The sequence below is a fragment of the Mugil cephalus genome, chromosome 12 (genome assembly GCF_022458985.1).
Source record: "Mugil cephalus isolate CIBA_MC_2020 chromosome 12, CIBA_Mcephalus_1.1, whole genome shotgun sequence".
In the NCBI taxonomy this organism is placed as follows: domain Eukaryota; kingdom Metazoa; phylum Chordata; class Actinopteri; order Mugiliformes; family Mugilidae; genus Mugil; species Mugil cephalus.
The window spans coordinates 923,478-1,033,700 of record NC_061781.1 but is presented as its reverse complement, the minus strand read 5'-3'; the positions used below and the strand labels follow the sequence as shown (position 1 = coordinate 1,033,700).

General features: G+C 40.2%; 16 protein-coding genes and 1 long non-coding RNA gene across 19 annotated transcripts; 9 read left to right on the top strand and 8 right to left on the bottom strand.

Annotated features, from left to right (window-relative positions):
- Window positions 1-9,202: 9,202 nt before the first annotated feature.
- On the top strand, window positions 9,203-18,108 carry sgo2 (shugoshin 2). Of its 2 annotated transcripts, none has more exons than XM_047602076.1 (9): window positions 9,203-9,389; window positions 13,372-13,487; window positions 13,580-13,755; window positions 13,853-13,927; window positions 14,005-14,078; window positions 14,181-14,278; window positions 15,803-17,428; window positions 17,703-17,814; window positions 17,893-18,108. In XM_047602076.1, the coding sequence occupies exons 2-9, from the start codon at window positions 13,394-13,396 to the stop codon at window positions 18,023-18,025; spliced, it is 2,388 nt and encodes a 795-aa protein (XP_047458032.1). In that variant the 5' UTR covers window positions 9,203-9,389; window positions 13,372-13,393; the 3' UTR covers window positions 18,026-18,108. The 2 variants fall into 2 exon arrangements, with proteins under 2 accessions (XP_047458032.1, XP_047458031.1); XM_047602075.1 differs by having other exon boundaries at window positions 9,206-9,389; window positions 17,700-17,814.
- A 3,200-nt stretch (window positions 18,109-21,308) lies between these two features.
- LOC125017935 (uncharacterized protein C2orf80-like) lies at window positions 21,309-23,185 on the top strand. Its single transcript, XM_047601508.1, has 8 exons — window positions 21,309-21,456; window positions 21,539-21,620; window positions 21,702-21,784; window positions 21,860-21,950; window positions 22,038-22,115; window positions 22,233-22,320; window positions 22,838-22,938; window positions 23,033-23,185. Exons 1-8 carry the CDS (start codon window positions 21,416-21,418, stop codon window positions 23,099-23,101), a joined length of 633 nt encoding a protein of 210 aa, XP_047457464.1. The 5' UTR covers window positions 21,309-21,415; the 3' UTR covers window positions 23,102-23,185.
- A 4,436-nt stretch (window positions 23,186-27,621) lies between these two features.
- On the top strand, window positions 27,622-28,960 carry LOC125017254 (gamma-crystallin M2-like). The gene is made up of 3 exons (XM_047600155.1): window positions 27,622-27,742; window positions 27,844-28,086; window positions 28,459-28,960. Exons 1-3 carry the CDS (start codon window positions 27,731-27,733, stop codon window positions 28,732-28,734), a joined length of 531 nt encoding a protein of 176 aa, XP_047456111.1. The 5' UTR covers window positions 27,622-27,730; the 3' UTR covers window positions 28,735-28,960.
- A 614-nt stretch (window positions 28,961-29,574) lies between these two features.
- On the top strand, window positions 29,575-30,954 carry LOC125017245 (gamma-crystallin S-1-like). Its single transcript, XM_047600144.1, has 3 exons — window positions 29,575-29,637; window positions 29,732-29,974; window positions 30,604-30,954. Exons 1-3 carry the CDS (start codon window positions 29,629-29,631, stop codon window positions 30,874-30,876), a joined length of 525 nt encoding a protein of 174 aa, XP_047456100.1. The 5' UTR covers window positions 29,575-29,628; the 3' UTR covers window positions 30,877-30,954.
- Window positions 30,955-31,798: 844 nt separating this feature from the next.
- On the top strand, window positions 31,799-33,676 carry LOC125017252 (gamma-crystallin S-1-like). The gene is made up of 3 exons (XM_047600154.1): window positions 31,799-31,928; window positions 32,098-32,340; window positions 32,948-33,676. The coding sequence occupies exons 1-3, from the start codon at window positions 31,815-31,817 to the stop codon at window positions 33,218-33,220; spliced, it is 630 nt and encodes a 209-aa protein (XP_047456110.1). The 5' UTR covers window positions 31,799-31,814; the 3' UTR covers window positions 33,221-33,676.
- A 235-nt stretch (window positions 33,677-33,911) lies between these two features.
- Window positions 33,912-34,573, top strand: LOC125017253. The gene is made up of 2 exons (XR_007113824.1): window positions 33,912-34,229; window positions 34,347-34,573. It is a non-coding gene; the product is annotated as an uncharacterized LOC125017253 (long non-coding RNA).
- A 1,306-nt stretch (window positions 34,574-35,879) lies between these two features.
- si:dkey-57a22.15 (uncharacterized protein LOC795575 homolog) lies at window positions 35,880-36,687 on the top strand. The gene is made up of 3 exons (XM_047600110.1): window positions 35,880-35,900; window positions 36,025-36,267; window positions 36,352-36,687. Exons 1-3 carry the CDS (start codon window positions 35,892-35,894, stop codon window positions 36,622-36,624), a joined length of 525 nt encoding a protein of 174 aa, XP_047456066.1. The 5' UTR covers window positions 35,880-35,891; the 3' UTR covers window positions 36,625-36,687.
- A 1,566-nt stretch (window positions 36,688-38,253) lies between these two features.
- On the top strand, window positions 38,254-39,202 carry LOC125017210 (gamma-crystallin M3-like). The gene is made up of 3 exons (XM_047600081.1): window positions 38,254-38,416; window positions 38,551-38,799; window positions 38,884-39,202. The coding sequence occupies exons 1-3, from the start codon at window positions 38,408-38,410 to the stop codon at window positions 39,157-39,159; spliced, it is 534 nt and encodes a 177-aa protein (XP_047456037.1). The 5' UTR covers window positions 38,254-38,407; the 3' UTR covers window positions 39,160-39,202.
- A 12,636-nt stretch (window positions 39,203-51,838) lies between these two features.
- LOC125018026 (gamma-crystallin M3-like) lies at window positions 51,839-52,776 on the bottom strand. The gene is made up of 3 exons (XM_047601639.1): window positions 52,688-52,776; window positions 52,264-52,503; window positions 51,839-52,172 (listed from the first exon to the last, which is right to left on the bottom strand). Exons 1-3 carry the CDS (start codon window positions 52,700-52,702, stop codon window positions 51,894-51,896), a joined length of 534 nt encoding a protein of 177 aa, XP_047457595.1. The 5' UTR covers window positions 52,703-52,776; the 3' UTR covers window positions 51,839-51,893.
- A 1,654-nt stretch (window positions 52,777-54,430) lies between these two features.
- Window positions 54,431-55,372, bottom strand: LOC125018160 (gamma-crystallin M3-like). The gene is made up of 3 exons (XM_047601896.1): window positions 55,361-55,372; window positions 54,917-55,159; window positions 54,431-54,834 (listed from the first exon to the last, which is right to left on the bottom strand). The coding sequence occupies exons 1-3, from the start codon at window positions 55,370-55,372 to the stop codon at window positions 54,559-54,561; spliced, it is 531 nt and encodes a 176-aa protein (XP_047457852.1). The 3' UTR covers window positions 54,431-54,558.
- A 4,455-nt stretch (window positions 55,373-59,827) lies between these two features.
- LOC125017156 (gamma-crystallin M3-like) lies at window positions 59,828-60,698 on the bottom strand. Its single transcript, XM_047600012.1, has 3 exons — window positions 60,579-60,698; window positions 60,233-60,475; window positions 59,828-60,145 (listed from the first exon to the last, which is right to left on the bottom strand). The coding sequence occupies exons 1-3, from the start codon at window positions 60,606-60,608 to the stop codon at window positions 59,870-59,872; spliced, it is 549 nt and encodes a 182-aa protein (XP_047455968.1). The 5' UTR covers window positions 60,609-60,698; the 3' UTR covers window positions 59,828-59,869.
- Window positions 60,699-62,486: 1,788 nt separating this feature from the next.
- Window positions 62,487-63,320, bottom strand: LOC125017147 (gamma-crystallin M3-like). The gene is made up of 3 exons (XM_047599998.1): window positions 63,238-63,320; window positions 62,903-63,145; window positions 62,487-62,819 (listed from the first exon to the last, which is right to left on the bottom strand). The coding sequence occupies exons 1-3, from the start codon at window positions 63,268-63,270 to the stop codon at window positions 62,541-62,543; spliced, it is 555 nt and encodes a 184-aa protein (XP_047455954.1). The 5' UTR covers window positions 63,271-63,320; the 3' UTR covers window positions 62,487-62,540.
- A 15,865-nt stretch (window positions 63,321-79,185) lies between these two features.
- On the bottom strand, window positions 79,186-79,977 carry LOC125017134 (gamma-crystallin M3-like). The gene is made up of 3 exons (XM_047599979.1): window positions 79,927-79,977; window positions 79,600-79,842; window positions 79,186-79,508 (listed from the first exon to the last, which is right to left on the bottom strand). The coding sequence occupies exons 1-3, from the start codon at window positions 79,939-79,941 to the stop codon at window positions 79,236-79,238; spliced, it is 531 nt and encodes a 176-aa protein (XP_047455935.1). The 5' UTR covers window positions 79,942-79,977; the 3' UTR covers window positions 79,186-79,235.
- A 3,595-nt stretch (window positions 79,978-83,572) lies between these two features.
- On the bottom strand, window positions 83,573-84,387 carry LOC125017948 (gamma-crystallin M3-like). Its single transcript, XM_047601520.1, has 3 exons — window positions 84,313-84,387; window positions 83,987-84,229; window positions 83,573-83,895 (listed from the first exon to the last, which is right to left on the bottom strand). Exons 1-3 carry the CDS (start codon window positions 84,319-84,321, stop codon window positions 83,620-83,622), a joined length of 528 nt encoding a protein of 175 aa, XP_047457476.1. The 5' UTR covers window positions 84,322-84,387; the 3' UTR covers window positions 83,573-83,619.
- A 2,606-nt stretch (window positions 84,388-86,993) lies between these two features.
- On the bottom strand, window positions 86,994-87,846 carry LOC125017947 (gamma-crystallin M3-like). Of its 2 annotated transcripts, none has more exons than XM_047601519.1 (3): window positions 87,732-87,846; window positions 87,392-87,634; window positions 86,994-87,301 (listed from the first exon to the last, which is right to left on the bottom strand). In XM_047601519.1, exons 1-3 carry the CDS (start codon window positions 87,744-87,746, stop codon window positions 87,023-87,025), a joined length of 537 nt encoding a protein of 178 aa, XP_047457475.1. In that variant the 5' UTR covers window positions 87,747-87,846; the 3' UTR covers window positions 86,994-87,022. The 2 variants fall into 2 exon arrangements, with proteins under 2 accessions (XP_047457475.1, XP_047457474.1); XM_047601518.1 differs by having other exon boundaries at window positions 87,392-87,660; window positions 87,732-87,783.
- A 14,115-nt stretch (window positions 87,847-101,961) lies between these two features.
- LOC125017627 (gamma-crystallin M3) lies at window positions 101,962-102,777 on the bottom strand. The gene is made up of 3 exons (XM_047601011.1): window positions 102,742-102,777; window positions 102,393-102,632; window positions 101,962-102,280 (listed from the first exon to the last, which is right to left on the bottom strand). Exons 1-3 carry the CDS (start codon window positions 102,748-102,750, stop codon window positions 102,005-102,007), a joined length of 525 nt encoding a protein of 174 aa, XP_047456967.1. The 5' UTR covers window positions 102,751-102,777; the 3' UTR covers window positions 101,962-102,004.
- A 6,346-nt stretch (window positions 102,778-109,123) lies between these two features.
- Window positions 109,124-109,791, top strand: LOC125017849 (gamma-crystallin S-1-like). Its single transcript, XM_047601367.1, has 3 exons — window positions 109,124-109,132; window positions 109,205-109,447; window positions 109,519-109,791. The coding sequence occupies exons 1-3, from the start codon at window positions 109,124-109,126 to the stop codon at window positions 109,789-109,791; spliced, it is 525 nt and encodes a 174-aa protein (XP_047457323.1).
- The last annotated feature ends 432 nt before the right edge of the window (window positions 109,792-110,223 follow it).

Sequence of the window (110,223 nt, the reverse complement as noted above, 5' to 3'; positions counted from 1 at the left end):
GACAGTAATGAGCTCCAATTATCCAGCCTGGAAGACACAAATGCATGAACTAGTTGTTCCGCATCACTCTAAGAAAGGATGTTCCTAATTTTGACAATATTACACAGGTGAAAGAAAGCAGTTCTGGTCACCTGCTTTATGTGAGAATTAAAGGACATATCCTGGTCAAATATAACACCAAGGTTTTTCACAGTACTACTGGAGGCCACGCTAATGCCATCCAACGAACCCAGGTGATTAGATAATGAATCTCTGCCAAGTTAAGGGCCAAATACAACGATTTCTGTTCTGTCTGAGTTCAGAAGTAAAAAATTACAGGTCATCCAAGCCTTTATGTCTTTAAGGCATTCTTGGAGTTAAACTAGCTGATTAGTTTCATCTGATTTCATGGATAAATATACCTGGGTATCATCTGCATAGGAATAGAAGTTTACGCCGTGCTTTCTAATAATATTGCCTAAGGGAAGCATGTATAATGTGTATAATATTGGCCCTAGCACAGAACCCTGAGGAACTCCATAGCTTACTTTGGTATATATAGAAGAATTGTAGTAGAATACGGTGATCAATAGTGTCAAATGCAGCACTGAGATCTAGCAGGACAAGTATAGAGACAAGCCCATCATCTGAAGCCATGAGGAGATCATTGGTAACTTTAACCGAGCTCTAAAACCTGACTGAAACTCTTCAAACAAACCATTCCTGTTTAAATGATCAACCAACTGATTGGCAACAATCCTTTCTAAAACTTTAGAAATAAAAGGAAGGTTGGAAATTGGCCTATAGTTGGCTAAAACATCTGGTTCAAGAGTAGGTTTTTTAAGTAAAGGTTGAATTACAGCAGTTTTAAAACAAAATTAACATATCCTGTTAATAAGTTTATCTGATTTAATATGGAGGTAGTAATTAACTCCGTGAGCAATTTAGTCAGGATGGGGTCTAGAAGACAAGTTGATGGTTTAGATGCTGTAATAATTAAATTGAGCTCAGGAAGATCAATTAGAAAGAAATAATAAGTATTGACTAGGTCCTACAGAGGTTTCTCCCATGCCACTGTATTTTCTGGAAGGGTGCTATGAATTTTATCTTTAATACCAACAATGTAAAGAAGCTCATGAAGTCATTACTGCTGAGGTCTGAAGGAATAGATGACTCAACAGAGCTGTGACTCTTTGTCAGGGGTGGAGGGGATGCTTTGGCTTTGGTTCAGAAGGTAGTGCAGGTTGTTGATGAACCGAAGGGTTAGCGGTTTGATCCCCCGAGTGTGCCATATGCCGAAGTGTCCTTGAGCAAGACACTGAACCCCCATTTGCTCCCAATGCAACTGGCACTGGTGTTTGAGTGTGTGTGCTTGTGTGAGCGAATGGGTGAATGTGTCTCTGACTGTAAAAGCGCTTTGAGTACCTTTGAGTAGGTAGAAAGGTGCTATATAAAAGCAAGACCATTTACTTTAACGTGGTGATGGAAGGAAGCTTAGCCACGGATGCTAGTAGTTTAGCCTCAGCATAAAATAAAGTTGCAAAGCAGGAGACAATGGGGTGGGATTTCCACACGGTATATTTATTAACAGATGCGAACCATACAAAGCCAGGTCACATGGCATATTTAATAACGCTCCCAGACAATACAAAGCTCGTGGCTCTCATCCTCCCTACCGTCCACATTACTCAAATCGAAGAGGAGAACTGAGAGAGAATACAAGAGAGAAAACATGCAGTTTTAAGCGTCAGAACAAAGGGAGGCGCCAGCTTGTGGCATAAACTGGTTGTGTGTAATACTCTGGCTGTTGGAACATCTGGGAGCACTGAAGTCTTCTGGTACCAGGACTACCCTCCAGTTTGTGGATTGTTAGCCTCCCAATCCTGAAAAAAGCTCTCCAAACCACAACCTCTCCCATTAGCCTCTCTCCCTCTCCTTATCCTTCACATTTTCTTCCAATCACACTTACATTCTTTGATATATAAGATTACATTGAACCTTAGGCATTGAGTTTTGTTTGGACTTGAAATATTAATTTGATTTTGGAAGAATTGTGGGGTAAGGATGTTTGATTTAGGGACTGGTTGAGCTTTAGGAACGTTTACTCTGATTTCCCATGAACTTTGGGGGAAATTTAGATTTTACTGGGGAATTTTGGGGAATATTGAATTGTTTTGTTTGTACTGTGGGGCATTGGACGTTTGGGGTCCTTACGTGTGGGAATTAATTTATGTTGATGGCCAGGGGAAATTGAAATGTGAAATGTGTTTTTGTTATTGTAAATCTTGTCCTTAAGAGTTTCCTGTATTTCAGTTGCCCTGAAATTTTGGTTAAAAGAAAAGACAAAAGGCAGACAACTGATGTTTGGCCTCAAATATGTTTTCTCTACCCTGAGACTTCAAATGATAGACATAATTGTCTGTCTGGCGCCCAGTTAAATTTAAAAATTATACATAACCACCAAGATGCTGCGGTGCCCCTCTTTTTTTATTTATTATTCTTAGTATTAGAGTTGTGGTATGATCTGCAGTGTGTGCACAGTTGGAGAAGTAACAACAGGCAGAGTATGTTCATGGGTACAAAGTGGGAGATTCTGCCTCCCTGTCAGCATGCATTATAAATTCAAATTATTTTTATTATAATTATAATTATTATAATGTATAGCTTCATATCTGTTTCTTTGGAATGAAGTTACTGGACACTGAATTTCCCATGAGGTAAATAAAGAATCTAATCTAATATATTGACCATGATCAGTATGTTGTTAGTAGAGAGAACATTATGTACATAACTTAAATATCAAATACTTCAATGCTTTACATTAAACTTTGTTGACTAAAGGGTAGAATAACTGAAAGGTACAATACACAGAGCTATAGGTCTTACTTTTATTTTCACTTTTATGTTTGAATAATGATATGAATAATATCGGGTTGACTGGCAGCTTTAAAGTAAAATCTAAAAAACAATTTGTATTTGATCAAATATGGCTGCAAATCATAGACATATATACATAGACACCATATTGAGCGGGTTGGTCCATTGCTGCGATACGTCAGCGCGACTGTCATATTGGATGTGGCAGATCTGCCCCATAAACTAATAAGAGGAAATGGACTGAACTTATTAAAGCGCCTTTCTACGAAGTGCTTTAGGTTAATGATCCTTATTCACCCATTCACACACGCACACACTGATATATTTGAGAATTAAATCTGCACCAAAAACAACATATGTAACTTTTGAAGTGATTATTATAAATGTTTACTACTTACTATATGAGCACCAAACCAATGCATGTATTTATCTAATGTTTTTATGAGTGTTTACAGCTACTACTGTGTGTAACACTGTGATGATAAATATTGAAATATTTATATTTAACATCTAATTAGTGTCTATCCCACTAAACATTAGACGTTTGATGGACATGCAGATTATGTTGATATTGCGTCCAACGGTCCACGACCAATTCTGGATGTAGACACGACGTGCAAACTAGGTCCAATATTTGACTCGATTTAGATGTCAATATACCGTTCAATATTTGAACGTCATATAGACGTCTAAGACAGGTGTGTTTTTTAAAAAAAAAATAAAATCAAAACTGTTGTTAGCAATATGAATAATTAGGAATATAAATTATGTGAGATTAAACACCATTTTATTTTATTTAGTTTAATTACAGTATTTATTTATTAAGTACATGTTATTTATTTCATTTGTTTTCAGGTTTATTTTCATGTTCTCCCTCTGTATTTATGGAATCAGGTCTGGCTAAGATTAACCGCTAGACTAATATTACAGTTTTTCTCCATTGGTTTGGCTCATTTCTTGAAACAGAAATTACATTCTCAAAACAACATGGACAAACCTCCAAACCACTTGGCAATTGTTCACAACAGAATTGTATTTCTCATTGATTTCATCACTTTGCAAATGTCTTAGTACATTTTGCAAATGATTAAGTACAGGTAGCCTACAGTTAGCACGGTTAGCCTACATTTAGCACAATTTCCAAGTGAATAGATCCTGTTGATCTAAACTGATTGATTCTCAGTCTCATGGTTGTTAGCATCATTTCATTCTATAAGTCATCAAATGCAAAATAGTCTGTTCAATTGTCAAAATGAGTCAAGAACCTAATACCATGAATATCATATATGAATCTCTCGGAACATTTGATAAATTGATTAATTGACAGTCAGGTGAAACTAGAACTTGACTAATGAAGGAGGAGTTTCACACATCTCAGATGACCAATCAAACAAGATGTTTAGTTACCTGACAGGTGCTGTCCATGATTTTGAATGCTGCCAAACATGTATATATAGAGCTTGACCAGGACTAGTACAACTTCTGAACTTGGCGACACCTGGCCAAGTAAATGAACAAGGGCAACTGCCTCCTCAAGGAAGAGAAGAGGAGGAGGAGTAAGGGTGCTTGGTGGTAGAATAGGGGGAAGAGGTCGAGGAGCAAGAAGACACCATGCTGTTCCAGATGAAATTCGGGCCACACTTATAGACCATGTTATCAACCATCGGCTCACAATGGCAGAGGTAGGTCGCAGAGTGCAGCCTAATGTGCCCCACTCTACAGTCTCCTCCATCATCCAAACCTTTCGCAGGGAAATCAGGTATGTACTCAGTCAATGATGGAATTATATGTTGAATAGGACAGCACACTGTGCATAAAGCAAGAGATGTAATTTACTCATTTACTCGTGTGTGTGTGTGTGTGTGTTATAGGCCTACAGTAATATCCTACCTCAATGGGATGTTATGATACTAAAAATGACAAATAAACTATTGAATTATTGATGATACAGTTCACAGTAGTATAACAGTGCAGTGATGCATTACAATTGTGGTAAAGTTATTGAAAGCAAAACAATAATACAATTACATTAGTAACTCATTCTGTAAGACATACATAAGGCATACATTACGAATGGTAATACAGTGTTGTCCCTTGAATTGTATGTCTAGGATTGGGTGACAACCTCGCACGGGTGGCAGAGAAAAACTTCTCAGTGACCAACAAGAACAAAACTTCTGTAACATGGTGATGGCAAATAATGCCATCACACTGAGACAGATCCGCACTGTCATCATACAAGACAATGCCATATTCCAAAATGTCAACTCTATAAGCATCTCCCCAATAAACCAGATATTGAAGAAGCATCAGATGACCATGAAGCAACTGGAAGTTTTTTTTTTTACTCTGTTGTAGAGAATAATGGCATTGGAAGGAAATGAGACCCCTCACATCCTCGTGTTTGTGGATGAAGCTGGCTTCAACCTAGCCAAGGGCCGAAGACGTGGCCATAATACTATTGGCCACCGGGCCACGGTAGATGTCCCAGGCCAGCGTGGGGGCATAAAACTATGTGTGCTGCCGTTTCTGAGAATGGTCTGGCCACTCACATCCCCAGTCTTGGCCCATACAATACACAGAAGCTCCTCATCTTCTTGGACTGCCTTCATTCTGATTTGATCCCTGAAAATGAGAGAGGTCTCTTAGGGCCTCACCTACCAAAGTATGTAATTGTGTGGAACAATGTGAATTTCCACCGTGGCCCACTCATCGGAGCCCGGTTCACTACTCAGCCAAGGATGGTCATGGTGTTCCTACCACCTTACTCTCCTTTCCTCAATCCTATTGAGGAGTTTTTCTCTGCTTGGAGGTGGAGAGTGTATGAGCATCAGGCTCAAAATCAGAGGTCCTTGCTCCTTGCTCCAATACAGGAGATTAGTGCAGGGGATGGTTGCAACATGCACGCCGTTTCTTCCCTCGTTGCATCGCAAGGGAGAATATACGCTGTGATGTGGACGAGAATCTGTGGCCAGACAGACAGCGGCGTATGGATGGCCAGGAGAGGGAGGGTGAGGATGATGGCCAGGAGAGGGAGAGGGAGGGTGAGGGCAGCGACCAGTGAAGAAATGTTAGTTTTGAATCTCCGGCTTTATTTACAGCACTGTAGGCTACATATAATTTGCCTTGTTTTTTGTGTGTATGTGTTTATATTACAGTATATTGTGCTGTATACATTTTCTTTTAACTCTGATGTACGGAAGTTACTTCATGTGTGTGAATAAAAATGGTTACAATTTCCTTGGCAGTATGAGTGCAATATGTGAAGTCAAACCTTGGAGGGTACTCTTACCGTAAAGTCCTATTTTTTTTTATTTTTCAGTTTTATACACAATTGTATTCTGTTAGTTAACAAAAAAAACGAGTACAGTAACCATTGTGAATGAAGGACTGGGCTAAGACTGAGAGGTGGACATAAGGGATATTTCATATCTATATATTTCATATATTTCAAAGAATTTAATTTTGAAGCATGAGTGAATGGTTTTTGGGAGAGATATGAGCTTTTGCAAGTGAACTATGGTGTTGTGCTGAATCCCTTGAGGGGTCAAATTATCGTATATAATGGAATTTTTGGACTTGATCATACATCGTACAGAAGGTGAAATAATTTAAAAAAATACTATCATACGATATGCTGTACAACTGATGGAGACAGACAGACAGATAGTGTGGTAACCCACAATAGTTAACGTAGTAAAGACATTCACCCAGGTACCACAGGGCTTGTACCTTTATGAGTTACTGATGACTTTACACTATAGTTTGCGTGCATACGAATCTTTGGACGCGTATAATTATGTAGGGGAGACCGGGGCTTGTCATCAGTCAGTCCTGGAACATCCAGTCATAAAGTCTCAAACAAAACCTGAGCTCACTAATCAGACTCCTCATCTGGGTCAAAGTTCTGACATAGATACACTGATTTGCCAGGAGTGCATTCTTCACTGGCCCATCCTTTGCATATTATGCACTGTGTTTCTCCTCGGCGACTGTTTCCAAATGGCTCTACACAGACCAGACACAGGTTCTCATCCTCTTCCGATGAGGAGTCATCTGGAGTTTTTCTTTTTTTTTACCTGCCCTCTGCTTCTTCCCTGTGCTTTGCTTCTTTGGTATTTTGGATTTGGTTGCCTTGCCTTTATTTTTAAATAGTCTTTTTTTCCCCTGTACCTGCCTTTCAGCTTCAAGTGCCTCCTTCATGGGTGTGTCGGTGAGAATAGCAGTATTTCTCTTTTTTCTCTGCTGGTTAACTTGTTTTCTTGGACCAGCTTTTGGGTAAGGCCTAATATCCTCTGGAGTTAATGTGTTGGTGGAGGTGGCTGGCTTGCTTGGGCCTGGAGCAGCTGGGTCAGTGTTGGGTCCTGAAATGGTTGGGTTTAAGCTGGATGGGTTAGTGCTGGGGCCTGGAAAAGATGGCTCAGTTTCAGGGCCTGGAATGGTTGGGTTAGTGCTTGGGCTTGGTAGAGAGCGATCTGAGACAAAGGAAGGAGCAAATTCTGTCTCCAAGAACACATCTCTGTTGTAAAGCTGTGCGAGCAGTGGGGTGGGAAGGACAACACGATTATGCCATTTTCTTTGGCAAAATTCAGCCCATCAATGGAGAGGTGTGAGCAGTGGTTGTCAAGGACGAGCAAGCAGGGCTTCTCCTTCGAACACTTAGCATGCTCCACAAAATGATGGAGGAAATCGACAAGTGTTGCTCTTTCATCCACCCCGTCGTATTTGCTCCACCTTTCACAAAAGTGCACCAGAGGAAATATAAAGTGGTGGTGGTGGTGGTGGACATCACAAGCAATAGACAGTGTTCAAATATATCAAAAAGTCAAGTTCACCTGAACATTAATGCTGTAAAAGGATTTTATCATGTTCCTGTGAGAATCTCCCTCACAGGAACATGATGAGGATTTTATTTAGATGTGGGTGCAGTCAATGCACCAATGATGTTGGGGAACCTGTAACACAAAGCAATGAGTATCCTACTATGATTGTTAACACTTGTCCTGTAATTTGTAATTTCCCGAACACATTTAACCAATCTTGGATCAGAGTGCACACACGGCTCCTCAAGTAGAGATTCACTGATTCATCATGGCAACGCGAGCAGCGTTCCTCTCCCTGTCGGAGCAGGACATACTTATGGAGGACTAAAAAGAAAAAGGATCAAATCAAAATTAAGAAGAAAGGAAAAACCGCCACTGCCGTAAAACAAAGAGAGAAAACGTAGCATCGTATTACAGTCCCCTGAATGCGTAAGTCCCTTACGCAATCTAAGTCCCTCCCAAGAAGATGCCACTCTCTTCATACAAGGTACATTCTTCCATCTTTACGTGGGACAACCATTCATATCAAATCCATTTGGATTCATTTTTGGACCATTTTATTTTTCAATATGATGGCAGGACGTCACTGTGATTAGGTTGTGTCAATGAGTGTGCAGGAAAAATAATGAACTGTATTTGAGTAACTGTATTTGGCCTTCAATTTTGGCAGGTGAAAATGCCTATTTTGTGTTGTAATGAAACTTTAAAAGGATTTCAAGCTGTCCTGTGAGCTCCAGTGTTTATATTATGAAGCTCATGAATGATATCAAGTCATAATTAGGCAGAGATAACCTCTCAGTAACTATACTATGCCTTCAATCAGTTTTAGCAAGCCGAAAACTGATTGGGCTAACACTAAGACATACAACCATTCACACACACGCACACCTAAGGTCAATTTAGAGTCACCAATCAGCCTAATGAGCGTGTCTTTTGGTGATGGGAGGAAGCCGGAGTACCCGGAGGGAACCCAGGCGAACACAGGGAGAACATGCAAACATCACATATAAAGGCCCGAGCTGGACTCGAACCCCGTCCTTCTTGCTGGGAGGCATCAACCACCGAACCACTGTGCCGCCCCACCAATAAATCATATTCATTCATGTCTAATTTCCAAAGACAGGGCTAAACAAAGTCATCAGACATACCAAGCACATAGACGTGTCTATCACGTAATTGCCATGCCTGATTTCGCTACAAACTACACTTCTTTTGGCCACAGTTGTAATAATTACAACAAAAACAACAAACGTTAAACTCTCGAAGACACATGCCTTTGCTATAATTATATTATAATACAATTGTGTGTCTCTGGATTTTATGACCATTTAATCCAGAGAAAAGCAAACGTTTTTGTGCTACCGCTCAACGGGCTGCTGTGCGCGCTCCCGCGGCTAGAAATCAGATTCTGGCAGACCATCACTTTTTGGTACGACACCTGCCATCTGAATCCTATTTTGTGCAACGGGCCCCTGAAAAGACAAGGTCGGGGTAGAAAAACCCAACAAACATCGTCTGTGATTGGTCCATCTTCGTGGACACGCCCACGAGGTGCGTGCGCAGATCACGGCGGACTTTTTGTTTGTTTTTAAAACTGTATTACTTTTCCACGAATTTTATGTAGTCCGTAAAGTCACGATTAGCGGCTTTAATCACCAGTTTTGGACGCTTCCCAGAGATACAACCTACCGCCAGTGGACGTTAAAGCCGGTATGTTTTGTCCAAATTGCTTGTTTTATCTCCGGTTACGACTCTTGGTTTAGCTGGGTTAGCTTAATCGCCATTCGGATAAATTAGCTAATAATAAATTCAGTCAACTGAACCGATATTCTGTCAGATTTTGCTGCCATGTTAGATTTTGATACCGCTGGTTTTCCTATAGCCGTGTCTATTATAGTTGTGTCTATCTATTCGCGCTAACGTTACGCTATTAAAAAAATAATATTCTGTGTTACTATATGTTTTAATCAATATTGTAGGGGAGCATATTTTGATAATCCAAATGCATCCTATCAAGTACTTGCTACAAGTACTCGATACATTAATATAAAGCCAATATTCACCTCACTACCCATGTGGCATTAAACCCAGCATGTTTTGACACGTTTTTATATCTATTGTGTTGTCACAAGTGCGAAGTAGGCCCAGGCTCTGCCGGGCAAACATGGGCAATAATCCCAAAATGTGACAATGTCACCACTCACCAGCATTTCTGGGATCACATCGCTCACTAAACTTAGACTTTAATGATCTATAAGGAAAATTTCTTGGTCACAGTACCTTAGTTGCACATAAAAGAAACACTCTTGAAAAATTACAAGTATAAAGAAAGACAAAATGATATTAGATTGAAATAAAATTTAAAAACAGTATTCTCTATTAAAATAAAATAAAAAATTCACTTTGAAATGACAGAAGTGGAATTGAAAATTACAGTATAGTAAACCATATGCATTAGAAAACCATGGCTTCAAGGTAGAAACATTTAGGTCCTGAACTGGCCTGCTTTCACTTCAGAAGGAAGACAAAGGACTTGATAAGACTGTATTTGATAATTATTAAACAGTATACATTTTGAGCACAATTATTTTGTTTCTGTTCCATTTTCGTATGGACTCCTTCATGGCCTACCTCACCGTGAAGTCACAATGTTGGCTGGAGGCAAAACAGAGGGAAGCTTGCCTCCAGCTAGCCCTGCCCCTTAAAAAAGTCACACTGCTTACAAACTGTAAAGGGATCTGTAGAGGGTATGCATTAACGTCACCACCCCCTGAGTGGCAAAAAAAAACAGTTAAATGTATCAGTAAATACAGCCAGACTGGGAAAAATGTGGATTATCAGATCGATTTAAGGACAACTGGACAATGATCTATACGAACTAGTATGAATTTGGAAAATGGGACTTGTCTCAGCGTCAGTTAGTTTAAGTAAGTTTTAGGTAATTTGTGTTATGATAAGTTTAGATAAATGAAGGATGCTAACACTAAGATCTTTACTGAGTAGTAACATTAGCCATAAAATACTGTAGCGTCTGACTGGATGTTAAAAGGATGACGAAGAGTGATCACAAATATTCTGTTTAATTTTTTTATTGTTATTTATTGTTGGAACTGAAATAGTTACTGTCGGCTGTAAACTGCAACATCAACAAACTTATCTGACAGCTCTCCAGAATGTAACTTAAGAAGTACCAGGTTTCTGTGCCTGGATCCCAGTTGTTTCTTCGTAATGCAGCGATCTATTTACTTCTCTTTTCTTTGGCAGATGTCTGTAAAAAACATATCTGTGACTGCTTTTCAAATATGTTTCTATAGTCAATCACACAACAGCATTTTTTTAAATTTATTTTACAATTTAGATGCTATTAAAGTTTATGATTCAAACTAATAAGGTTAATCTTCATGTTCAGCTGTCACTTTTTGCCACTCAGTGACCATAACCACAGAGATTTCGCTAGCTGTGACGTCATGTGCCTACCCTCCATAGTGCACACTCAAAATGTCCCCACCTTGACTCACACTACACCTGCAAAATATAAAAAATAAGTGTTATGTAACTAAACTGCACAAATACATATATTATAGTGCCACAAACTAACTTTTTTTTTTTTACTAGGGGCACAGTGGCCCCTACCTTAAAACTTTAGGAACGCAAGCAGAAAATTTAGGGGCGCACTGTAAATTGACTTGCAGAGTAAAGATTTCCTCTCATTTTCACTGTATTACTGATAAATACTTTGTTCCCCTAAATGCAGAAACTACAGTGTTTTAAATTCATGTTTTATTGTGCAACTGTTTGACACAACTTAAACATAAGAGACAATAATTGTCTCTTATGTTTAGGTTGTGTCAAAAGCAGCTTCTTGTCTTCTAAATGCAACCAGGAGTGAAGTTGCACTTTAATTACACAGGTCCCCGGCACATTGTATGTTTCAGACTGGCACACACTGACCAGTGTATTATGTTTTAATTGTGTAGTGCCAAATTTCGTGTTCCCTGCATGTTGTGGGTATCGACCAATGGCATCGTCAGCAGAATTTCCAGTTTCCGTTGTGAGAACTGCGTGCCTGTTTTATCCTCCGTGTAATACACCATCGCGTACATCGCAGTGGCGCAATGGCATCTCCTTCTTTCGAAGTTAATGGTTCATTTTGTGCATGTTTGCCAATTACTGTGCTGAAGTGTGGAGCAGAACAGAGCTGTTTGTAAGCAACAAGAAATATTTAATAATCATTTTTAATTTTACTCGCACTGTCTCAAATTTTAGGGGCAAAAAGCAAACATTTAGGGGCAGTCTGGAGCCCTATGAAACAAGCATTTTTGAGCAAATTAGCAAACACACATTTCATTATACTGTACCAATTCTATTACGCTTTTAGCACCTACACAATAATCTTCGACATTCCCTAAAAACATAGATTTCATAAGTTGTGAACTGCACATCCAGAACACATTGCTTGACACCACTGGCCTGTGGACTGAAGCAAAGCACAAGCCACGTCAAACCAGGCCTAGCCAACACCTCCTGGAGATGTGTCAATGGTGCAAATGTTGCCATGTTTCATGTATTTTTCTGCAAACTTAAAAAAAGACATTCAGGAAGGTAGTGTTGTTGTGATTTTTACAAACATTTCCCTTACACATAGGATGAAAAATACTTTTGTGTTTGTATACCAGTAAAAATAAAGCAAAACAATAACAAATTAGGGCAGTCGCTAATGACGTTTACATCTCTTAAGTGGCGACTAATGCCGGCTGTCAGACTCCCAAAACTGGCAACACTGTATTCTCCTCCTTCCTTGGTCGACTGGACAGAGTCTGTGTCTGTGTTTCTGTTGCCACGGTTACCAAAGCAGCGCAGTGATTTGGAACTGTCATCAGGCAATTTGAGCGGAACGTCTTTATGGATGTCCATTATCCGCTTTAATGTGCACCCCGCAGCCAATCAGAATCGAGGATTCTCCCGGACCATGGTATAAGCAATAGTATTATAGCGACCCGGAATAATGGAGCTACGAAGCATGAATTGGTTTTGCTGGTCTTTATTCTTCAGCTTGACCACATGCTACTGTGGGCCGCAATGGCAAAAAACAATAAAACACGCAATCAAACTGGCATATAGCGTTATCAACATTAGCTCTGTCACTTCTCACTCCCTACACACATACACCCCGGACACACCCCCACAGGTTCTCCGCTAATCCCGGCTGGCTACTTCGCTCTCATCGTTGCCATGGCAACTGCCATCAGTGATAGGCTTCACAGCCCCTGATAACGCCACCTGCCGAGACGTCCCACAACCCCATACACTGCAGTACAACCTAACTGAACACAGCCCGAACAGCCGCAGTGTAAACACGGTCCGTTACAGTATTTAAAAAAAAAAAAAAAAAAAGGTCAGATTACTCGATTAATCGCTGAAATATTCAGTACTCGACTTCAAAAAGAATCGATAGCCTCAGCCCTATTGTGCATTCAGCATTTTGATTAAAGTAAAAATACAGTTGATCATATGTGGAACATTTCTCTTTGGTTAGGTTTTAGTTCTTTCCACAATCAGGATTCGGATGTGGAATATTTTTATTTTTTGCCCTTTAGTAGAAAAATATCTGTTCCTGTTCAGGCACATTTTGAATTAAACAAACTAATTTGTGTCTCTGAATTTCATCTTTTCACCTGTTGTTGTGTTTCAGGCTATTTTTTTCCGCTGTTCGTATGATGAAGATGTTCCCTGTGAGGATGATGACACCGTCCAAAGCTGCCAAGCAGACCTCAGCTGCAGCATCGAAAATCAAAAATAAGATTCTCAGTGAGTCGTTGTGGCAGTAGTAGTTTTTTAATCTGTTTTCCTGAAAGAGAAAATGTTTGGATGTTAACTCTGACCTGCCTCTTCCTGATCAGACACCTCCTCCTTCTTCAAGATATCCTTGAAGAACAACAACAAGGCCTTAGCTCTGGCCCTGGAGGCCCAGAGGGAGAGAAGCAGGCAACTGGAGATGGAGGTGGTGTACCTGCACCAACAGATGGAGGCTCTCTGCTTCGAGTTGGCCACTAGGAAATACAAGCACAGGAAACTAGTACGTTTGATGTTGTCACATTCTCAGAAATGTTCTTTAAATGTTCTTTTAAATTTAACCGTATTGTCTACAGATATGTTTAACTTTCCTCTTGCAGCTCCTCATCTTAAAAAACCTGCACAGTAATACTCTGCATCACCTGGACATGGTGACAGACCTCTTCTCTGACAGTGTAAGCAGCCCTCTCAGATGTTGTCATAAAAAAATAAGCCATGATTACCAAACGGCCCCACTCTTTATTTCCCATAGGATTCCCTGAAACTGTCTGAGCACTGCAAGACTTTATCTGGTGACATCAGCCAGGACGATCACATGGCAGGAAGGTCAGCAGTGACTTCATTCAGGTTGCAAATGATTTGTAGTTTCTGCAGCTTTAGATATTTAATATTTCCTCTTTTCTGTCTTGTCTTTTCACTCTGTTTTAGTCTCACAGGTCAGTTGGCAACCCAGCAAGAAATTTCACGGAGTTCGTGTGTCATTCCTAAGATATCAACAGATTTGCCTGATACAAACCAGGGCAAAGGTAAAGTAGTAGAGCTGGGTTTCAAAAAATAATAATAAAATACATTCATAAAATATTTGCCATTTCCTGTATCTGCTTTTCTCTTGCAATCTTGCAAAACCCCACAGTGAGACTAGTGGATGGGTGAGGAACATGCAGAACATAACAGACGGATACATATATTATACATACATATACATATATATACATATACATACATGTCTGACTATGGTGTTGTGTAGAGGGTGATGGACATTGTTCATGTTGGACCAGAGTTTTTTTTTTCAAGGTCCGCTATCACAGAGCACGTCTTCTGTATCAGTTTGTCTGACTGTGAGTTGCCCTTGTTTCTTAGGGCTGCTCTTAGAGCACTGTCAGGCCTGAAAGCTGATTGGATTTAAATAGTGTAATGACAGAGAAGAGCTGCACAAAAGAAAAGACACGTGAAAGATAAGAAACTAGAGGGAAAAGATTGTGGAGATACCATGAATCTTTGGATCCAATGACAACAGTAGTTTTAAGTAAAATAGTTTTGAAATTGAAATATGTCAATATCAAATCAAATCGGCACAGTAGGAATTGGATTCAAATCAATTTTGGAAACCAGTAGTGAAATCAGAGGGTAGGCACATGACGTCACATCAAGCGGAAGTCTCTATGGTTACGGCCACTGAGTGGCAGGAAGTGACAGTTGAGCATGGAGATTAGTGGCATTAGTTTCAATCATAAGCTTTAGTGGAGTCTAAATTATAAAATACATTTAAAAAAAAAAAAGTTGTTGTGCAATTGACTGTACTGACAGATTTGAAAATTAGTCGGAGATGTATCTTTACAAATATCTCGGCCTGCCAAAGAAAAGAGAAGTAAATTGCTGCATTATGAAGAAACAACTGGAATCCAGGCATCAAAAAACCTAGTGATGTGGTTCACATTTAGTGTTGGGTAATATTTATTGTAAATATTTATATATTTACAGTGAAACAATAAACAGAATATTTGCAATCACTTCTCATCATTCTTTTAACGGTCAGATGCTACAGTATGGCTAACATTACTTTTCAGTGAAACTCTTAGCATTAGCATCTTTTATTTATCTATATTTATCATAACTGAAATGAACTAAAATTAACTTAAACTAACTGAAACTGAGGCTAATCCACTTTTCCAAAGCCATACTAGTTCATATGGATCATTGTTGAGGCTAGTTGCCCTTAATTTGATCTGATAATTCACATTTTCAAGGTCTCGCTGTATTTACTGATACATTTCACCATGTTTTTGCATTCAAGGGGGCGTGGCGGCAATGCATACCCTCTATAGTCTGACTCAGTTCTTTATCAACTGTATCATCCTCCAATCATTCAAGGCTTGATTGGTTGTTCTGATTGTGCGAAGAGATCTTTGTTGGAGCATAATCAGTTTCCAGCAGAGAGACCCCAGACCAACTGTCAGTGACAAATAATTTGTAGGGTGGGAAATTGATTCTTCTTCTTCTAGGATGATGATTATCTGATATTCACGTAATATCTTCTTTCTCTTCTTCAGAAAACACAGATCCTGAGATGAGACTTGCACAAGCTGCCCAGACACCAACATCCCGGCCATCCAGCAGCCTGAGGGACGAAGTGGAGAGGCGGTCTGTGATGTTCTCTCAGTCTGGCTTTGATATAAAGTCTATCCTGTGCGTCAGGAACAGTCAGAAGTGTGAAAAGTCTACAGGAGACGCTAACAGCGCTGCAGAAACAGAGCCACCGCTCGGCAGCAACCAAGAAAAGACTGTGCTTCTGAACACAACCATGGACATGACGCTGAGCGATGCTGCTGAGATATTTGCCGTGGAAACCAAAGCCAAGAGAACAGGGCGCTCCAGCAGTCAGAAAGACAAGAAGAACGAGGAAGTGAGTGCAGAGCAGATAGACTTGAGTATTGTACCGTCTGGTTCCTTGTTCCAGCCAGAAGAACTTGAACTTGAGACATCCAAAAAGCAGTGTGATAGTAACGTTATCACCTCTTGCATCCCCAAACTGAGCAAAAGTCAGGAAAAAGGCAACTTCAGATCCTGCAACAATGCCAAACCTCCTAACACTGTCTCACCAGATCTGGATGATTGTTTCCTTGATCCCAAAATAAAGCTGTTAAAGGCCGGTGGAGTTGCAGCAGAGACAGAGGAAATGATTTCTAAAATCACATCCAGGAGGTTTTGGTCAAAAAGAAGGAAGAAGTCTTTGGTCTCCAGAAAGACTTTTGTGACACTCCCCTCTCATGAAAGTGAGAGCATTCAGTCCAGCCTGGAGCAGGTTGATACTGACATTAAAGAAGCAAGTGAAGCAAACAAACTCCCTGCAGAGTTCGGTGCTCAGCCAGAGTCTGAAAACCCAAGCACTGCTCTCAAAAAACGATGCAGGAGCACGTTTGTCCTTTCCTATGTCCCAGAGAGCGGCTCATGGGACAAAAGATCCGTCCATGAAGGAGAGACGCCCACAGAAAGTGAATCACATTTGCACACGGAGGCCCGAAGCTCCTTGAAGCGTCCTTGGGTGGCCACTCAGGAATCCAGGAGCGACGACGTCTGCCACACTGCCTTGGCCTCTGAGGTCCAGGAATGTAAAAAGGCCCGAGGAGAAGAAATGGAGTGTTCTGGCAAGAAGAAAGCCACGCTGCAGGAAGAGCGTGAACTCCATTTAAGTGATGAGAAAAAGAAAGACAGCTGTAGCAACAGAGAGTTTAGGTTAGAGAGAGAGTCATACCATCACCCTGACAGTCCTTACATCAGTGCAGAACAGTTAAATGATCTCGACATGCCAGTCTCACAGCCTGACTTCGCTGACATCTTTGAACCTCTGTCTGATTCCAACAAGTCAAAGTCCAGGACAAAACAAACCAGATACCCTCGAGAGACGTTTTACCTCTGCAGACAGAGAACCAGAGACAGAAGCGAAAGCATCTCCCTGAACAACACCAGGATGTCCAACACGTCAGACGTCAGCGGAGACATTCTGCATCAAAATCTGGGAGACCTGCTGGCGAACAAGCTGCCGATATGGCTGTCTAACGACGTCAGCACTGTTGATACCGAGGTTCACTCCCTGCTCAGGACTCCCAATAGGGAGACATCGGGCAAGGGGACAATGACAGAGGATTCTGAGACTGTCACAACTGAAGCCTCTCCAGGTATGTTATTAAATCATCAGACGAAAGACCTTCTTTCGTTTGACACTGGAATCTCCAACATGCCCTTTGACAAACTCAATCAAGATTTGTATTCAGAGTTTCACCAGAAACCTCCATCCTGGCTTCATTTAACTTCTAGAAAGCTTTGATGGACGTCGTGTCCAAACTTCCATTCCTTTAACATATGAAGATGACTGCATTAAATGTCTCAGGTGTTCTTCATAAACTGCTCTTTGGACATTGTTTGACAAATTGCACTGGTTTCTTGCAGCAGGAAGAGTCTTAACAACGGTGACGAACATGATGACAACCCCAGACTGTCAAAGGAGAGGAAGAACCAGGAGACGTGATGGAGTCGTCAGCTACAAGGAGCCACTGCTGAACAGGTGAGGACGCCTCTTCTCTGAGCCATCACCCTGAGACGGAAAATAAACCAATTATTATTTATTTATGTCTTTAAACAGCAAAATGAGGCGTGGAGATCAGTTCACCGACTGCATGTTCCTCAGCTCGCCAGTTTTTAAAGACAGCAAGAAGAAGAAGAGGCTAAAGAAAAGTGACAAGACAAAGCTGGAACAAACTGTTTTAATGGCATGATTATTTTCATTTGCTTATTTCTGAACTTTATTTTAACTTTGTTCCTTCAAACCTTAATAAAGATGTTTGCTGTGTAAACTTAACTTGATCTTGTCTGTATTTATGTTCCTTTTATTTAATTTTATTTTTATACATATTATTTGAGTTCGAGTCCAGCTCGGGCCTTTCTGGGTGGACTTTGCACGTTCTCCCTGTGTCCGCGTGGGTTTTCACCAGGTACTCCAGCTTCCTCACACCTCCAAAGACATGCTCATTAGGCTGATTGGTGACTCTAAATTGACCCTAGTTGTGAGTGTGAATGTGAATGGTTGTTTGTCTGTGTGTTAGCCCTGCGATAGGCGGGCGACATGTCCAGGGTGTACCCCACCTCTTGCTCTAAATCTGAAGCCCCTTTCACATCGAACGAAAAACGTTTTTCCGCTCAATGTGAAAGGGTTGACACAACGATCCGGCAATCGACCCGGGATTTTATTGGCTTGGCAAAACGCAGCTTCGATGTGAACTAGAATGCCACGTCAACCCGGGTTTTTCACTCCGACATTGATATATCTGCCTATTAGATTCTGATTTTGTCAGTCTGACAGGCCGTCGACTGCTTCTTTCCGCCAACAGTTTTAATTACTCTGCAAATTATAAGGATGATAAAAAAGATTATACTGTTTATCCTGGGGAAGAAACTACCAACGACCTGGCAGTATTTAAATCGGACCCACCTTTGTCAATGAACACATCAGTGGTTGACTGGGCGATTTCATACGTCTTTTTTTTAATTTATTTTTTAAATACAATACATACAATACAAACATGAACAACAAAGAAGACACGAACAATGTGTATTTGTGTGTGTGTGTGCAGATGTACGTGTGGGACCTATCACAACTTGCATGTTCACCAGTCAACACAACAACACGGGAACAATAATATTCATCACATTGTTATCCATACTATAGCAAAGATATACAATGAACACACAAAGCAAAACAATGCCTCCATCAATAAGCAACAAAAAAAGAAAGCAATAATGATAATAAACAAAACAAACAAAACTAACAGACACAAAACAACCAACAATTATAGCGACAACAATCACTGAAAGTGAGAGACAGTGGAGGGGGAGGAGGAAGGATTTGTTTGATTTGTTTATTCAGTCTATTCCTAATCACTTCAATGTGGTTTCCTGGGCCCCCGCTGACCCACCGGGAACCAGCCCGAGGGCCCCCGCACCCTCCAGCCCCTGCCTTCCGCCCCCCACCGGGGCCTGCGTGTTTTTTTTTTTGTTTTTTTTGTTGTTTTTTTGTAGTTGCTGATGTTGCCTGTTTGTATTTGTGAATAAATGCAGTACATTAAAAATGTGTGTGATGCATTAAAAAACAAGATGGAGGTTGCCATGCCCGCTGCCTGCATGCGAGCCTTCCAGGGCAGAGAGGGGAAGGGCCAGAGGCTGGGAGCAGCGAAGAGACCCCAGGCAAGGGTCCATCAGGTGCAGCCCCACAGGGCGATTTCATACGTCTAAACAGGTGAATAGTTAAGTGACATTTCAACTTTGCGCTCTAACATCTTTCCAAATTATGAATTATAGCACAGCCTTCATAATTATAAAGTGACAAGAGACAGAATAAATCTGCAGATCAAACAAACATCTTGAGAAACAAAAAACTCGCCCCTTAGTCACAGAGATGTCGATTCACACTGGATTGATCAGAGGAACTCTGTTACAGAATTATGGTAGGTAACTTGTAGTGTAATTTTAACTTTACAAATTACAGAAATGGATCATTTGTACGGGATTTAGATCACATCCTCAGTGATTATTACAAATTACTGGATTCCAGTAGGGCTTTAAACTTTTGATCAGCTGATGAATGAACAACGTATTTCAGTTAAATTGTTGTTTTCAATAAATTGTCTGCTCAAAAATTTTGGTTTCTTCTTCCCCTTTCTTCTTTTTGCATTTTAAAGCTCTACTTAGAACCTACTTAGGATCCAACAGTGTAAAATACAAATTACCACTCAAGATGTTCCCTTTTGAGTCAGCTAGCCAACATCAGAGAGCAGGTGGCAAGATTTTGAAAATGCTTTTGCCATCAGTGTTAAAACTTATATAATCTTTTTAGTAGAGACCTCTTAGTAGTAGAGACCTTCTTTTAATTATCATAACTACATTTAGTGTTTCATGTCCCCTTTGGATTTAATTAAACACTAAAGAGTCGTTAAATTTAAATGTCAAAATAATAGGAACACGTGTCAGTTCAATAGTTTGCCAAAATAAAAACAGTTGAATCAGCATCTTTCAGAGTTCAGGGAAACTGAAAGTGCTGCCCTGATATTTTCCCCACTATGATTTTTTTCCCATTTGAGTTACTACAGTAAACTACCACCTGTGGCAGGAATTACAAACCTCAAACCAGTCGAATATTTATATAAACAGGCAATGAAAATATTTGCTGAAAACTCGTCTACTTATCATCATTGCAGCATCCTGTCTTAGTATAATCTGTTGAATTTTGAGAACTTCAAAAACTTGAAGTTTGCTTGTTTAATATATAAAGTTCTGCTTGGCATAGCTCCACACCCTCTGACTTCATTAAATGAAGATCAGCCACTGGTTACTCCAGTTTAAATGTGCAATAGGGCTAAGTGCAGTAAGTTTGGGTACATTTGGATATATGTATTCTAGTAATGTGGAATATTGTTATGTACAATAATAGGTTATGTACAATGTGGGTCTTGGGTATTTCTCCTGTCCTATCTTGGTCACTAATGAATGGATACTCTGTCACTTTTTGTTCTCCTTGTTTTTGTTTGTACCACTAAAATTGTTTGTGTATGTGTATTCATTGCTAAATCCATTTTTTGTTCCTCCCAGAATATTTTCTACATTTTCTTCTACGTATTGTTTCTCTCACTTGCCTTAGGGACAACAGATGGAAATGAGCCTCAGCTAAAATCTGGCATATTTACATTATCCATTATGTTCATTAATGTGCTCTGTCCCTAATTTAAACAAAGAAATAAAAAAAATGCTGAATACCAGAACTTTCATGAAGACAATGCTTTGAGCAGGACATCCTTATGTCTGCATGTTTTTAACTTCCTACAAATGAGGACAGGTTTCACATCTTAAAACATCTTATCCCGATTACAGGAAGCAAGATTCTTCCACAGCTCAGTCATCTGCTTTGGTTCTGGTCAGAGCAACAGGAGGTCAGTTGTAAATTATTCAGCTTGAGCAGTTCACCTGAGATGTTTACTCCATGTTGGAGGTTTCTGTTGCCCTGGAGAGGTTCACAGAATTTGTCCATATCGAGGGGACAAATTCAGATTGAGAGCTGTGGAGAGTACGGGTGAGTTTGTTTGTTGTGTTTTTACGGTAGACTAGACACTTGGAAAATGGAGGCAAAGCAGCTGAAAAGAGAAGTGGAAGCTCTCATGTGAGTTGATATTGAAACCTCAGAGATGGTATAAGAACCTAAAACAGCAGCAGAATGCTTCATAGTTTTCTAACTCAAACAGCCGTAACTACATTGGTCAGAAGCTCAGAGAAAACTCCTTCGATCCCAAAGGGAAGGGCACATCCGCATTGTTGGACGACCTGGTAAAAAACAAATTCAGCATGCAGCTGCTCGACCACAAAGACCTTTTCTGATGATGAACTCTTCTGTTTGACACATTTCAGGCTCACTACGATTTGGCCATTAGTGTTGCTCTCTGGTGGCTGCAGAGGGAAAGAGGACTGGACGTTTTTGACATAGACGTCATGTAAGACATTAGGACTCATAGATTACAGATGTTCCTTTGCATCCAGTCATGTCTGTTTTCTTTTCTTCACCACAGAAGATTGACATGCAGCTCAAGAAGCTCCAGGTATCCTGATCGCTTAGAGCGGGAGGCCATGATCTTGTCATCCTTCGCTAACATGATTATGGTGAGTTTAGAAAGATAGTCTTTTTCTTCTTGTTCTTCTAATCTTGATTTAAGGTTTATCCTTGTTTTTCTTGTGTTTCTGCTTCAGGACTGCCTGCCTCTGGAGGAAATATTGGCTCTATACAGATGTAAACCTGCTGCTTCTTACCCCAACCACCTTTCCAAGGTATTAAACGTGTCCTGTCTAACATTTGCATGGAAACAGATAGTTTGTGCACAAAGTCTCTGCAGATAGAGTTGATTTTTTTTTCTCTGTATAATATAACGTAGCTCATATCCACAGGTCTCCATTGTCTACCCCTTCACTTTGTCCTACCATCCATTCGCAATGCTCGGGTCCTACAAGGCCATGCACCACTCCAAGAAGCATAGTAAGTGTTTGTTCAAACATTTTTTACTAAGGGTTTAGTGTGAGAACAAAGGACATAAAGCTTGTTCTTGTTTAGAAAGCTGTTGCCTGACGGACACCTGCCTCATAATGGAGGTCGTCCAGAGGAAGCTGCTGGTCCCCTATAGTCATCAGGTTGCTTCCTTCAGAAATCAAAAAATAATTCACTATAGTTACATTCATTAAAAGAAAATGAGGAAAACAAATAATATTTAATCTGTTTTATATTATAAATATATATAAATATAATTATAAATATAATTATAAATATTACGACTAAAGAAGTTTTTTTGTTCTGAAATACTGTTACAAGTCCTTCAGGTTCTTGGAATAAACATTTGTATAACTACAAGTATTGTCAGAGAATCACATATAGTATATTCAAGTACTTTCTTTGCAGAAAAGATCTGTTCTCTTTTGTTTCCTTTTTATGGGAAATGCTCATCTGTAATCTGCTCTCTAGTTTGTCTGGTGATTTATTTCAAAAAAATCTCCCTCAGATCAGACGTTGAACACATGGCTGACTGAGAGGACAATGGTGAGTGAGGCGCCCGGACGAGCCTCGTCTTCCTCTTGCTCCTCGCCCCAGTCCTTTCTCAGTGTGAGTCCATTCTGTCAGAATCACCCCAGAGGAGGATTTAAAGTCCTCTGCTGCCTCCCCATGGATCTGAACAGACCTTGTCTCTGATTTTCAGGACAGCAGTGATCATTGCCAGGAGAAAGCTGAGCACTACGAGCGTTCACAAGAGTCTCTGCAGGACTGAAGCCTGCTTCTGTCCTCAGTCCTTCACTGTTTTTCTGAGTTTTGCACTTCATGCTGTCTTTACCCTCAGTGTTCACTTTGAAACCAGTTAAATCTTTATTTTTTAAAAAGAAGAGAAGAACTCTGATCCTTTACTTGAAGTGATTCGATGTTCAAGTGGAAAACTGTTATTTATTAAACACTTACATTAAGACACTTATATTTTAAAATGAGATTTATCTATAAGAAAGACAACAGGGTATGGGTTTGGTTTTGAGTTTTGAAGACGTTTCACTTGTAGCCAAAACAGGCCCAAGCCTTTATGGGGCCCTAAGCTAAATTAGAGGCCAAAGCTAATTAAAACTACTGTGAATCAGTTCAAATATACAAACATTATAATTTTTGGTTATACATTCCTATTTTTGGTTTCAAGAAACTGCAACATTGTCAGGGTTGTAGAGGGTTAGGTGAGGTAGGACCCTAGTGCGGGACAGATGAGGCAGGGGAAAAAAAGGAGGTTTTTATTAAAAATAAAAGGTGAAACTCAAGACACTGTAGGAGACAGGTAAATACAAAAAAACTAAAGAATCATGGATGTGGCTATGTAGCAGGCGGTTTTCTGCGTTGTGTTATGTAGTTGGGAAGTGAGACGCACACTGGTGTTGAGCATCTATGGGACTTTAATCTTCAGAATAAAGAAAAAACACAGGCGTCACACACACCGAGCCCACAATGTAACTCTCCACCACTCAGCTCCAAGCTCACACCGCTCTGAACCGCTGTATACTACACAATATATACGGCATAGCTCAGAATGTATTACAATTAATGTGGAGACACAGAACACTATATAAAACCAAATCCAATATACGTAAAACCCAGATTCAAAGTGCAATGAAAATGCATCAAATCTTTCCCACACACCTTCCACAGTCTAAAAATTAAATCATTCCACCCACATTAGCTCATATATTTTATAGTACAAAAATGAAATGAACTGAGTAAAAAACCAGCATGCCTTCAGAATAAAGGAAAAAACTGGCGTCATCTGCTGTAGGGGCACCACCAGGCACCCTTGGCCTCTAGGGAAAAAAAATTTAAAATAAAAGAAAAGAGGAGGAGAAGAGGAAGTTTCAGTATAAAGATAACATTAGGCTGTACCATTTACAAAAAATGGCATTTTGTGTGAAGACGTTTTATTTGTCCTAGCTCACCAGCACATATTTCTGCTTGCTGGCTACACCGTGTTTAATGTGAAATGCGCACCGCATCGGCGCTGTTTATGTTTGGGTTGAGTTTTCATTAGTTTTCTACACAGTTATCATCTCTGCCTTTATGTCCGGTCTGGTTTGGTATTTTATTTCAGTTTTATCACGTCATCATTATGTTTGGTCGGGTTGAAAATGTATTTTACCATAGTCATCACTAGTATTAACAGTATGCCCACTGACACTGTTGCTGCTGCTGGTGCTTAGCTCTCCTGCTGTCTTATCACGTTTGATATTCAGTAGCCAAGTGATGTAAATGCAAGCTGCAGCAGGTTATTTTGTTTTTCTATTATTACTTGTTTTTGCTAATAATGTAATTCATTTACTCTGTCTGTCTAGATGCAAAAGATTAAATTAAAACTCGCACAACCACAATAAAGCTTCATTTATTTAAATAAAATAAACAAACTATCAAGCAAATACTTAAATAATGAAATAAATGAACAGTTACCTGAAACAATGTAACAAAAATCGTTTCAAAAACAAATATCAAGTTGAGTAATTAGGTCTGAAATCTATGTAAATATATGTAATTATGAGCAAAAACTTCAGTAAAAAATAAACATAATACCATAATCCACACATTTGACTTTTTTTTTTTTAAATGTTACTCTGTTCTTCCTCAACGCTCCACCCACTCAGTCTTTATTGTGCCATGGAAGATCTCGAGCAGTTCTTCATTCATTTGAGTTTGGAGTTACCCATCAGTGTACACAGTGTACAGTACAAGGGACAGTGGGCATAGAGGATCAGGGTGCGAGACTGGATGGAAGTGGACCTAAGATGAAAAACATACACACATATGAATGAGGTACTTTGACTAAATCAATTTCCCTTTGTATTTCATTCTTCTTATACAAAGAAATTAAATGTATACTGTATTGTGATAGTCTGTCCCTCAACTCATGCATTGCCCACAGTTGCGTATGAGGATGGACTGACTGGGCTGATTCTGTACCTCCATAGTACTGTAACAGTGCTACTGGGCAAGTTTCACATAACTTATAAGTTGATATAAAACGTACATGTTTATTTTACTTACTTAAATTACCATGCTGTTTGCAGCAATCAATTTGTGCAAACAACATCTCAAACATAGGGGTGTAATGGTACACACAAGTCACATTCGGTATTAGGAGCTCTGACTCTGTTGAGGCTTTTAGACTTGGACTTAGACAGACTTTAATTTTTGTTTCCCTTGTCTGCCTTTGTCTAAAGCAGCTGAATATTTTATTATTTATTAGCTGGGCATAAATTAAGTGACTGCTCACCTGCAAAAATCAATAATAGATATGAGGTGATGATGACCACCGGTAGTTTGTTACTGGTATCCTACAGCATGTGAATCTATCGCTATACTTACTTAAGATGTCTAGTGTATATTGTGTATACTGTGTAGGTTTACATTAGGGTACATAATTAACACTTGCAGTCATTTATTTGCTAAATGACAAACAGGCAATTCCCAATTGCCTGCAGAAAAAGTAGCATTGTGCCTTGTTGAAATATAACCAAGCAGTCTTATTCATATTTGTGGTCTCTTTTTATTTGCCAATTGCAGAATAATGCCTAGAAAGGAGAGAATAAGAAAGGAAAAGGAAAGGGAGCTACAGCAGGCAGCCCAGAGGAGCAGCTCTCTGCTCTCCTGGATAAAAGCATCCACCAATAACAAGGAGGAAGGAGAAGATGAAGATGAAAGGTCAGAGTCAAGAGTCATGTCCACTGTTTAGGGCATTTTAAAGCTCAGATTTTGAAGTTGAACTGTTCCTCTAATTTTACTGAAATATCTGAAAAGCTGTCCAATTTTTATTTTAACTACTCAAAGTGGTTTGGCTGTACTAAATTAAGCATTAAGCCATTTTAGCCAATTATATTATTTTGTACCAACAAGTTATTTCTATGTTACAAGACTTGCAGTAATCTTGTATTTACCATAATAGGCTATTACTAAAACTATTATTATTCTATTCTAGGCAGCTACAGCAGGGAAGCAGTAGGCCATCTTCTAGCAAAGAAGTTGAGATAGATGAATCTCCAGAATACACAGATAAAGCAGTCCATAGCAGCACCAAGTCTATGCACAGTCACAGAATCAGTGCTGTCTGATCGGAGAACAAGAAAGGCATGATGTAGAAGCTGTATGTGAAAGAGATGACACACTGCTATAAGACAGCCGTCAGTTTTACATGCTGCATATAGTGCCCTTATTTTTCACTGAGCACCTGCCCCCCAAAATGTCTGTGCACGCCGCTGATGACAGTATTACTTTGTTTTTCCAATCTAAAGTCTTCGTCAAAAAACAGCAATTGACATTTACCTCACATAGTAGAGAAAATTTAATTGCTATCCAGCTTTCCTTTTAACCTTCTGCTCCCATAATTTTCTCAGGTTTAGTTCACGGGGAAAATGGCGAAGTCCCCTCCCCCCCTTTCCCGAACCTGTGCTGCAGCTGTAGGCTAAGCATTGTGGCATATTTTAACTTTGAATCCAATTTTATTCTCCGTTATTGCCACTTCGCTATGGGTAAATATCGATTAGATGTATCTAATATGGCGCTCATGGAACACATGACCAGCTCAGAACGAATCAGCCTAGCGAGATCATTCAGACGTTCCATTCCCTAGTTGGCCAGCCTCTACAACTCTGTTGTTAATTGCGCTTGGAGGCCCCCTAGTGGCCGTGGTTCCCTAAGCAGGCCAACGTCCCACACCAACAATTTTTTTTTGTGGAGGAAAGTTGGTCTGGAAAACACTGAAATCTTAGGTCATTGCCACTGCTGTAGTTCAAAGTCTGTTGTGTATGTCAGGTGGGGGCCCTTAATTAGGTCCCCTACTGGCAACTGAGCTCATTTCCACTTCTGTAGCTTTAAGTGTGCGAACCACCATGGGCCCTTTACTGACCGGGACCCCAACTAGTTGCCCTGCCTGTTGAACTTCAGCTGACCAGCTGAACTTCTGCATATGACACATCTGCTGGTCTCATTAAGAAGGAAGAATTTCTACCATTTCATGATGAGTCTTTTCATTGTTAAATTATCTGACGTTTCTAACAATAGTTTCAGTGAATGATTTAAAAGTTGTTTTGATGACCTCCGACATTCGCACATTAATCTCCCTGATAACAGATTAGTGGATAAAACATTTCACAGCGGCTCTGTAATTTGCCTGCTAGCACTTTGGCACTGATGACTCAGGGTTTTTTGCTCTATGCCGAGGATCAAGACTCTTGGCGCTAGTGCCAGCGTGTTAAATCCCTGCTCTTTGAAAGAACAGCTGAAGTAGGATCTGCTAACCCTTTGATTGAGGTTTATATAGTGGGGTTGCGCCTCTGCTTTGTGAGACCGCTATTTTCAGCAGGTGATCGGCTCCAATACTCTTTGCAGGATGAGTAGTAAGGTAAGAGTGTTTCATGATTAAAATGACTGCACTTGCCAGACACAGACATCCATGATAATCTTTAGAACTCTACCTCGTCTTCCTCCTCCTCCTGGACTCAGATCATATTCTATGAGGACAGAAACTTCCAGGGCCACTCCTATGAGTGCGACACTGACTGCTCTGACATGCACCTCCACTTCAGCCGATGCAACTCAATCAAAGTGGAGAGCGGCTGCTGGGTCTTGTATGAGAAACCCAACTACACTGGCTACCAGTACGTCCTGACCAGAGGAGAGTACCCAGACTACCAGCGCTGGATGGGCTACAATGACAACATTGGCTCCTGTCGCACCTTCTCCTACGTGAGTACACAAGGTTGCTGTTGTCCTGATTTCCTGAGGAAAAGAGGAGACTTCTGTTGTGCAGGAAGTGAGTGAAGCTGATGAATATGGTTCTCAGTCATCCAGGTATTGGTACATTAAAAAAAATTACTTCAGCCATTAAAACAGGCTGAAACAAGTGTGTACATAAGTGTATTTTTGTGGAAACTATTGCCCTTTATTTAGAGTGTGTTTATGGCAACTATTGCATTTTTCTAGTGTAATTTTAAGACAGCTGTTGCCCTTCATTTAGGGTGTTTGTATAGCAACTGTTGCCCTTCTTTCAGCATGTCTTTTGAAAGCTTCATGCCTTTCAAATAAAGCCCCAGGACAGATTGTGTTTTGTTCTTCCAGACCAGTGAAGGGCCCTACCGCATGCGCATCTATGAGCGGCCCAACTTCCAGGGCCAGATGATGGAGTTCAGCGAGGACTGTGAGTCAGTGCAGGATCATTTCCGTAGCCGTGACATCTACTCCTGCAATGTCATGGACGGCTACTGGACCCTCTATGAGCACCCCAACTACCACGGCCGTCAATACTTCTTGAGGCCCGGGGAGTATCGCAAGTTCAGTGATTGGGGGGCCATCTGTGCCACTACTGGGTCCTTCCGCAGGATCACAGAGTTTTAACAAGTTTGACCCCCGAAAAAACAACTGGATAATTCAACAGTGTGATGCGACATATGAGTGTGTTGTCATTAGAAATAACTGAATAAATGGAGATGTTACTATTTTCTCTGCTTTGAAGAAATGTTTTGGTTTTACTCAATATCATAAAAAGGACATTTCATGCAAGAACTTTCAACATTTAATACAATTATTGGCTGCATTGGACTCAGGCCTGGTAGAAAGAAACATCTCTGATAGTGACTGGAAATAAAGAGAAAATAATCAACATGATCAAATGAATAATTAACCACGTGATAAATCACACATAGCCTCTTTTTATAAAATAATTTCATGAGTTGATTCTAGTTTAGATGTATTTCTTCTTCTAAGTGAACAGCTCCAACGACAGAATCTTTTAAAAGGCTCTAATTACTAATGAACAGACATCACTCGGGTAATCATTTCTAGTAGAGGTCGAATGAATGCGCTAAACTCCTCTTCCACAGATGACCCTGTGACTCAGGACTCATTGTGAGTTCGCACTAGCAAGGAATGAAGGTCAAATGTGGCCCAGACCACTTCCACATGTGGACTGAGACCAGATCAGTCAAATGTGTCCTCAAAGTTGGTCACTTGTAATCCGATCACCCAGAATGGCTGTTAATGTGAGAGTCTGAATGAGGTCAGAGGTTAAACAGCTCAGCAGTGACTGTTCCAGCTGCTGTCCACGCTGTGGCTGTTGCTGGAAGCTGTTAACCAAAAGAGAGGAAGACATCTCTAGAGTGTCTGCTGACACAAGTCCTCATTTGAATGACAACACACAAAGCAGCACCAACTCCCTTGTGCTAATGTATATAAAGGTGACATTTAAAAACACAGGAGCTTTGACCCACAGCAGCAGTAACAGCAGTCATTATGGGGAAGGTTTGTGTTTAGAGTAACATTCCAGGCTTTCTGCCGGTCAGTATGGGTGAATGTGAGGAGCTGACAGGATGTTGATCTCGCTCTGCTCCAACAGATCATCTTCTATGAGGAGAGGAACTTCAGAGGCCGTTATTATGAGTGCATGAGCGATTGCGCCGACCTGCACTCCATGTTCGACCGCTGCCGCTCCATCCGGGTGGAGAGTGGCATGTTCATGATCTATGACCGACCGGGCTACATGGGGAACCAGTTCTTCATGAGGAGGGGAGAATATGCCGACTACATGAGCATGACCAGCATGAATGACTGTGTCAGATCCTGCCGCATGATCCCCACGGTAAGGCCTTTTTTTTAAAACAACTCTGATATCACCACATACATTATTAGAATTGTGTGCACAGAATAAGTCAAGAGGACAAAAATCAAGAAGTTTCATTTGATTCATTTGTTTGAGCAGCCTGTCCCCAAAATTGCAGATCAAATGTACATTTAATTTATGAAATTAAGGCTCTGAGTTTAAAATGAAACATATGTTCATAAATTATCTTGTTCTGTCAAATAGTTGTTTTGAAGCTCAGTGTGGTGTCTCTGATCGTCGCCATCTATGTCTGACTCCACCTAAGTCTTAGCTAATTCAACAATGGTCAACTTTAATCCTTGATGTAATTTAAACTGGTGAGTTACAGAAAAGGTTATCATGAATGGAGGAATTAACTCAAGAAACTAAAACAATTTTAGTGCCTGACTGTAAACACATTTATTTATCATGGGGGTCTATGGGAACTGACTCATTGTTGGAGCCTCTAGTGCACATTACTATAACAGTAGTTTTCCACACTTGCATATTAGCTTTTTATCTTCCAGCATGCCTGAGTCCGTCGAAAGTGCAGGCTGTTTTAGTTGCCTTTTACAGTATTCATGCTATGCTAGGCAAATCACATTCGGTTTACCACTTGCCCTCTCCAGCATGACAGCAGATTCAGGATGAGGCTGTATGAGCATTTTGACATGGGAGGTGAGATGATGGAGCTGACAGACGACTGCCCCAACCTTATGGATCGTTTCCGCATCTCCCACTTCAACTCCTGCAATGTAATGGACGGCCACTGGCTGCTGTATGAGCATCCCAACTACAGAGGGCACCACTACTACCTAAGGCCCGGTCGGTACAGGACCTTCAGCGAATGGAGTGGCAGTAGCTCCAGGATTGGCTCCCTCCGACGCCTCATGGACCTCTAATGACAGAAGCACGGTTCTAGTGAAATGTCTTCTCTTTGCCTTGTTCTACATGCTGAATAAAATGGCATCAGTGCTCAAGTGTTTTCACTTTTGTTCCTGCTCTCTGCGTTTGGAGGGCATATTTTCCCAGGAGGACGTTTTGGAGTTGTGGCCTGACGTCCTTACTTTCATCAGAGGATTGAATAAAATACTGCAAGCACTGACACGTTTCACACCCAGACTCAAGGTTTTATCTCTTAAAGACCCGCTTTTCTGCCTTTCACTCACATGTATGGATGATTCAAAGAATGCAACCCATCAAATCACAAGCTGTTCTTACCTTCATCAGCAGATGGATCGATGGATTTATTGAGACAAAAGCAACATTTAAAATGCTCAGAATAATTACACTTTTTGTCTTCTATCAGTTTGTGAAATTGCTGATATAACTTGTACGTCTTCTAATTAAAACACAGAAAAAATATTTTTCCAATTAAACGCATTTTAATGTTTTTAGCTGTTATTTAAGAAGTGTGCAATGCTGTGTATTTATAACAGAAATGAAATTAACCTCTCCAGCAGAGGGCAGCAGTATAATCACACAAAGTCACACTAACATGCTGTTGATATAAAAGAAAAAGACCCATATTTATTTATAAGACAATGTAGAATATAGAGTTTTATCATGATTATATTTATGACTCCAACAAAGTCACCCTATAAACCTCTTGATGTCTAGTATCATCGTCAACAGAACAACGGGAGGTCTAGTTTCTGTTAAACTTGAAATTTGTTATCTGGGAGAAAGGATGTTTCAGAAGGCTGACCAGTTGACCAGATTACTTAATTAATTAATTATTAATCAAACCAGAAAACAGATATTTCAGTTCTCATCTGCACGTCCGACATCTCTAACACAGTGACACAAATGCCAAAGATTCCTGGCTATTTCAATATGAATGACACTTGCAGAGTCTGCACTTCACATTCACTATATATGTGACAGGTGGGAGTCTTCAGAGAGCTGGATGGATCACACAGGGCAAGGCCTCAGGCAAGCCAACATGGGGAAGGTAAACATCCCAGTTCTGTAAATAATAATAATTATTATTTTCTAAATTAAAACTGGGTTTAAGATCATAAACATGTCATTTAATCAGGCAAACTAGAATTTGTCAAACATTTTGCTTTGGCTAGTTTTGGTACTGTGATCGTTGAAAAAAGTTTGATTTCCACATTTAGATCATATTCTACGAGAACCCAAACTTCTCTGGGCGCCATTTTGAGTGCAGCAACGACTGTGCGGACTTGATGTGCCAACTGAGCTGCTGCAGCTCCATCAGAGTGGAGAATGGCTGCTTCATGATCTACGAAAAGCCCAACTATGCCGGGAACCAGTACTACCTGAGGAGAGGCGAGTATGCCAACTTCAGTCACTGGATGGGTGTAAAGAACTCTGTCAGCTCCTGCCGCCTCATCCCCAAGGTGAGTAACTGTGGGACAAGCTAAGATTGCCTCTAGATTGTTCTCTCTGGATCAACTTTTGTTTCAACCAGATTCCATTTGAAGAAGCCAGATAGCAACCAAACAAAGATGACTACTCTCTGGACATCTAGTCCAATCTATTAAGTTCAAATATGAAATTTTTTTCAAACTAAAAATCCTCTTCTGTGTTTTTCAAAGAGACGCTAACTCAGTGTTTCAGTTGGTTTCTAAGTGTGATTCTTTTTGAAAGCAGTTGGGTTTTTGTTATATTAGGCATGAAAATAGTCAAATTTGGGAATCTAAAGCCATAGAGTTCATATTTCAGTGGACAAAGTCCACGGACAGTTCAACTATGGACATTCTAGAGGTAGATACCACACTTCCACTCGTGGTCACTGCTCCACACGCTAAAACAAGATGGCAGCTCCCAATCCAGCCATATTGTGGATACATTTTTGTGAAATTGGAAGAAAGACGTCTCAACTTCCTTTTTTATTTACAGTTTGTCGTCTTGATGAAATAGTTAACTAACAGTCCAACATGTCAGATAATTTATATCTTTGATATGTGACTTACCAAATAACTCCCTCCTTCTGTTGAAATCCAGGAATCTGGGTCATTCAGCGTGCGCCTCTATGAGCGGATCGAGTTCGGGGGTCAGATGATGGACCTGGCGGACGATTGTCCCAGCGTCATGGATCGCTTCCACATAAAAGATATCTTCTCCTGCAACGTGACGGATGGTCACTGGCTTTTCTATGAGCACCCAAACTACCAGGGCCGGGTGTACCTGATTAGACCCGGGGAGTACAAGAGGTTCAGCGAGTGGGGTGGCAGGAGCGCCAGAGTCGGATCCATCAGACGCATCATTGACTACTGACTCTATATGCACCCAGGGCTGCATAGAGGCTCTGGAATGATATCCAGATAAGTTTAGACGCAGACTTAGACAGACTCTAATGATCCATGGGGGAAATTACTTTGTCAATTTGTCGTAGCTTTGTTGCACCGTAACTTCGTTGCACATAGACGAAATCTATTAGAATATTCTCTAATGTTTGAATGGACTCAATGCAACACTAAACATTCACACACATACATCAACAACAACACACTGCTGGACGCCATCATAATAAAGCAATCTCTAAATGGAGTCTTCTATAGTTGGAGGATCTGTACCTACAGGTTGAGTTGTGAATACTGATTGATCTGAAAGTTTTATGTAAAAATCAACATCTTCTGCTACCTCAGGAATAATGTTAAAATTCTAAATGATTTCTTTAGCTTTTGTACCGATGATTATGTGTCCATGTTATTAAATATTACTTTAATTTCACTGATGCTGTGAGGTCTACTGTTTGGTGGCATTTCCAGCAGGAAATTGTGTTGAACATGAAAAGAAAAAGTCATCACACACCATGAATCATCATCTATACATAAACAGACACACTGTGAGGGATATATTTCAATGACAATACTTTATGCCGTGCTGTTTTTTTTTTTTATAAAGCACAGTGGCTTTGCTCATGGACAGCACTGAACGCTAATACAGTCTGAAGCCAACCATGGGACAAGTGAATGAGTCTAAATGTTTCCTGCACATTTCTGTTTGTGTTAAGAAAATTTAAAGATCTGTCTGTTTGTGCAACGGTTGCTTTGCGGATTGTATTTTACGAAGACGGAAACTTCCAGGGGCGCTCTCATGAGAGCAGCAGCGACTGTCGACCTTCACAGCTACTTCAACAAATGCAACTCCATCAAGGTGGAGAGTGGTTGCTTTATGGTTTACGAGAGGCCCAACTCCATGGGCAACCAGTATTACTTGAGGAGAGGAGAGTACTCTGTTAACCAGCATATGATTGGCATCATCTTGCTGCATGATCCCACAGGTAGTACAAACCATCGCCACATTAAATGCTTATGCTTACGAAATGGCAAAATGTTACTAGAGAAGAAACTGAAGGCCAGTGGAGCCAGTAACAGAGTCTTTGATCCCCAATGTCCAGGAGCAGCTCAGCATGTCTGACTTCAGCTCCTGCAACATGATGGACAGTCACAGGCTGCTGCATGATCAGTTCAACAACAGGGGCCCGGAGGGTACAGCGACTGGGGAGACGTCAGCCCAAGGATCGGCTACATCAGAAGAATCATCGACTTCAACTGATGCCAGGCTTCGTTTAAATGCATCTTTCTTTGAGTTCTGTTTCCAAAATAAACTGCTTAATAAAACGTTCATCTATTTTTCTGTCTTTCTGTAACTCTTTCTGCACATTTCTTCCTTAAGTTAAATTATGCAGACAAAGAACATATCTGCTGTAGACTAAACATCATATATACCATAGCTCCTGGTTAGAATGTTGGCTGTACTGTAATCTTCTCCATGCTTAGACATACCATACCAAATAATGCATGAATCTGTGCCCTGGGTCGCAATGACCACCCCCGTGATGTCAGAATTCATCCATATAATCAGTGTACAGATAACCTGCTGGACACAACCAACCAAATTACAGAATATGGCATAAGGTCAGGTTTGATCTAGAAAAATTAGAAACAAACAGTATGAGCACATCTTTGCAGAAGCAAGATAAGAATGGCTTTAAAATATCTTCAAAGACACTTAGATATAGATAATGCCTGTTCAATTACAATCAAAATTACTGGTTTATGTTCTTATATGCAATAGAAGCTAAAATGTATCCTGTATAGTCCCTATAATTATTGGAATTAAACATTTTATACAAGTAAACCACACACCACACACAATGGATTCAAGGAAAAATTAAATATTTATTTGTGGAGCTGCCGGCTGGCTGGCCTAGCTGACAGGTCCCCCAATATGAGCCTAAATTTCTGCTCAAGGTTTCTTCCTCTAAGTTGTGAAAAGTGTCTTGCAACTGTCTATGTTGCTCCTGACACTATATAAGTACAATTTAACTGAATAGTATTGTAATTAGAACTGCTGTTATGAAATAGATAACAATAAGTTGTTTGCTATATACATTGAGGCATTCCTTTTGTAATATTTGAAGGAGGGTGCTTTTTTTATGTTTCAACACAAACACCCGAATCTGGAGGTAAATGTGTTTTTTCTTTTGTAATAAACAGCATTACAAAGGTTAACATGTGACACAACGGAACACAAATCCTGATCAAATCTAAATGTCCAGTGTAAACTGTTTATCATACAGTGGAGCTGCTCAGGAAGAACTGGAGGGAGAATGAATGGCTTCCTGCTCTGTTACGCAACGGATTTAATGCGAAAGGGCTTTTTCCATATTGTTCTCCAGCCATTGTCTGCTGGATGTGTGGATACCATACTAGTCTTTTCCTTTGTCCATGCGTGTCAAAACACCAAACCATTTAATTATTTATCCCCTTTTTTTCAAATACAAATCCATATTTCTGGCCCAATGTGCCCCAGCACAAAGGTAAACATGTGCTAGTAGCCTTCAATTATAACTATGACAGGATTTGAATAACAATACTATGTTTGTGAAGAGGTAGTATATAAAGCCCTGAAAACATGGGGAATCTCTCCAACGGAGACCATGGGCAAGGTAAGTGCTGTTTCTCCTCTCTGCTCATATTACATGTCAGTGACCTGGGTTTGTTTTATTTTCAGCCCATGAGGTGAGAAATGTTGATCAGTTTGTCCTTTAACTTTAATTCTTTTTCCACCAGATTATCTTTTACGAGGACAAGAACTTCCAGGGTCGGAGCTATGAGTGCAGCAATGACTGCACGGATCTTCACTCATACTTCAGTCGCTGCAACTCCATCCGGGTGGAGAGTGGCTGCTTCATGATCTATGAGCGACCCAACTTCATGGGCCATCAGTACTTCATGAGGAGGGGGGAGTATCCTGATTACCAGAGGTGGATGGGCTTCAGTAGCTGTATCCGTTCATGCCGGATGATTCCAGTGGTGAGATAAAGAACACACTGATTTCAGCACAATTGCAGTTATTTCATTACTGTAGTGTTTGCTGACTTTTCTCCGGTCCCACAGTATCGAGGTTCCTATAGATTGCGTATCTACGAGAAGCCCGACTTCAGTGGCCACATGATGGAGTTCATGGATGACTGTCCCTGTGTGTCTGACCGTTTCCACCACCGCCATGTCTACTCCTGTAATGTTATGAACGGCTACTGGATATTCTATGAGTACCCTAACTATCGAGGCCGACAGTACTTCCTGAGGTCTGGGGAGTACAGGAGGTACCGTGACTGGTGTGCCACCTGCGCCATTGTTGGTTCCTTCAGGAGGGTCACTGAATTTTAGCCATCAAGCAACAGCTTGCTGAAAATATCAACACTTTGTTTATTAAAGATGCTGAATTTTTAATCCACTTTGTGAACGTGTTTTCATTGGTTTGAAAGTGATTACCTCGGGTAAGTAAAAGGCTAAATGCAACTGACTAATTAGTACCTTCTTTTATGTTTATCCATGAAAAACGTTTCTGACTCACTAATATTCACTTTCACTGATGATATTGATTATAAATCAGAGGTCATGATTACAATACACTTATTACACTTATTACAGCAATAGCAGTTTAAGGTACAGTTAAAGTTTTATGTCTAATGTTTATTTATTTTTTTATTTGCAGGCTGCAAATAAAGTTAGATGAAAGTCAGTGTTCTCCTTCATAAACATCTTCTTCTGCACATTTCCTTTAGAAGCTTTATTCTTCCATACACAATCTACCTGTTGGAAGGAGTTCAAATGGACCCTTCAATTTATTCTGCCCACAAAGGTTTTGCAACAGAAAGTTGTTCTAGAGTCTCTCCAATGGGAACTGATGATGCTCCTGCAAAGTTTTGCAGATGGTTTGGGGGCAGGGCTTAATTTGGTGATGAGCACCATGGAACTGAAATCGTTTTTAGATGTCTCTGATTGGTTGGAGGATTATCCAGTTGATGCATTTTTTTTTTGTTTGTTTGTTTGTTTGTTTTACGTATGGGCTGAAGCACATCTCACAATGAAATTCAGATGTTACTAAACACATATTCTTAAAAGACTGGTTTCCTTCTAAATTAAAAGCAACCTTCAAACACATTTCTACAAATATTAAGAGCTGGTGCATGGGGAGAATAAGCTGGCCACATTAAGTCTCCTTCCAGACTTAATCAGTAGATGGAATTAGAAAACTGGCAGTCAAACTTCAAAGAAAACACAGTGTAAATGTAGCTTTTCATTTTGTTTTGTGTAGTGTTCAGAATTACAGGTACATGTTACTTTCATTAATCAAGAAAAAACAACTCTTCATCAATTGGATAGTCCTCCAGCCAATCAGAGACATTAAGTTATGTGACAAGTTATTTTGCTGTTGATGTCTTTCACAGCAGACAACATCTTGCTTGTCAGATGGCAGCCATTTTAGCTCCAAATCCACGGCCTAAACAATGTTATTGATCTGGAACAAAACAGAAGGCCAAAAAAATGGCATAGCTGTTTATTAAATCAAATTAAATGAAGTTCCTACATTTTCAACCCCCCCCCCCCTCCCCCCCCCCCCCCCCCCCCCCCCCCCCCCGCACTTAACTCCAAAATGCATTTACTGTGTTGCTAATTCTCAGTCTATTACTTCCCATGGCTTGTCCTGATGGCTGCATATCGTATTCACACTTATTTCCTGTCACTTGACGCACAATCAGGACAATTCAGTTTTACATTTCAAGGAAACAATGATTTGCATGATCAAGATTGCACATATTTGCAGCATATCTGAGTCAGTCGTGGGATTGTAACCTAATGTCACGTTCTTTCCATCACCGATGATCCGATTGTATGTGGAGAACCTTCTCTCTAAGAATGGAACACACACAAAGCTAATGCTTATAATAGACAATGTGGATGACTGCTGCCAGAAATGTATGGATGGAGAACTATTGTTACACATTTATAGGTCCCATTCAGCAAAAGTCATACTGCTAATTCATCAGCTTTGCTCATTTGAATAACAAACATCACAGCCCCTGGGATTTTGTATAAAAAGACAGTGGAAACATGGAGCTGGCAGAGCAAGTTGAACCATCCACTGAGGACAACCTAAACCATCATCATGGGCAAGGTAAAAGGACATTGACTGAAATGGTTAAAATATTTTATCACAGTGATTAAAGCAAAATAAACTTATGTTTTAAGCATTGATTGAAATGCTAATTAATTCCTAAACCAAGATCTCTCCTCTGTCTTCCGATTTAGATCGTGTTTTATGAGGACAGGAACTTCCAGGGTCGCTCCTATGAGTGCATGAGCGACTGCGCTGACATGTCCTCATACCTGAGCAGGTGTCACTCCTGCAGGGTGGAGAGTGGCTGCTTCATGGTCTATGAGCGGCCCAACTATATGGGCAACCAGTTCTTCATGAGAAGGGGAGAGTATGCTGACATGCAGCGTATGATGAGCATGGGAATGATTGACTCCATCAGATCCTGCAGAATGATCCCTTATGTAAGCCTTGCAGCATATTCCTTTGACTGAAATGTTTCCTTATTGTTTTAAAATACTCACATGGACATTTGTATTTGTTTACAGCACAGAGGTCAGTACAGGATGAGGATCTATGAGAGGGAGAACTTCGGAGGTCAGATGTACGAGCTGATGGATGACTGTGACTCCATCATGGACCGCTACCGCATGTCTGACTGCATGTCCTGCAACGTGATGGACGGCCACTGGCTGATGTATGAGCAGCCCCACTACAGAGGCAGGATGATGTACCTGAGGCCCGGCGAGTACAGGAGCTTCAGGGACATGGGATACAGCGGCATGAGGTGGATGAGCATGAGGCGCATCATGGACATGTGCTAGACTTCTGTATTTGAATAAATAAAACTGATGTGTAATACTTAAACATGTTTTGTCAAGCATGCGTTTACTGGAGAATCTTATTGGAGAATAATCTTGCATATAAAAAGTAAAAGTCATACTGTCAGGATGAAGGTTTTGATCGTGGACCCAAATGCAGGACTAGAGAGATGAGGCCAGTGTCCAAACAAAAGGTATTTAACAAAAATTAGATTTAAAAGAAAGTGCTGCTGAAACAAATTAAAGCATGGAACAAAAGCATGGCAGAGAAACAAAAACATCGAGAGATGAGTGCAGACACAAAACAAAAAAAAAACAACAAAAAAACAAAACAAATCGGACCAAGAAACTTAACAAAATTAAAAATACGATAAAACTCAAAACATGGAACAGACAGACATAATCATGACACATACTTAATATATATAACATTTAAATAACAGGGTAGGCCCGCAATTAGACCTTTTGTTCCCGCAATTACCAAAACGATCTTTTTCCACCAGTTTTCCTTGGCGTTGTTTTGAGAATTTCGGTGTAAAGACTGATCCATTGCAAAACTGCATTTGATTGTAGAAACACTATAGTACATATCCCAGGCCTATGCATGGCATTGTTTCTGCTTGGCGAAGCAATAGTATTGCCATAGCCACCCAACAAGGGTCAATATCTGATGCAGCACCATCACAAACCTGTGGTCCACCACTGATGTTGTTTTTATGAGATGTCTGGAGCCAGAGGGGCGAGGCAATGACATAATTGTGTTCATATCAGACGTCCACACAAATGAAAAAAAGAACCTGTACAGGCTCTGTATTTGTTTTTTTTTCACCCTGGGACCTGGATTCAAAAAGGTGCAGTTCCAGTCACCGAAAAATCCGGATCTGTCATGACGGTCAGCCTAAATTTGCAAGGCTTATGTGGTCAGGAGTCAGGTACAGTACAGTACAGTCAGGAGTCAATTTCTAAAGCAAAATTTATAGCTATATTTATAGTCATATATTTAATCACTATCTTGTTTGTCCTATGTCTTAACTTGTAACAATTAGCCATATTTCAATGAATACAAGCTGTTAAAACCACACAATTAGTAGTTTTTAAGGCTACCAGTATTTTTATAGGGTATTTTGGTATTTTTGATTCTATCAAGAATCAAGTCTGAACTTGTGCTGAATTCACAATGATTTTAATACAGGATGCATGTTCAGAGTTTGGAAAAACGTAAATTTCACCTGATTTACCTTCAAGTAACAATCAGTCTAGAAAATCCAAACATCCATCTATGATACATCAACTCTGTTAACTCTGAGTTAACAGTATGGACATTTTAAAAATGCAATTATTTTTTTTTATCAGGCTTTTAAAGGCAGCAGCAGAGTTAAGTTCAAGTTCAATACTTTATAAAGTAGGTTTATATGAAACAAGAAAATTATTAAATTCATAATACCTAAAATTTGGTTTAGTTGATATGAGTTAGTTTTGTGTGTATTTTGGCTCAAAGAGTTATCTATTAATTGGAAAAAACATCCAACATTGTGCCATGTGTACTTCATGACACAATTAAGAAAATTAAGAAAAAATAAGTAGCTGCCGTGTATGGGGTGCTGTAAAGTTGCGCATTTCCTACATTTAGTACTAAAAAAATGAGATGTGAATTTTTCAAGTTACATTTTTATCACACTAAATATCAAATCTAAATGTTAAAGTTAAATATTAAATTTGAATGTTAAATATAAATGTTAAATCTAAATGTAAATATTAAATATAAATGTTAAATGTAGTGCTTGGCGAAACTAAATATTTAGCTAATATGCTGATTGTCACTGACATTCAGCGTCAATTAACATAGCTTCATTGTGGGGAGTGCTGTGATTGGACCGTGCTTCTGTTTCTCTCATCGTGCTGCCATTCACTGACTGGCTGTCTGCCTTTCCCTGAAAACGTTGGACAGATAATGATAATTGACAGGGTAGAGTGACACTACCTGTTTAAGGTTCTTCAAAGATGTGGCATAAAGAGGAAATTTCTTTGCTGGATTAGACTTCTTTACGTGGATCCCCAGGCTGTAGTTTTAACAAATGGACTGTTATCAATGCCCTTTAAACTGCGCAGGGGAACTAGACAGGGATGTCTCGTCTCCATTGTTGTTTACATTGGCCATTGAGCCACTTGCCATGGCTGTTCGTAATAGTTCCACCTTTAAAGGCATAAGGATAGGAGATCTGGAACACTGTATAGCCTTGTTTGCTGACGATGTAATTCTGTTTTGCTCCAATTTGAAACTTTATAATCAGGTGTTAAGATCCCCCCTACTACTGATGAAATAATAACTAATAATTATAACGCACTGACAGATAAGATTATCCAACTTATTAATAGGTGGACTAATTTACCCATTTCGATGACTGGACGAATCAATATCTTGAAATTGTCAATTGTGCCTAAATTTCTCTATCTGTTCCTCACTTGCTCCTCCACCCTCACTCTTTCATACACTTAAATGCATGGATAACAGATTTGCAGGAACATTTAACAGAGGAATGGTCTAAAGCCTGTCTTCTAGCTCAAACCCATTCCATACGAACTCTAAACTATTGCTGTCAGGCCGAGACTCGAAGCAGGACTCAGATGCAGAGATATTGAATAACAAAAAGGCTGAATTCACCGGAGAACTCAGACAGAGTGACAAACAAATGGCTATTAAAACCTAGACACTAACTCTGAATACTGAGAAACAAAAACTCTCCAGGAGGAGGAAAAACCAAAAGGACTAGAAATCTAAACTATGGAAATAATTAACAAACAAAATTTCACTCTTACAGAGGAAAAACCAAAAGGACTAGAAATCTAAACTATGGAAAGAATTAACAAACAAAAAATCACTCGTTAACGAGGAAAAACAAAGGGCTATGAACTTTAGCTATTGGAAAATTTACAAACAAAAATTCACTCTTCTAGAGGAATAAACGGCTTACTTGGGCAACTACTATGGCTGTGGAAATGGAACAAGGCTTTGGTGCAGGACAAGGACGATGACACTCTGGCACAAGACAAGGGGAACACAGACTACTTAAACACATGGAGGGAAATAGGGGACAAGTGGAAACACTTAGTACAATCCAACTGAGACACATGAGGAAGGGCAAGTGACCTGAAATGAGAGGAGAATTACTTTTCAAAATAAAACAGGAAATAACAGGACAAAACAAACCCAAGACAAGACACCTTCACCACGGTGTGACAATTGCAATATAAATGGATAACCAGACAATACATAACCCCAGCTATGTTGCACCACTTTATTCCTAACATACCTGATACCTGTGTTAAATGTAAAGATCAAAAAGGGACTTTATTTCATTGTGTGTGGGAATGTGCACTGATACTGTCATTCTGGAGGCAAGTGTTGCACCTGGTGAGCCAGATCATTGGTGTGGAAGTTCCCCTTAGTCCTAAATTATGTTTATTAAATCTCTACCCAGGTGGCTTAATAACCCCGAACAAAATTAGTGTTTATTTAATATTTGTTTTTTAGAAGCTAAACGATGTATCGCTTCTTTATGGAATTCAGACACACACTGTGTCACAGTACAATGGTTGAGGGGAATGATTTTTTACTTAGCTTTGGAAAAGATAAGTTACATAACAAAAAATAAGAGATTTTTTAGATTTTTAAAAATACACTTTATTTACATTCTTGGCATATTTACAGTGGTGTTACAAAAAAAACGATATTTACAAAGTGTTATTTTTTATGTTTTGGCATATTAAAAAAAAATAAATTATCCAGTGAAAACTTGTGTAAACTTCAATTCATTTTCATTTACTGAACAAAATATGTTTTTATAGCACCAGTGCTGCTTAAAAGTATCCAAATCTCCAATGTGTTTATAAAATCTATATTCGAGCCACAGTCTGGCCCTGATGTTACAGAGCCAGACTGACCTGGCTTCCTGTCCCTCTCTGTTCTCTATGCGTTTTTTTCTGCTAACGTAAATTGCCATTTTTGCTTCTCCTGACAGAAAATTTAGCAGCAGCCACTTTTCTCTGTTTGTCTTTTTATAGTCAGCACCCATGATAAAAACCTTCTCGGAGAAAACTACACCAAAACGACTAAAAACCAATGTTAAAAGAGTGAAGAACTCTGTGAGTCTCTTACACTCAATAAAAACATGGTAGATAGTCTCGCGTACGTGGCAAAAAGGACACTTGTAACTAACAGCAGAATTAAGAACAGAAATAAAAGCGTTGGAGGCAATGGCACCATGTAAAATCCTCCACTGGAGGTCGGCAGTCCGTTTTTTAAGGGGAGGTTTGTATAAAACATTCCACTGTGGGCCGGGTCCAGTTTCCTCAGCTAGTCTTTTACTCCACACTGTGGCTGGTCTGTTGCTCAGTCCATTCCTGTTGATACACTTGACACAATTGGAGTAAAAAGTTTTTGAGTCAGCTCGGTGTAACGTCAGTTTATTTTCATTGATGGGGGTAAGTAAGGGGCCGGTCGAGTCTCCTAGTCCTGGGGTCAGGTAGATTTCTGGAAACGGGTCTGTGGAGTCCGGGACCGCCTTTCCTTGGTTATGGTCCATCAGGAGGCTCCTTTCTCTTCCAGACAGCCTTTGCCTCCAGAGCTCCAAAAACGTTTTAGCAACTCGGATTGAGCGTAGTCCCAGCAGAGACCCCAGGGCCACAGCATCATTCAGCGCCGGCCCCACCGCATCTACCAGCTGCTGCAGGCACAGGGTCTTGCTCTTGCACAGCGCCACCACCAGGCCGGGTGTGGCGCTGCTGCTGACATCTAGCCTGGCCCCATGTATCAGTGGCTCCTTTAACAACCAGTGCAGAGAGTCAGACTTTTGGCACCTTTTTTGATTAAAAAGGATCCAGAATTTAAAAACACCCTGATAAAACGGAGGCAACCCACTTAACTTTAAAAATTTTAAATCAGTTAAAAACAGAGCAGCATCCAGTCCCAAGTTATTTGCACGTCTGAGAATGCAGCTGGCCACATCCCTCCAAACTAGATCCGCTGGACCTGTTAAATACCTTTGTATAAACTGCAATCTAAATGTAGCAGTTCGGCTGGCCAGGAGGATGAGGCCCTGTCCCCCCTCCTCTCTGGTTAAAAACAACACCCCCTGTGGCAACCAATGGAGACCGTCCCAGAAAAAATCTACTATTTTTCGTTGTAGTTTTTGTAGTAAGTCTGATGGGGGATCTATACATGTTAATCAGTGTCAGAGTTGGGATGCCACAAGGTTGTTTAAAACCAGGACCCTACCTCTAAAAGACATTTGAGGGAGCAGCCATTTCCATTTTTCAAGTTTTCCTTCAATCTTTTCTGTAACGTTCTCCCAGTTCTTCTGGACCACGTTTTCATTCCCCAGAAAAACTCCCAGGTATTTAAAACCATCTCTTTTCCAAACTAGTTTCCGGGGAAGAACTGGGAGACCACCGTGCCACTTGCCGACAGCAAGGGCTTCACTTTTCATCCAGTTTACCTTCACTGCCGACACAATATTAAACTTATTAACAATGTTTGTTAGCCTGTCTGCATCCCTCTGGCTTCTGATAAAAACCACCACATCATCCGCACAAGTTGATAAAATAATGTTTCCCTTAAAACCAGGTAAAACCAGTCCTTGCATGCAGGAACGTATTTTGCACAGGAGGGGTTCTAAGGAGAGTGCATAGAGCAGGCATGTCAAACATACGGCCCGCGGGCCGGACCCGGCCCGTTGGGTCATTTAATCCGGCCCGGCATAAATTTCTGAGTATGTCAAAAAAAGAAGCGAGTCTCTAGCTAATTTCTATTAAAAGTTGTGATTTTTTAAAATAAATACAAACCAAATGCTCCCTCCGGCCGCTAGAGGGCAGTAAATGTGTAAAAGTGCTCACGTCAAGCATGCGGCACTGACACGAGTTAGTCACAGGAAATAAACATTCGCAACGTGATGTGTCCAAGTAAAAATAAACCGGCAATCTTGCTTCACCATTCACCACTACTAAACAAGTTATCGGTCAACACACCCTTCCCAAAATGGCACTGTCAAAAAAAAGAAGAGTGGACACGGAGTGCAGAGTTTTCCAGGAGAAATGGACCGAGAAGTATTTATTCACAGAAGTGAATGCAAAACCAGTGTGCTTGGTATGTAATCAGCAAGTTGCAGTGTTCAAAGAGTTTAATATTTGGCGCCACTCATCATAAAGACAAGTATGTCATATTAAAGACAATTAATATTGTGCAGTATATTCTCAACTTCAGTAGGCCCAGCCTAGTAGTTTGATCTGATGTAGTCTAATCCTATTGCCCATGCACTGCTATAACTTTTTTATTTATTTATTTATTTTATTTTATTTTGTATTTCTTTTTTTCATTTATTTCAAAGCAGTATGACAATTAAGGCGAAAATATTTTTTTTATAGCTCCCACTTGAGTTTGTTTAGTGTGGTGAGTTGGTTCAGGTGTAAAACTGCATTCACTCAACTGTTAAAATAAACCAGTTGTTAACACATTCACAGCCAAACATGAAAAATCATTTTTTTCCCATTGGTCTTGAATAAATGTGTTGTGCTTAGAAAAGATCCCTTGTTATCCGTGATTATAATATGTAGGGTAGGCTACAAATGTAGGCTGAATGATAAAGCATAGTACTGAAAAACAAAGCTAAATATTTGGAGTTGACATTCTTTTGCTGATCCGGCCCACCTGAGAACAGAAAGTCTGGATCCGGCCCCAGAGCCAAACTGAGTTTGACATGCCTGGCATAGAGCATCCCCGACAGAGCGCACCCTTGTCGGACCCCTCTACACACTCTAAAGGGAGCACACAGATCACCATTTAACTTCAGCACACTCTCAACCTCACTGTACAACACTTTGATCTTAGCTATGAACCCTGCGCTGAACCCGAACCTCTCCAACACCTCCAGAGGAAGCCACGTTCAACGCGGTCAAAAGCCTTTTCCTGATCTAGGGAAATCAGACCAGTGTCTATAGCCAATGAGCTGGAGAACTCCAAAACATCTCGAATTAGGTAGAAATTGTCTACCATGGACCTGCCGGGTACACAATAGGTCTGATCCCGATGGATTACCTGCTCCATAGCCCCTCTTAGCCTGTTGGCCAAGGCCTTGGACAGAATCTTGTAATCCACACATAGCAGAGACACAGGGCGCCAGTTTTTTATGTCCTGTAGGTTTCCTTTCTTGGGCAGGAGCGTGAGGACAGCCCTGCGGCAGGACACTGGCATGGAACCAGAGGCCAGACTTTCATTAAACACTTCTATGATGTCCGTTTTTTAGGATGTCCCAGAAGGCTTTAAAAAACTCCACAGTCAGGCCGTCTATGCCGGGAGCTCTCCGTCCCTGCATGCTTTGCAGGGCGGCTTGAAGCTCCTGCATCTGCAGCGGCTCTTCAAGGTGGGAGTTGGTGTCTGTGGAGACCTGAGGCAGTCCATTGCAGAACTCCTCAGACAGTGCGACTTCCTCCTCATACTCGGAAGTATAGAGAGAGGAGTAAAACTCTACCGCTCGCCTTCTTATCTGGCTTGGTTCAGTGAGCTCCTGCCCTGTGTCTGCTAGCAACGAGTGGATTACCTTCCTCTGTCCGTTTTTCTTTTCTAGACTGAAGAAGTAGCTAGAGGGAGCATCCATTTCAGTGATGTTCTGGAATCGGGACCTGACCAGTGCACCTTGTACTTTACTGTCCAGCAGGTCGGCTAAAGCCATTTTTTTCTCCTTGAGGATTTTAATATATCCTCGTTCTCCTGTGGACTCACTCATTGTCTCTTGTTTGACGATATCACTCTCCAGGTCTTTCACAGATCTGGTGATGTCACGGGTAACGTTGAGTGTGTGCTGCTGACAGAGAAGTTTAATCTCAGTCTTGCCATGGTCCCACCACTGCCTAAGACTACTAAAATCAGCTTTCCTCTGTCTAAAAACATGCCAAAAATAAATAAAAACCTCCCTGAACTTTTTATCAAGTGTTAAAACTGAATTAAAATGCCAATATGCACTTTTCAGTAAAATGTTCCGAATAAAAACATGACAAAAAATCAGGGAATGATCTGAGAATCCCGTGGGTACAATTCTACACAACTTAAAAGTATTAAAATGATGTTTAAAACAATAAATACGGTCAAGTCTGGCTGAGGAGATCCTACTCTCTCTGAGGTGGGACCATGTGTACTGTCTGCTGTCTGCGTGCATCCTCCTCCACACGTCCACCAGGCCATGAGAGTGGACCAGCTGCCTCAAAGCCTGCTGGGATGCTGGATGAGGCTCTGCATGGTTGCGATCTAAAAACGCATTTTCAGTACAGTTAAAATCCCCACCCACGAATAAGAAATCCTCCGAGGAAACGCTATTTAAAACATCATTTAATTTTTGTAAAAACAGCTTCCTCTCTGCACCGTTGGTTGGAGCGTATAGGTTGATAAAAACAGCAGTAAAATGTTCAAACTGAGCTTTAGTTAAAAGTAACCTCCCCTCGATTAGGTGCTCGACCTCCAGTGAGGTTGGAGAGAAACTCCTGGAGAAGAGGAAGCCCACTCCTCCACTCAGAGTGCTGGTGTGACTTAAAATGGCTTCCCCTTCCCACTCTCTCCTCCTGTCTGCTTCATTACCAGAGTCACTATGCGTTTCCTGTAGAAACATGACATCAATGCGTTTCATTCTGGTAGTTTCATAAATAAGTGCTCTTTTTTTCACCTCTCTTGCTCCATTAACATTGCCCATTCTAAAACTATCCATGTTAAAAGAAATAAGGAGAGCAACTTTTAAAATCAATAAATTAGTTAAAATACACATTGGAGTTTTTTTAATCATCACTGTTCATTTGTTTTTTCACTTTCAGTTTCTTTAGTCTGAAAAACTCCTGGTCTGTGATGCCAGACTCTCCTCTTTGGCTCATGTGGAGTCTGGCAGACGTATAGAACAATGTTAAATCAGGGAAAAACTCTTCTACTTTGACACCGTGTTGGTTTTTTGTCTGTTGGATAAAGCATTTAATCTTTTCTGCAGTGTATAGTTCTCTCTGCTCACTGCTACTCAGGTTGAAACCTATCACATCACTGTTATCTGACAAACACTCCTCCTCACTCCCACTTTCATCCGTCTGCACCTGCCTCCTCCCATTGTCCACCCACACTTTACTTGTTTTTGCCTCATTAGCGGTGTTCTTTGTTTTCCTCCTACGCTTATGAGCCGGTTTTGGCTTTGCTGATGCCCCTTCTTCTTCCATCTCAGCCTCTTCCACCTGCTCATGCTTTCCCACACTTTTCTCACCCGCCCTGTTCACCTCCTCATCTGCCTTACCTGCCTGCAATTCCCCTTCCTCACCTATTTTTCCCTCCTGTGTCCCACAAACTTCACCTGTCTTGTCTATCTGTTCCTCACACACACCAGTTTCTTCCCCCGCCTCAGCACCCCCTTTATTTTCCCCTACCTCACCCCCCTCATCTTCACCGCTTACATTGTGTTTAAAAGTGTCTGACCCCCCTAGAACCGGGCCAGACACGGTAGCTCCCTGACGCTGAAGCTGCGTGGAGCCGGCCGCGGCCTTGCGTCTGCTGCAGGCGCTTCGCCCGCGGAGCCGGAGGCTCCAGCAGCCGCCGCTCCACCAGGACCAGGACTCGGATCACCCCGCCCCGGACAGGCCCTCACGTAGTGTCCCTCCTCACCACAACCAAAGCACTTCATAACCGATGAGGTGGCGAATATCACGTAGTCATAATCATCTACTTTGACACGGAAAACGAGATTGAGCTCCTCGTCCCGGTTGTTAAGTATCATATACAGCTGTCTTCTGTGAGACACTACGTGTTTCAGTAATTGAGACTTGCATCCAGACAGGATCTCCTTGATCGGGGAAACCACTTTCCCGTGTCTGGACAGTTCTCTACCGAGAAACTCATCGGTTATGAACGGAGGGACATTTGATAGAATCACCTTGGTTGCAGGCTGCGTTAATGGTAGCACTGGTACATACATACCGTTTACCGTGATGCCGGTCTCGATGACGCGGTTCACCTTGTCCAACTGGTCCAGGAAGATGACCATGGCACCATTCATTCTTGCGGCCGACTTTACGCCGCCGTGTCCGACCTTCTCCCCCACCACCAGTGCAATGTCTTCCACGCTGCACGGGAAGCTGGCAGAGATTTTAATGCCATGCTTCTGCGTGAGCCTGGAAAACTCTCCATTTACCATGGCGTCTGAGACGCCGACCGGCATAGACACCGGCAGGAGAAAAAAGAAAACAAAAAAAAAATAACAAAAAACCCCGACTCCCCCCCAAAAAACAACAACTAAAACTTGAAAACCTCACACAGTAATTAATTAAGTCAAATTGAACTACAATACATAACAAAAAATAGAAAAAAAGTTCGAAAACACAACTCGCTCAGCGTCTCACTCACACGCCACAATCTCCCAGCATGCACTCGAGAGAGAGAGAGAGAGAGAGAGAGAGAGAGAACAAACGTAAAACTAATAAACACAATGCAGAGTACAAAGAATCCATCAGGTGACTGAAGACATGAGAAGAAAACAAAGCCAGCAACTCTGTTTTGCAGAGAAATTGGTTCCACTAAATACAGTTGAAAGAGATATGGTCACTAACGTTTGTCAAAGTGTCTCACTACACAGGCGGAGCAACCAAAGGAAAACAATGGCAGAGGAGCTTTCAAGAGAAGGAAGTGAGGCCAACTGTGGACCAGGACACCTCACCTGTGAACCTGGAAACAGTTTCCATTATGGTGAGCCGCTTCATTGGGTGAGAAAATGCTAATTTGCATCGTAGCAATCCAAGCTAACCCTGCCTAACGCACTTACATAGCCAGAGGGAAGATCAACAACCCCCACAGCCTGGCAATATAGTTAGAGGATAGTAATGTGGTTCAACCTTCATTAATAAAAGCGGCAAAGAGAAATGAAGACCCACAAATTTGACAGTGAGAGGCTGGCTGAGTTGATGGATAGAGCAGAGCCTCACTATCAACTCTAAACATTATTAGTTTGAAAACTTGAAATGAAAAATAGTTAGAGCAGTTGGGGTTGGAGATATCCCTATGCGATTTGCCTGTTTCTGAATCTATAGTACTACCTATTGGCCTTTGTTTCTCCTATTGGACACCACTTCTGCTAAAGAGACTTGTTAAGCAAATCTCTTGTACGACAGATAACATAATTTTGTAGACTTGTCAAGACAATACAATGGCCATTTTTAGTCGCAAACCAGGGTCCAAGCTCAAGTAAGTAAGAATTAGAAATTCATAACTGAAAAGGGGCCAGTGTTTCTTCAGTCTTTCCTCAGTTTGGGTTTCCTCCTTTAATGGTTTTGCTCTGATCATAGTTGCTGAACCAGACACTGCAGATTGAGGCCTAATGCTAATCTGCCAAAGATTTTACAGTACTCTCTCAAGAAAAGAGAAGAGGCATCTGACTTGTAACCCAGTCGATGCTGAACCCAGAATGCTGTACTGTAATTGACCTCTGCAGTACATTATACTCTATTTCACAGTTGTTTGCATTGTTTGCGTTTACCTATGAGGATCAGCAAAATAGTTTTCCAAGATTACCCCAAGCGTGCACAGAATCTCCTACAATCTTCTCTCGTGCCTTACACAAGGATCACACAGTGCCTCATATCAGAGGGTCTATCTTGATTCAGTATGTGGATGATTTACTCCTACACCTTCTGGCACTTTCAGAGTTCTTTCTTACCCTTTTTAGAAGGTGGTCTAAGGACTTCTTAGGAATACCAGGTTATTGTAGGCTAACTAAGTACTAACCCTTTACGTAGTCACAACAAGCAGACGAATCATTTAGTAAGTTGAAACAAGCATTATTGTTTGCACCAGTACTAGGACTCCCAGACTATATGAAATCTTTCACATTGTTCATACATGAAAATGTGGATTTGCGGTAGTATGCTCTTACTCAACATCATAACTCTTCTTACAGGCCAGTTGTTTATTTTCCTCCTTACTAGATCTTGTAGAAAATGAATTTCCACCTAGCCAGTCCTGCAGTTATCAAGTGCTGGTACAGTGGGATAATCTTATGCTTAAAAATAAAGCATAAGATATTAACGTAACATAAACAACATAAAAAATAAAGATAAGTTAATAGTTTTAACCTCACGGCTAAATCTAGATGTTGATTAAACATCTAAATCAAGTCTAAACTACACTGTACATTGATCAATGACTGTTAAAAATGTTTTAATCCAATATTTGGCCATCATTCATACAACTTACAGTTGTTGTTGTTGTTTTAAATTTAATATTTAATGATTAATGCATTAAATGGTAGGTTTGGGATAAATATAGAAATGATTATAGACGGGCGAATTTAGGTATAAACTTAGACTAGACGTCTACTAGACGTCTAATGCTCATTGGGTAAGAAGTACAATACAGTTAAGCACAAATATTATGTGTAGGCTGTAGTCCGTTATATTTTTAGACTTTGATATGAGGCAATTAAAAGTGGATGGTAGACCGCAGTTGGCCCCCGGGCCATAGTTTGAACACCCATGTGTTAAGACATCTTAAATTAACTTTATGAGGAGTGCAGTGTTTTATTGAACACAGGCGCATAGTGTTTGAAATTAATGATTTTTTTGTGTGTTTAGGTTGTGTCAGTTGCAAATCACCCAGTAATAAGGACAGAGGAATTCATTTAAAAGGGGATGACTAGATTTTATTCATACTCTTGCTTTTATAAACAAGTTCTCTAGAAACAGGAATCCATGATGCGCCTCATGCTCATCCACCTCATGCCGCTGTATCCCATGTCCCTGAAGCTCCTGTACTCGCCGGGCCTCATGTACATCATCCTGCCTCTGTAATGGGGCTGCTCATACATCAGCCAGTGGCCGTCCATCACGTTGCAGGACTGGCAGTCGGACATGTGGTAGCGGTCCATCATGTTGTCGCAGTCGTCCATCAGTTCATACATCTGACCTCCGAAGTTCTCCCTCTCATAGATCCTCATCCTGAACTGACCTCTGTGCTGTAAATTTAAATTTGTGAAAGTAAATCAAGGAGATGTGTCACATGTTTTGATATCTTTCAATAAGGGGAAATGATATGTTTCACAGTACCATGGGGATCATACGGCAGGACCTGATGCAATCACTCATGCCCATACGCTGGTAGTCGGAGTACTCTCCCCTCCTGACAAAGAACTGGTTGCCCATGTAGTTAGTGCGGTCGTAGACCATGAAGCAGCCACTCTCCACCCTGCAGGAGTGACACCTGCTCAGGTAGGAGGACATGTCAGCGCAGTCGCTGCTGGTCTCATAGGAACGACCCTGGAAGTTCCTGTCCTCGTAGAAGATGATCTGGAAATAAAAAAACAATAAACTATTATTGTTAAACCCCTGATTGATTTTAATACGGATTTTTTTATATATATATATATATATATATATATATATATATATATATATATATATATATATATATATATATATAAACATTCAATCACACTATAAATATTAGAAGTGAGGAGATGGTGCTGCACACCTTGCCCATGGTCATGGCTACAGTTAGAACTGTTTTGGCTCAAAAGTACTGCACGATTTTCTCGATGTGCCCCTGTTGCTTTTATACCTGACCTTGCACCCAAAGGATACATGACCCCCATTGTTCAAACTCCTGACAGAGCAACATGGAGCTGAGGCCCCTGTGCACGTCACAGTTTCAAAGAGACCTTCAACGAATCATGATTTGCGGTGGTTGCATTTGTGAGGCCACGCTTTGTATTGCTGATGAATAACAGAGAGTGTGTTTTCCACTAATGCACCTTTTATTGAAGGGCCAATGAAACCTCCAGGGTTTTAACGGATTTATTTAATTAACATTTATCTTGCTATCTTGCATTTATCTTGCTAAAAAAAAAAAAGAAAATTAAGTTTAATCTGATGCAGCACATAACTTTGTTGATGAAACTATAACCTTGTCACAGTTTACTCCTATCTGGGGAAATGCACAATTCAAACCTGGTGATGGGGGATTGAAATTATGGGTACAGAAAGGAATTAGGATGGTTTTGGACCTGTATTTTGAGGGTATCCTCAGATTTGATCAACTTTATTATAACTATGGAGTTCCTCAAAAACATTTTTTCTAATATTTGCAATTAAGAAGTTTTATAGCATCAAAATATAAGACAATTATGGTCGCACACCCAATATCAATTATTGAGGAAGCTGTGCCTAATAATTTGGATAAGAAACACATATCTAGATTCTATAACCTTTTAGCGGAGTAATCAACAGAATCAGCATCACATAGATTAAATACTTGGAGAACAGACACACAAGGAGATATTAGTGATGAAGATTGGAGAAGGGTATGTTTAAAGACTCAGAAGAATTAAATTAATACAACATTAAAAGTGATTAAGTAGACCGTTAAGTATAAATGGTTAATGAGGGTTTACATAACTCCTATTAAACTTCATCATGTCTCCCCTAACATTCCCGATGTTTGTGTTCAATGCATCACTGAAAAGGGATCTTGGATACACTGCTTATGGGAGTGCCCTACGATTCTGGTATTCTGGCAATGTAGTTAAATGTTTATCACAGATGGTTAAGTGTAATATTCCTTTAATTTCAACAATCTGTATGCTTGGAATATACCCCAAGGACTTTGTCAGAACAACAAAGCGATCGAAAATGATTGAGTTTGGACTTCTCCATGCAATAAGAGTGATTGCACTATATTGAAAAAATGTAGAGCCACCATCTTTGGCAATATGGAAGAGTTGCAACAAAGAAGTTATGTAATGATCCTGCCTTTAATTTAATTTAATTTAATTTAATTTAATTTAATTTAATTTAATTTAATTTAATTTAATTTAATTTAGTTCAGTTAGTTCCAGTTCCATGTGGTCTCTGATGTTGTGGTGGAATATCTGCTGCTCACCACTCATGGATTGTTCCTCTAAACACTGAATCAGCCAAAATGGTATACAGCTACATAACAGAAGGGATAGGGTGCTCTTTACTTCATCCTGACCAATACTACTAACAAAATCAAAAAATTAAATAATTCCAAATTTCTAACTGAATATATGTCGCTGCTTTCATATATATTGTCTTCAATCTAAAGCAGAATCAGTGTCACCTGATAAACAGGAATATTTACTGATATTGAGGTGATACTGAAAATGACAACATCTGAGGTCTTTCGTCTGAATAACCAATGAGCAACAACAGTTTTTCCAGATTTCAGCTTCATTGAGTATTTAAATTTTGCATTCAAATAATACAATATACATCACAATTAAATCAAATGTATTATTGTTATCAACACTGAAAGTTGTTTATGCCATGATAGAAAATGGAAGTTTTTATTTATGCAGTTCAATGCAGATCAATGTTTTAGCATTAACAAGAGTCAGTTATACATCGGATGGAGCTGAATCTCATGCGGTCGTATGTCAGGTCCTTGAAGCTCCTGTACTCCCCGGGCCTCATGTACATCATCCTGCCTCTGTAGTGGGGCTGCTCATACATCAGCCAGTGGCCGTCCATCACATTGCAGGACTGGCAGTCGGACATGCGGTAGCGGTCCATGATGTTGTCGCAGTCATTATTCAACTCATGCATCTGACCGCTGAAGTTTTCCCTCTCATAGATCCTTATTCTGTAAGACCCTTTGTGCTGTTAGGAGACAATGTAGGGTTAATTATTTTATTTAACATCTTTCGTTTTGGAGGTAAATCATGTGGTGCTTCCTGAGTACCATGGGGATCATACGGCATGACATGATACAATTGCCAAATCCCATCAGATTCTGGTAGTCTGAGTACTCGCCCCTTCTAAGGAAATACTGCTGACCCATGTAGTTGGGGCGGTCGTAGACCATAAAGCAGCCACTCTCCACCTTGCAGGAGCTACACCTGCTCAGGTGGGAGGATGTGTCAGCGCAGTCACTGCTGGTCTCATAACAGCGACCCTGGAAGTTCTTTTCTTCATAGAAGATGATCTAGAATTCAGTACAGCACACAAAGATCAGTAACCATCTCAATACTGACGTCAACAGCTCTTGAATCGTAACCACAAAATAATATCATGTAGTCTGTAGTTGCATGCAGTGGAACTAAAATAATATAGTAAAGCAAAAAGCTTAAGGTATGCACACATCACAGGAGCAGCAGTTAGTAGTAAACTATCTGCATGGACTTACCTTACCGTACATGGTGGCTGATAGATTGAGTGATGCTATAGCAATCCTATCCTGAATTTAAGCCTTTTTTTTATACCTAACCTAACGACACATCCAGTGGATCAGTGCCACTATTGTATGGAGGACCAGAGTCAGCAACATACCCCCTGTTTGTGAATGCTGATGGCAAAGTTATTATGTTCCCTCTCTGTGACTCCGCTGTTCTAGATGAAATGGCTTCTCTATCTATTATTTACATTTGAGGTCACTTGAAATGTTAAAAAGATGTTTTACTGTTCTAGCTTTGTTGCCACTGACAAAAAAAGGACACATAGCATGTCTGAATTATCCTTATATAATTCACAAAGAATTTGTAATCCAGAATCTTAAAGCCAAAAATAAAATATCTCTACATTGATTTGATAGTGCTCCAACTGAGCAGAGACATTTAGTTGTAAACTAGTTGATCTCCTTGTTTCTCAGATGATGTCGATGACTACTGTTACTCCTCTGTCCATCACCCCATTAAGCTCCGCCCCCAAGCAATCTGATTGCCACAACAGATCTTTGCAGGAGCAGAATCAGTTCCCAACAGAGAGACTCCAGACTCCAATTTTCTACCGCAACAAAATAATTTGTGAGTGGGACCAGTCGTCATCATAAGTCTTGGTGAACAAACATCCATAAACGCTTACACTTCACAAACAGTTCACAAACACTTTAGCCAGTAATCTAATTTACACCATATGGAATTATTTGTCAAATCACATTAGCTTCATATTACATGGTTATCATTACACTACTAAGTCCAGTGCTTTAGGTATTCCATGTACAGTTCATTGTAGAATAATTTGTGGAATAATTTGAGAGCAGTATTGAGCCTTTACATAACTGACTGTCTATCTAAATGTATAAATATTAAATGGCCTTGTTTTTATACAGTGTCTTTCTACCTTTCATTGGTACTTAAATCACTTTATAGTCACAGACACATCTACCCATTCACTCACACAACCACACTTGGAACTATGACCTGGGCAAATACAGTTCTGACTGGTTTCAGGATGTCCATTAATTCCTGTCATTTTACTGCGATAGTGAGCAGAACTTTATTGGCGTTAGGAGCTTATTGGATGATAATGATTGTTCCAGGTATTAATTGAACCCTGAGATGTTACAAAGGTAACTGACTTATGGCTGCTAAAAAACAAAAACTCTCAAAAAATACAAAGTAGTTGTCTTAAGTTTTGGCAACGTTGGCAAAAGACTGTGGTATAAGTCAGTCCCTATGGTTGACCATTTGTTCCTGATGACAGACACCATCCCTTACACATTTATACCCTTTAGAGCAAGTTGTTTTTTTGTTTTTGTTTTTTTTTGTTGTTGTTGTTTTTATTTTTATGTTTTATGATGCCTTATTGGCTTGACCTGCCTTGACAGGAATTAGCAAGATACATAATATCATACTCCAGTTTCAGGTTCTCTTCATTGGCTCCCTTTAAAATCTAGGGAGACACAGCAGTTAGTAATAGAAAAGAAATTATAAGAGACTAGAGGACAGGAGCTTGGTGTATTGTCCCCCAGCAGCCTATGCCTGTAACAGCATAACTAAGGGGTGGTTAAGTCCAGACCTAACTATAAGCTTTGTCAAAAAGGAAAGTCTTAAGCCTGACCTTAAAAGTAGAAACGGTGTCTGCCTCCAGAACCCAAACTGGGAGCTGGTTCCACAGGAGAGGAGCCTGATATCTGTAGGCTCTACCTCCCATTCTACTTTTAGAAATTCTAGGAACCACAAGTAGACTTGCATTTAGAGACTGTAGTGCAAGTAGGAGGATTTTAAATTCAGCTCTAGATTTTAAAGGGAGCCAGTGAAGAGAAGCTAAAACTGGGGTAATATGATCTCTTTTGCTAATTGCTGTCAGTGCTCTTGCTGCAGCGTTTTGAATCATTTGGAGGCTTTTTAAAGAGCTACTTGGACAGCCAGACAGTAACGAGTTACAATAATCCCGCCTGGAAGACACAAATGCATGAACTAGTTTTTCCGCATCACTCTGAGAAAGGATGTTCCTAATTTTGATGATATTACGAAGGTGAAAGAAAGAAGTCCTAGTCACCTGCTTTATGTGAAAATTAAAGGACATATCCTGGTCAAATATAACACCAAGGTTTTTCACAGTAGTACTGGAGGCCACGGTAATGCCATCCAACAAAAGTAGGTGATTAGATAATGAGTCTCTGACATGTTTAGAGCCAAATACGATAACTTCGGTTTTGTCTGAGTTTAAAAGTAGAAAATTACAGGTCATCCAAACCTTTATGTCTTTAAGGCATGCTTGGAGTTTAACCAGCGGAATAGTTTCATCTGGTTACATAGATAAATATAGCTGGGTATCATCTGCGTAGCAACGGAAGTTTATGCCGTGCTTTCTAATAATATTGCCCAAGGGAAGCATGTATAATGTGAATAATATTGGTCCTAGCACAGAACCCTGAGGAACTCCATAGCTTACTTTGGTATATGTAGAAGAGTTGTTGTTTACATGGACAAACTGGAATCTGTCTGACAGATATGATTCAAACCAGTCTAGTGCAGTTACAGTACCTGTAATCTTGATCACACTTTCAAGTCTCTGTAGTAGAATATTGTGATCAATAGTGTCAAATGCAGCACTGAGATCTAGCAGGACAAGTATAGAGACAAGTCGATTGTCTGAAGCCATGAGGAGATCATTGGTAACTTTAACCAGAGCTGTTTCTGTACTATGATGAGCTCTAAAACCTGACTGAAACTCTTCAAACAAAGCATTCCTGTTTAAATGATCAACCAACTGCTTGACAACAACCCTTTCCAAAACTTTAGAAATAAAAGGAAAGTTGGAAATTGGCCTGTAGTTGGCTAAAACATCTGGGTCAAGAGTGGGTTTTTTAAGTAATGGTTTAATTACAGCAGTTTTAAAAGACTGGGGCACATATCCTGTTAATAAAGATAAGTTTATCTGATTTAATATGGAGGTATTAATTAATGGAAAAACCTCCTCGAGCAACTTAGTTGGGATGGGGTCAAGAAGACAAGTTGATGGTTTAGATGCTGCAACAACTGAAGTGAGCTCAGGAAGATCAATTAGGGAGAAAGAATCCAAATATTGACTAGGCCCTACAGAGGTTTCTAATGCCACTGTACTTACATCTTTGACAGATGGAAGGGTGCTATAAATTTTATCTCTAATGCCAACAATTTTATCAGTGAAGAAGCTCATGAAGTCATTACTGCTGAGGTCTGAAGGAATAGATGGCTCAACAGAGTTGTGACTCTTTGTCAGCCTGGCTACAGTGCTGAAAAGAAATCTGGGGTTGTTCTTGTTTTCTTCTATTAATGAAGAATAATACGCTGTCCTAATCTTACGGAGAGTTTTTTTTTATAAGTTGTTAAACTATCTTTCCAGGCTATGTTAGCTTCTTCAGAACTAGTAGAATGCCAAATTCTTTCCAGCTTTCAAACTGCCTGCTTTGAACTACGCAACTGTGAATTATACCATGGAGCTACCCTCCTTCAATTTACCACCTTCTTTTTAAGAGGAGCAACTCGATTTAGAGTTGTACTAAGCGATGCTGTCGTGCTGTCAACAAAATAATCTATTTGTGATTGAGTTAGATTGTGGTTGCTGACATCCACATCACGAATAAAGGCACTGAGGTAAATACTGAAGGTATTAATTCCTTATGTCTAGTTACAGCATCATCAGATAAGTGTCTAACATAATGAAATGTCTTTCCAGTTTCTGTATAATTACTAGTAAATTCAAATGTTACAAGAGAATGATCGGACAATAGAGAGTTGTGAGAATATATGGTTAGACCTTCAGTTTCTATGCCATAAATTAGTACAAGATCTAAGGTGTGATTGAAACAGTGAGTTGAACCATTTTCATTCTGAGAAAAGCCAGTTGAGTCTAATAATGACATAAATGAAGAGCTAAGACTGTCACTGCCAACATCAACATGGAGCAGGTGGGCGATACACCACAACACAATGAGTCCTCTCCTGTGGAACCAGCTCCTAGTTTGGGTTCGGGAGGCGGACACCCACTCTACTTTTGAGGTCAGACTTTCCTTTTTGACAAAGCTTAGGCACCAAGCTCCTGTCTTTCAATCTCTTATAATTTATTTTCTATTACTAACAGCTGTGTCTCCCTCTCTCTGCCCCCCCCCCCAATTGCAGACAATGACTAATTAACATTTCTCTTTGATTTAGTTAACAAACTGATTATAACTGTGTAAATGGGAATTTGCAAAAAAAAAAAAAAAATACCATGGGATCAGATACAAACAGTCAGCCTTTGGTTTCAAGCTGCTTCTCTAACCAGTCACAGTACCACTAATTTACTTGTTGGGACACCTGTTTCACTTTGAACCTCACCAGTCATGCTAATAATTATTCCATTGGTGTGTAAAATAAATTGTGAAGTAACAGAAAGTCACATTCTTTAGTTATTGTTCCATTTCAGTTGTTTTATTTCAGAATGAAACTGTCTAGCACATGTCCATGATGCGCCTCATGCTCATCCACCTCATGCCACTGTATCCCATGTCCCTGAAGCTCCTGTACTCGCCGGGCCTCAGGTACATCATCCTGCCTCTGTAGTGGGGCTGCTCATACATCAGCCAGTGGCCGTCCATCACGTTGCAGGACATGCAGTCAGACATGCGGTAGCGGTCCATGATGTTGTCGCAGTCGTCCATCAGCTCATGCATCTGACCTCCGAAGTTCTCCCTCTCATAGATCCTCATCCTGAACTGACCTCTGTACTGTTTTGTAAAGATAAAAATAATTAATGATTAATGTAAAGGTTGCACACCTATCAGAACATGATGGCATGTTACTTTGTAACCTACCATGGGGATCATACGGCAAGACCTGATGCCTCCGCTCCATCCCATCATGCTCATGTAGTCGGAGTACTCGCCCCTCCTCATGAACCACTGGTTGCCCATGTAGTTGGGGCGATCATAGACCATGAAACAGCCACTCTCCACCCTGCAGGAGTGACACCTGCTCAGGTAGGAGGACATGTCGGAGCAGTCGCTCATGCACTCATAGGAGCGACCCTGGAAGTTCCTGTCCTCGTAGAAGATGATCTGAAAAACATGAGTTTAGATTTAAAGTTGGCAGACATTTACTCTCCATATTACAACCACTGTGATGTTCATAATGTGGATTTGAAAGTGTTGTGAAGCTTACCTTGCCCATGCTCATGTCAGTAGTGGACATACTTGGAGTTGAGCTGCTGCTGTTGCTATTGCTGCACTGCTGCACTGCTGTCCTGTTGGGTTTAACCCTTGCTTTTATACCTGACCAAAGCTTAAAGAGTCAGTGGGCCCTATTGTTAAAACTCCTGACCCAGCAACATGGTATAGAGCACTGCACTAGTGCCTCTGGTACGGTGACATACAATCACATGGTGGGCTTTGAAGACTTTAGAAATGCTATCGTTTTCACAAAGTCACACAAAGCCTATTTTCTCTATTGTAAAGCTATTGTTTCACTCGTGTAACTGCATTTAACCTAAAGCTGTGCAATTATAGTTGCATTTAGTAAATAAATTCCATTTATTTACATAAATAATTTTATTTACTAAAATCATCATTTACTACAATGATTGATTATGTCTTACTATAAGAGTAGTGTAAGTATGCTTCAGTACCTGGATTGGTACAAGAAAATATCTATTTTCCTGACACTGTAACTACGAATGTTTTCATGAGTTGCTCATATATGCGACACAGTAGAATCAGTAAATGTGTTTCGTCAGTTTTTGTATTTTTCACATGTTTGCAGCATTTTGTTTTTTAAATAGAGTTTATGCAGTGATTTAACCTCTCATGGAATCCATGGAATTCAGGAGGAGGAGGAATTAAGGAGTTAAATAAGGAGGAGCTCCTTGTTTGTAACAGTAAACCAAATTTTGATTATTTTTTTATTATGTAATTGTGAATAAAAATGTTTGCTAGGGCTACATGCATTAAAGAGTAATAAAGAGAATAAAGGAGAAGTAAACCAATACGATGATTAAACTGTTATTGTCAGGTTGTTTCATGCCAAGAAAGCCAGATTTCACTCCTATACAATCTAGCCTCCTCTGTCACATCATTAGGTTGACTAGTAAATGCATTCTCATATAAATCCTCCTTCATGAATGTTCTAATATTGAGTTGATGCAGAAACAGTGTCAAAAAAGTGGTGGTTCACCTGGATGATTATTGTGGAGAGTTTGTGGTGCTATTGAACTGGATTGAATTAAATACTAAAGAGTTTCTGTTATTTAGACTGAAATAATAGGAACATGTTTCAATTCAATAGTACTACAGAATGAAAACATAGTTGAATCAACATCTCTCTTATTAGAGACTGATGTTGAATAGGATAGTGTAGCAGGTACTTCTCTGACACATTCTCTGGGGACTGCAGCTAAAGCTTCACTAACTTTACCAAATACTTGATGTGCACCTAATTCTGGAGTTGTTAATTGACTACTGGCAGCTGACAGCTGAACTTCGTCATTTTGAAAGGCACTGTGGACTTTACTCTAGCCCCACATTCAGTGAAAACTGTGTAATCGACTGTGTAAATACTGTGTAAATACTACCAAGAGAATTTGGACCGTTATTATGCTAGCGTTAGTGGATGTCTTTTCAGATGAGTGTACATAGTAGTTGTACCTTAGTTGTATTTCAGAACGAACCTGTCACGGTAATATAGGCTTTATATTTATTGAAGTATTTCCATACACTTGACAGACCGCTGCCAGTTTTATTATATATATATATATATACATATATATATATTATATTTATTATTATTAGTATTGCAATGACCAATTAGACTTGTAGTAGGCGTCCTTGCTGTTATTGTCAAGTGATCAGTGACTAGTCGACGTGATGCTTAAACCATCATGGCACAGCAGTGAAATTAATAAACTGACTAGAAGATCTTTAAAATCTTAAAATTAGTTTTTGTCATCAGATTTAGTACGTATTGGGAGGAAAATTTGATTTGCTAATGCACTTCATGCCTAAAAGCAAATTTTAGATGTTAGTACATTACTCTAGTATAATGACAGTTTATGAATGAGATTGACAAAAGAGAAAATAGTGTAGAATTCTTTTATTCAGTGCCAGTGGACAATGAACATTCAGTGAACATTTAGTAGCAGGAGTCCATGATGCGCCTCATGCTCATCCATCTCATGCCACTGTATCCCATGTCCCTGAAGCTCCTGTACTCCCCGGGCCTCATGTACATCATCCTGCCTCTGTAGTGGGGCTGCTCGTACATCAGCCAGTGGCCGTCCATCACGTTGCAGGACATGCAGTCGGACATGCGGTAGCGGTCCATGATGTTGTCACAGTCATCCATCAGCTCGTACATCTGACCTCCAAAGTTCTCCCTCTCATAGATCCTCATCCTGTAGGATCCTCTGTACTGTAAAGCATATTAAAGACGTGAAAATGTTGCTTTTAAACAGTTTTACAGAATTTAACAGAAGAGTAGAATTTGTAACCTACCATGGGAATCATGCGGCAAGACCTAATGCAGTCCCTCATTCCCATCATGCTCATATAGTCGGCATACTCGCCCCTCCTCATGAAGTACTGGTTGCCCATGTAGTTGGGGCGGTCGTAGACCATGAAACAGCCACTCTCCACCCTGCAGGAGTGACACCTGCTCAGGAAGGAGGTCATGTCGGAGCAGTCGCTCATGCACTCATAGGAGCGACCCTGGAAGTTTCTGTCCTCGTAGAAGATGATCTGGAAAGGAAATTATGCTCAATTGATTCATAAAAGCAGCAAAGTTAATTCATCAACAGTGATCTCTGCTTGATAAATAGAAGATGTTGTACCTTGCCCCTCATGCTCATGCCGGTGTTGGTCATGTTGTCTGTGGATGAGTTGTTGCTGTTGCTCCAATACTGCCTTCCTTCCCGGTTTAACCTCTTCCTTTTATACCTGACCGAACGTAAAGAACCAGAGCCCCCTCTACAGAGAACCCTTACTCAGCAACTTACCACTGAGGCCCACAAAATGCAGAGGTTACATCAATTTTTTTTCCAGGCACTGGGTACCTCGCAGTCTTTAGAAAGGTCTTTTCTTCTCATTACAGAGAACACTTTCAACAACAGCTGTCATATGTGAATAGGCTGACCCATGTGATGCATATGTTGCATAATGTTTCAGCAAAAGTTATTTAAGCTGACATTTCTTGATTTTAATATGCTATATTACTTAAAACACATGTTTATATATCTGTAAGACTAAATAAAAACATTTTAAGTAGTAAATAAATTACACCAGACACATCTGTGAACAAAAAGTATTAATGTGCTTGTGATAAATGAACGATGTGGAGTTAAGTGTTACAGGATGAAGAGGAAAAGAATTGTGTTTATAATTATACACTTCTTAAATGTTATTATTATATAAATATAATAATTATTATCGAATTTCATCATGTTATTAACAGTATATATAAATGATCATCATCATTGCATTATCATTGCAGTGTTTAATTGTTTTTTGAATTATTATGACTGAGTCATAATGATCAGACTGAGTGCAAAACTGAATGAAAACTGCTTCATTTGGACTTTTCAAACACATAGCTTTCATGAAAGTTCATTTTAGCTCCTTGAGGCTAATATAGTGGCTAACAGTGTTGCCACATGTACCTTAAAAAAATAATCTGAATACCAATTACTACTTAAAAGGTACTCCAAAAAAAGTAACTTAGTTACTTTACTATTTAATTACTTTTAAAGTTACTTACTTACTTTTAGTTACATAACAACTGTTACTGTATTAGTTACATTCAACAGCTTTTTAACAGCTCTATGGGGATTTGCTCCCTTTTAGAGCCAGCCTCAAGGGGCCACTCCATGAACTGCATGGGTCATGGTAAATGGTAAATGGTCTTGCTTTTCTACCTACTCAAAGGTACTCAAAGCGCTTTTACAGTCAGAGACACATCCACCCATTCGCTCACACAAGCACACACACATTCACACACCAGCGCCAGTTGCACTGGGAGCCACTGGGGGTTCAGTATCTTGCTCAAGGACACTTTGGCAGGGATTGAACCGGGGGATCGAACCGGGCGATCGAACCGCTAACCCTTCGGTTCATGGACAATCCGCTGTACCTACTGAGCCATAGCCGCCCCATGAGATATACTTTGGACATCTTGTTGCCAAATATCGTAACCCATGAATACAGACAGCACCGCCAACCTGAACTCCTTTTTCCTCTCCTCGAGTTCCACCTCCTGCCTGGCATCCCCAATGTTTCTTCTGAAGTTCAGCGGGAATCTCAGGCCTCACTCCAGGCAGCTCAGAGGGGTATTTCACAAAACCAGGATAAGGGATTAATCCTGGATATGTTGGTTATCCTGGATGAACTTCCTTAAGTCGGTTGCACAAAAGCAGGATCACTTTATCCTGGACAAGTAACCATGGTGATCTATCCTCCGCTGTTAGCCTGCTCTACACCAGCCTAAGAACCAGGATGAGATCTGTTGTAAACATTGTGAGAGATAAATGTGTTAAAGCATTTCCATCTTTCTACACGTTAGATACTTTTAAATCATCCTGCATCCAAAATTATAAATATAGTCGTTTCATTTGCCGGTTGACTTTTAGTTTTAATAGTATTTATTTACACAAATTATATATAAAGACAAAAGCTCATATCAGTAGACAAAATTTTTTGGCTAAAAAAGAAGAAGCAAGGTTTATTTGGAATGTTATCTTTATTAATATAACACCAACACCGAAAGCTTTTAAAAGATACAAAAGTCAGACAGTACAATACAGACTACAGACGTAAAAAAACATACAAAGGAAAGAGAAAAAAAAATTTAAGAATTATATATCACTACTTAAACATTACTGACAGAAGACAAAGACAATTCTAAGGGTTCCACTTCATTCTGACTTTTGTTTTTAACTTCAACAATCTTTCTAGTCACTCATTTGGTCTTATTACTGTGAGGCTTAGTGTTATATAACAATACTAATAAAGACATCCATGCTGCTGTTGCTATGCAACTGACCAAACAACCATATCAGACACTGTTTTGCCAACAATTTTTGTATACTTTTTCATAATGCTAATTCTGTAAATTTTTTGATTACACTTTTTATTTTTATTTTTACTTATAATCTAATCTCATTTTATTTTATCTTTCTTCTTTATTTTTTTACGCAACAAAGCTACGGTGACAATGTAATTTCCCTCATGGATCATTAAAATTCTCTGACCAAAAAAGTACTTGCACAAAATCAACAATCAATCATGACAAGTGCGTATCAGTCAATTTTGTTCTTACAACTGTGTGTATGTTAGTAACTCGGAACCATTCTAAATTGACAGGTGTGTGTCTGTGAACAGCAATCAGCATACTGCCACGCCTCTATTTAATGCTGCATGAAGAGTTAATGGAGAAGCTGAGAGAACGTGAAACTGAAAGATGGCCCCAAAAAGTAAGAAAAAAAATTTCAGAATAAATGATTTACACTTAAGATATATTATTTTAAAGAGCTACTCACCAACAAGCCACCCGTCCCTTACCTTACAGCTCCCGCCTCCAAACACATTCCCACTGTGCTGTTGTGTAAAACAAAGGAGTCGTGGGTGCCTCCTGGCCAGCGGGCCACAACTTTGAGGATGCGGCAGTCAGCGCCACAGATTACCTGCATGATGTTTGAGTTGTAGTTCTTTCTTAGCCTTGTGTGGCAGGGAGGGCAGTGCTACACCTCAGTGAATGGGAGAACTCTGGAGAGATGAGAGAGTCCAGGGGGTAAGGGTGTCCCAGTAGAGGAGAGAAGTCTGCGATAGGGCACATAGTGATAGAGTGAAAGAACAGTCCAGCCCTTATTAGACAGGACTCATCAATTCTTACCAATCCATTTGTATTGTAGTAATTTAGATCTAATATTCACAGTTTGTGTATGAGCTGTTAAACAAGCTCTGGCCCATTCTTCCTCTGTTAGATTTTCTTGCAAATCGAATCTCCATGATTGTAATATGTTTTGTGATGACTCTTTGGATTTACTCAGAAACTGATTATAAAGAAAGGACACCTGCCCCTTGGAGTCTGAAAATCTCCTCAAACATCTTCAAGTGTAGATAGTCAGGGAACTTTCAAACCATTACACTGTCTGGCCAGTATGAAACTTCTCAATTGAAGATATTTAGAGAAGGGTTTTGAGGGTATTCCATATGTGGCCTTAAGTTCTTCGAAAGACATGAAAGTGTGATTGTCTTTAAAGAGGTCAGCTATTTTAGCTACACACCCAGATGCCCACGTTTTAAACCCACTGTCTGCTCTTCCAGACTGAAAATCATCATTACCAAAGATAGGAGAAAATGGTGATTACTTGGATTCTCTCCTAAGTATACCAAAGCACTGTGCCAAATCATTACTGTATTTTTGAGGAAGGGGTTTTTGGTCAGTTTGATTAATTTGTGTTTGTCAGCTGAATATATAAATTCAAAGGAATATTAAGTGAATGAGATTCTATTGAAACCCAAGCTGGGGGATGGTTCTTCACAAAATAAAACATCCCTGCTCTGTTTTGAGCTGCCCTATAATACCACATAAAATTTGGTAGCTGTAATCCACCTCTATCGTATGGTAGATATAACAATGTGAGCCTGAGCTTGGGAAGCCTGCTGTTCCAAATGAAGGAGGAGAAGAGCTTTTCAATTGACTGGACAAAATAAAGTGGGGGAGCAAGTGCATAAGAAAAGATACAAATACTTACAGTAAGTAAAATTGACATTTTCAAAACACTGATGCGCTCGATCATAGAGATAGGTAATTTTGTCCATCTGTTTATGAGTTCTGTAACTTTATCTGTTAAGGGATTGTAGTTCATTGGGACAATTTTGTCAATGGTAGGAGTTATCTTCACACCCAAATACACAAAGCCTTTCAATGAAACCAGAAAAGGAGTATGAATTGGAGGGTCGCTCATTTTCATTCATAAATAATATTACTGATTTAGAGGTATTTATTTTGTAACCTGCAAAGACCCCAAAAGTGTTTGTGAGAGCAAGCAAAGTAGGCAGAGTCTGTTTCAAGTTACAACAAAACAGAATTAAAGCTATGCAATGTTCAATATCTCCTAACTTTATTCCAAACAGGTTCATGCTTTTTCGAATCGCCATACACTACTGTCCTGCAGCCTAATCTGACCCTTACCGACCCTGGGTAGTTCCCCAAGGCGTGGTGCATTAAAAACTTTGGTTGGATGTATGTGGTGTTCCTAGCTGTGACTGTGATAAGTAACATAGTGTAGGGTGGATTGTGATGTGAGCGCAATTTAGGAGGCAGGCAAGTGAGGGCCAGGTCCCCAGCCGCAGGGCTGAGGCGCCAGCCCAGACCACCACGACATCCGGGAAATCCAGGAAGATTCGGCCGCCGATACACCTCGACGCCAGGACAGTGAGCAAGCCCCGGAGCCACAGGTAACTTCAGGCCTCCAGTGCCACCGGGTAGACCGCTCAGGGCGGAAGTCAACCCAGGGGTGAGAAGGAGGAGGGCACCCCAAATGCATGCTCAAAATGTTGTGGTCCAGGGATCCTCCATTGTGAACCTGGATGTAGAAGGCAATAAAATATTTTCCATAATAACAGTTATCACTTTAAGAGAAATATTAATATTGTATTGGAGTGAGTAAAACAGAAAAGGCATAAGCTAGCAGGCAAAATCAAGGTATAAATTAAGGTTGAGGGTGTCACAGAATACAGATCATTTTTTTTGCAAACAGAGTCAATTGATTTTTACGGGTAGCAGATATTTTCTCCAACGATATATATTGGGAAAGAACCACTCGGAAAAGTTTAGTGACTGTTTGTTCTTCAAGGTCATTAGGATTGTTTTCTTGGCGAAGGTGAAAGCTACAAGAACAGATTGTGATAGATGGTGAGCAAGACTGATTGTTGCCAGGTCACCAATGAGGCACAAGTTAGGGGTTAATGGGATTCTGCAGTCAGAAAAATTAAGGCGAGTTTCTGTGTTACTAATGACCATAAGTGCTGTAACGGAGAACAGAGTCAGAGAACGTGGTAATAGGAATCTGAACAGTTTTGGGTGTATTGCATACATATATCAGATTGGGAGAGGCCCATTCTATGCATCTTGTATTGAGTTGTGTGTGATCTGTGGAGTACTTTGAACTGGATCAGCTGTAAATTCGAGTTTTTTGTAATTTTAAATATATTTTGGCAGGACTGAGTCCATAGACAGGGACAGATTAGCCTCCCATTTTGATATTGGTAGATGTATAGAATGGGTGTTTGATAGCAACTTATATATTATAGAGAGAGTTTTCTTCTTTTTTTTAATGTTGGTGACGAATTGTGGAGGCTGTATGCAGTCCTGGAGCACTGGAATTATCTTCCTGATTGTCACCTGTAGGTAGACTATTGGAGGAAGTTTTCGTTTCTTATTTCAAACGTATCAAATAAATCTGTGTGACTCATTAGTAAGTTTCGCTGGAAGAGGTGATGGAGGTGGGTTATTTTTTTATGTTTCCAAGTGCTGAGATGAAGTGGGACTTCATTATTATTCTTCATCGTTATTTACAAAGTCAGGGTTGTGCCAAATCAGGAAGAATTTGTAGTTCTTTCTATTAAAGACAGACTTTGTTGGTGGAGCTTTAATGCGCACATGGGTGCAATCTATCGCTCCAATAGTATTTGGTATTCCAGCAATGCCATGAAAACCTCCCTTCACTTCACTCCGACATTGTTCGTCATAAGGGAATGTTAAGAATCATGAGGATGAGAATGATGTCTCGGGTGATGGAGATGCAGCTCCATGGAACGGCACGGCCCCAGCAAAACATGTTTTGATGGTCCCTTCAATTATTGTTATGATATAAGCATTTTTTTCTGATAAGTTAAGTTTTAATATAGTATGTACTTATTTTTTTATTTATGTATTTTTTTCCAAGGACATTTCTCATCAATTGTGCATATGCATGATCTGAGGGAGTTCTAAATTTGTTCACGGAGTAGGAAAAAAATTAGATAAGAAAAAATTGATAAACCCCAGATTTGTTTGTCTGTGTGTTATTTTATTACTTCTTTTGCCCCTTAAAAAACAGCGCCAGTGGGAAGCAGAAAATTCAAACTTACCTTTAAACGACTAACAGTTCCTGCTGTGGGACAAACAGGGGCTGAGGAGAGTCAACAATGTCCCTCAAACAGGGAAGACAAGGCCTCTGCTGAGATTAACAAAGACAGTACACATCCAGAAAACATCAGAGCTAAAAACATGTTCCAGTCTACATAATTCAAAGCAGAACCAACCTTTCCAACTCCCCAAATGGTTGAGTACAGCTCAAGTGACTGAAAGGTGAGGAAGTCAACTGCCTTCTTGACTCAGGCTCACAAGTTACCACTGTACCTGAGTCATTTAACAAGCAGCACCTTTCAGAGCAGGAGATTAAGCCATTGCACGACCACTTAGAAATGGAAGGCGCAAATGGCCAGCTAGTGCCTTACTTTGGCTATATAGAAATGACCATAACCTTTCCAAATGACTTTGTAGGGGTTCCAATAGATGTAAATACACTTGCCTTGGTTGTCCCTGACACTTCACAGTCCCTCATGCTCATAGGCACGAACACCCTAGATGTACTGTTTACATTTACATTTACTCAGAAACTGACTTAACCTATTGCCAACCCCTCTCACATGGCTATAGTAGTCCTCAAGGTCTCTGACGGAAACAGGCAAGCAACAACCACCAGGGGGTAATGAAAATGCAAGGTAGGATGCCTCAAGTCATTCTAGCCGGTGAAACTGTAGTGGGGGAAGGAATTGTCCTTGTCAATGGTCTTTGTGATGAGAAATCAGTCATCATTGAGTATCCATCATCATCCCCCTTTCCAGTTGTCATAAGCAATGAGTCTGACCATGACATTCCTGCCAAGTACACCATTGCAGAGGTAAGTGCTTATCAGACCAGCTTATTTAAGGAGTGCAGTATAGCCAAGCAACCAGAACTCCCCCAGCAACCTCCAGAGACCCAGTCATCCCAAGAGCACACCTTAAATTAAAATTTTGGTGACTCCGCAGTTCCATCTGAATGGAAGCAGCGATTTTGGCCAGACGTACCAGGTGCGACACCACATAAAACTCTTGGATGAAACTCCCTTCAAACTGCATGCCTGACAGATCCACAGTGAAGCTGTCCGGAGGCACATTCAAGAGCTTCTTGATGCAGGAGTTATCAGGGAGTCAGAGTCGCCATTTGCATCACCCATAGTGGTAGTCTGGAAAAAGAACGGCCAAGTCCGATTGTGCGTCGACTATAGGCGTCTAAACCTCCAGACTATAAAGGACGCATACAGCCTTCCAAAGCTGGAGGTCACATTCTCAGCCCTCAATGGTTCTCAATGGTTCTCAGTTCTCGACTTAAAGTTGGGGTACTACCAGATCAAGGTTGAAGAAGCAGACAAACCGAAGAAGGCCTTTGTGTGCCCTCTCAATTTCTGGGAGTTCAACAGAATGCCTCAAGGTGTGACAAACGCCCCCAGCACATTCCAAAGATTAATGGAGCAGTGCATGGGGGATATGCACTTGAAAGATCCATTAGTCTTCCTTGATGATGTCATAGTTTTCTCCAGAACCCTTGAGAAGCATGAAGAGAGACTCACGAAGGTGCTCACTCGTCTCAAAGAGTTTGGGTTGAAGTTATCCCCAGAAAAATGTGTCTTCTTCCAGACATCAGTTCGTTATCTAGGTCATGTAGTCTCCAGAAATGGTGTTCAGACTGATCCTGAGAAGATTTCAGCTCTTAAAACATAGGCAACACATGGCAACCACTTCACTGTTGTAACGGATAGCAATCCGCTGACTTACATCCTGACCTCAGCAAAACTTGATGCAACCAGCTATAGGTGGCTAGCAGCACTGTCCACATTCTCTTAATTTGTAATATTTATACCCCTGCTACCTTTATTTTTTAATGAAATACAACAAGAATGTGTCAGACACTCTGCGTGAAGTCAAAAAAACTGGTTAGAGCCAGCCAAAAAAAAAAGAAAAAGAAAAAAATCTCAGACAGGCAGAGACGCAACGTGAGTCGCATTAATCTGCACCACGTCCGAAAGAACCCAAGTTTACCAGAACTCCACTGATTTATATAAGTAAGTACAAACCGGAGTAAAAACAAACCTGAAGCTGAAGAAACTCTAAACGTTTACGGAAAAGACCGCAAACCTGAGAGACAGAGAGCTGTTGTGTGTCAGAGTGAGCAGAGCGGGACACAGCAACACATGTATGTGTGCAGGGGAGGGGCCCGGCCCTATCACAGAACGCAGACACAGTCAGATAACCAATGAGGATTTTCATTCAATCCAAGCACAGATATTGACTCATATTACTCGTATAATACTCGTACTCAGCAAAAGTGCTTGATCCGTACCGACACTCGCTTCAGCCGAGTATCTGGCTCAATTCTAGTTCTTGCCATGTCTCCCAGTGCAGTGCCTGACAGCTATGGGCAAGAAGTTTGGAGGTCTTCTAACCATCCTCCATCTCACTGAAGCTGAGCTAGCAGCTAAGCAAAGAGCTGATCAGTGTATAAAGCATGTTATTGCCCAAGTTTAAGATGGGGACACACCACCTCCACACCAACTTGTGCACCCAGCTCACTGACCTCCCACCCCTCCTCCGAGGGTTAAACCGTCTTGAGCGCCATAACAACATCCTGTACAGGAGACGCCAACTTACCAGCTTGTACTCCCAGCTGAGCTCCGTGGCACAGGCCTTACCAGCCTGAACGACCATATAGGTGACATGGGAGTCCACCGTACATTTGACCTCGGAAGGACCAGGTTCTATTGGCCAAAGATGGTCAGGGACGTGGAAGGGAAAGTGAGGACATGTGACAGATGCATACAGAGAAAAGCACCACCTGAAAGAGCTGCCCCCTTGGTCAAGATTAACATTACTCGACCCCTTGAACTCCTCTGTATGGACTTCCTGTCCCTGGAGGCTGACAAAAGTGGAACCAAGGATATACTGGTGATCACAGATCACTTCACTAAATGCCATCCCGATCCGAATCAAAAGGCACAGTAGCAAAGTGTCTGTGGGAGAACTTTATGGTACACTATGGTATCCTGATGAAGTTACATAGTGACCCGGGTCCAGACTTCGAGTCCCGCACGATCAGGGAACTCTGTCCGGTGGTGGGAATCCACAAAGTTAGGACACCTGTGGTAGAGGATGAGGATTCCTCAGATAAAGGAGATGCGGTATTCATTCCAGTCTATTTAAGTCCCCCTATCTCCACGGTCAGTGAGAGTCCTGTGCATCCTGATCTACCCATGACCAATGTCCCAAATACTCAGCATACTAAACCTCCAGGTGTTCATCCTGTTGAGAGTCCTGTAAATGTTCTGAGTACTTACCCACTGAGAAAGCCTTTCGCAGCAGTGAAATCATTTTTACAAGGCCTCTGCAGCTTGGGCGGATGTCATTAGTGATAGTGAGGAACCCCCTGCATTGACCCCTCGAATCATTATCATTTAACTGTCTACCATGCACAGGGACATGTATGAGTTCAGAAGGGGAAGGTGCAACCCAGATGTAAAACACCATAAGACAAGAGAGCGAAGAGAGGGTATTTATTTTATTACTTTATTTGCCCCTATCGCCAAACTTTAAAACTTCTAATTGCAAAAGAATGCACCACTCATCACCCCACGTGGGGGACCCTTCTGCCCAGCCAATCAGGCGCAACCAGGCCACGTCCAGTGTCCTGGTTTCGCAAACTACTAAAATAATTTATTTCATTTCAACTGTGACTTTAAAGTTACTTAGTGGGTAATTTTTGGTGCATTTTCTCTGGCATGAATAGGCCTAGAAATGTTGGAGTAATTAAGCATACTTCTTTTGATACCTCTAAGACAAATTCTACTTTTCTATTTCTATGTTTCTATGTCATTTGCACATGATTTTGCTATAGTTAGGATTTATATTGAATGTAAATGGTTACTTACCGTGAATATTGTTGAGATACTGTTCACAGAAACAGCTAAATATTTGAGCACTTAAATGATTAGTGCTCATATTTGATACATTTGATGAATGTTGTACAACAAAACAAACAACTGAAGTTTTGAGATCTGTTGAGATTTAAGGTTAACATATGACGTTGAAGCGATATGTTGATTTTTGACATTTAAAACCTTAAATGATGCATCTGAGAATACAATGTAAATTATATGACCTTGTGTATAGGTCAGGTTTTTTTGAGAGGACGGAGGGAATCCGATGGACCAGGACCAGATTCTAGTCACGACAGATGGCGAGCCAATTACTTTGAGGGAGAACCACCACAAAGGAGATACACACATACAAAATCACAAAATCAGGTGCACCTGCAGCAGCTTTATATTTCTAAGGTCCCCAACGGACACTTTTATTTTATTTAGTGTGTGCACACTTATTCTTTTATTTGGGGTAATTTGGGTCTTTATTTTATGGCTCTGTACAAATTGAATGTTTTTTTTTCTTAACTGTAAAAAATACAAGAGTGGCTACTTAAGTTGTTCCCTTGCCTAATTCATTATTGTTGCTCAACACATTGGCTCCTTATGAATTCAGTATCTTCTGATCCTGGCCAGACTATTATAACTAATCCGAGTTGTTATTATACTGTAACACACTTTTAATTCCCTAAAATTGGTTACACAGGCTTCATGCACAGATTTGTGTGTACGCACGGTTTGTAAATGAGGCCCAATGTTACCAGCCTGCTTTTGAGGCTGTGCAGTCTCTGGGTCCTGTAACGCATATTTTTATTAGATCCACATCACTGACTTTATATTCATTTTGGACTAAATAAACAGGAGATCTCCACAACAGTGACATGATACTTAAAGCATTCTGGAGTCCAGTGACAGCGTCTCCTCATCTGCAGAGGTTTACTCCTCCTGACATACACATGCATACGTGAATCAACAGAACTTGCACGGACATTTAAAGGACATGCCAAGCCTGTTATTTCAATAAAATATACAGAACTACCTGGATTGTCTTCTCCAAAAGTGCAACCGTGTCCTCAGACACTGCAAGAAAATTCTAAGACAGATAGTATAATATTGTATAATATCAAATGTGTCAAGTCGATCATGGTCCCTCCCTGGACCCCTCCATCACTGCCCTCCCCTTATCCCTTTATCAAGATTCAGTGCCAGTCCTCTGCTGGGGTGGGAGGACGATCACCTGTGTACGTTTTATGTGCTTTTCACTTGACCACTAAAATACAGAAATTCATGGTCAGCAGAATATTCTTGTATTTGGTTTTCACCTGCTACCCAGTCCTAAGTTTGTTCTTTATGAAGGACGATGGATGAAACAGAACACAACATGGGAAAGTAGAGTCAATAAAAGAGTAGATAATTTCTTTGAACTTAATTAAACTCTACATGAGTATATGTGCCATATTAAAACAAAAACACAACTATTCATTAGTGAACTAATCAGCTCCACATCCTTTAACTGTAACTATGACAGTTCCAGTAGAGTACAGTTTATCAGTTGTACATGCTTGGGTTACTTATGCATTAAACCAGTCCACTGTTGTCTACCAGGCTTTCCCCTCTCCTTAACTGTGCTGGTGTTGCCATTTGTTCTGATAATGTTCTTTAATTCTTTTTTAATTCTTTTATTGTCCAACAAGCAGCTCTTGTTCAGCGACGGTGAAGTAGGACACGCGTCCGTGTTCCATTTTCCTATCGGTGATTCTGTGATCGATCTTCTTAAGAATAACGTGAACATGTACTTATCCTAACAATCTGTAACCTGGTTTGATTACGCCACGTCTTTTTATCCTGGCTCAACAATTGTGCAACCGATTAGTTCATGAAAGTACCGACAAGGTTTACTCAAGCCGGGCTTGCTCACTTATCCCGGATGTCTTTATCCAACTTTTGTGCAATACCCCCCAGGTCCCATGGACAACGCTAACAAAACAAAATAAAAACAGCACAAAAAGTTAAAAACGACCGAATACCATGGGCCTGTTGCACAAACGAAGGAACCAGATATCCAGGATACGTGACTGAGCCTGGGCTCAACAAATCCCAAACAAGAGCGTCCAGGCTTATTCGGTTGCACAAACACCAAGCTAAGATGAGCAGACATGGATTCACCAAGCCAGGTTTAACTAATCTTGCATCAGAGCGCGCACACGGCTCTTCAAGTAGATCCCGCGATTCATCGCAGATTCACTGATTCACCCCAGCTGACCTCACAGCAGCAGAGAACAGAGGCCTAGAACTGAACAGAGACAGGCCTGTGTTGAACGGGGAACCCTGGGGGGACAACAGGCAGAAGATGCCACCCTCTTAATACAAGGTACATTCTTCCATCTTTGCATGGGACATATACAACCATTCATATTGAATCCATTTGGAATCTGACTGTGGTTCACCTTGCAGTGTCTAGTTGTGAGTATTCCATCAAAGGCATACTGTAGGCCTGGCATTTCTCATCTACTAGATTTAATGTGAATCCCACTAAATGTGACAGCGAAATTATGAATTACAGGACAACACTTCCATGGATTAATGATGAAATAAGACAATTAAAAAGGAGGTGTTGGGTTGCAGAGAGGAAATGGAGAAAGGACAAATTACAAATAAACCTCCATATTCTAAAGTCTGAGATAAAAAACTACAATAAGGCAATAAAGGAAGCAAGACGGACACATTTTTCAAACATTACTAGTGAAAACCACAATAAACCCAGAACACTTTTTTTCCATCATCGACTAATCAACCCAGTTTTTAACATGTCTGGCGGGATGTCAACAGACTCCAAATGTGAGGAGTTTGCAGCTCACTTCATAAAAACTATTAGGTCAGCTTTTAGTCATTCTCAGTATTGTTTTATTACAGCTGAAACTATGTTTTTATGTGAGGAAACAATGGATAGTTTAGTCCTGGTTGATGCTACAGTGCTGGAGAAAGTTATCTCTCAGTTAAAACCAGCAACCTGCCTTTTAGATCTGATTCCTACACCATTTTTAAAATCTGTTTGATTTTTTTTAGCTGGGGATGTTTTGAATATTTTAAATTATTCTCTTCAGACGGGGGTTTTCCTAAGTGCTTTTAAAACAGCCTTGGTCAGACCTTTGTCTTCTGAAGAGGAATAATTTAGACACAGAAATGATCGATAATTATAGGCCAGTGTCTAATCTGCCATTTTTAAGTAAAATTTTAGAGAAAGTGATTTTTAACCAGTTGAATGATTAGTCGGGTTTTCGGACAAATCACAGTACCGAGACTGCCCTGATCAAGGTTTTAAATGATATCCCAATAAACATTGACGAGGGGAAACACTCTGTCCTGGTTCTAGTGGATCTGAGTTAATCATTAAGCACTAGGGACCTAGTCTTTGTACGTGGCATCATGATGGCCTTACCCAATTTGAACCGGACCATTTCAATTCCAAGCTGAGTGACAGTAACGTTTTTCTCATGATAACTCTATTGTCAGTCATTGCTGGTTTAATTTCATCATTTGCTTTAAGAATGAAGTCTTTAAGAATGCTCTCAATATGTATACTGTAGTCTGGGCATTGGTGAATGGGATTCAGAATCAAAGGTTTTTTATTCATGTACTGAGAAAACCTCTGAAAACATCTAAAAGCTTATTTCAGTAATTCAATTCAGTATCTCAGGAAATTACAATATTGTAAAACAGTTCAATATAGACTAATGGTGTCACACTGTAATCGGCTAATTTACTATGTGGTTGTAATGCATCAGTTAAGGACAAAGCACAGCGTGGTGGCTGGCTTGGCAGTGTTCTCCAAAATGGCAGCTGGTTTTGCCGCAGTGGGCTCCTTCTCCTTTACAACAGCCTCAGCTTGATCATCATCTGGCTGTTTGCGTGTTCTTTCTTCAGTCTCGTAAGCAGCGTCACTCAAGCGGCTATGGGTGCAGTGGCACTCTCTGGAAAACTCTGAAAAAGTGTTGTTTGACGCTGTTTTCGCCTCATCTCTTTGTAATCAACTTTATGATTTTTATGTCTGTGAAGGTTCCAAAAAAGCGCTGAACAAGGTCAACTGGACTGTAGGATTTCTTGAAGACGTTTCACCTCTCATCCAAGTAGCTTCTTCAGTTCTGATAAACTAGTGGGAAATTGAGGTTTAAATAGGAAAACTCTGATGGGTACACCCACCAGAAACTTGCTTGACCAGAAACTGGGGTCACTATTTCCATGATGGCTGGTACTTAGCTGTCCTTGAATGGGGGAAACTGTGTGCCTAGGCTGCTGTACCGCCTAGTCTACAGTGGCCTAGGCACACAGTTCCTCCCATTCAAGGACAGGTAAGTACTAGCCCTTCCGTTTTTCAAGGGATGGTTGGCAACCCTTAAGATAATGCCAAAATCTTGCTCAAGCTAATAAAGTAGTAGTTGATTACATAGTAACTATGATTATCATGTTTAGACAAAGTTGTGAATAAGGTGTGAAAATAAGGTAAGGTAGCCTTGTTTAGGCTAACATTGTTGATAAGGTAATCTTGTTTAGGCTAATGTACCAGCTAAGATTGTCTTGTTTAAGCTAACGTAGTGGATAAGGTGGCAGTGTTATCTTGTCTCAGTCAACATAGTAAAAACATTTTCTTCAGTTTAACAAAGTAATAGCTTATAACATAAACATAGTGACGCGTTTTATCTTTCTGTTTAGGCAAACATATCAGGTAAGATTATTTTCTTATAACTATACAGCAGCTAGCTGTATAGCTACTTCTACATATCTAAATTTTATCATGTTCCACATACATTGTGTATGTATCGCAAAGTCTTCTTTTTCCAGTTATTACGTATTTACACAGTCGAATACAAAGTTTTCTCTGAATGTGGCACTAGAACAAGGTTCACAGTGCCTTTCAAAAATGACTGAGTTCAGCTGTAGTGTATACATTTTGAATGTAAATTAAGAAAAGGACCGTCCATTGAGGTGGTAAATTTTTCAGCCAATTAGATTTGAATATTCTGAGTGGACCGATGGGGGTTTCACAGAAAAAGGTCAGCGCTCTGATTCATGCTCTGGACAATGTCAACAAAGTGTTGGTGATGTGCATTTTTGAACTGACAATGGCCCTAGAGTGAAGGTCAAACGGTCATCAGAGTCAATGGGCTTGTCCTTTAGCAATCACGAATGTTCCTGCTAGGTCTCTTCAGCTTCATCAGATACAGTTTCCTATTGAAGTTGTGCTGCCCTACCAGAACAGTAAGGACTGTTTTCTTGGTATTTTAGGGTCATACTACTTCAAACTTTAGTGTGTTATATTATTTAGATTATAGTGAGAGTCCTTGAGAAGTATTTTTATTTCTACTTAATGTTATTTTCAGTGTAAAATCAGTGGTGACTTGTACACTAGTGTTTGTTAAAGTGTGTTGGATGTTTATGGACCAATCTATGCAACTCTCAATGAGCATAGTCTAAAATAACAAACAAAAGTGATTAGATTGAAAACCAAAATTTTGAGTTGCTTCATCTTTCTTACCAGCTTACAGTGTAGTTTGTACAATAATTAAAAAGAATGTGTTGTTTTTATCTGAAAATCTGCAACCTGTGTCAGTCTTGAACTGTGAACTATAAACTGCCAATACCTGTTAATAACAACAGTATTTTTTAATTGTTTAACAAAATGTTTTAAATATGAAATTAATTCAAAACACTGTATGTTGGTAAAAATGATTTGACATCAACTATTTATTAAATTCAAAAAGGTTGACTCAAAAGGCAGAAACATTCATTTTGTCCAAAATTTATTAATTTTTGGCTTATTATTTAGACTCTTTCTACATGTCCATGATGCGCCTCATGCTCATCCACCTCATGCCACTGTATCCCATGTTCCTGAAGCTCCTGTACTCTCCGGGCCTCATGTACATCATCCTGCCTCTGTAGTGGGGCTGCTCATACATCAGCCAGTGGCCGTCCATCACATTGCAGGACATGCAGTCAGACATGCGGTAGCGGTCCATGATGTTGTCGCAGTCATCCATCAGCTCGTACATCTGACCTCCGAAGTTCTCTCTCTCATAGATCCTCATCCTATAGGATCCTCTGTACTGTTTTGGAGATAATAAATATGATTACTGTCCAGAGCTGTAGAGGTCACACATATATCAGAACATGATGCTATGTTACTCTATAATCTACCATGGGGATCATGCGGCAAGACCTGATGCAGTCCCTCATTCCCATCATGCTCATGTAGTCGGCGTACTCGCCCCTCCTCATGAAGTACTGGTTGCCCATGTAGTTGGGGCGGTCGTAGACCATGAAACAGCCACTCTCCACCCTGCAGGAGTGACACCTGCTCAGGTAGGAGGTCATGTCGGAGCAGTCGCTCATGCACTCATATGAGCGACCCTGGAAGTTCCTGTCCTCGTAGAAGATGATCTGAAAAAAGAGGAAAATATGAGGAACACTCTCCAGTATAGTAATAAATTAAGGATTTGTTAATGGGCTGATGAGTGTACTGACCTTGCCCATGTTCATGGTTGTGGTTTGAGGTGTTGCTGCTACACTGATGGTGCTCTTGCTTTGAAGGTGACTTTTATACCTGACCAAACCCAGAGAATCTGTAGCTCCCATTGTGAAAAGCCCTGAGCCAGCAACATGTTATAGAGGCCTATAGAGTGCTGAGGGTCATTTGTCTCATTTCTTTGTGACTGGATCCCCTAGAAGACTTTAGAATGGAGTTTTCCATAGGGAAGTCAATACAATGAGCATGTTTCAACGTTACAATGCAGGATAAGAGACAATATTCTCGTTTACATGTTTCATTCTCTCTGATTGGTAAGAGGACAATTTACACTTATTTGCAACTTTATTAGGTACAGCTCTTCAATTGCTTGCTATCACATGGTTACAAATCAATGAATTTAGGCATGTAGAGGTGATCAAGACAACTTGGTGAAGTTCAAGCCAAGTATCAGAATGGGGAAGAAAGGGAATTTAAGTGACTTTGAATGTGGTATAGTTGTTGGTGCCAGACAGGCTGGTCTGAGTATTCCAGAAACTGCTGATCTCCTAGGATTTTCATGCACAACCATCTGTAGGGTTTACAGAGAATTGTCCGAAAAAGAGAAAATATCTAGTGAGTGGTAGTTGTGTGGATGAAAATGCCTTGTTGATGTGATAGGTCAGAGGAGAATGGGCAGACTGGTTGGAGATGACAGAAAGGCAACAGTAACTGAAATAACCACTCGTTACAACTAAGGAATGCAGAATACCATCTCTGAATGCACAACACGTCGAACCTTTAAGAAGATGGGCTACAGCAGCAGAGGACCACACCGGGTGCCACTCCTGTCAGCTAAAAACAGGAAACTGAGAATACAGTTGGTACAGGCTCACCAAAATTTGACAATAGAAGACTGGAAAAACGTTGCCTGGTCTAAGAAGGTTATTTACAGCTGCAACATTTGGATGGCAGGGTCAGAATTTGTCATAAATAACATGAAAGCATGGATCCATCCTGCCTTGTATCTAAGGGTCAGGATGATGGTGGTGTAATGGTGTGGGGGATGTTCTCTCTCAGTGAATAATTCCTGTATATTTGTAGGTAGAAGATTGTTTTTGGCTTTGAAATCTTTGTTGTCTGTAAAACTATTTCAGCAGCTTTGATTGTAAAAATAATGAGTTACTGTGATCTTTGTAACCTATATGAATGATTCTTATTGCTTTCTTTTGCAGGATGATTAGTGAATTTATTGTACTGGTGTTGCCCCAAATCTCTGCACAGCATGGAATAATTGACTTTTAGATAATTTCTGCAGTTCTGCAGATTATTTTTGTTTCCCCCAAATTTAATGCTAATTTATTTGTAGAATGAATAATTTTGGCCCAAGACTGACCCATGGGGGATGCCAAGGAATGCTCTAACATGTTGAACAGTAATCACCCAGCTTCACAAACTGTATCCTTTTTTCCCCCCTTCCAGTGCGGGGTCCTAGGATGGGTGAGGTTTCTTGTTGTTTTGTCTGTTGTAAGTTCATGCTTCTTGTACACTAAATTTATAAATAAAAGTTTTTATTAAAAAATAAAAGTTAAGAACACAACCATGGACTAAAAGTGTGAGAGTGCAACAGTCAGGGGTAAATGGAAGTTTTTACTTTGTCAGAAAAGAAATTAGTCAAACATGAACAGTTTTTATATGTAAGACTAGAGGCTCAGCGCTGTTGTATTGGTTTAACAAGCATCCACCACCAGGTCTAATATATATTAGGGAAACGTGAAGTTCCAACCACTGTTCCTCAAACAGCAAAAAGGATTCTGGATTTGAACTTAGCAGTCATTCACCCTTTATCTTGAGTTTTTGATTTCTCTGCGGAGTCCAACTTCCTCCTACAGTCCCAAGACATACTTCTACATACTTTATAACTGGTTAGTCTAAATTGGCCCACTGTGTGTATGAAAGTATGAATGATTGTTTGTCTGTCTAATGTTAGCCTTGTGATAGACTGGTGAGATGTCCATTGTGTACCCATAGACCATTGGTGTGCTCCATTTCATACCTAATGACAGCCGGTTTAGACTCCAGAAATCAGTCAACCTTTACAGATTAAGTGGTAATCCAAAAGGCGTTGAATAAAGGCAACTGGACTTGTAGAATTTCTTGAAGACATTTTGCCACTCATCTGAGTAGCTTCTTCAATTCAGAGAGACTAGTGGGAACCCACCAGAAACTGGTGGCACTATCTTCATAAAGGCTGGGTACTCACCTGTCGTTAAGAGGGGACTGTGTAGATCTATGTCAAAGTGGAAAAACCTGCTCTTGGCCTGAGATTTATTCTGCCATCTATTTACAATTCAGTCTTTCTAAGTACTTTCTAAGGTATTGGACAGGGAGAACTTTGTAAAGTATTAGACATATTATAATTTTGACCTGACAACAGGGATTGAGTTTACCAAAGTGATGACATTTTTATTTTTGTATAGCTTCTAGACTGGTGTAGCTGTATATATTATGTCTTTCTTTTGGTTTTGGACGTGTTATCAGAAGTCATCCTATTGTATTTGTAAAGTTTGATACTTGCTATTTGACGAGGATATACAGTATACTTTAATTCGTACATAAAGCAAGCTTTAACTTCTCTTCATTGGCTTTAAAATCCTCCTCCTTGTGGCTTTTGGGTTCGGGGGGCAGACACCCTTTTTACATTTAAGGTCAGGCTTAAGACTTTCCTTTTTGACAAAGGTTATAGTTAGGGCTGGACTTAACAATCCCCTAGTTATGCTACTATAGGCTGCTGTGGGACGATGCACTGAGCTCCTGTCTTATAATTCCTTATCTAATTTCTTCTTTATGACTAGTCATGTAATTTTATGCTGCGACTGTATAGCATGTTTATTAATTAATTAAATTATTTGTTTGTTCCTCACATGCGGGCGGCACAGCGGCTTGGTGGTACTCCGGTTTCCTCCCAAAGACATGCTCATTAGGCTAATTGGTGACCCTAAATGAACCCTAAATCTAGGTTGTTTGTTTCGAATGTTTGTTTGTTTCTGTGTTAGCCCTGTGATAGCCTGGCCCTGCGATACCCCGCCTCTCATCCAGTGAAAGCTGGGATAGGCTCAAGCAAACCTGTGACCCTACTGAGGATTAAGTGGTAGTAGAAGATGAGATAAGATAAGATGTTCCTCACATGAAAGTGGAGGAAGTTGTACATAAATGCACTAAATATTCAAATCAACACCTCCATGATTGAAAAGGAGCAACAAGAAGAAAATGTTTTATTTGACTGCCCCCTAATTCAACACTTAAAAAAGAAAAGATGATCTGACATAAGTACTTGTTTTTATAAAAAAACAAGTACGTGTTAGTGTGACTGTGCCGCCCACAATGTGGACAGTACATGTTGTATGCTTTCAAAGTGCATATCACAGTATCTACACTTCCGCTTAGTTCACCATTCACAAAGCAGTGAAAAATCATCACATCAGCTTATGTTTTAGCACAGGTTCTGTCCAATCAGAAACAAGAAGTGTTGTCTGTACCATTTTCATAATCTGAAATGGCATTGTGTTTTCTGCAATATCATTGTGCAAAAGTTTTAGGCAGGTGTGTGCATTTTGTTAATTTAGACACATATATATACTGAAGTTATTAAATACGATGACACCATTTTAGAAAGTTACATCATTTATTGAATAATTTATCGGAATGTACATTTAGCACATGTCCATGATGCGCCTCATGCTCATCCATCTCATGCCGCTGTATCCCATGTCCCTGAAGCTCCTGTACTCGCCGGGCCTCATGTACATCATCCTGCCTCTGTAGTGGGGCTGCTCGTACATCAGCCAGTGGCCATCCATTACGTTGCAGGACATGCAGTCAGACATGCGGTAGCGGTCCATGATGGAGTCACAGTCATCCATCAGCTCGTGCATCTGACCTCCAAAGTTCTCCCTCTCATAGATCCTCATCCTGAACTGACCTCTGTACTGTTTGGAGAAGATAAAAAATTATTAATGTCCAGAGCTGTAGAGGTCACACATGGATCAGGACGTGATGACGTGTTACTTTGTAACCTACCATGGGGATCATACGGCAAGACCTGATGCCTCCGCTCCATCCCATCATGCTCATGTAGTCGGAGTACTCGCCCCTCCTCATGAACCACTGGTTGCCCATGTAGTTGGGGCGGTCGTAGACCATGAAACAGCCACTCTCCACCCTGCAGGAGTGACACCTGCTCAGGTAGGAGGACATGTCAGCGCAGTCACTCATGCACTCATAGGAGCGACCCTGGAAGTTCCTGTCCTCGTAGAAGATGATCTGGAAAGAAGAATTAAAAGGTTAACATCTGAAGTCACAATTATACACATTAGTAGACCAATTAATGTTGGTTCAGTTCCTACCTTGCCCATGTTGTTGGTTTGTCAGGTCTCTCAGAGAACTGTTGATGAACTGATGCTCTGCCTCTCTGAACCATTCACATTTATACCTGGACAGAGACAAAGACTGTTTGCTGCTCCATTGTTCAAAAATCCTGAGCCAGCAACCTACTATAGAAGCCTATAGAGTTTTGAGTTGCTTATCGATATACCAACTAGGTCACAGGGCTGCACAGAATATTCCTTTCACACAGAATGTATTTTCTGTCAGAAATTGCATTTGGTTTTGATTTTTTCACATACAGTATTGGTGTCTATTGAATGGTGTTGTTGATAGAAGCTGCAGCAGTTAATTCAATTGACAAAAATAACAATAGCTTGAACTTACTTTTTGAATTCCCCTAAAACAAGAGTAGAAAAACAGCTGGCATGTTACAGAGGATTAGTTTAAACAATGTAAAATACTAATTATGACAGTAATTAATCCAACACTGACCTTCAGTTGGTGTTAGTGAAAGAAGTTTTCCTGGGTAAAAATAAAGGCATAGTATTTGCCAATCAAACAAATCTGAGATGCAAAGCATTTCAGATAAATTCAAATCTTTTAGGAGCCCCTGCTGATCCAACTTAACTGAACATATAACATAATATGGAAATAAAACTAAAATTATGCTTCTGAATTGATTCTGTTTGCACTTGATTCAGAGTGCATGGAACTTTTACATCCTCATAAAGCCTGGGTACAGCATATACTTCTTTCCATGTTCTTAATTATGTCACCTATATATAATGATTATGTTTTTTTGTGTTAGTGAAAGAAAGACAACTGGACTGGACAGCTTTTTTAAGGAGCATAAAATCTAAATACCCAAATAAAGTTTGGAGACTTCGTGGTGGTCAGAAAGTCTTAGACACCGGAGGTGGAACCAGCCCATGTGGCACGGACTGTTCCATATCCTGCTTACGACGCACACCGCAGTGAAAGTGGCAGAATGAGGAACGTGGATCCAAGCCAGCCACTGCAGAGGAGTCCCGCCTCCTTTTGGGCCAGAACCAGGAAGAGAAGCAGATGCCTTCCACTTAAATGATCTTTTTCCTTGGACCTTGGTCAGCGGTTGGCAGAGCGCACAACGACTTGTGTCCTCTTTTCTTCTTCATGCTGATTGGAAACGGTTCGGTGGTATGTATATTCAAGTTTATATAACTAGTGATTTCAGCACATTTTTAAAATTAATAATATCATCTGTTCATCCACATTGTAAGCACTTAAAGGTCAGGGTGTGCGCCATGGTTGCCTCATTCTTTTTGACTCATTCCCTTGTCGCAGGCTGCTGTTCTGTCTTAATGTTTGTATGACATTCTGGTCACCTGAGATTTGTGGCCATTAGGTTTATCATAATTGCAAGACTTGTCAGAATTGTTGTTCTGAGGGTACTCCTTTTATAGTTTTATTATAGCCAAGTGGACTATATAAATTCATTAATTTTACTTTATCCACCACTACAGTGTTGATTGGGATTAATTTGTTTTTCTTTTCTTTTGCTCTTTTTTTCCGTCCTTGGAGTTGGGGTCATTGCATGATGTCCACTTGTGGCATAACGACTGGTGGACGTGATGTTTTGCGCTAAATGATAGGGAAAAACAATACTTCTGGTTTCAGAATACATTTATGTAAAAATATATAGTCATAACTAGTCTCTAGCTTCTCAAGGTGTGTGTGACTTTGGAGATCATCTTAAGCTTTTGTGTATCATCTACAACAAGTGACAAAGAAGTGACTGAAATGATGATGAAACTCAGTGTACAGTACATACAGCACATAGAAAGCAGTATATATGGACAAATCTGACTGCTACGGGAACCTGTGGTTTCATGCCCTATCTGTTGAATTTGAATTTCATTTTGTGGGTAAAACAGAATTGGTTAGTTGAACACAGCTTGGGCTTTTTTTTTTTTTTTTTTTAATGCTGATTTCAAACAGAGGAAATGTGCATCTTCCTCAGACATGAGGTAGACATAACATGAGGCCATGATGTCATTAAATGACTTCCTGGTAGCCAGATGTGGGTAGTTGTGCAGTGGCTGAATGATTTCTCTGCTTGGACTGCATTATTTTTTATGAGAGACTACGCTGGTATAAGGAATCTGGTTTGTTAAAATACTAATCAAACTATTGGTCTAGAATTATGGTGTTTTTTTTAACAACTGTTAGCTGAAAACCATTAGGTGCATCTGGCAACAGATACTGTTGAAATGGGCGGCAGTGTGTTGTGAGTTTGAATCCAGAGTCTGAAGACTGTTACATACTCTGACGTCATTTTGTTGTCACCGCTTGTTCTTGACACATCAACGAGGCAGAGCTTTTTTCTAATGTATTGTCTGGAGTATGTAAGTATGTGGAGTATGTAACAAGCTTGAAAATGGAGCTTATATGATGTATACTGCAGCCTCAAGCCACCAAAAGGAGCTCCACATGCTTCAACTTCACTTTTTAAGGGACCTGTCAGGGGGTCCACTTTTCTGCAGTCTTTGAGCAACACGGACAGGAACTGCACATTTATATACAGAATTTTTTGCCAAGGCCTGGCGGGCAGCTCTGCAATGATATTCACGTGTCTCATTTCCTCTGGTTGTCTTTACCTTGTTTTTATTTGTCACTGATCTCCATTTAAAGAACCAAAACCAAGCACTCTTGACACAAACTGTACTGTTTATAATCTTTATTTAGTAGAGTTTAATAGTAGGAGTCCATGATGCGCCTCATGCTCATCCACCTCATGCCGCTGTATCCCATGTCCCTGAAGCTCCTGTACTCGCCGGGCCTCATGTACATCATCCTGCCTCTGTACTGGGGCTGCTCATACATCAGCCAGTGGCCGTCCATTACGTTGCAGGACATGCAGTCAGACATGCGGTAGCGGTCCATAATGTTGTCACAGTCATCCATCAGTTCGTACATCTGACCTCCAAAGTTCTCCCTCTCATAGATCCTCATCCTGTAGGATCCTCTGTGCTGTAAGACAAAAAATATAAGAGACAGGAAATACAAAAATTTTTAGACCCTTTACATCTATTTAACAGAAGAGTAGAATTTGTAACCTACCATGGGAATCATGCGGCAAGACCTAATGCAGTCCCTCATTCCCATCATGCTCATGTAGTCGGCATACTCGCCCCTCCTCATGAAGTACTGGTTGCCCATGTAGTTGGAGCGGTCGTAGACCATGAAGCAGCCGCTCTGTACCCTGCAGGAGTGACACCTGCTCAGGAAGGAGGTCAGCTCAGCACAGTCGCTGCTGGTCTCATAGTGGCGACCCTGGAAATTCCTTTCCTCGTAGAAGATGATCTGAAAGGACAACATCATTAAAGCCGCTTCAAAGAAGCTTTTAAATAAACTGTAGTGAATTTATTTATTTTGTAAATTATTCCCATTGTTCATTTACCTTGCCCATGGTCATGATCTTGTGGTTGTTCTTCTGGATGAGCTGTGACTGCTGTGTATTCCCATCGTCCTGTTGGGTACTTTTATACCGACTCAATGTAAAAGAAAGACGTTGGACTTTTATTATGGAAATGCCTGAGCCAGCAACATGCCATAGAAGCCTGCTGAGCAGTCGGGACACTAAAGGGTTATTATCTGACACCATGCAACTCTGGGGTGGAAACACATGTACAGTACACATATGTGCCATTGTTCTTGAACATAAAGAAAATAAAGAGAAGCTTCCACCTGTAGCATGATGACTGGTGGACGGGGTTTTTCACACTAAATGATAGGGAAAAAACAATACCTCTGGTTTCAGGATAAATTTATGTAAAAACATAATTATATAAACTTAACTAAACATACTACAACTAATTATATAAACTAATGCGGATAAAACTGGTAGTGTGTGTATATAAATATATATATATACACACACACACACACATATATATATATACACACACACACACACAGACATATATATATGCGTGTGTGTGTGTACATGTACATGTACACAAGGGGTTTTCAAAGTGTGAGGCGCCAGAGGACTTCAGGGGAGGCGCAACATGAGAAAAAATAAACCTGAAAAAAAGGTATAAATGTCTGGTTAGTCAACTACATAGATGTATACACAGATACTGTATGTATATATACATGTGTGTATATATCATATGAGCTATGAACCACAGAGCATGCCAGGGGCAAAATGGATCAATTTTTTGTAGGTTACCTCAAGTGAAAGTGAGAGAGGACACAGACTCTGGGGCAAGGAGAAAACGCAGGAAGTATCACCCTGCTTTTGAGTTCTCTTTGTGGAGGCTCACTACCCCACACATTGAAAACCATGTACACTGACCCAGCTAGCATCTTACACCCAGTTACTGCGTGCTGGACTATCTCAGGGGCATCTTTGCACAGTCTGGGCCTGTTCTTGTACTGCCATGAATACTGTCCCTGTGCTAGGCGTTTTGTATTGGTATACTGATGACAAGAAGTGATCACCACTGCCAAGTCCTCTCTTGCATCTAAAAAAGCTTTATTGCAAGAAAGAACAGTGTCAAACACTCTTGCTGAAACTGAGAGAATGTCTGGTGCCAATTGTAGAATCCCACAGCTCCAACACTCTTCTTATATATCATCTCCAGAAACTCCACAATTCTAAACTAAATAAATTAAAAGAGACCATGACCCCTTACATCAGATATTTTACAGCCGACAGCTGATATGGACTATATACAATTAAATAAATATGAAGGAAGGAAACATTACTTGGTAATAGAGGGTATGCATTGACGTCACTGGATGTATTTACCAAACAGGTCTGCACGCCTTGAGTGTGTTTTGACCAGAATGTGAACCCCAATGTCCCATGTGGTAGCCAGGATCACTAAGCACTGTGCCTTCCAACCATTTGTCCTGCAATGCTGAATCAGCATTTTCCTAACTTGGACAGCTTAACACTTATGGAGGACAAAATCTGCCACAATAAAAAATAAATAAATGAATAAAAAATCATATATAATTACATAAATAAATAGCTAAATATATGCCACAAATAATTAAATAAATAAATATCTAAATTTATGCCATAAATACTATTTATTTATTTATCCATTTATTTATTGATGCATGCACTTCAGCATGACAATGAAATGTTATGCAGATGAGGGGGCTGTCCACACTGGCTGAACAGTTCTCCTAAATCTATGAAACTTTATAAATCGTTTATCTATAACACAGATGCAGATTACAGCTGGCATTATGAATGTAAAAATAAGCCTAGTGTGACTGGTATAACACTGACCATAGTATTTTACACAGGGTGGCACAGACAGAACAATTGTATCCATCTCTAACTAGCAAAATATTCCTCATGTCACAAACTCACTCCACCTTCTTTCATATACATTAACATTATGTTTTTTTGTTGGTTCAGAGTAAATATGCTCCACATGTAAATATACTATATGATACAGGTTCAGCCTGACTTTTGATGAATTCAGTCAGACCTTCTGGTAGGGACCCTACTTTTCTAATGACATTGAATTCTGAAAATATATTTCATAATTTTTTTATGTACTGTACATATTGTATATGTTTATGGGATATATATATGTATATGGGATGGAACAATAATCCATCTGCACACCAATTCCAATCCATCTTCCACTATCTGATGGTTTGGGTTTGGAGTCAGTCAGACAACGTTGCAGCGCAGGATGACACTGTGTCCCTGTCTGCAGTGGACATGTCCTCTGTCATTTGTCAACATTTCAGCCACTATTTGTGACTGGCACTAATTTCTTACTCAGAGAACACATTGAGGAGATACCGTTCCATTGATAACCATCATTCAAACTTGTTGTCATTGGTTGTGTCTGTGTTCCTTAAAATAAGGCTTCACCACATCGTCAAACTCACCTCTCCTACATTACAGAGTGGCAGTACAAGAAATATGTTATTCAGAACTGTCCTCTTTCAATGGGTTTAGCTCAAAGCCTTTCATCAAGGAATAGATAAGATAGGTTAGGTAAAATAAGATTATTAAGTTACATAAAATAAATAAGACTGATTAGGAATAAGTAAAATAAGAAAGATAGGCTGTAGATAAAATATATATTACATATTGTCATAGTCTGTATCTGTCTTTTATTTTGTGAATCATGTTTTGGAGTTTCCCATTTTATTTTGTTAAGTTTTTGGATTTTCTGTCTTGTGCCTCCCTGTCTCTTTATGTTTTGCCTGGTGTCATTGCCCTGATTTGTTTCACCTGTGTCTTGACATCCCTCAGCCCTCATGTGTATTTATAGCCCTGCCTTCCCTTTGTTCCTTGTCTCATTGTTAATGTTATTTTCTCCATGCCATATTCCTTGTCTCCATGCCATGTCATGATTCTTTTGGATTTTTGGATTTTTCTGCTGTATACAGTGCCTTTTATTATTACACTTTTTTCCAATTGCTAAAACACAAACTAGTGTGGTTTTATCAAAATACTTTGACACAAATTGTTCACATGCACAGAAATATTTGCAGATACACACATGCTGTTGAAAGATTTTATTTTTCCGCCCAAATAGGACAGTGCAACATATGCACAGCAGATATATTTACAGTTTTTTACAACCACTATAATCCGTTGTTCAATACTTTTAACACTTTTTCAAAACTCTTCACACAATTACCACAACATCAGCCTGTGTGGGCTATACAATTAACACAATTCTTCTTCTTTTGACACAAAATACACACATTTTACACATTTAAAATGAGTTTTAACTCCTTTTACACACAAGCTCAATCAAGACCAAAACAGTCGATGTTAACTGGTGAATTTTCAATTGCTTTCACATGCTTTGTCAAAACAGAAAGCCTCCTGTTCAAAATGAATGGGTTGAAGATTACATTGAGCTACATTACAGCTGATTCCGGTCTCACCCAGCTCAGGTGCTGGGCTTTTTTCAATCACATCACCAGTCATATCACCTATATTTACTGTATAGGCAGATCTTGTGAGGGAAAAGAACAAAATATAAGACAAGGGACAAGGTGGAGGACTTGCAAAAAACAAGTGAGAAAAATGCCTAGAGGTAGAGGGAGAGTTAGAATGCGTGGTGGGGTTCAAAGAAGGGCCAGAGACAGGGTGACTGATGAAATATGAGCTACCATCATCGACCATGTCATCAACCATGGGTTGTCTCATAGAGAGGCAGCCAAATCTCAGCCAGAGCACAGTTGCATCCATTGTCCAGATTTTTTAAGCAACCAACAGGTAGATTACAGTATTCACTGTATTGTATAAGGGCCTTTCCTACTGAACAGTGTAACATGAATTACAGTAACTGTATTCTTCTGGCCCCTACAGTAACATATAACTTTGTTCACCTAAGGATTCAACATTTACATCCTTCAGGGGGCAGGGGTAGGCTTCTAAATGAAGAAAAGGAGCTTGCCAATGTCAACATGGTAATTGCCAACAATTAAATAAAACTGAAGGAAATTCAGGCCAATATTTTACAAGACAACCTTGTCTTTGAAAAAATCCCAGCAATCAGCCTTACATCTATTTCTCTGACTCTGGCTAAACACAGAGTCCTGATGAAGCAAATTTATAAAGTCCCTTTTGAAAGGAACTCCTTTCAAGGAACTCCGTGACCGATATGTCAAGGTAAGGTTATTACTGTAAATCCAAAATACACTGTATTAATTGTGTGTTTTGCAGTAAACTACTATGACCCTATATACTTAAATTACTCTAAATCATAAACATACATTTTGTTTGATTGCTTACAGAGAGTCATGGAATTGGAGACCAATCAAGTTCCACATAACATAATGTACATTGATGAGGCTGGCATCAACTTGGCCAAAAACATACATGGGGCAGAAACATCATTGGTAAAAGAGCCATGGTTGCTGTGCCAGGCCAGAGAGGAGCCAACATCACCATGTGTGCAGTAAAATTTAACAATGGTGTGCTCCTGCATAAAAGTCAAACTGGCCCCTACAACACCGAATGCCTTCTCCAGTTTTTAGATGAGCTGTATGATAGACTGGTACCTGAGGGGGAAAGGGGAAAGAGTGAGCTGGGGGGTAACTTGCTAACATATGCGATCACCTGGGACAATGTGGTATTCCACCATGCACATGCAGTCACAGCTTGGTTTGATGCCCATCCCAGGATGATGTCCCTTTTCCTTGCCCCTTATTCCCCTTTCCGCAACCCAAAAGAGGATTTTTTTTCAGGCTGGAGGTGGAAAGTATTTGATCACCATCCACATGACCAAATGTCCCTCCGGGATGCAATGGCTGCTGCATGTCAGGACATCACAGCTGACAGCTGCCAGGGCTGGATAAGGCATGCAAAAAAGATACCTCCCAAGATGCCTGGCCAAAGAAGACATCAGGTGTGATGCTGATGAAAATATGTGGCCCAATGCTGACGAGTGAGCAGATTTGCTTTTTGTCTTGCCCTTGTACAGTGATTTTTTCTGCTCTTTTTTCTTTTTGTGTATTTGACAATACAGTAGTGAATGACAGCTAAATGCAGATTTTTTCCTCTTTACTGTAAGTCATTTTCATTTGCAATATAGTAAAGTGTTTACTGAAAATCCTGTCATTTACTGTCTTCTTCTTTCATAAACATTCTGCAAAGCTGCCCTGACATGGGTCGTTCACTTTTTGTACTGAGTGTTGCACAAGAAAAGAACAAAATTCATGCCCAACAAATCAAAAATGAAGAACATCATCACAAACATAATTTGCATGTATGATCAATACAATAATCTGTTGCTTGTAAAAGAAAAGGGAAAAAAGTAGATTTGACACATGCAAAGTGATTCAGGTTGTGTTATTCCATCAGTTGTCAGTGTTTTTTTGACACTGTGCTGAGACTGACTAAATGTGTCTGTTGGAAGACAACGTGTGTCAGTGGTTTGGTAGATTTGGTGAACTGTTTTAGTGTATTATTGTATTTTGGAAGTGTGTGACTGTGTTTAGTTACACTGCGTGATTTTGAGCATGAAATTAACTGTTTGGGGACTTGTGTCTTTCAGGTGTGATGTGCATTAACAGTTTTGAAAAAGTGTTTAAGGTTCTGACAACTGGGTTATAGTGGTTGTAAAAAAAATGTAAATTGTAATGAACAAAAATATGTTCACCAAAAAACAAAAAAAAACAAAACAAAAAAAAAGTAAACAGTAAACCCTTGCCAGACATCGAGAGAAGAAGCGCCTTGAGTGCCTTATCCATCCCTGAATAGCACCAACATCAATTTCATCACATGCCTCTTCCATAGCCTACACTAAAGGAATGCGGACGTAGAGCTGCCGGTCATATACCTTCCACCGCCATGCCAAAATAACTCTTCTATAGGGTTCAAAAATGGTGAGTATGGTGTCGTTGTTCCATACAACATACCGGTTTCTTTGATGGTCTGCATCACTCATACGCTCTGGTGTTATGAGAATGTTGTGGAGGCTGTCCAGAAATGTGAGAATATGGGCTGTGGTGTATGGTCCAAGGTTGGCATGATGGTGGAGATGCGTATTGGAGATGGCAGCGCACATTGTGATGTTGGCCAGGAACATCTAGAATGGCTCTGTGGCCAATGATGTTTCTTCCCCTTCTTCTGGTCTTTGCTAGGTTGAAGCCAGCCTCATCTATGAAGATGAACTCATGTGGGATTGCATGAGCATCCATTTCCAGTACTCCCTGAAAACAAAGAAAAAAAAAGTCGATATGGTTTTTTCCAGTACACTGGAAAACATGTTGGGTGCAGTGTACTGCAGTCAATATTGTACTTATATCCACATATGCACGGCTGAGCTCTTTGTTTCTTTGAGTTTCTCGCAAAAGGCACCTTGTAAAGTTGTTTCAGTCTGATTTGGTTTCGCTTGAGAATGCGAATGTTGTTGAATATTCTAGGATGATGTGGCTTTGAATTTCATGTAATCTGATTTCGTTATTTTCCAAAACCAAGTTTACAATGGCAGCTTCCTGTAACCCAGTGAACATTTAGCTCCTTCCTCCACCATGGTTGCGTCTCTCATTCCTTTCTCTCAGAAATTTTGGTTACATACCTGTGCTCCAGACTAAATGTTGGAATGACAGAGGCGACAGTAAAATGGCTTAACTTGGGCTGCACTCTCTGTCCAGCTTCTCGCATTGTCAGCCCGTGGTTGATGACATCTGATTTCATTTGAAAGTTATTTTCTTCCTTGGCCATGAACTCCTCTACCAGCTCTACCCCTACCTCTCACTCTTTCTCCCCCTCTAATTCTCACCCTCCTTCTTCCTCTCTCTGCAAAGTCTTACATTGTTGCAAAAGAAAGAGGTGCTCACCTGTGGTCTTTTTATAGTGCTTATTTCCTGATTGAAGTGTTAACAATTAGGCATTCAGGTGTTTGGCCAGGTGGAGCAATATTGGCCAGTTAGCTCATGTAGTGTCATTTTGAATGGCAGTGTTTTGAAATTGCAAAGATGTGACTTTATGTCAGATTGTTGTGTCTTATGCAGAGAACCATGTTCAGTTCATTTAAAAAGTGACATTTTGAATTGCAAAATGTGTGTAAAGCAGAAAATGTGTCTAGACTTTTGGAGACTTGAGAGGAGGTTTTGCTCTCTGTGTGTCAGTTAAAATAATTGTGCTATGGATGTCATTTTAGCGTGTTAGCAATTTGAAAAAACTGTAAGTAACCCTTTTCCCTTGGACTCATGCATGCCTCATTTGTCCTCTAAACCTGACAATTATTACATAAGTTTTTTGTCACTTTGTTACAGAAAACATTGTATGTATTTATATGTATTATACATTATTGTATATGTGTGTATATATTGTATACTGGTGTGAATGTTACAGATGTATTTACGTATTTCAAATATCTTTGTGTGTTTATATGGACAATGCTGATTGGAAATAAAGTTTATGGTAAATGGTAAATGGTCTTGCTCTTATATAGCACTTTTCTACCTACTCAAAGGTACTCAAAGCGCTTTTACAGTCAGAGACACATCCACCCATTCGCTCACACAAGCGCACACATTAACACACCAGTGCCAGTTGCACTGGGAGAAACTGGGGGTTCAGTGTCTTGCTCAAGGACACTTCGGCATATGGCACACTCAGGGGATCAAACCGTTTATACAATTATATTCAGAGAATCAGATATTATTTCTTCTATTTTTAATTAAGTGAAAGAGCTGAATAGTGCTGTCTCTTTGTATGTGTGTGTGCGTGTTATGTGTTACACTACAATCGTCATGTATCTGGACACAGACTCAAAATATTAGTATTTTGATATATATAGTATAGTATGACTGTTAAGCTACTATCGGTGTGCCATGTATGAAAATACTCGTTCTCATAAATACTAACCCTGTATGATGCCACATATCAAGAAAATAGTTTGAGAACCCCATGAGTTCTGGTCACATTAATTATTTTTAAACAGGTAAGTGGATGGGGATGATGACTGGTACAAGGTGGCAGCCACATGGCTCGTCAGCTCCTACAGGTGGTAGCAGTCAATGTGGCATCTACTCTTTATTGTGTCTATGGGAGCCAACGCAGGCGACCAGGAGACTTGAAATCAGGAGGCTGACGCACTTAGCGTTGTACACCGACACAAGCTTTGAACCTCAGATACTGGGCCGTGTGGCATACAGACATGGTCAAGCAATATACCACTTCCTCCAAAAATCTGAGGGTGACCGTTGTGCCAGTGTACAACGCTAAATGCAACAGGTTATCGGACAGGGTCCACTGCAAAAGGTAAACAGTCCTGACTAACAGTGTTACTTTCTGCCACATTAGCTAAGCACCTTGGCTTCTGCCTGCCATTGCTGCGCCATTTCAATTAAAAAACTACCTGGCCGCTGTGAAAAGCAAGGCATGTGCAGTCATCAACCAATCAACAATAGGAGAAACGTTCAGCCAGTGTAATCTGTGTATGATTCATTCTTTCTATTTTCAATTGCCAATCAAAAATCAAAAAAATTATTTTAATATTTAATTGGGTGGGCTACATGGCCCAGAGATGCCTTTGCACACGCCAGTTCTGGAAATGTAGCCCCTTTCACATGGAGCGAAAACCGGGATTTTATCAGCTTGGCTCAACCTGGCTTGATGTTAACAGGATTACCACATTGGCCCGGGTTTTTCGCTCTGATGTTAATGTATTTGAACATTACATTCCGATTTTGTCACTCGATGGCCTGACAGACTGTATCATTGTAGAAGCTCCAGCTCAAAAACAGCGCAAAGTTTTGATCTACTCCCATAAAGACCAATATCTGAAGGGCAGATATTTTTGTTCATTTTTTTTTCAATCAAACAAATCTAATGTGTTGTTACACATTCATTAATGGAAGCGCCTCTGTGAATTATTCCTATGTCATGTTTGGGAAATTGCACCGATCAGGGAATGCATGTAAGACTGTGTTTGTATAGCGATATCCCACACTTTTTTAACGATCACATAACACAGCCACTGGCAAGACCATGAGATCTGCAAACTGCATCCGAGGAGAAGGGGAGATACGGCGGCAGATATCAGGCTCTGTGTAGAACACAGTGATTTATTCTAATAACAAAAACCTTTTGAAAGAGCGGAGGTTTGACCGGTCCATTCTTCAGGTCATCAACAAACTAAAAGTGTTAAATAAATACACCATGTCCCCCACTGTTTATCTGCAATGTACTGTGTTTAAATGTATAATGATCGCATCATTGTCGCAATGACATAGTCTATGAGAGGGGGAAAACAGGCACACTCTCGGAGATGGAGGTCCGACTCGGGACTTCTGATGATGTGAAAGACCACCCAACCCAGGATTTTCGATGTGAAAGGGGTTCACCACTGTTGAACAAGTAGTGTGTGGTTCAAGCGTCGCCATGGTAGCCTACTACATTACCCCATAGACATATATGCATTACCCAAACTACCACGCGCAAAGCCATTTCCAGGTCATGTAAACCCGACCAATTAAATATTAAAATTAAATTCAGTCCTGTGGCCCTGTTTTTCCATTTCGTATTTTTGATCTGAGTCTCAAATTGAAATATGAAAAACCAGGGATTTTTCGTTTTTTGTGTTCGATTTAAAAACGAAAAACAAAATAATCAGTCACTTTTTCATTTTTTGATTTTTGATTGACAATTGAAAATAGAAAGAACGAATGACACACGGATTTGGATAGCCCCCTCATCTGCACAACATTCATTGTGCATGCTGAAGGGCATGCATCAATAAATAAATAAATAAACAAATGATTAAATAAATACCTAACATATATAAGGTGTTTATTTATTCATTTATATATTTATTTTTTTAATGTGGCAGAATTGGTCCTCCATAAACGTTGTGTCCGATACGACTTGCGTCCATGTTTTCTAAATTGTCCGAAAAATGTTTTTAAAATCCCAATTCCTTGTTGAGTCCATGTCGTATCTCCTCCAAAAAGCGTGGAAAATAGGCTACACTTGTTGTTAGCCAGTCCTTTCTTTCAAACCAAAAAACACAAATCTTACAATGTTGTCTTTGTCCCTCTGAACATCGTTTGGACGATTAACATCATAAGGGCTACGGGGCAATGCCCGGGGCCCTGTCGTTGTACCACGTGTTTCTTATTATTTTCCTCTGCCTTCCTTCCGTTTTTCGTCCCTCAACCTTTAGAGTTATATATCAAAACGTGTGCGCTTGGAGCTGTAGGATGAGTTATATATCAAAATGTGTGGGATCGGTGTACTATTACTTTTCTTTACAAAATACAAATTTTTCGCAACGTAAGTTGTGAAAAACTGCAAAAAAAATTCCCATCGAAAATGAATGAGCCAGGCAGGAAAAAAAATCAAAAGACACGGTTTTTCAAAGGTCTACTGGTCAGGCCTACTTTTTCCCAGAGACTTCATTTAAACTTCAAAATGTAGACACAACCCTTACGTATTGGTGTATTAATCTGTGGTTTGATAGGTCTTACAGTTTTTCATCAATCACTGTTCAATGACCATGATCTTTTTTGAAAAAATTCATGCAAGAGTGCGTGATGTCATCACAGTGAAGGTATGTGTGAAATTGCTTGAAAATTTTCTCTTTATAGGCTCGTCCCAGCCACAATTTACAAACTAGACACATGATTGTTTCCAAAGTTGAAGACAAACTTGTTGTGCTCGGCAAAGCAGTGAGACGTACAGAATTTAAACTGCGAGCCGCTGTTTGGGGTCAAGTCCCTGTCTGTTCTCCATTGACTGTAATGTAAAGATTTTGTCAGAGAAGCAAAACATACCCCTGTTTTTAACTCGCACATGTATCCAAAATATTTACTCTAGAAAGACAAAAAAACATATCAAAGTCTTCAGGAAGGCTTCACAATGCCCGCGGCTACATGTTTTTATGATAGGAGCTACTGTTTTGTCACAGTAGTAACTTTGTTCTTACAGTTACACACGCACATGCGCAAGCACGCACAAACACACAGGTAACTTTATGTTATTACAGTTATATACACACACATACACACACAAACACACACAAACACACAGGTAATTTTATGTTATTACAGTTATATACACACACATACACACACAAAACACACAAACACACAGGTAACTTTACATTATTACAGTTACAGATACACAGAGTAGTAGGAGGAACGCACAAGTGCCTAACTGTGCATAAATGTAAGCTAACTATACTAACTAGGGGTGTAACGATTCATCCACTACATCGATGAATCGATTTGTTTTCCTATGATCCAACTACATCGATCTGTGCTCGGCAAGTTGGCTGTCTAATATCGATTTAAAAGGGAATCAATCGATTGTATCGATACTAGGAAATAACGCATTGGATTAAGCATCAGAGGATCCACTTAGAGTATTTATTTGAGAAACACTGTAAAACTGGACAAACAAAATTTACAAATTAGTTTGATATACTGAAAACACCGTTATACAAATATGCGTTAGCTTCCGGCTAACATCAATAGCAAAATGAATGTATATGCTAATGCTAACATTCACCTTTACGTCTCTTTGCCTCTCCGCCTCGTCCCACCAGTGACACACAGTGACCTGCGCAAAAACTCGATGAAACAATAATGATAATGATAACGTGATTAAATTATAATGATAATTTAACGTGCAGCGTCGGTCACCACCATCATGTGATATTGTCAACAGACCAGCATGTAGTGGGAATGTCAGCGCTCAAAAGAGGACATAATAAACAGAAACAGACATGTAGTGTTAAACTTCTGGGCCATAATAATCTTGTACTTTATTGATAAACCGAGCGCCGTCCGCCGGATCGAGACACTTGAGGAAATTTAAAAAGTGACTGTAACCAGTAGATAAAGAACTCCAAAGAGTAGATACTGAGCAAGATAGTTATCTGTTGGCGGCCCGCCACTCCTAAATGAATGTAGAGGAAACACTGAGTAGGTATTTATTTCAGTCGCATTGGTTTAATTTTTGGTTAAAAAGTTACTGAATCGATTTCAAGTCACTGAATCGTTTCGGATCGTATTGTTCCAAATGAACTAAAATCGCCTTTGAATCGTATGAATCGTAACCACAAATCATGAACTGAATCAAATCGTTGTTAAAACGAATCGTTACACCCCTAGTGCTAACCCTACGCTGACAGTGCTAACAGTATGCTTATTGTGCTAAATGTGGGTTAAGTGTGCTAACTGTACGACATGTGGTTTAACTGTGCTAAATGTGGGTTAACTGTACTAAATGTAGGCCATCTGTTCTAAATGTAGACTAACTGTGCTAACCGTAAGCTAATTATGCTAACCGTAAGCTAAATGTGGGTTAAGTGTGCTAGCTGTGTGTTAACTGTAAGCTAACTGTGCTAACCGTGGCCCTTTTACAATTTCTCAGAGGGAATTTTCTAGTTAAACATGTTAGTCTAACAACGGCACTCGTCCATAGGGGGCACCACTTACAGGTGAACAGTACACTGTAAGATTTAATCAATTAATACTGGATAAATATTAATAAGTAGCAATTAATCCATCTCATCATATCATAAGCGTTAGCTCTCAGTACAGTGATCATGTAATCCAGCTCATCTTTCTGACAACAACTTAAGTGAAATATATGGTTTATTTACATGAATGGTGAATAATGAATAATAAAGATTATGATGAATAATATAACACTTGGTATAGAAATGATGAGAAGAAAATGGGATAAATGAGTTTTGGCCTAGTGGTGAGAAGTAGCTAATTTAATGAAAATGAGGACGCAAATGGAACCTAATTTCCTAATAATTAAGCGAGTAGAATTAAGATTTGTTTAGATTTACCATGATTTCACATCAACTCTGGTCAAAGATGAGTTTACTTATGTCCAGAACTACGTTGATGCCGCTCCGACCCACTCCAGGGGACCAATGCTGTTGTTGAACTCAGATTTGCACAGTGATGCCATTGGGGAAAACCAGTGGAACCAAGATGTTGAGCAGTTTGAAAGGACAGGCATTTCAGGTTCTAACCTCCAGACTTCATCCCCTGTGTTTCCTCCTTTGGTCAAATCGTCCATCAGTGAGTGAGAGTGTAAGGATCGGTCAATATAGTCCCACCAGTCAGAGGCAACAAAATAACACCCACAGTCTCAGAGAGTGAGGGCATAGTATATCCTCTAAAATACACGCACAAAAAAGACCCCAAAAAACAATAACAACAAGTCAGACAAAAAAACAACCATTAACACACGAATAACCAAAAAATGTTATTCTTCACAGAGCTACTGGCGATAGCCGCCACTCTTTCAGGAGTGGCTGCTAGCTGAAACTGTGGCAACAAAAGCTAAACAAGGGGGAAAAACAGGAAAACATGCTCATTCTGCTACATAGAGCACTAAAGTAGTATAGTGTACCTGTAACTGATGTAAGTGTGTGTATTGTAGGCAATGCTCCTTTTGCTGCTACTATTTAATGGGTATTAGGCATTTGTTAGCCCACAATGGGATTATATTAGTGCCAAAAACCAGTGCGCATAAAAACCATATCAGTGCGCATTAAAACCACCCTGTGCACTCTTGCAGTCTCTCTAGATGCACCCATAACTTTCTGTGTCTTCTACATCGCTGTATCTTACCGTTGTAATTATGGATGTAGCTATAAATATGCAGTTTAGATCCCTTCTCCTCTTTACTTATAGCCTAGATGTATGACAGGATGACTGAAAAATATGACTGATAATCATTCGAGACCAATCTTGTAGAGACTGAGTGAACAATGCTAAGGCACCTTTCTTCTCTAAGGCCAATGACTATGCTCCTGCTGCCATGATGACCTCCCCTAGGATTGGCTCTGACCTGGAGACAGTAGGCATTCAAAATGATCAGAAATGAGGGATGTTGCCGGGCCGTTTTTTCAGTGTCAGTCCTCATAGTGCCAAAAGTCAGTAAAGTCAAGCATGTAGAAGGCACAGAAAGTTACAGCAAGCGTGTAAAGAGAGACTGCGAGAGTGGTCTTAATGCACGCTCATATGGTTTTTATGCATGTGGGTTTTTTGCACTAATGTAATCCCATAGCCCCCCCACCAAATTTTACCAGCCACCACTGGCTATTATTATTTTTGCAACAAATCAATATGATCTCACTTTCAAGACTGAAAGAGAATACATTTCATGATATGTTTTATAGAAGATGACAAGAGGAAAAGGTGCTCTCTGATTCATGTTTCACTTTATTCAGCAGAACATTTCTGCACTCTGCTTCAGCAGGAATCCATGATGCGCCTGGTGGAGCTGAATCTCATGCCGCTGTATCCCATCTCCCTGAAGCTCCTGTACTCGCCGGGCCTCATGTACATCATCCTGCCTCTGTAGTGGGGCTGCTCGTACATCAGCCAGTGGCCGTCCATCACGTTGCAGGACTGGCAGTCGGACATGCGGTAGCGGTCCATCATGTTGTCGCAGTCGTCCATCAGCTCATGCATCTGGCCCTGGAAGTTCTCCCTCTCATAGATCCTCATCCTGTACGAACCTCGGTGCTGTGAACCAAAGGAGGAGATGACTGAAGTGCTGCTGCCTCTCAAAGAAAATATCTTCAAATTAAATATGTATGAAAGGCACACAGATGAAGTAAAGTTCACATTTTCATACCTGAGGGATTAAGCGGCAGGATCGGATAGAGTCACTCATTCCCAGAGACATGTAGTCTGCGTACTCGCCCCTTCTTAGGAAGAACTGGTTGCCCATGTAGTTGGGGCGGTCGTAGACCATGAAGCAGCCACTCTCCACCCTGCAGGAGCTACACCTGCTCAGGTAAGAGGACATGTCAGAGCAGTCGCTCATGCACTCATAGGAGCGACCCTGGAAGTTCCTGTCCTCGTAAAAGACGATCTGAAACACAAAGAAAATACTGATGTGCAGGAGCTCTCAGTTGGTTGAAATGGTGTCGAGTTCATCCTGAATTGAAAACCAATTTTTTTTTCATGTCATACATACATACCTTGCCCATGTCTGATGTGTCTGTGTTTGAGGGAATCTATCCAAAGACCTGTGACTGCCAGGCAGCTTTTATACTTTATAGGCACTGTAACAGGGTTTTGTTATTCAAATTACCTGGAAGCTGATGAATAAGCAGCTCTGCTATGGCTCTTAATTTCATCTGTGGCATCATGATCCTGAACAAAGGGAAGGGGAAATGGGTAGAATACACTAGGCAGTAGTGGAGGGAGAAGAACCGAGTGGCAGTTTTTATTATTTATTTATCTAGGAAACCAACCTGAAAAATCTCCATTTTTTATTTTTTTATTTTTAGCATGTTTCATAAGTAGAGTACAGGTGATAGATAGCAGAGAGGGTATTCCCTTCGGTGTGAGAGACACGTAAGTTACCTAGGCCTATTGTGACCTTGATGAACATGTTTATATATATAATAGAAAAAAACAGCATCTTTGTTATAACTTTGGCAAAAAAAGTAAGTATTTTTGCTCATTTATGCATTACTGATTTATTTCGGTAAAGTCCAAGACCGCGTTAAGCTCAGAGTTTACTCATCTGGGACTAGAAAATCATTTCTATTGCTAGGTTGTTACTAAAGTTCAGATTATTTGCTGTAGTGGTGAACTAGGTTCCATTACACATAGGGGTCTACTGACATGACTGATTGTGTTCCAGTTATTAGTCAGATTAGTCAGCCGTTTATTTCCTTGGAAACGGGAAGCACACTCGCAAAAAACTTAAAATTTTCAGAACAAAATGTCCATCAACATGAATATGTATTTAATTATATGCTTTATTTTGTTGGTAATTGTTGTATAATCACAATATTACCCTCGAGGGTGTGCTTAAATGTAATTTTAATTTCTTAAACATGTTGAACCTTGAGGAAGATGGGCTACAGCAGTTGACACTGGGTGCCTCCTGTTACCTAAGAACAGGAAACTGACACTACAGTTAGCACAGGCTCACCAAAATTCCACAATATCTGCCGAGTTGCGATTTTAGCATTCGGGTCACAGGTCACAATTTGGCGTAAACAACGTGAAAGCATGGATCCATCCTGCCTTGTATTAATTAATGGTTCAGGATGGTGGTGGTGGTGTAATTGTGTGGTAGATATTTTCTCGGCACATTTTGAGCATGGTTTAAATGCCACAGCCTACCTGAGTATTGTTAAAAGCTCATATCATCTCAAACTGGTTTCTTGATGAATATGAGTTCACTGTACTCCAATGGCCTCCACAGTCATCAGATCTCAATCCAATAGAGCACCTTTGCTATGTGGTGGAACGGGAGATTTGCATCAAAGATGTGCAGCTGACAAATCTGCAGCAACTGTGTGATGCTATCATGTCAACACCACCAACCGCTTCACGTTTCTAACAGATTTTCCCCACTCGGCGACACACCCGCTGAGAAACCAACTCTGGTAATTGGCGACTGTATTTTGCAGAACGTGAAGTTAGAGAAACCAGCGACCGTAGTTAGATGCATTCCAGGGGCCAGAGCAGGTGACACCAAATCTTATCTGAAACTGCTGGCTAAGGCCATGAGTGCAACTATGACCAGTCCTGAGCTGAGCTCGTATTTGAGAGAGGGCTGCTGCTGAGTACTGTATGAGCATCCCTGCTACACCGGTTACCAATACATCCTGAGCCCACGGGAATACTTCTACCTCCTCGATGAAATTCAGCAGCAGTATCAAATCATGACATGCTGTCATGTAAGCTTCTGTATATGTTTCATGGCATATCATATCATTAGTACTGATTGTCTTATTCCTATAACATCATTGTTAATACTAATTGAAGTGACCCAGGTTCATGACACTAAGCTGCAGCTTAAATAAAACATAAAAAATGATTTTGAATTTTGAGCGGTAGAGTTCCCAGCTTCAATTAAGTGCTTCAACCAAGCTGTAATCAGTCAAAGGCAACAGACACAAAGGAAAGATAAATGGCTGACGATCTGGCAGCAGAGAGCTTTTTGCCCAATCAAGCAATCAAAACCTCAGACAGGAGCCAAGAAGACCATTTGTAGAAGTGACCTAAAAGTTAACACAGAAAGTAACTCAAATGATTCAGTGCTAACACAATTTCAGGAGAATTAAGTCTCTGATATGACACTTTCAAGGGTGTATAGAAGGCCCTGAATCAGGTTCTATAACAAGCAGGACTTTAAAGGTCAGGCGACAGAGTGCGTTGAAGACTGCCTGTCAGTTTGAGGCCTTCAAGTCCTGTTCTGCTCTTGCGTGGTGACAGCACTATGATCAGCATAACTACCACGAACACCAGTACTTCCTGGAATGTGGCAGGTGCCCAAAATACATAGACCAGGGCACCAGAAGCCTGTATCACAAAGCAAACTCAACTTACCCTGGGTTACTCCCAACCTATGCAGCTGAACCTATCCACAACAATGACAACTGGATAAGCGGTATCACAACGCTGGTTATCAACCCGGTAACTTAGCCCAGGTTTGTCTTTTTGTGAATCAGTGAAAGCACGTATAAGGGTGGGTTCCAAGGCAGCAGACCAATCACAATCATGAGTGGTGATCTGCTGGCAAAAAGGACAGCATACGTCTCCTATGAGGGGCAAAGACTGATTCTCCTCAAATATGAATAAGAAAAAGAATCTCACTGAAAAGTCAAACACCGTGGGTGCATTGAAGAGACGCCATAAGGTATGGCAAAGGATTGCAGATTAAATAAATGCATAAATTACACATCATTGGCTCAGTTAGTTAGCAGCCATGAATCCCAATCAATGTGTTGCAAAGATGAATGTAATGTATGACAATTAGTGTCATTCCCCCAGATGTAATCCCTCTGGAGTAAAAAGAATGTAAACCAAGATTAAAACAAAGCTCACTCCTGAATTCCATAATGTTACATGGGCTACAATGAAGCTGGAAGCTAATGCCACAATTACATCATATCGATACATCAGGTTTTTAGCCTGAATGAAATTATCCCCAGTTTGAGCTTAGCGGGGACAAATGGCAAAAATATACTCTTCTTTGTATGGTTATCTCCTGGAAGATACGTTCACGCTGTAACGCTCTTCTCACGATTCCGAACAGCTGATTGGCCGGTGGGTGGAGATTTTTATCAGGCTCAGATCAGTCCTGAAAGCTACCCTGACCTGAAGCAGGTTAGCCGCTCAATAAGAATGAATCCAGCTTTGTGATACCGGAAACCCAAGATTAACCCTGAAGTTACCTCTCTAAGTCTGCAATCCTGCTTTGTGATACAGGCCTCAGCTCTCCAACCACAGGATCCTTCTGTATGATCACAGTTCTAGGACAGCAGCTTCTAAAATTCTGGAAATTTCAAGAGAAGAAGGCAATCAAGCACTCATCATTAAATCTGACTTCTGAAACTATTTTGCTGATATGAGGACAATGACGGGAGCCTAAATGCGGTTTTGAGTTAAAAGCAGTTGTGGGTTAACTGCAACAAACTTGTGTTAAATGTATCCAAAACCAACTGTATGGTAATTGGCTCGCACCACAACATTAGTAAAAATCCTCAGTTCGATCTGAAAATCAAAGAAGTATGTATCAATCAGGTGCAGGAGACCAAGCTGCTGGGAGTTGTTATTGATGACAAACTTACATGGAAAACACATAAACATGGTTGTTAATAAAATGGGAAGTGGCATTTCTATCATCAGAAGACACAAAGCATATTTATCACCAAAATCAATTAAACTAATAATACAGGCTTTATTTCTGTCAAATCTTGACTACTGCCCCATGGTCTGGTCAAACGTTACAGCATATATAATTAATAAACTTAAAAAAAGTGCGAAATAGAACAATTTGCATTGTCCTGGGTTGTGATCTCAGAACTAACATATTTAAAATGCATAGAAATCTTGGTTGGTTGATGGTTGGTGATAGATTGTTTTATTCATTACCGATATTTGGAAATATTTGGAAGAAATGTATCCAGAACAAACACCCCATAAGTTCTATACAAAAAACTACACTATAGTTCAGACAATCATATTTATACAACGAGACATGCAGCCAGTGCAAAGTTTTCACTGCCAAAAATAAAGACGAACTGCAGTAAAAGAACAATAATGTACAGAGCCATTTTTTTATTTTTTATTTTATACATATTTTGTATTTGTATGTTTGTCTGTTTTTTTCTTTAAAATTTTGTCTTGTACTGTATTACTGTATATGTCGGACCCCAGGAAGAATAGCTGCAGTTCTGCTGCAGCCAATGGAGATCCAAATAAAACAATAAATAAACAATATACAATTTTGCAGTGATTGAGGTATGGGAGAACTGTGTGTGTGTGTGTGTGTGTGTGTGTGTGTGGTGATTAGTTTCGGTTTTGGTGTGGTGTATTGCACAAGTGACTGGATGAATTAGATGCAGGTGTACTTGGGTGTTGCCCCTACTTTCAGCTGTACTTATTAGTCACACACAGACTGCAGAGTTAGTCTGTTATAATCTTCTGTCCAGTGTGGGTGTGGTAGCTGCTGCTAGTTCCCTGACAGCCTCATCTATCGAGAGTGCTGGGTCTGAAAGAGGTTCAGAGTGTCAAATGTTTGGCAGAACCCAAGCATGACGTTTTCTTGGAGCACTGACCCACCTCAGCCCAGCGGCTGCTGAGAATGCGAGTTTTGGCTTTGCCTCCACCCCAGAGAAAAAGCCAAATGCCCAGCCATAGTCAGCCCTCCCTCGTCGAACTGGCTTCCTAAGCTTCTGATCCTGGCCCAGTTTTAGTCTACTTTTAAGAAGTTCTTTAACATTCACATAAATATTCGTTTTTCGCAATCAATTATTAAAGAAAACTCAGACAAGAGCCAAGAAGCCCATTTGTAGAAGTGATCTAAAAGTTAACACAGAAAGTAACTCAAATGATTAAGTGCTAACACAATTTCAGGAGAATTAAGTCTCTGATATGACACTTTCAAGGGTGTATAGAAGGCCCTGGATCAGGTTCTATAACAAGCAGGACTTTAAAGGTCAGGCGACAGAGTGGGTTGAGGATTGCCTGTCAGTTTGAGGCCTTCAAGTTCCGGGAGTTCTGCTCTTGCGTGGTGATATATAGTATGTCGTTGTACAGTTTGATGAATATTAGATGTTATTTAAAACTTATTAACATAACCAGTTTAATAGTAATCATTTAAGATTGATATTTGTAGAAGGAACAAGAGATTATGCAATTACATATTTTGGATTTTAGAGAAGCAGCATCTTAGTCCCAGATGAAGGCAGTATGTCATGAAGGATTCTAGATGTGAGGAATAATTTACTCAGAGAACATGGGCAATCATGTCATTGGAAGAGAGAAGTGGCATTGAAACTAAGAATGTTGATTCTGTGGCGGCACAGCGGAGGGAGAGGGGAAGGGGAGCTGTGGAGTAGCGTCTGGAAACATAGCTTGAGACCAAAGAGTCCCACTTCCTAGACAACAGACTTGCAAAAATACTCTACAATCCACATCAGTCACATACTATTATTTACTGTCTGCAACAGAAGCAGAACTCTTAGATAAAGTAGATTGTGTTCATGCATAAGACAAAAGGCAAGCTGCCCAAGAGTTGACGGCTGCTATGAGTAATTAAATGACTCTCAAGCTCTCAATAATATCTTAATGCGCAATAGTGATAATGGGATATGTGCAATAGTGTTGAAGGGACATTTATAGTGTAAATATGTGTAATGGAGTTAGGGATATGTACGTATATCAACAAAGCGATATTTGCAAGTCATGCAAATTTTAATCAAAATTTTAATCAAATTTTAATTGTCCAGCTTTTGTCTGTGTCTCTGCTGTTGTATGTTATGTATGCTTGTTTTTTCCATTATTCACCTGCCAATAGGACTTGAGATGGAAATTAGCTGTATGGCTATAATCTCTCATATTCACATGTAAATGCTCATTAATATGAACTGTCCCATTTTAAAAATCAATCAATCAATCAATAAGTCAATAATACAAATGATGTCATATAACCAGAAGCAGATGACAGAAGGGAAAACATTGTTGTTTTGTTGTGATACTAAATTGTGAGAGACTGTGTTCAAAGTCTATAAACAGAAATCAGCGGTAAATGCTACAAAAATACAAACTGCATTAAACTCCTCTGAGCTTCTCATATATATAAAGACAAGTCACATGCGCTGTTGAGCTTCAGACCCATTTGCACTGAGTTGGTTTCGATTCTTGGCACTGCTAAACAACCATTGTGTGTGGAAAAGCAATCCAGTGAGTAAGAACAATGGGCAAACTCTAGATGAATATTTGAATTGTAATAACTATTAAATGCACTGCTAACCACGCATTTGGCAGTATTGTCTCTGCACTGTATAAAGAGTAGTGCGCAGATTACGAGCTGCTGTATTTCAAGCACTACAGATGGAGAAGGTAATAATTCACCGCAGAATTTCTGCAAACACAGATGCAAGTTAATAAAGTTCATGTTTCTGTTCTTTCTAGATTGTGTTTTATGAGGACCGGGACTTCCAAGGAAAGTCCTACGACTGCAAAGGGGATTCAGTGGATCTGCAAGGCTTCATCCATCGATGCAACTCGGTCAAAGTAGAAGGAGGCTGGTGGGTCTTATATGAGCGCAACAACTTCATGGGCTACCAGTATGTGATTGGTCCAGGAGAGTACAACAACTACTGCCACTGGATGGGCTTCAATGACTGCGTGCGATCCTGCAGAATCATCAAAAATGTAAGTCTACACTGCAAAGGAAAAATAAAAATTAACATTTTCTCAAACTCAACACATTTATTCTCTTTCAGGTCCAAGGGCCGCACAAGCTGAGGCTGTTTGACCAGCCAAACTTTGATGGCCAATCTCTGGAGCTTACAAAAAACATGAAGTCCTTGTTGGAGAAATGGCTCCGACAAGAAGTCCAGTCTTGCAAAGTCCTGGACGGGTCCTGGGTCTTCTTTGAACATCCCAACTTCAGTGGTCGCCAGTACCTCCTGGAGAAAGGAGAGTATCGACACCACTTGGAGTGGGGGGCTGTGAGAGCCACCGTGGGCTCCATCAGAAGAATCATGCAGCTGTGAAATGTAGAGCATTCCAATAAAATACTTTAATTCTAACACTTGTCTGTCAAGTTAAATATACAGTACATGTATCTGTGATGGGCTGCATGACTCCAGACTTTTTAAAGTTGACTGTTCTGTTATGAAAGTCAAGTGAACACTGAATAGTCTCTGATGATGTCACTAATAAAAATAGAGAAATTAATTAAATCTATACATATTCTTTACCTGAATACATCTGCAGTCAGCTCATGTGCTACATACTGTGAGCTACAGATGTGTATAGCCCTTATAAAAACAGTCTGCAACTTAGCACCATCACTAGCATTTAATAGTACTCCACAGTGTGTTATTAGATGGGATAGTGTAGCTGAGTTATTGCAGATGAAGGTCTAATAAATGTGACAAATTGTTGATGTGCTTCCTCCTTCTCTCTGTCACCACAGGACATTT

Coding starts and splice junctions, on each gene's coding strand:
- si:dkey-57a22.15 (XM_047600110.1), top strand. Junction 36,268..36,351: donor CATGCCGGATGATTCCAGTG/GTGAGATAAAGA, acceptor CCGGTCCCACAG/TATCGAGGTTCCTATAGATT.
- LOC125017849 (XM_047601367.1), top strand. Junction 109,448..109,518: donor CCTGCAGAATCATCAAAAAT/GTAAGTCTACAC, acceptor ATTCTCTTTCAG/GTCCAAGGGCCGCACAAGCT.
- LOC125017948 (XM_047601520.1), bottom strand. Junction 83,896..83,986: donor CTTGCCGTATGATCCCCATG/GTAGGTTACAAA, acceptor TTCTCCAAACAG/TACAGAGGTCAGTTCAGGAT.
- LOC125017245 (XM_047600144.1), top strand. Junction 29,975..30,603: donor CCTGCCGCATGATCCCCACG/GTAAGGCCTTTT, acceptor TGCCCTCTCCAG/CATGACAGCAGATTCAGGAT.
- sgo2 (XM_047602075.1), top strand. CDS start 13,394: ATGATGAAGATGTTCCCTGTGAGGATGATGACACCGTCCAAAGCTGCC. Junction 13,756..13,852: donor AATACAAGCACAGGAAACTA/GTACGTTTGATG, acceptor TTCCTCTTGCAG/CTCCTCATCTTAAAAAACCT. Junction 13,928..14,004: donor CAGACCTCTTCTCTGACAGT/GTAAGCAGCCCT, acceptor TATTTCCCATAG/GATTCCCTGAAACTGTCTGA.
- LOC125017935 (XM_047601508.1), top strand. CDS start 21,416: ATGGAGGCAAAGCAGCTGAAAAGAGAAGTGGAAGCTCTCAT. Junction 21,785..21,859: donor GTTTTTGACATAGACGTCAT/GTAAGACATTAG, acceptor TCTTCACCACAG/AAGATTGACATGCAGCTCAA. Junction 22,116..22,232: donor ACCCCAACCACCTTTCCAAG/GTATTAAACGTG, acceptor TCATATCCACAG/GTCTCCATTGTCTACCCCTT.
- LOC125017947 (XM_047601518.1), bottom strand. CDS start 87,652: ATGATGTTGTCCTTTCAGATCATCTTCTACGAGGAAAGGAATTTCCAG. Junction 87,302..87,391: donor CTTGCCGCATGATTCCCATG/GTAGGTTACAAA, acceptor TTTGTCTTACAG/CACAGAGGATCCTACAGGAT.
- LOC125018160 (XM_047601896.1), bottom strand. Junction 54,835..54,916: donor CATGCCGTATGATCCCCATG/GTACTCAGGAAG, acceptor GTCTCCTAACAG/CACAAAGGGTCTTACAGAAT.
- LOC125017147 (XM_047599998.1), bottom strand. CDS start 63,270: ATGACCAACACCGGCATGAGCATGAGGGGCAAG. Junction 63,146..63,237: donor GCATGAGCATGAGGGGCAAG/GTACAACATCTT, acceptor TTTCCTTTCCAG/ATCATCTTCTACGAGGACAG. Junction 62,820..62,902: donor CTTGCCGCATGATTCCCATG/GTAGGTTACAAA, acceptor TATGCTTTACAG/TACAGAGGATCCTACAGGAT.
- LOC125017254 (XM_047600155.1), top strand. Junction 28,087..28,458: donor CCTGTCGCACCTTCTCCTAC/GTGAGTACACAA, acceptor TTGTTCTTCCAG/ACCAGTGAAGGGCCCTACCG.
- LOC125017134 (XM_047599979.1), bottom strand. Junction 79,509..79,599: donor CTTGCCGCATGATCCCCATG/GTAGATTATAGA, acceptor TCTCCAAAACAG/TACAGAGGATCCTATAGGAT.
- LOC125018026 (XM_047601639.1), bottom strand. Junction 52,173..52,263: donor CCTGCCGTATGATCCCCATG/GTACTGTGAAAC, acceptor TTAAATTTACAG/CACAGAGGTCAGTTCAGGAT.
- LOC125017627 (XM_047601011.1), bottom strand. Junction 102,281..102,392: donor CCTGCCGCTTAATCCCTCAG/GTATGAAAATGT, acceptor TTTGGTTCACAG/CACCGAGGTTCGTACAGGAT.
- LOC125017252 (XM_047600154.1), top strand. CDS start 31,815: ATGACACTTGCAGAGTCTGCACTTCACATTCACTATATATGTGACAGG. Junction 31,929..32,097: donor GGCAAGCCAACATGGGGAAG/GTAAACATCCCA, acceptor TTCCACATTTAG/ATCATATTCTACGAGAACCC. Junction 32,341..32,947: donor CCTGCCGCCTCATCCCCAAG/GTGAGTAACTGT, acceptor GTTGAAATCCAG/GAATCTGGGTCATTCAGCGT.
- LOC125017210 (XM_047600081.1), top strand. Junction 38,800..38,883: donor CCTGCAGAATGATCCCTTAT/GTAAGCCTTGCA, acceptor ATTTGTTTACAG/CACAGAGGTCAGTACAGGAT.
- LOC125017156 (XM_047600012.1), bottom strand. CDS start 60,608: ATGTCCACTACTGACATGAGCATGGGCAAG. Junction 60,476..60,578: donor CTGACATGAGCATGGGCAAG/GTAAGCTTCACA, acceptor CATGTTTTTCAG/ATCATCTTCTACGAGGACAG. Junction 60,146..60,232: donor CTTGCCGTATGATCCCCATG/GTAGGTTACAAA, acceptor TTTACAAAACAG/TACAGAGGTCAGTTCAGGAT.